Source organism: Chroicocephalus ridibundus, chromosome 1 (genome assembly GCF_963924245.1).
Source record: "Chroicocephalus ridibundus chromosome 1, bChrRid1.1, whole genome shotgun sequence".
Classification (NCBI taxonomy): Eukaryota; Metazoa; Chordata; class Aves; order Charadriiformes; family Laridae; genus Chroicocephalus; species Chroicocephalus ridibundus.
The window spans coordinates 203,209,314-203,331,209 of NC_086284.1; the positions used below are offsets into that span (position 1 = coordinate 203,209,314).

Below are 121,896 nucleotides of genomic sequence, written 5' to 3' on the forward strand. Positions count from 1 at the left end.
AGCTGCCACCACTCCATGAGCCATGCTTATTTTGGGAAGTCGTAGGGGTTAACGCACCATGAGGAACGACCTGAAGCTCCATCTGTGAGCAGCAAGATGGTTTTCTGAGGCATTGTCCCTGCCAGGTGAGCACTGTGAGCAGTGATGATGCCCCGTGTACCTCTGGAAGCTTTCCTAGAGCATGCCCACTAACCAACACCATTCACGCGTTTCCTGCAGGCATCCAAAACATAAGGTATTGCAAGAAAAACACATCTGAATACAGGAAAGCCCGGCACTAATATACTAAACCCAACCCCCAAGAGTAAAGAAAGGTAAATACTACTGTTATATACATACTCCATGAAGAAATGTCCATTTCATCATTTCCCCCCCCAACCTTTTTTGCAGAGTTTCTTTTGTTCCCAAACGCTCCGCAGACAGCACCTCTGCAGATTTATAGACTTGCATGATATTTTTAGGGATTATTTGGTTTAGAAACAGCTCATGTGAGTTTTATTCCCTGTTCTTGTTGTGTGGCTGGTTAATGTTTGGCAGTGGCTAATGACGGTCAGAGGAGGTGATTTTTCAAAACGCAAAAATAACACCGAATATAGTTATTTGATTTACAGACTTAACACTAGGAGCACTCCTTCCCAAATACTTATCTGACCTGAAAAAAATAGGGAGAGGATTTTCAGAAGTTCTTACTGACTTAGCCGTGAGAGGTTAAGACCTCACCCCTGGGCACGGAGTAGCATGGAGATGCCTGAGCAAATACTGGCTCAGGTCCCGTCCTTCCCAAACACCATTTTGCAGCAGGCAGCTACTTCTACGTTTATTCCTCTACAGACAGGTTTTGTCTGACATAGGCTTGCACCAGGAAGAAAAGTGGTTTTGTGAAGAAGAGATTGTCCGCTTTGAAGAGCTCGCTCAGCGGTTCCAAGCAGCATCCTCTCCCTTCAGTTGCGCGGGTCATCGGGTAGCAAAGATGTGACACATCAGCATGAGAAAATGGAAGCCACCAAGTAATCCAAACCAGCAGAGGCAGCAATTTAGCTCCAATTTACAAAATGGAAGATGTAAGTGGTGGAGGCAGCTTTAGTGAACTTGTGGCATGTTCATCAGGACATGGTCAGTCAGTTATTGCTAAATAATCAGGACTGAAAGTATGAGGTTATTTTTGTCAGAGGAAGAAAACTAGAACAATGCTGAAGCAGAAAAACCCAGGCAAGAGGAAAGCGAGGTAAAATTCTCAATTCAAAACTTGAGCAGTCACGGAGACAGCAAACCAGAAATTTGGTCAATTTAGGAATGAAAAAAGAGCAACTTCTCTTCGGACATAATTCAGCTTGAACTTTCAGCTAGACTGTAAAGTAAAAGTCAGCCACAAAACACCAAATGAAGTGAGGATGAAGAGAAGTTTCTGGTCTAGGCACACACGTGCCAGTAGGATTTTATCCATTTGCACGAGATGATCCAGAGATGAACTAAAGAGCAGGGGATAAAGAAAAGGGCTGCAGTAGGTCAAATGGGCCAAGTGGGTTTGGAGGAATGTTTGTATATGCATTTGAAGAAAGACAAGAAAAAAACATAAAGGAAAACAAATATAGAGAATTAGGGGAGGGTGAAGCATAAGGCAGAAGCCATAGAATAAACAAATCCAGTATTTAATAGAAAAGCATAGTGAAAAAGGAAGACTGAGGGAACTCACGCTCAACATACAACTATTTTCCATGGAAACTGGCAAAGATGGAGCTTCAGTAGAGGATGCAAAAGCAGAGATTTTGCCTAATTCACATCTGAAATAGGCCGTGAAACTCACAAGGTAGAGAGAAGAGCCAGCTATTTCAACACAGAAACAGGTATTTTACCTTCCCCTCATCTTCCCTCTCTGTCTCCCAACCAAATCCAACCTGGCCAAACACAGCAGGCAGCAGTTCAGGCTAAATATGGTACCAAAGACACGTTCACAACAACCACATCCCTGAGGCACTGCGTTAAGCCCACTCAACTCCTAGAGCATCCACAGCCCAGTGAGGACTCTTGCTGCAAGGGAGTGTTCCCTTTGCAATGCCCAGACTTCTCTAACACAGAAAAGGAACGCTGCATCTCTTTCGTACTTTTTACTCACAATGTAGGAAAAATATTTGAAGGTCCGAGGTGAGCTAATAATCTGTGGGTAAAACACTTAGCTTATCCTAAAACTGTCTAAACAGAGGAATTCAGTGAATCCAGCGATTCAATAGAGGAACTCAGATTTAAAGATTACTTAAAAGTAACAGCAAAGAACCCCATCTGCTTCTGCAAGCTGAGTGCTGTAACTGTCCTCTACCGGTAATGCAGATACTGCACAAGGCCGTGCTTTTATCTGCTCGTCCGTGTTAAGCCTGCCTGTGCTGGTGACACCCTGTGGACCACCGCCAGCACTCCTCCTCTGCCTGCACAGGCATTACAGGGACACAGACAGCAGGTAAAGGGCTCATTTCAATTCAATTCTATTATTTCCAGGGGCTGCTAAAGTGAGCTTGAGAAAGCAAGTGCCACTTTCAGGATGACCGTCCCCTCCTCCCAAGTGCCATGCCGTCTACAGCCAAAATGAGACTTCCAGGCTCCACACCCTCCTTCCACGAGGCTTCAGGCAGGTGGGGTTGGATCCAATTGCTGCATGCACTGCTGTAGAGGCAACTTATCTTGTACAGATATTTAATGAAAAATGCATTAAAGCGGTACAAGAGGGAAGTTAAGTATTGTCAGAACAAGTTAAGTATTGTCAGAACACATAACATACCAGTTTAAAAGCACCATTACATCACCAGACGCATTGTTGCCACCATGAGAAACCAAAATGAATGGAGCAGCACACATTCACGACCGGAGGATCCGTCCCAGACCGATCTATTTCAGCTGAGCAAAACATAGAAAGGAGTATTGTAGAGGCAAACAAATAGGTCTGGATTAGATGGCCAGGCAGCTCACTGCCCGTATTATGTTCCTAACCACAGACAAAGGCCCCTGTACCCAGTGACCGCCAGCACTGTGCAGCAAGCCTCCCTGGCACGGAGCATGGATAAAGAAGCCCTGCCATTTATCCCCAGCGGGGTTAGAGGTTACACAGAAACACAGCCAAAAGCTCGGCAATTAGGTACGTGTCGGCGCGACCCATGAGGTGAAGCGACCGCAGATGCTGCGGAAGAACAGCCATAGCTGGATGTGAAACGCTCCTGCTGAGCACACCTCCTACAGACCTCTGGGGTGGCAAAGGGTGTATCCTCACCTCCAGTGCCCACCTCAAGCACAGGCTGCAGCCATTTGTTTCGTGGAGGAGCTCTGGAGACAGGAGTTTGTGATCCTATGCACAGCCTCGGGTCACCCACACCCTCTGGCAGTGGCAGCATCTCAGAAATCACCAGTTGCTTTTTCATCCCTTAAATTAACCGTATGATTACAAAGTGACAGATGTACTTACAGACAAAGATCTTACCAAAAATATATATATACACTTTCCAACACAGTAACAGGATTATTTAAAATAAAAGCATGTTCCTTCAAAAGCAGTGAGAAACAAAACCCACCCGCCCTCCCCCCCAGTGATGGACTCGAGGGGGCTACGAATCTGCCAAAAAGCACCAACTCACCTCGTTTCAAGAAATCCGACATAGTTTTGAAAGATAAGTTATTAAAGTTTGTAAAAAGTGTTAGCACAAAGCATTTTTAGGTTTATTTAAATAAAAATTATAATTTATACAAGACTTTTTAAACAAACAAGATTTTCTTAAAAAATGTACAGGGCAAATCATTTCATTATTTCAATTCTTCATACAGTATAAGTCTTTTGTCAAACAAAAGTTACACTGATAATGAATTATTTACAACTTCAAAATATAGACTCAAACTTCAGACATAAAAATTTTAACATCCATTATATTTCAATGATTAGTAGAAATTAAACATCTGCCAAAATGTACAGAATTCAATAAAAACTACCAGTGTTTTTAATACAAGTTTAAGTAGCCAAAAAAAAGTACATCCTTTCATCTCTTCACGATCGGGTAAAATCTCTTTTCTCTTTGTCTGCAGGAACACGGGTAGGGATTTGCTGCTGGCGTCCTGTGTGATGTTGCTACTAATTAAGAGCTTGTTTCATTCAATCTTGCCTCACAAAAGCTACAGTGCACAGAAAGGCATGATTTCATATTTCAGCTTTTTTTTTCCTTTTGAATTTAAATGGTCACCGATAAAGAATTAAAGCAGTCAGTTTTCATCTCCCTTTTTTTTTTCCTCTTTAAAAAGGGACTCAAACTAACCAATGCACTTCTAAAGAAGTTAAATCCAATTACACGTGAATGATCCAGCAATGAACCACAGACATCAACAGAATTGCAAATATAAACAGCAAACAGACAGACAGAATGACAAGAACATCACTTTCTGCTATTAGAAAGTAGCACTTTACATTAAGTGGTACGAGCCAGCCTGTTACTGAAGTACAGCAGACTACACTGCAAAACTACGTAAGAAGATTGGAATTTAAGGTGAACTTCAGTGTAATTATACAAGTCAAGTATGTATTTACTCCCTGCCCATCGCCTCCCGCGAGGGTGCAGCAGGAGGACGAGCACAGGGTTATCTTCTAGTGTCTCCGATGTTACGTACACCACAGGAGCAGTCAATGGAGCAGGAACCTGGACAACCCAACGTAAAGTGCACTTTGCAAAATATGTACATAGATGTTTGTCAGTTATATTACAACTCTATTTAAAAAAAAAAAAAATCCAGTCTGTTTCCTATATATTAGAATGAAACAACATTGCATTGCAGTTTGCACCAGGTTTACTGCTTTAAGAATTGTTAATTTTTATGTTCGCACTCTTAAAAGTGTGGATTAATTTCAAACGTCAACACATCAGATTTTGTAAGAAGTTTCCAATTTCTTTCTCCAGAAAAAAAATTTTAAGAGCATATTGTACGCATGAGGCATTCCAGTCTGGGAAAAGGGTAATGATCTCTTTTCTCTGTCTCCAAAGGTACGGTTAATGGTCCTGGCACCGCCAGCATAGGACTTACAGCTCCTCCAGGAACCAGAAATCCAGGACAACCCTATGTGCCAGGACTAACCAGTGAAGGGTGGGAGCAGGAGGAGGTAATAAGTGCAAGTCAACTGATTTCCTACTGAAACTGCTGTCATGATCAGAGTGAAGGTATAAATTACACTTGAAAAATGATACAAAAATAAGAAAAAGAGCATGCTCTTTGTAAAAAATATAGTTTTGTGTTTCTTCAAAAAAAAGGATAACCTTAAACACACCCAAGGGATTTTGTTCTTAAGACAAAATGAATGAATCTGATTAAGATTTATATAACATTAAGCGATTTTAATGCCTATTTGTTAGCCACACTTACTATTCAAGGAAGCTTCTGGAAAGGAAAGCCAAATGATAATACACAGCAATTAAAAAAAAAAAAAAAGAGATTAATTGATTTTAAAGTAGGTTTGATGAGAAAAATTTAAGATGGAGGATTTTTACTTAAACATAAAACCTGCACGTGTAAAGTGAAGAAACTGTCAAGCCACATCCATATTAGATGGTGGTAAAATGGATTTCACACCAGCTTCACTTACGTTTTACGTTTTCAGGCCCTGAGTTACACCAACCTAAGGAGGTGTTAGAAAAGCACCCCTTTTTCAGGTCACGTAAAGACACGGTCAAGTGCTACTCTAAAGGGAGAACTCAAAAATAGCATTTTAGCCATTCTGGTGGATTCTCCCCCATTCGTGTTCACATTTCCACCCAGGGCACAGAGTTTTACCCCGGTAGCGTTTCACTTTACAACACACAACCAAGTCATAATATTCAACAGTGTTTCTTCATTTCAGGTTCATATCACGCCTCTTCACGGCCAGACTGAAATAAGGTTTGTACAGTTTGACTGCCACCTTCTTCATCACTGCTGCATTTGGTGAGAGATAGTTTTTAATTAAACTGTGCTAAGTGTTAAAGACCTTTTGGTGTTTGTCTCCCCTCTCCCTCCTTCATTTTACCCCTTTCCCTATAAAGAAAGAAAATTCTTGTTTAAAAAAGAGAAAAAATATCCATGAAATTAAGTCTCATTTTTACATAAGAATTTGCATCTCCATTGCCTTTTTTGGGGACGTTCATATAATGTCTGGAGTCATCCACACAACTCAAAAGACACAGCAAAGGAAAAGACATATTGGAAGGCTTGGCATAACTCCTACTGTGCTTTCATGAAAATGCAAATAAGATTCTAAACCTCTCAGATGGGTGCTATTATATAGAGTATAAAAGCTTTCTTATATTAAAGACAAAGGTCAATATGTGCTTTGCTGCTAAAAAGGCCTGAGAGAGTTTAGAGAAGGAGCACAGCCTTCCTGTTTTACCTGGCAGTTGGGTTCGATTGTTACTAAAATTTAATTTTGCAAGGGGAGAGACAGCAATATACCAATGCCCCTCAAATTACGCTTTGAAAAGGAACTAGTGCTTTCAGCTGCTCTCTTCTAGTGTTATTGTATTACAAGGTAACTCCAGACAAAAGCCAATTTAAAAAGAAAAGAAGAATCATGTCTCAGTTTAGTTTCATTATTCCCACCTCCCCTAAGACAAAAAGCCTGCAAGTCTTTAATGCATTAACATACAAACACTTTGTACATACAACATGTACAGTAGTTGAGCCCTTCCATGGCAAGTATCTACAGAAATACAAATATACGATGCCTAACATTTTAGGAACATTTTGGTGCCCTCTTTTATAAAAAGTATCTGCCTGCCTTCCTTCCTCTTACTTTGGTTTATCAGGAAAGGAAGATATAGTTACAAACTTTCTCTCCAATTCATTGTACAAGCAATTTAAATGTCTATGCAGGAAAAACTGAACGTAAGCAAACCGGTAAAATACCCTTCTGCAATGCAAGAATTAGCAAGAAGGAGTTATTTTAAGTGCAGTTATAAATATGGAAATACTAAGGATGATAATACTTCCTTGGTGTCGCCGTCAGTTTTAATAAAGAACCCAATTAAAAACTCTGAGCTGTAGAAAGAGACTTCAGGCTGCTGCAGTCATCATTCTTACATCTCGGGGAAAAATAACTAAGACAAAGGGACAAACATATCCCTCGTGATATCAGTAGCGTTAAAGGGATCAATCTGTTTCACTTTGTTATTTAGTTAGCTCTCCAAGTATCTTCCAAGCTTTTAATGTCAGTAAATAAACATTAAAAGTGCTTAATGTGCAAGGCTAATAGTGATGATAGCACTTTCACCGTTTTGTTTCATTTTGTTTTTTCTTTTTTTTTTTTACAAAAACCTTAAAAACAAACATGAAGGCATATATAAAATACACTTGATTTATGTAACAGATAGAATATAAACCACCAGACAAGAAAAATTATTGCAAAATAGATGAGGATGTTCATTTTTTTTCACTACCAAGTTGTAAAATAAGAAAGTTTCCTTTAGATCTTCTAAGGTAAGATACTAGCTCTCACTGCTTGATGATGCAGAGGTTATTTTCACATACTGGTTGAAAATTGTCTCAAAAGCTTCATCTCTGTGTACCATGGCACCAAACACCAGAGGCTGAATGACAGAAAAAAAAGATCACGTCAGTCTGGAAAAGAAAAATCTTCCTCTAAGTATAGTTTTGGCCAAATCAATAGGAACAGGTGATGAACTGTACTCAAAGTCCATTAACAAAGACATAAGAATCTTTTTTGCTACTAAATCCTTGGATATATGGCAGATTTTCTAAGATTTTTTCACTTCTCCATCTTCTTCTTAAAACAACTATGGCATAAAATGAGCATTAGCAGCGGAGAACACTTCAACCCTCTTTCCTCTCCATCTGCTCAGTGCATGATTGACCTCTGCCTTCACTAAAGATTTTTTGAAGTCTTTATCAGTGTCTCTGTTGCGGCTCATAGAATATTTATTTAGGTAGATGAATACTTTCAACCTTGTAATTAAGAAGTAGTTCTCAATATTACACAACAGGCAGAAAGCCTGGTACCACGGTCCTGTGACTTGGAGAAAAGTTATTTATAGGTGATTAGTTTAAAATAAGGTTCAGTCATATGTTAAGAAAAGCTTCAGTCGCCCAAAGGGTATTTGAGGCTTAGAGAAGCTTAAATCTTTAGCACCACAAGACTGAAACAAGACAACTGCATCTGAGTGTCAGGCCCTTCCATCCCAAAGCCTCCTCACCCGCAGATACTCTCAAACCACCAAGCTTTTCGTTCCAGACTGCACGGCAGAGCAGTCACCGTGCTCCTGATGAACGACGCTGGGGAACAGTCAATGGAGGATGTGAAATAATGAAGCAAATCTTTCTGAAGTGTTACAGTAAAATAGTCCAGATCCAGTGGAACAAGCTAATAGTTTAAATTAAAATTCCGAAGACAAATATACAGAACAATAGACAACTGAATTTAAAAACCAAACAAACAAAAAACCAAAAACAAAAACCAAGAACAAAACCCCACTGGCATAAGGCAAAAAAACCCCCTTTATGTTGGTGCTAGCCAGAGAAGGAAGACAAAAAGGACATAAAGTCAAGCACAGCAATACAGATACAGCCAGCTACTTACTTTTTGTGTAGATGGTGTTGATACAGCAATACCCATCCCTGATCCCGGGAGAACAGAGAGCACTTTATACTAAAAAGGAAAAACAGAGAGCAAAGATACCTTATGTCCTGAACAACTGCAAAAGGTGCTAAGAAGGTTACTCAACTCGTCACCAGTGTGTGTATCCTCCCAGTCACAACTAACAGACCTCTGTTAAAAACAAGAGGAGGACAGACGCTGTTCTTTGACCCCGGAGTCAATGGGTACAGCATCGCCCGTACAGCGAGAACCTGACCCTCCTCTTCCTCCCATGCTCCGCGGTGGCACCCAATCTGCCTGCCTGAACCGTCCCCATCCCTGAACCGAGCACACCGGTACCACCACGGCGCATGTGAGCTGGCCCAGCCACGACGGCAGGGACCATGCCTGCAGCTGGATGGTGAGGGCAGACAGTACGGCCCGGCCCCACCTGTATATACCTATGTGAGAGTGTGCCTGTGACCATCACCTACGGGTTTCCCTAGAAGTAACATTCATCCACTGTTTAAAGGAGCAGCAAGCAGACCAGAAAAAAGCTTCTTTTTCAAAATTAAATAGACAAACAGGGTATGTATAGGCTGTTTGTGTTTTTTTTTTTTTTTTTCTTTTTCTTAAGAAAGTCTGTGATGCTAAGAAGGAATATAGTTGGCTGAACTGGGGAACATCCCCAAGGGGGAAGAGACCCCAAGTCTGGCCTGTGTTTCCCACCCCCAAATAAACTCAGGCATAGTATTTTTTTATGCTTGGCTGGATGATCTCTGTCTCATCTTCAGTAAAAAAGCTACGCAGATGCCAAAGGACCTGTATGGCAGTAAAGACCTACTAAACAACGAGCCAGCATTACTTCGACTATGATGTTGAAAACCCATCAATATGAATTATGAATTCCAACGGGAATGTTCAAGTTTTGCATAAGTTGTCTGCTTTATAGACGTGATATAAATAGAAGGAACTCATTTGAAAATCTGGAGGTATTTAAGCAGCAGACATCGGGCTGAGGTGTTTCTTTGCACAGCATGATTTAGTTTGTGGCACTCCTAGACACACGGCATAGTAGAAAGCAGGGGAATCTGCATTTAAGAGTACAACAAGTTCAGAGAGAGTAACAAAAAATGACATTAAACACCACAGACAGTGGTGCAAGGCACCAATAGAGCCACTGGTGACTGCAGGCTGATAAAACTCGACCAGAGGAAGGATCACATTGTACTTGCCATGCTTCTAACCATCTACTTCTTGACTCTGTTAGTGACGGGACCCCAACTAGATGAAACTCCAGCCCGATCCAGTCTCGCTATTCCAATGATTTACCTTCCTCCACTGACAATAATCCCTCATCTCTCCGAGGCATCTACTTTTAAGATGGGGCATCTACCAATATCAACACCCAAACTGAAGTTAGTATTTACACAATTCCTGCTAACAATAAATCTTAAAGCCTACACAGCTCTAGTCAATGCAGAGGTTAAGAAACAACACTATTTTTAAAATAATTCAGGAGTGTAAGGGTTTAGTAAACTACTTTGTTTTCATAGTCATAGTGAGTTTGCTTGTGCTGAGTCCAAATGGCTAAACAAGCAGTTCTGGGAAACATACTTGATCAAAAAATTACATTTTACTTATAAAAATTATCAATGGTATGCTTTTTCAAAATAACATAAGCAGAAGAGCAAAATACGACCAGCTGAACAGAAAACCAGCTTTCTCCCCTATCTGCAGACATACCTTTTGAATATCCGTTATATCCGTTAGCTTTATAACTTTATTTCTTTTAGATGAGCCGGATTTGGAGCTTTCAAAGCATAAGTAACTGGAGACAAGGAAAGAAAATGCTCATTTTGATACAGTATTCTAAAATAAAGCTCTTAATATCCCTCCTGCCACTTACGAAGTTTAAAATCTCACAGGTTAAACTCAGCTTCAAAAAAAAGAAAGAGTCACGCAACACGCAATTCAGCTATGGCTTCTAATTTAGAGCAAACATTTGTAAACTCTAGCAACTGGCTAATGTGTCTGAAAGCCCAGAAAATACAGCACGCGGACACAGAGAAAATCCTGTATTTATATTACTGCACCGAATGGTTAAACTTGACAAGCATTTTAAAGACATGGGAAGCATGTATATCCTTAAACAGTTGAAATACCAAATCTCAAAAGGCTTATAAATCTTTTACCATCCTAAAAGAAGATTAATGGAAAACGCTGCATTAGTTTCATGTTTATTGTGATGCAGACAAAAGCTCAGATTTCTGAACGCTGGAGAGTGCTCTCCATCACTAGGTGACATTGCATACAGATGAGTTTTACTTCCATTCATTACACTCCAAAGGAATTTCAGTGCAAGACGCAAACAGCAGTGATGATAGTTATCCAGCCCTGGGAGGCTGGGGGGTAAGTAAGGATTAAAAAAAAAATGGAAATCAAGTACTAGTTTTGAAACCAAGGCTTGAATTCCTATTTTCTTTTTGTTGCGCATTGTTTCAAGGAAGATATACATTCAATTTGACTTAAAAAAAAAAAAAGAAACTAAGAATATTTGCCAAATAACCATTGATCACAACTCTCCAAACACACTTAGCTTTTAGGCTTCTTCTTTAGTATATATTTAGTGTGTTATCCACATCAAGAACTGCAGCTACTAACAACTGACTACTCTCCATTCCTACACAAGCCTTTCCAAGGCAAAATCACATTTGTTAAGCATTACCACGCCCCAGATTCAGCTCTCCCTCTCCTACAGTGCTTTCTTCAGGTTTTATAGCACCATGAAAAGGCATTTTTGTTTCAAAATATTGTTAAAGGATTACTTTTAGATTCATGGGGTTTTAATGTCTGTTGCATTTCCCTCTTAACATATGTGTAGAGTGCAATAACTCACTTTTCTGTGACATATAGAACTCCATTTCTGATGTAGTCTGTAGGCATCTTCCTATCTCTGTTAATCAAGCAACAGCGCCAGCCATTTTCACACACTGAAAAAGTCATAACAAGAAATCTTACATTAAGAAAAAGAAAGAGACAGGCATAATCCCCAACAGTTTCCTTATAAAACAGCAGAAAACACTGAAAATTAAACTTCAGCTACCTAAACCTAAAAGTGTTTAGAAAGAAAAGCCTAAATAAGGTGGTTTTAGGCATCATAACATTTGTTTTAACACTAGTTTTTAAGAAACTCAAAACAAAAACCACACACAAAATCATTCCCTTTAACTTGACTATTCCATTTGTATTACCACAAAAGGCACAGCAGGCTGTGCATTCTCTTAAAGAGCGGCAAGGATGTGGAATGAAAGACACTGTCTCCATTCATCCTAATTTAAAGCAAGCCTTTTTAATCAAATGCTTATACCTGTACATTGCACAGAAAGGGAATTCGACTTTAAACTGTTCTTGGCTTTTTAGAAAATATTCTACCAATGTAGCCTTCCTGTTGCATAATACCTGCCAAAGGACGCTCGTTTTCCGACAGGTTAAAAACTTCATGGAAATTCCCCCTCTTGGTGGTATGAAAACGACTTGTGTCTTCATCTTTGCTTATTCCAGTTGGGGTGCTTGAGCCCACGTAACTTCTGGATGCTGCTGTTTGAAGCTGCAGAAAAAGAAACACAATTCCAAAATCTGAACAGCAACATTGAAGCTGCGCTCTTAAAAATCACTTCGCTAACTATTCTTCCTAAAAAAATCTGTAATGCAACAATTTTCACTAATTACTTCAATAAAGTTAACTTAGGACTATTGCACTATACTATTGCTATAGCTCAAATCTCTAATATGCTATCTGAAGATCACCTTTCAAAGTGCTGCCCTTTGATGGACGCCCTTTGCAGGGGTGAAAGCACATGGTGCTAGATGTACCTATCCTAAAATACCATTTTTCTACAGTAAAGGGTATATCTGAGTAGACACAGCTAAGTCACTGCACACAACTCCAATTACTATACTAGTGAGACTAGTAACAGTTAGTATATTATCAATACTTGGCTTGTCTTCAAGAGACAGACCAAGCCCAAAATATTATTGCACAAGAGCAAACAAAGAAAAAGCCACACAAAACTGCATCAGCTCATTAGTAACACAGATGCTGAAATTGAAAGGAAGTTTTCCACGCTACGATCCATACCTTTTCATGCCCTGACAGCTAGCAGGAAAAGAAACAAACAACACAAATGTGACAGTGACAAAAGAAAAAAAGTGAAGTCTATTTAACAGTATAATATATAGAATAAAACATGAACTGAGTGAAGCTGCAAGATCTTGCTCACAAACCAAGAGACTACACACAATGAATGCAATTAAAAAAAGAAGAGTTATCAGTGGTTAGAGCACACCAGTTCAGTTTATTCAGGTTGCGTTAGAGCCATTGATCTTTCCTTTGCTTTGAAGTTGCACTGAATTTTGAGTGTGTTGACACGTGAAATAAAATTGGAATGGTTGTCAGCATCCTTTGGGGTGGGGGTGGATAAGATAGCATGGAGTTCTTACAACCAAAGTACTTGAGTAAAATCTACTTTTAAGCAGAGCTCCTGAACCACAGGAGACTGCCCTGGCAAAGAAGCCTTGCTTCTGGAAGGATGGTGGGCAGTTGCTTTTGGAAAGCTTGCCTGCACTTGGCTTCTTCATCTTGGTGGGGCACCACACGATTCCAAAGGCTGGCTTTTGTCATCGAAGCATAAACAGCTCCGTTCTTACACATGCAGTTAAACAATTGGCAAACTGACAACATGCAAGCTCAGGACTAAGCCCTTCTTCTGTAAAGGCCTGATGCTGTTGGAGGCCAACCGGCCTCTGCTGCGTTTTTTTTGCTTGTAAGTTGGCAGCACTCAACACTTTGCAGGATTTAGCGCTAACAAAAGCCATCCAAAGCAAATGAAAAAATGCGCACTGCGATCGCTGACTAGAAACCAGACTGACAAAACAGGCAGAGCAGAGGGTATTTACCATCCAGCTTTTAGGGTAACTGTAATACAACGATGCCTCGGGGGAAAAGAATAAAGAAAGTTGACATGGAAAGCAAATGGTTGGTGATAACTGTACTATTGCTTCAGTTACTACCCTTTTGTGGAGCCCTTAGCAATGACTGAGCCCCTGGAACCAAGAAAAATAATTGCTTCTCCAGCAATTTGTGTACAAGTAGAGATCAGATGAATTTTTTGGAAGGCTTTTTTGGACAAGTTATTTGGCTTCATATGCACATAACCAGGTGAAGCTCCATGGCGCAAAACATACAAAAGGTCAAGGCAAGAGGTCTAAAACTTTTTGGGTTGGAATGAGGATTATTCTTGCTCTCTGCTATACTGCTTCGTACCTATCCATTATATAAAGAGATTAAAAACAGGTGTTTAAACTTCAGTATACCACATGCCATACGGTGGCTGAAGATTTGAGAATGTTTGGCCCTTACTTCTAGTCCTTCCTAACACAGGCAAATGTTTCCTCTGCCCTTAAAAAAGCAGCTAATTTACCCGTAACCACCCAGGCTTGACACAACCTATGGTTGATTACTACAAAAAAGCATTGCATCCAATTCTGATAAGCCTTAAATGTAACTGGAAATGACTGGATTTGTAATGCTGGAAGAGCCCTGACTGTCTAAAAACGTCACCAACAACCTGGAGGTGGGAATACCTGGAGGTATTCCTTTTCACTTGATCTGTCACCAGCTTTTGACATACAACCTTTACCCATCTGATACTGTTGTCAGGATTGTTCTCTAAGGACACGGGGTCAGAGTGGTGGTATAGGCAATGAATATTGCATTGTGTCTAGGTTTACGGTGTCTTGTATGCTGTTTAATGATAAGAAGTCAAAGCAAAAGCACGTGTGCTGGAACTACATGTTTTTGAACTCTGCCTTTTCTATGAAAAAAATCTGAAACCTATTTGGTTTTTACATTTTTGTAGAAAAATCTACTTTTTAGACTGTGAAGCTCCCAGAAATCTCTCAAGGGGTAAGAAAGTGTGTCTGAAATTATTGAGACCAAGTTAATGTTTTCAAAGACATTTGGAAGCAGATAATGCAGCTGCACATCCTTTCCAGGCAGACAAGCCAAGCCCGTCAAGTCAGACACAGTAGAACCAAAACCCTGGTCTACTTTGTCAAAACTTAAGCCATAAAGAAAAGCCAGAAGGCATAATTAGTCTTTAAGTTTATGGATTCAAGTTCAGCAATTCAGAGCCCTTCCACCTCTAAGGCAGATTAGTGAGACCCAGCAAGAAGCTGCCGCCACCACCACAGCGTGAGAATGATAACCTGTAAACTCAAGAGGCACAGAAACTTTTAAGCCCATCTTCTGCAAGCAAGAGAAATACAGGCTACGGATGGTTCTGTCCAAGCGCTCATTCACCTCTCTCGTCCCTTAGAAAACAGGAGCAAAAGACTCACATTCAGTAAGAGATTGTATTTGTCTTCTATTTCCTTCTGAAATACTCAAATTATGCTGCAGTTATCATTTTACCACCAACTGCATCATCTCCCCCAGAACTCTGTATTTCTTCTTTTTCTTCTTTTTGACAGGTTAACAACCGAGGGTTCAAGTGTTTAACCCTCCTGCTCTCCAGTTGTGCATCCAGGCCGAATTATCGCTGTCTTGCACATTTTAGTCACGGAGTTTATGACAGTGCTCAGATACCCCACGAATGCAACTAGATATTGTGATTGGAGGCATTAAGCAAATGCTAAAATGGGATTAGACTGAATTTTTATTACTGGCATTTTTTTAACTAATCAACATTGACAAATGCAGGGATATGGAAAAGCGTGACTTGCTTTTCAGCGATCATGTCAAGCCCCAAAATAATTTGCAAAGATGCACAAAACACAACACTTACAGATTTAACTATGAGATTTTAAGAACAGAAGAATTTACTGTTGGAATACCAGCATGGTGAAAAGTCATTTATGACAACCTGCTAAAAGGTCACCTAATACAAATAACCATAAGACATAATGCCTACAACTATAAACTTATTTATTACCTCTGTTAAGGCTTATCCCCTTAGTAAGCTGCATATTATACTCACGCCTTTTTTATTTATTTTTTTTAACTAACTGTTCTTCAATCTCAACAAGCATCTGAATTTCCACTGAAAAAAAATGTCTGAGAATAGAGAAGGGGAATACAAAAAGAGTAAATTTTGACAATAAAATCACACAGAATGTATGCTACAGAAGTTGATATGAATATGGATGGTGTTATTTTTGTGTGTTTAGCTTCATATGATTTCCAGTATATGTATATATATTGATAGACACATTTTGATAATAGATTCCTTTCATATAAGAAACAGAATCCATATAAAAATTCTGTGGATCTTGAAAATAATAAAAAAATAGAACTAACATTGACTGTTAGGATTTAATTAACCTTCCCTTTAATGTGCTCTAGTCACTGGGGAAAAGGGAAAGGGAGAAAGGGATCTGATTTTCAGATGTTGAGAACAGAGGGACAAAAAGATTTATTACCCTTACCCGTCTCGACACTGTAGCATTAGACCTTTCTTTGAGCTGAGGATCTGTTGGGAGACTTGTCCAGATGATATAAGGAGTATCATACTTAGCTCTTAGTCTGGGGCATCGTTTGAAGATAAAATCAATAAGGAAAAACTTGATTCCAGCATAGAGTCCTGAAAAAAAGGTCACTTTAGTAGGCACGTTGAAGGAGCATAAAGAACATCACTGTTTTGATCATGTTTTATCAAATTCACGAATGGAACCAAATTCTATATCTTTGGTCATAGTGCTAAACCATTCTCTTGGTTTTAATATTTTAATATTCTGATTCTTCTTCCAAAGACAGGAAATTATTTTTCTTTTCGTCTCCTGCCCAGATTCCTTCCCCCCCATCCCCAGTTCTTTTAAACCACTTAGGTAGCTTCTCATTATTCAGAAGAACATTAAAATAATTCAAACATACATTCCTTATTACCAGAAGCATTCTGAAAACATGATATACTTCCAAAACAGAAAACATGCCAGAGCACTCAACTCTGCAGCGCCTTGCAAGAATTTAAATGGCAACAGAGGGCTCTCATGTACTACATTAAACTCTATCTTCCAGTAGTACAGTATGTCTTCTTATCATATCCAAGATATTTCCTTGCATTCTGCCAGATTAAAAAGGGCTTGAAATACTCTCTCAAAACTTCACTGAATGCAATTCAGATCTCTTTCTAAGAGTCAGAGTAAAAAGATAATTCCTCACGCATCTAATTCAATTGCCACATCAAGCACACCTGCATTTATGTTCAAGCTAACACAAATTGAAGTTCAGTGCCGATAAAAGTAATATTCATTTGATTGTATCATTACTTTAATAAAAAAAAAAAAAAAAAAGAGAGAATTCTTGGTTCACAGGATGTGGCTTCACATCTTAGAGAAAAGATACTGTCATCCTGTAGTGAGAAAACCCTCTTTTCCCAATTCCTAGCTGAGACTTTAAGTACCTGCAGCTTCACTCACAGTAATCTGTTCATTTTGTCCAGTCTATCCTCCAAGTTTTACAAGTCGTCCCATTAACCCTTCCATTTTTTTCCAGCCCTGTCATCTTCATGCCTGTTATGTGATCCCACATATTTAATTTGCAGGAACAGTTGAGCAAAAAAAAACCCCAAAATACAGGATTTCCCAGAAGCCTTACAGCCGACAGTCTGAAGAGCTCTGCTAATAGCTCGTCATAAACTTCCCCTCTTCAAGAAGTGAATGCATTATCCAGTCTTTTTCTATTATATTATGCATCCATTGATGTTTTTCCAAATGAACGTGACAAACAATACCCATCACAATGAAAATACTTCGAAATGCTGCATTATTTATTAATGCAGGCTTTTCTTAAACTCTAAAATTCTCCCTCTAAAGATCATGTTAAGTTTTAACACATTAAGTCTAGACTGTAACAGGTCAATTATTTATTGTGTTTACCCATTGCAAGTCCAATAATCCTGTAGGGCAAAAAGCAGGATGCGATAAAAGCTGCCCATAGAGTAATGTAGAGCTTCTGTGTTATTTCTGGCTGGACCCACATGAACAAGCTGAAAACAAAAAAAGAAACAAAATTTTATTACTAGACATTGGTCAAGTCTTGTTTTAACAGGAAAAAAAGACTCACGTCAGATAACTTACTTTTTAATTTTTTCCAGTATGTCTGCCATCTTGCCAAAAAGGTTCTGCATAAGAAGCAAGAGAATTAAAACCAAGTCCTGCACTATTTTGGTTTTTTTTTCCACATAACAGAAACCAACAGAGTTATCTTACAGAATAAGCAATTCCCAGAAGTGATTTTTTAACTAATTTTTATCCATTTATGTACTTCACAATTGAGTAAATACAGAAAAGGATAGGAATACTCTACGACTTCCATCTAATTTAACATCTTGTTCTGTAACTCATGATTGATTGTTAGAAGTGAAGCAGCTATTTGACCCCACTGTCATGAGTGGAAAGTGTTTACATCACTGCAAAAATTTTAAATTAACCTGTCAATCTAAAGTTACGAGCTTCTGTCAGTAGGCAACAAAATGGGAAGTTTCTTCACACGTTTTGAGCACTGAAATTTCAGGAAATGGTTACTGAGTTCATCAAGTGTTGGACTGTTAGCTTCTTTGGAAACACACCACTATCAGGTTTTTGTAATACAACCGTGGAGTTGCTAGATTCCACGTCATTCCAACAACTGTTGATGCAAACCGACCCCTACTCAGGACTAAGAGGGTTATTCTAAGAGCCATCTTCTCTAACCCATTCTTGCTGTCACAGCACCTGTAAATTTCACCTTCCCCATAAATTTCCAAAGGTATTCATATAAACACATGCACCACCACCACCAGCAGGAGGGAGATGAACATAGAGAAAGATTGGCAAGAAAAAGATAAGCTACTTCAGCAGCAGCACGTCATTAGACATGGCACAAGCTGCAGTTCAACGGGATGGTGGAGTCCCTCAGCTGCTGGGATAGCTCATCAAACTGATGGAGGTGGGAGAAAACCTTCCTTCACCCTCTCCCAACAACCAGTAGATTTCAGGGCTGGGGGTGGTGTTTAAAAGAGGCTATTTCAGAGATGCTGTACAAGCTGTTGAATTAACACACCTAAACAGACAGCAGCCTTCAGCTAAATCTTGAAGGAATAAGGTCTCCCACACCAGTTTTGTGACTAGCAGATTTGGTATATGGATCCACACTCCATTACATCGGCGTAAGATTCGCCACCTGATCTACATTATCAGAAGCTCATATGCATATATTAGGGGAAAAACTATCAGAAGCTGCTTCTGTTCCCCTCCAGGTCTCGCTCAGAGCCACGACCGGAGAACCTCAACCAGTTCTCTGAAGCATCGTGCCATTTCAGAAGCTCCAGGAATCTTACTGAGATCTCTACTGCTTGTAGGTATAAAGACCCCTATGCAAGAGAGGTATTGCTTGTTTGAGTGTTTGTTTTCACATGCTGCATAACAACGTTCTTTGACCACTTGGACTATGAACCTCCTTGTTTCTTAAGGAAGCAGATGGAGAGATCCGAGAGCAGCACAGTACCTGCGCCTTCTGAGCCACATCTAGAACAAGCTGAAACTTTTCAGACACGGTCAGGTCCTCTTTCGGGGGTTCCTTTGGCAAGAAAGAGACAACCCATTAATTTTCACCTCAGCTGAAACTGTTATTTTACAAAACTCCTCATGACAAGGCAACACCTCAAACTTCTTGGCAATAGACCTCTCACTTTAAACAGTCTCTAAATTTGCCAAGTTCCTCCCTTGTTTCAGATCTACTGTTCATGCTTTCATTGCTGGTTATCTTTAGTTCTCGAGGCTTTTGCCTCATGGTATATACAAACAGATTAATATGAGGCTGTGAAAGACACAGCAAGTCTTTGGAGCAGCATGGTTACAATGATTTTCGGTCTATGACCACATGCTTAAACTGACCTATTTCTGGTCTAGCACAGAAATGTCATTTTTGTTAGACGTTTTACATCTAGAACGTTTTAATTTATTTATTTAAATAGATTATTGACCTTTTAAGAGTAACAAAATTATCCTGGAAACAAGGCCTCAGTAAGTCTTAGTGAAAGGTCTGAAATTCAAAGAGCTCCATCTTACATTAATGTGTAAAATCCTTCCTGCTTAAAGCAGGGTATGCAAACATTAATTTCAAAATGTTACAAAGAAAACAGAATGCAAGGCTTCTTGAAGATCCCAGAAGATCTAATTTGTCCCAAGCTGGCATATTAACATTGATTCCAGAAATGGGATTCAAGTTTGGAACATTTTAGGGTGAAACATCCAAACCTAAGAGCGTTGTCAGTGAAGATTTCTAAATTGCAAGAGAAAGGAAAAAGTTGTAGTGTTTTTGCACTTCACTCTTCCTTCCTTTCACAAGCACCCACATGAACGCAGAGGAAGGTCTTAAAGGTGCAACTTTGAACGCAGGCATACAGGCCAGGCCGGTCAAACACCTACCACGGGTTCAGAAACTTCAGGCACAATGCTCCACTGTATTCTCCAACCCCTAGAAGTTATGGAAATAGTTAAAGAGAGCAAGTACTTCTTCTCCACCTGCCAACATGGATTATTTGTAAGAGGTTAAAGAGTAGGTTTCTGCAAGAAGTACTTATGGCTTAAAAAATAATAAAATAATACCCAAATCAACGAAGGAGCCACAACATAACAAAAGCACAAGTGGACAACCACAGACAACTTTAAAGGTATATATATTTAAGAAAAAATAAATATTAGCTAGGTAGACACTACACAATCACTGCTTGTGGGTTTTACAACATAAGTGAACTGTGTACACAGAGTAAATAATTAAGAAGATATTTTTTCCTATTTTTATTGCAAACAAAATTAGATCAACTTATTCAGGAGCCTATTTAATTCTAGCAACTTTCAGAGAATAGAGTGCCAGAGAGTAAGTACCAATGAAAAAGTCAGAAAATTATTTTAAAATATGCACATTAAGGTTCCCTCCACCATTTTAAGGGAAACCATGAGCCTAAAATAGCATTTTAAAAACATCCTCTCAGTACAGAAAACGTACATTTTAAAAAAAGTCTTAATTTTTAATAGAGACTGAAGTTACAAATGGAAGATATGTTGGATAAAGTATGCCAAGAGCTACTGAAAAAGGCAAAACTGCAATTCTAGGCCTAGGTGAAAATTCTCCCCAGGGAAAAGCAGCAGGCTTCAACATTTAAGGTGACATCCTCCAACCACTCTGAATGATGCAGGATTTTATTTTAGAATTTTAACGTGCTGAGGGATTTGTATGAGGACATGCAGCATCATTTGTGATGATCCAAGTCACAGGATACAAAGATAATTTGTTAGACTACTCAAAAATTAGAGAAATTGAGTAATAAAATTAACGATATTAGAGTTTGAATTTCACTTTGTTAGACTTAACTCACAACATTAGAAAAGGCAACAGTTTACAACTCAATGCAAGAATAATAAAACATCTTTCAAGCAAAGCGTTACAAGAGAATAATCTAGTATTTAAGTAAATACCTGGCTATGAGGTAATTTAGGGACAACCTCAAAATTGCTAAAAATAAGAACATAGGAATGGCCCAGCCATGCCATACAGCATTCATGTAAATCTGCAGATTAAGAAGAAGAAAAAAAAAAAAAGGAAAAAAAAAAAGAGAGATGTGGATTACAAACTGGGGTACAGTGAGCTGCACGAAATACCATTGCCCACTGTACTGTTGGTTCGGAATCATGCAAATCAGATCACAAAACCTAATAAATTTTAGCCACCCTGTGACTGACAACAGCACTGCATTCATTAATGTAATATTGAAACTAAGATTTAACCAAATCTCTAGATGACACTTAACTAGTTCTCAGCTGCTTGAGAGAGATTATTGAGTATTTCCAACACTGCGATTACATGAAGGGGTGGGGGAAGTAAACCCTAAGGTCTGTGAATTTGCTTTGTGACCATGATATGGTCTAACCTCACCTAAGGCAGTTGAAGCAATGGTATAGTAGAAGAGTTATAACAACTAGCCCCATACAGGGCAACAGGATAAACTCTCGCTCTATTATTTCAGGTCAATTAAACCACAAAATTTTAACCAACCTTAAAAAGATTGCAGAAAAACAGGTTTTATTTTACCTAACAAGTACAAACACAAAGTGCTTCAAAAGGTATTCTGTCCCTACCCCAGCTTCGAAAAATACAGAGACTACAGCCTCCCTGCCAAGGCTTTTTACTGATAACCCCCGAATGAAGCACTGCTCTGTCTCCAACGTCCCAGAGCGTTCTGAGCAACAGCTGAAATTCCTTCGTTCAGCTTTTATCTGAAGAATGGGTTTGTCAGGAGAGGCGAGAGAAAAATCAGTAGATTAGGAGAAGGGACAGACACAGGGCACAGGGAGGGGGAAGTCTCGCCCTCAATATTCCTTCAGCTGTGTCATGCAAAGTAGCATTAAATAAGGCTCTATAACTTACAGGGAGGGATCGTTTAACGAAAAGGTCTGTGATATTTCTACCAAACAGGTTCATTCAGCTACAACTACTGGTAATAATTTCCTTCAATATCAAAGTGTTTCACATACACTGTGACCAAAAGAATTTAGATCATTTAATTAACAATTAGAAGGAAAAAAAAACAAATCAAAACTCCACTAAATAGTTATGTGGCATGCAAACCTCCTTACATAGCTTGAATGCTTGAATTTAGCTCACAGAGCCAGTGTTTGCACATGAAATGACACCCAAGTCAAGGCATTTTGTCTCTCATCAGTAAGTATGACCCTAACGAATGGCACGGAGCACGGATGGTGAATGATAGCTTGTCAAACATAGCCCCTATCATCACTTCAGCCCTAGACAACACGAGATTTTGCAGAGGCTGAAGTAACCACGAAATTACAGGACTGGAAGGCAGGAAACAAGAATCCAGATAACAATGCCCAGATCATTCTAAATTATTTTAACAGTTACAAAACTATGCTACAATAAACCCAGAATACACAATTTAAGTAGCTTTGAAATATAACTGAAGTGACAGCTACTGGTATTTTGCGTTAAATGAAATTACAGTATTTGGTTTGACTTAAACTGCAGCATAACCCCTGCTCAGTTATGGTAGTTTCAATGAATTTCAGTTAATAGTACATTTTAAAAGTCCTTACTACTCCTGGAGGAATAGAATAACTTACAATAAAGGCAATAGCAGAAGTGTAGATAGAATACCAGTCTGATAAGGCAGAAAGATTCTTCACAAAATTAGTAACAGGTTTGGCACCTCTCTCTAAACAGAAGCAGAGAAAAACACAACCGTTAGAAATAGCTGGCAGTGGTTAAATCTCTCGTAAATGACAAACAACCAAATTAGAAAATTAATAGGAATATTCAAGACATGTAAAGATAAAAAGGCTTATCCAAATTAAGAAAAATGAAACCCATCGATGAAACTGAACAACTTGGCCTCGGCCCATTGATCCAGCCTGTCCAGGTCCCTGTGTAGAGCCTTCCAACCTTCAAGCTGACTAACACTTCCACCCAATTTGGCACTGTCTGCAAACTTACTGAGGGTGCACTCAATCCCCTCATCCAGATCATTGATGAAGATATTAAAGAGAACCAGCCCCAGTACTGAGCCCTGGAGAACACCACTTGTGACCGGCCGCCAACTGGATTGAACTCCATTCACCACCGCCTCAAAGCTTTTTTACCACTTGGGCAAACTAGCAAGGCGACACAGGAAAACAGGAGAGGGGCTGCTGCAAGACCTTTGCTTTCTCTGTTGGAACACGTGGGTTTTGCCTTCCCTGCCAAGAAGCGACACAGCTTCGGTTGTGCAGGGGGCCCCAGGAGTACCCACCCTCATTTGCGGTACAGCTCACAACGCTCAAAGGCTTTCCCCTCAAGAGAGCCTGCGACTTGCTGTCCTACTTTGTTTGGCTTGAAATTCAGCTATCCTTGATATAATCCCTGTGGCAAGTGATTAAACAACTAGGACTAGATTTCCTTGAGTATCAGCAGCACAACCAAAGCAGCGGAGGAAGTAAGTGGAAGGGCATGTTCGAGGCACTGGAGGAGGTCACGGACTCGAGCATTGCTCCACCATCCTAGACCCAACCTGCAGGGAAGGTCAACACCTGGAAACCGCTGGTGACAACAGGGGTCTTAAGAGCAACCAAGGGTCTTGAGAGCTCTGGGTGGTTGTCAGGCACAGCTGGACAACAGGGATGTAGATTTTGTGGCTCACCGAGTGGAAGTTAAGAACCACCCAAAGCCCAAGCTTGATAGCGCTTTTTTTTTTTAAAAGCTATTCTGAAGGCAATGCACATCCACCACGGAGAACAGGTCACAAGTATTCTCCCAAATGAAACTAGAATGAATAGCAATATTAGAATAAGGAGAACAAAACTGACCTTACATGGAGATTACAGACCCTTATTTCAACTTTACCTTCCCCCCCTACAATAACTTAACAATTTGGAGCATCAGCCATTTTTTTTTTTCTGGCTGCGCAGAACTTTTCGAGGGCTTAACTACTTTGTTTAATCCACCATCTTCCATCCTCCACCTTCCAAAATAATTTACCAGCTTTCCAAGAGAAAGAAACGTGAGACATACTCGGGGAACACATCATCCAACACCTCCTTCTTAGAAAGCATAAGCTAATAGACTAGCAAACAAACTACAAGCAGCTCAGGCACCGGTGTATGAACACTCTTACTTTTGCCATTGGAAAAATACCCTGTTCTCATTCGTTACATGCTTACACATTTTAATTAACATTACATTTTTAGTTCAGAGATACCCTATGTAATTCAAGATTAAAGGCAAGCTTCTACCACTGTTCCTCTAAGTTCCTTTGCACTCCAAACACTAATTCAGGATTTAAGGATCATTTCCTCTTGTGAACTGGCAGAAGTATTTCAAAACACTGCAGCAATCCTCCCAATAGGGTTACTAAGAACTATTTTTACTTCCTCAAAATAAAACACTTACTTAATCTTCTCATATTTTCAGTCAACCTGAAAAATAATGGATAAAAACAACCTGTTAAATAGGCAAGTAGTGCACAGTTGTGTACATTTGGTCCCTGAAATACTGTTTAAAGTTACAAATTAGATGTTTGTGCTTAAAGCTTCATTCTTGGCTGTTATGAACAGTTTCTAGTAACTAATACAGCCTACTTTGCATCAGACCAAAAATTGAAATGTAAAAGCTCTCCAGCCTAACTAAGACTATGGCCACAGTTTTCAAGAGGCATATGATGGAACGTGGTAAATAATATAACTCTTATTCTACCTTAGACAGCAGATAAACTTCAGATTTCATGTTTTGGCCAAAGCATTCACAAACCTTTTGAGATGGTTTTGTACTTTCCGTTTTATTACTTCTAATGCAAACACTTGCTCAAACCATGTAAAAGGTTGCTAAAAAAAAATAGAAAAGAGGGGGAAAAAAAAGCAACTTGTAAAGAAGCCAACAATTTCTCGTAGTCACGTTACATATTTACCTTCTAGCACTAAGTGGCTCTTCTGTTTCCACTGTATTCTCTTCTGGCTGAAATCTGAAGTCCTCAACATACTCCCCAAATTTGTCACAAAACCACTTCTGGAGTCTCGAACAGACTGTGTGACTACGCTTATCTATAAAAAAGAAGCACTGAGTATCAGGGTAATACTAGAAGACAACTTCATACAAAGCCTGCCCCTGTTCCCGCACGCTATGCTTCATTGGGAAGCAGATTTGTACAGCTTTCCTGTCCTTCACCAACAGTCTTCATGGTAAAACTCACTATGCAGTTTCCTTCTGTCACTGCACTAAGTCTGGTAAAATAAAAAGGTGACTCCTGCTTTGCTGTAAGTACAGCACATGGAAGTATCTTATTACCAGAAGTACAGAGATTACTTAAACATCCTAACAAACGAGAATTTTTAGCAAACACTGTAAAAACATTTTCTGGTCAAGAAGTTCCTGTAAACAAGAGTGATGTAAATCTCTGCGCTCCTATTGTGCTGAAGGGTCACTTTGAGAAAAGCAAGTGGAAAGCAAAACACTCCTGAGCAGAGAGCAGGACAATCAACTTGCAGCCATGCGAATTTGACAGGAAAGGGAGGGGGAAACTTAAGCAAGATTCTGCAGGAGGTATTTTTATTACCACTTTCCATCCATTTACCCACTGTAAAGACTGTGTGTGTGTATATACATAAAAACCACACACGTTCTTTTTTCTAAAGTCAGGCTACAGAAGTTATGCTGTATGTGCCACTTTATATATACGGAATATATAGTCGTAGCAGTGTCTGGAAAGTCTTATATGGCAAAGTGACAGAGCACTGGAACAGGCTGCCCAGGGAGGCTGTGGAGTCCCCTTCTCTGGAGACTTTCAAGACTTGCCTGGATGCAGTCCTGAGAAATGTGCTCTAGGCAATCCTGCTCTAGCAGGGGAGTTGGACTACATGATCTCTAGAGGTCCCTTCCAACTCTGATGATTCTGTGATTCTGTGAAAGTAATGGCACACTTTCTCTCCTTCAGTTTCAATGGAAAAACATAACATAAATATATGGCTATGTGGAAATAATATGAGGATAAAAGCCTTAAGGTAGCACAAGTGAGAACAAAACAATCCCCTTTTGCTCTACCTGTAACTCAGAAAATAGACAGATCGTTCTTTGGAAAAGGAGGCCAACACAGCAAGGTCACAAAGAGGACGCTGGTCACAACTATTCCAGGACCAAACTTAGTACAGAACTCCATAAAATTAAGATATGATTAAAAAGAGGCATGAAAGATTTATCATCCAACTACAACAGCTGAAATTATACTTTTAAGCATGTGTGAAAAAGCAACCAGTGCACAGAAAATAAAATCAAACTATTTATTAATGAATGAGTGATACCTAGAAAAAACAAGGAATTTAGTGGTAGTTCACAGCTGAGAGAACACTTCCACTTGAAAATAAAAAAAATATGAAGTAGCTTCACACATGCTAATACTTCAGATAGCACTGAGAAAGAAATTTTGAGTGTACAAGACAGAAAAAAATGGCAGGTTGTAGTTCACATAACAGAAAGTATTGATATTATGGAGTACAGGAGGAGCAACTTCAAACTTTATCTGCAGATTTAAAAGCCTAAGTCTCAATCAAGAGGTGTGGTGAGGAAAACTTGAGCGTACTGAAAGATTGAGAATCTGCCTGTTGCCTTAATTCTTTCAGAAATCACCATATTATTGAATTCATAACAAGCAGCAGCTTGAGCAATGTAGACGCACATGTAAGAGTCCAAAAAATGAGTAACTCTTAAGCTTATTCCTTCTCCAGAATGTCTTTTCTTTTAGAAAACAGAAGCAGTAATATGATTAATCGCATAAAAGAGCTTTTGCAGTTGAGAACAAGATAGAACAGCTTTTCTTTGTAATACACCTGTTTTCTGCTAAGTCAAGGATCAGCAAGGCATGCAAGAACGATGAAGTCAGGGAACAGCTTTCATTACATTCCTAAAAGCTTTAAAACACACAATCAATTCCTTGCTGAGGTGTGCAAATTCAGCTACAAAAAGTAAATGCAAAATCACGTATAGAGAGAGAAGCAGCAGCTGCTCAGGTGGTCTTTCAGATTCGGCTTCTTCAGAAGCCTGCTTAAGGGATCCAGCGAGTTCTTTAGCAAGGTTTGATCTTCTAAGAATCAGAAGAAAGGGGTGAAAGAAATCCGACTGAATCAAACTGCTAGTAGACATCTGACCAAGATTACCTGTTCCGTTGGCTTGCGTCTGTGGCTTTGCAGGTTGCTGAGCTGCAGGCACCTCTTCCGTCCTACAAAGAAAATGGAAACAATGGGAAATGCTACAGATGAAGAATTTTTTCCCTTTTAGGTAAAAGAAGCACTGGAACCTCCAGGGTTTCCATAGCTGAGATAATACAAGAAAACAAGGAAAAAACCCAAACTTATGCTCTTTTGCAAGATTCAGAATATTCATTGCACTTAGGATCCAGGGAAACACCATCCGCTGGAAGGAGAGGTGTGGTTTAGTCATTTCCTGTCACCAGCAGCTCAATTTCGTCTTACAACTACTAAATAATTTAGTATCAAATCTGTTGCATCACTTATGCCTTTTTGTTGTATATTCATTGCAATGCCTGCCAGGAGAACTCTTCAGAGCCCCGACTCTTCCCACAGTAATAAATGAAAAGGGATTCCACATCGCGAGTTGATAACCACGGTACTAAAACAAAACCACAGTTTAACGCGTGAACCTTGAATTCTGCCATCGCTACCGGAGCCAAACACCACTCATCTTCACAGTGAGAGGAACAGGTGTCAAGAATTACTTAAAATGTTATGTTGTGAGCTCTTGAAATGCACAGATACCAACCGATTTCAAAAGTATCTTTTTAAAAACTTGCAAAATTGAAATAACTGTCTGAAAAACTGGGACAAAAACGTTCTGAAAATACATGGCAAGTAGCAGGCATCACTGGTCTCATCTTTCAAAATGAGTCAAGAATAACATTCTTGTCCATTAAAAGCGAACAGATTTTGGAAAACACAAATGCCTTTGCCATTCTGCACATGTGCACGGTTCCAAATTACATTTGCGTTATCCACAGCCTCCAACTGCCAACCTGTCTTGAGAATGCTTCAGGCTTCAGTCCAAAAGTCTTCAGCCATCCGTGTAGATATCCTACAGAAAGATTTTTTCTAATGAAGCAGCAGCTTTGACAACAGAACACCAGACACAGCAAGCTTTGCTTGACAGGGAGTTGTACGATTGAAAAGATTACCGCTTGAAACAAAAACATGCCAGGGGTGCAATTTCATTATCACTCATTTATCAGACAATATAGGTGCTTTCAAATGTTCCCTTCATCTTTTGCTCCTCGGGAAGGGATCCAAGCGAGACACCGATCAGTAAATGCACAGCAAGAAGAGGGATCCCATTGTACTGGGCAGATTGCAGCAACATAGATGGATATAGAGTTCTCTCTCCTGCTGTTCCTCTAAGAAGTACATTAGGGAAAGATCTCAATGCACTGTCCGCGCATGGAAAAGGTCATTACTAATGTGTGCTGTCTCAACATCAGCATACATCAACGACTAGCATGGAGAAATTACAGAATTAATTACCTCCCTTCGTTCCTAAGCACTCCCCATATTTAATGAGCTTTCCACATCCTTGTTCTTTTCTAAAAGGACATTTAGAACTAATTTAATGATTTCTAAATTATAACTGGACATCTGTGTGGGAAAGCTGAATTCAATGGTTTCTGCTTTCAAAGCCATTTGTTCTCACACCTCCTCACCTCAGGACTTTTCCACATGACCTCTGCATTTGAAGCAACTCTTCTTTTCAAAAGCCACCTGAAATTACACCAGTTTATTTTTTCTAGCTAAACTTTAACTGTGGTTTCTGTGCCATCCTTCCAAAGTTTCTACACAAACCATGGGTTCCCCACCTAAATCCTCGTCTCCTTGCTCTCTCCCCTACGTCCTTTCATTTCCTCCATTTCCAGCTCCATCTCTCTAAAGACAGAGCCATTAATGTAATTAAATTTGCACAAACTATTATTCAGCAGTGTCTTGTTTTCCTCTATTGGCTCATCAGATGGTTACACCATATAGGTGGGCATTTTCATCTGCAATCTGTCACTGTTTCATTGAAGCTGAAGACACATTTAAGTAGAAAGGAGATAGTAACTCACAAGCAGGTTCACACAGGCAGGAGCCAGTTACTCAACCCGCTCCAGTTGCGCAAAGGCACTGGGAGGGTGTCACACCTGAATGGCTTCAGTGACAGAGCCAAGATGGGATCCCACCACCACCGGCACCCTTCAGGCTGGGTCTTCCTTTGACATGCTGGGATATATTTTCAGAAGTAGCACAGCGTCATTACTCCCCATGTTTCTTGGGAAAATAATCCAAAAAAATCTCATCAAGAAGCAGTTCTCGATAGCAGCCTCACGGGGCTCCATAAGGAGCACATGATGGTTTGGCTTTGGCCCTTCTTGGTGCTTTTTTATTTCCTTTTTTTTGGCAATGTCTCACTTGCCATCTGCCTGTTACTCCTTCCCTGTGAAGGGCCTGACCTTTACGAATCACCAGGTTAATGACAGCTCATTACTGCACCTGTGAATCAGGTTATAATTAGCCACTTTAGATAGATTTGGGCCAGGAAGCTCAGAATTCATTGTTTAGGCTTGCACACCCACTGGGAAGCTCAATCCCAAAACCAGGTCATGTTGAACCAGACAGCACATCGAGACCACTGACAGAGGGGAGGAATTATTTTTCCTACAGTTTGTGAACCTCTCTTCATGCCAGAGATCAGCTAAAAGGCTGGAAAACATAAATGGTCGCCGGAACAATGCAAAAGGCTCTGTTTCTGTGTTGGCTTCCTAACTGCAGCCTGTACCAAAGAAAACAAGCTGCGTGAACTCCTCTGGGACCACGCTTTCCACCGAGAAAAAAGGGTGTGATTGGTAACACCAGCAGATCCCCATCCTGCGCCTAGGTTGTGTTTGTGCAACTAGAGATTGCACCCATTTGAAAGCACAGGCTGATTAAAACAGAAAAGAAGCAACTGCAGCCAGTGGAGAAGACAAACACAAATGTGCCGAATTTAATTTTTTATTTTTTTAATATATACTGAAGTCAGGGAAGCACGACTGTTAGAGCCGTTCATGACTAGCAGACGGTCAGCATTCAAAAATGACCAGCACACACTGATGCGGCGTCCACTCGATGCTGCCCCACAGAATGGCGCCAAGGGATTATTTCTGTAGCTGCAAGTGTGACACAAAAGTTAAGGCAGCCTTGACACCAAAGGCCATTTACCTTAACTAAACATTTTGGTTTTGTGCACCTTTGGCCTTGAACATGGTTGCAAGTTGAGGCGTATGTGAATCAACAGACTCTCCCCAACAACTCTGTGAAGTCCAGACCCGCTGCACACAAATGGGTCCCGTCGCTGCTGGGATGTTCTCCGACATACTGAAAGCAGTTTTCCTGCAGGCTGGCTTGAGTACTGAGTTCACAAGCAACCCATCACTCTCTTGACAGCTGAGCTGGAAGCCAGTCAAGGCTGTTATATCTTTCTTACTGCTCAAAGCAACATAAATGTGTACACACTTCTATCACAAGCACTTTACAACCTCAGAAATACAAAAATAAGCATAAAGGAGATATTTTCACAGCCCAGTTTAAAGACTAATCATTCAATTATACATGTTTTCTTAGCCTGAGGAGCTGTGACAAAACTGAGTTAAAACACTTTCATAGGTTTTGCATCTTCTTCCCATTAAAACACACCAAACATTTCAGAAGCCTTTGTCCTCCCCACCAGATACTCCCACATTTTACCTGGCTAGTGTCCTAAACTGGTAGTTTCAGAAACAAAAGAAAAGGTTTCAGAAGAAATATCATCAACCTAAAGTTGTACAAGGTCCAAATGTTCATAGGCAGGAAAAAAAAAAAAAAAGTTTAAACTCTTGACAGGAGCTACTTTACAAAAGCAGCAGCCTGTCACCAAATCTACTAATTTAAAAATAAAGGCGGGCACCAAGTTCAGCCCACAGGGTATGTCAGCAATCCCGTATGGATGTCAGCAATCGCAGCACGACACAGCAGCCAGGTGAGAAACTTTTGACCCAGGTTCTTGCTACCTGCGTGGAGTCCCAGCCTGACGGGGATCCCTCCAGGTGGGAACGCTTCCTGCGCCCAGAGCAACCTCAAGCTGAGGCACCTTCTCAATGGACAAAGTCAGCCATAGCCAAAACATCGCTTGTCTAGAAGATGACACCATTTAACAAGAGGCCAGGAAGAGTTAACCAAGGTAAGTAGTACAGAAGGAATACTGGCTTATGCAGAAGCATCGTCTATTTTCTCCTCTTAAAAATAGCTCGCAATGATACTAATAAAAAGGTTTGCATAAGCCACAGCTTGTTGGTAGGTGTTGTTGCAAAGCTTCTTTTTTTGTTTTGGGTTAGGTTTTTTTCCCTGTGTGATGGATGTGATGGAGATAGCTCACAATTTGTAAAATAAGGCAGCAACAAGCCCACAAGTTACACCAAACAAGCATTGCTCACACAGACTATTCCGAATTATTTATGCATTGTTCCATTAGCAAAATGTCATAAGCTTCAGCTGTTGTACCAAATGCTGAGCCGTCCCAAAGTGTGTCTGTGGAAAACTTCAACTGAGGCCACTGTATTTCTGAATAGTCAGATATACAGAAAATGAACACCATGACAAATCAAACCACTAAACACCCTCTTCTTCCACTCCTCCCTCCAAACAATTCAATGAAAGAAGCCCATGGTCTTCACTGAAAAAAAAAAATTAAAAAAAATTAAAAATCTACATTGTTAGCTCATTGTTTTCTCCTTGCTGAACACTTTGCAGCATGTATTTCTATAGCTACATGTATTGATCTATTGCACAAATACTTTTGAATACTGCAACTATTAAAATAATTTCTTCCCTCTTACACCACAGCATGGTTTGTTTTTCATTAGTAGTTCACTTCTGTAAACAAAAAGAAGACTACATGCACACGTGTTTATATGCATATCTATTTAAAGACTATATGAAAAACTACCTAACTGAAAAGCCAGGCAAATTTGGTTTTGTTGACATAAGCAGAGATGACTTCCTGCAGTTACTTCGCTTAATAAAATTGAGTTTCTATGAGGCGTACATTTGACCTATTACATATTTGATTGTGCCAGCCAACACTTTGCCTGTTGTCTTAACAAAAGTATTTTAAAATGCATACAGTGAAGTGCAAGAAGATAAAAAGCAGTGTAGAAGAATTTCACACAACGGAGCACAGGTTAAGGAAAAAACATGGGCAACCTGATTTTTCTCGTTCAGGGTAGAAACTGAAAATTTTTCATAGTCTTATTTTGTTGTCATCTTACATATACCTGCCTGTCGCAAAAAGGTTGGAATATTAGCAAGACTAGTTAGAAAAAGATTTGGATAAAGGGGATAATTGGCTGAATGTAATCCCCAAGTGCAATACCCAAGCTAAAAGGGCTACCGTAATCCTTAGGATATCTAAATGGGAATACAGTGTTGAAGCAGACAGGTCATGCTACCTTAATTTAGCAACGGCACGCCTGCTAGAGATTTGCTGTTGTCCACAAACCAACAAGACACAGATGTTGACACTAATATTGATAAAGACAGACCTTCAAACTCTTTTTTTCTGTAAAACACATGTACCTCTTAAGTCACAGTGAAAACCAAGCATGAAATTTGGCAGCCCAGGTCAAGACTGCACGTGAACCAACCTTGCACGGAACCAGTGATTTTGGAAAAGCATCGGTGTGAAACATCAGCCAAAAATACCCCATGGTACTGGGTACTGAGGATAAGAGGGAAGGCCTAATTTATCATCTATATAATGCCTTGGCAAACCCACATTTTGAATACTGCACGAATTCAGCCTCTTCTCCTTAAGACATAAGAGTTAAAGAATGGCAACTGAAGTGATGAAAGGAGCACTCTTAAGGAGACACTGGAAAAGCTGGAACTCTTCACTGGAAAGGAGAAGAGTAAGAGAGGAAAGGACTGACCAAGGGTGGTAAATAAGTTGAATGCTGAATAGTTATTCACCAAATCTCACAATTCTGTAACTATGGGGCACTTCTTGAAACCACTAAGAAATCTGTTAAAAAGGAAAGAAAATAAATTTTTTTTTATTTACAGAGCCTCCATAGCTCCCAGTGGCAGATAGCATCGGCACTTTCAAGAGGGGGTTAAACAAATGCACGGATAACATGTCTGCAAACAGATACCGAAGTGAGAAGGCAGCAGTGTGCCTTCTGATACCCCTAATACAGCATTTTTGGATGCTATAGGCGTAGGAAGTAAACAGACCACATAAAGCAACCAAGCTCACACGTTTCCTATAAATAGCTCCTATTCCCATTGCTACAGAACAGCAGGAGACATGGACCGCTGGTCTGACCAGAAAGGCATTTTTATGCTCAGGATGAGTACAGAAGGAAGTGGCAGGCTGGGTAGAGTTTGTATGGCATTGGGAAACCTCATATCCAAGCAAAAAACTTTCCTTGTTTGTTCCTGCTTGTCAACTCTAAGTAACTGGCCGTGCTTATTGCACACAATTACCAACTCAGCCTGCGCTATCTATCTCTCAGTGACAGTAGTTGACGGTGAACCACAGATACTACTGTTCAGCCAAGCAATCTTAGCTACTGCTGAGGAAGATAATGCAGGCAGCTACGTATGCAAGTGGTCTAGACCAACAAGGCCATCAAGCACCTGCTATGGTCTTCAAATCTGAAGTCCACACAGCTAGGCAGACTAAGGAGAGACAACATCAAATGTGATGCTTGGCATCATCAAGGTGGGTGTCCTCAAGGCTGAAAGGACTTAGGGGTACTGGAAGGCATGTTTCCATTTGTCACGGCAGTGGTAAGGAAGGCTCAAACTCCAGTCACTCCCTCACATTTAAGGGTTGTGCTGTGGTACTGGGATGTCCTTGCTGATGCTAGAAAAGGAGTAACAAGGACTGGGCAGTCTGGACGTGACATAGGTTTTGAAGAGGCAAAGCACGTGCAATAGCATGGCAAAGGCTCTGGCATTCAGTAGCACACAGTGCACACCAATAGCTCCAAGTAGGTGAGATCCCAGAGGGAGGGCATCAGAGAAGGTGAAATGAAGAATATCCCAACTAGACAAGTGTCAGGACACCTCTGTAGCTAGGGCAGTATGTATGGCCAAGTAACTCAGGTGTACATGGGTGTACAAGATGCACTTTTATAGGAAAACACAGACAGTTTCAGTGAGCTACTAATTTATTTTAAGAGCCCCTAGGCTGGAAATGGATGCTTTCACCAGAATTCCTCAGAGACAGTCAAAGATCTCAAGTGGCTTTCAGCTTTACAGCGAAGATATTTATCTTACCTTGCTTTAGATATTTCTCTTACCTTGCTTTAAGTACTTCATTGACTTTTTGTTCTAGTTCTAATCTCCTCTGCCGTTCCTTTTCTAGCTCCTGCCTTAACGTTTCAGCATTTGTTTCTTCTCTCAGCTTCCTGAGCTCCTCCTCTGTAAATTAAGGAAGAAGAAAAAGATTTAGTTACCCTGAAGTATTTCTATAAGGAAATTAAAACCTAATTATGACAGATCAGGTGGTGGTTGTTGTTTTTTAATCTGTGCTATACCAAACATATTCACCAGAAAAAACGATTAACCAAGGGCTAGAAAGACTTAATAAAAAACACACAACTACATTATGTACAAAATGTTTAGTTAAAATTGTTAAAGCAAGGAGAAAAACAACTTCAAAGTTTTCTTTTCAAGGTGCAATGTATCAAAAATAAGGCCTTGGTACAAGCTACGTTTATCTAAATAAAATGTGACATACCCTTCATTCCCCAAAGAAAGGATCAGCAGGAAAGGCTGTCTATTGCTAAATCCAGTGGTTGTAACAAGAGAAAAAAAAAAAAAGTATGTTTTCTTCCCCCATGTCTATGAGTAGAAAAATCCCCAACACATACTCACATAAAGTCATACGATGCCGTATAACCTGTCAATGGAATCTGTCAATTTCTGGCACCTCTGCATTTTTATACAAGTCAGATGGCCCCACTATGGACCTGAATATCTCACATTTTTAAGAAGGGGTTATGAGATAAGGAACTAAGTTCAGATTTTTACCCTGTTCTGAGGTTAGAGTGTGCCCTACTAACCTCCATATAATAATTTATACATAAATATATATATATGTACATATACTTACTTATACAAACACTCTCACAACTTTTTTCACGAGAACTTAGTGTCAACTACGCATAAGGCTCTTTTTGTGTCTAACTAGCCTTGTTTTTTTGTCACTGGCAGCATCCCTGTCCATGCCCTTACTTTACTCTAGAGCTGCAATGCTCAAGCTACTATCACTGATCACTCTTCCCAGACAGGTATACAAGAGACATGACGACAAAAAGGAGATTGTGAATCTCTTTTTTTTTTTTTTCTTTTTCTTTTTTTCAACAGAAAATGACACTCTGTTTTGCTCTTTGGGTTTGTTTTTAAGCTCCACCTCAACAATAAAATACTCACTAATTCCACTATCAACACAGACACAGGGGTTCAGGCTTTATGTCATTTTACAAGATTTGTATATTATGTTATACCCTCCAGCAACCTCTTCTGTTTCTTTTTACATATTGCCTTGTAAATCTTTGATAAGCAGATAATTTTGATATCTGAGCCCCTCTGACACCAATCATTATGTGTTTTGAGAAGGTCTGAAGCCCTAGTGCAAATATTCAGAAGAGCTGATAAACTCTCCCCCTGCCCACAGGAGCCCCTTGTGCAGTATCTCCGATCATTTTATCCACTGTGCAAGTTAGGTGGTGGTAGATTAACTATATTCCTACAGCGCTAAGAGATTTAGGGCACAGAAGAGAGAGGGGAAAAAGCTACACAAATCGAGAGGACAGTACAATGTGATGGCTTCCACCATGAAGCTACAGATTGAACTCCACCAAACTGAAAGGAGTGCTGTCATCTCACCACTGATGCTTTCTCTGACCAGAGGAAGAAGAGCTGGAACACAGAAACCAAGTTATCCTCCAGCAACTAAAACTGAAATGTATTCCCAAGGGCAGGGTAGGGAATTTTCACGGTTGCAGCAGGTATTGTCTCTCCTGTAAATAAATGGAAAGATATGGACATAAGGGCATACCTATGGTGCTGTTCCTAATTATGCGTCCACAAGGAATTTTAAATCCAACAAGAAAACTATGTTTATAAGTAGCTTATCCTACTTTCATGGGCTCGCCTTGTTCCAGAACAAGAGCACGCACACAGCTGAGGGGAAACATCTGTTGCACTTCAAATGCACTGGAGCTTGAGCAATATCATGAAGATATCACAAAAAGTTCCAAAGCTTGATAGGGATGTTATCTTCTCAAGGCCATTAAAGGGAAAAAATTCTTCATTAAGTATTTTTTTTTTTTTTTTAAAGAGGAAGTGACTATGCATTGTGTATACATAAGAAAACCGCAAGCAGTGTGGTTTTCTTGAAACTTCTTCAAGTGCCCTTGAAAATCTACTCAGATCTTCCGGCTTCCTTAATCCTAGTTGTTCTGATTGCGCTACATCTTGTTCCACTAAAAACAAAACAAAACCCCCAGAAACTTGACCACTAGGAGGACAAACAGTGCCGGAGCTGCAGAATTTCTTTATGCAAAGAGGCAGAGTTAAAGGGTACACAACAAACGAGGTAGAACTCCTATAAAACATAACAAAAAATACAGCATCTCATCATTAAGGATTGTCACGGCTTCACATTTCATGGCATTTCCTAACTTTCAAGTACATGACTTTGCAATTTAAATCCACTCCACTACAACTGCTCTGGCCCCTCCAACTCTTTAAAGCAGCGTTTGTTGCTGCTTTGGCAGCACTGCAGTCTGGCATTGTAAAACCTCCGTGTTTGGTTAGTTAAATACTTTACATTTGCTAAGCAACAGAAACCACAGGGTGGGGGGGGAGGAGGGGGAAGAGAAGCGTTCTTCCTTGCCCTCTTCCCTGAAATAATCTACAGTTTGGCCAAGCTGAACTGAACTTATAAAGGACATTTTTTTCTAGCCCTGAGGGCTCCTCCTGTAGAACGAGTGAAGCTGGCTACAAAGACCAGAGGTCATGGACCCTTGAGAAGAGCCTGTAAGAACATTTCACCATGGTATCTATCTATTGAGCTTTACAGATGAGTATCCTCCTTGACGATGAGAACAGAGTGCTCCTTGGACTTCGTCTTCAGGCAGTTAAAATTCAAAGATCCTCCCCCCTCCACACACACACAAAAAGGTAAAACATAAAAGGACACACTTCGGGTCCAAGATTAATCATCTTCCATAATTTCTCTCCCAGGTACATCAATCTCAGCTCCCTATCTTCCGCTGGGCAAAAAAACTTTAAAATATTACAAGAGGCTCAGCGCACATTTTAAGTGGACATGCAGGTGATGTGAGCAGCCATAAAGGTGACTCGGTGAGAAGGGGAAAATTACTGAACAGAAGAAAACGTCTGCTGAAATGCTGACAGAGAAAATGCCTGCCAGCCTGGGAAGCAGAAGCATCCTTGCGAAGTGCAGCTGGCCTCTTAGAAGTACCCAGCTGGGTACCTAGAAACCAGAGGCATCCTGAGATACCATCGACAAGAGCAAAACCAAGGAACTGTGGCAGCAACTTATCATCTGAAAAGGTGAAAAACAGTCTGGAAAAAGGGGAAGACATCTTGAGAAAGTAAGAATTGGTACCTGCCATTGGCTGTTCTATCTGCAATAACAGGACAATGGTCTAGAAAAATAAAAATTGGCCCAAGAGAACAGAAAACATCAACATCTATTGGCCACGCAGGGTAAAAAAGAGAAGTTAATAGCATCTATTGGTTGCTGTAGTGGTGGCGTCCTACACCTCCTTATTTCTCTACAATACAAAAATGACTTAATTTTTATCCAAAATGGAGTTTCTCTGTTTGAGAGCTTCCCGTGCTGCACGTACTTTTCCTTTCCTAAATAGGTTGAACTCTCTGCACAAATTTTCTAAGTGATCTTGGATCTGGGGAGGGTTTGGCTTGTCCTCCCACTTCTGGGATGGTTGGGTCCCCCCCGGGATGATTTGGCACCTTCTGAGATCCGTCTAATAAGTTTGCTACTGGTATTACTGTGAACATACAGATATATGTGTACATAAATAATCCATCATAAGTACTTCTGCTGCTATATTATTGATATGTTTGCTTCACTAGTGATAAGTTTGTAGTAAACTGTAATAATATACATGTACTTGGTTGCTGCCATGCTACTGAATGCTGCCAATAATTTATAGCAGCTTTATATATACACATGCACATATATATTTTCATTCATATATATATTCACTTTATCACAGGTATAGTTGCTAGTGGTGATTTTTGTGGTATCTGTGGAAATCTGTAATAGAGAAATTTAGACTAAAACACCTATGTATTACAGAATCCTACCAACCCACAGTCACAATCTCTATATACCTCCAGGCTGGGTAACCCTTTAGGTCGTGACAGCACGTATGACCCTGAAAAAATGCTTCAAAATCTCTCTAACAAAGTCAACTTGTGTAAAAAAAGCAGAACAATACCTGGGTAATACTGCACTTTTAAAAATGAGAGAAAAATGTGAGGAAATGCAACAATAGTGTTTCAACTACATTAACTTTCATATTTTTGCACTGTAAACCCTAGGAGAGTTGACCCCGTAGGAAAGACCACCATCAGCAATGCATCTCACAAGTTACCAAAAAAAAATGTATCCATGTCAGGTTTTCTACAGTATTTTATCTTCTATTAGGTGTAACACAACTGTCGCACCTGCACTCTAAGGATTTGATCATTTAAATTTGAAGACTTAACAATTCAAAAAATTTAGTTGATATCACGTAATTTTTAAAAGATAAGCTACGCAGCATTTTGTTCCATCATTGTATGTCATCAGCCACCAGAGCAACTGAAAAATTTCAGTTTACTCCCCAGAATACACAAGCTTGTAAGAAATATTTTGATAAAAAGCTCTTAAATAACGAAGTATTTAGTTCAGGTGAGACTGAAGAGTATCTGAGAAGTATTTAGAAAAGAAGGATGATACATCAGGCTGGGAAGGCGTGGCAGCAGGTTGGATTTCTAATTCAATACTGCATGTGCAGTAAAGCGGATGTCTCCCTTAATACGGGGATTGGAGGTGGATTAGGGAGTCTCCTAGTAGCTATTTTACATAATAGTATCCCTTTGTAGGCCTACAGGTATGCTGCAAAATCCCCCTCTGGCACAAAGTGATAAAAAAAAAAAGAAATAAATCAAAATAGAAACAGTGGTCTGCAGTCTGTAGCTAGCTACCAAATTAGTTTAGTGTTAAATCTAAGGAGTGAGAGTTAAAAACTAGAAATGCCAAAAAGCGTACAGGCACTCAGTTATATTTACGTGGGGAAACACCAGTACTCAACAAGACAGAAATAACCCTTCTGCGTCTATGTTAACTATGGCAAATCTCCCTACAACCCTTTGAACATTACCAGAGTTCAAGTATGCTGTTTAATTGGTACCGAACGCACTAAATCCCAAGCCACACCGATGGAGCCACACAATGGGAGTTTTCTCCAGCACAGGCAGCTTCTGCCCTTGCCAGACGTCCATCTCCTACAGAAAGCTAATATTTTAACTTGGTCCCCACTAAACCAACCATACGACGTTACTAACAAGATGTTAGGAGTCTGAAAACATGCCTATTTTCATCATCATAGACATCGAAGAGCTTTTAGTCTTCATCTTAAACACCAGCAGCAAATATCAGTGCTGTGAAAGACGTGGAACGGCTCCACCACTTGTGAGAAAGCAAAAGACATACAAAGAGCATTGTCTGACCAACAAGTAGCGATGGAAGAAGGACCCACAAAAGACATCCCTAACCCGTTTTCTACCAGTTTACAGTTATTTTGTAATTCATATACTCCTCTGGAGACAAGTTCACAGTTCATAGCTATAACTGGATACAGCTTAATTGTGTACTGTTTGTTACCTGTTCTTCTTCTAACCTCTGACTTTCCTTCCCCAGGGCTTACGTCCTTTCCACCAGAACCACAGAGACCACCAAAGACTTACCACAAATCTACCCAAAAGACTTCAGATAAAACATTAGCCTTTGATCCCAGACATTGCAAGACATTCTGCTTCTTTGCATGCCAGATGCTCGGAAAAGAAAAGGGCTTCTTTAAGCCATTGGTCTAGCAGCTCCATTTCATTATCCATCCTTTCTTCTTTAAGTCACATCTTAAATTCACGTCCTCTTTCATGCTTAGACTTCTACACTTCATTCAGGAAGCACAAAGCTCACCTGTTTAGGAGGACTACTCAGCATTTTAAGAAGGAAGAACCTAAAAACCTACTGTTCCTGCTCTAGATTTTTATTTTTCTTTTCCCTTTAATTCCGAAAAGCCATGAATGAACTTGGTGAGGCATAATGATGGGTTTCAGCATCACTGATCCCTCTTTTGCCAAGTGCTTCCTCAGAATTTGTTTTGGTAACTATGTTTTTCGTGGACTCCATATTACATCATTTAGTTTTAAAAAAAGAAGTAGATTAAGGGGAGGTCCTGTTAAACTGAAGGCAGAAGCTCTCAGACTTTGTCTAGCTCGGAGGTGGTTCTTTATGACAACCGAGGCACAAAGGTGAGAATAATGTAAATTGTTTTTCTCTGTATCTTGCCATAGGTATTTTGCAAAGCAACATTGAGAAGGCTAAGCCTCATATACGAACATTTAGTAGCTACATCAAGTGAAATGAAAGAGTTACTGAGCCCAGCACCCTGTTTGGTGATGGTCAGGACAAGGAACTCTTCCACCGGCACAACAAGAGGGACTTGCAGCAGTACTCTCTGAACCACCACTGACCTGCAGCGCAGGGACTTCCTCCGCCAGGCATGCTGCACAGTGCTAAGGAGGGGAACAGCAGCCAACGTTACAGCATCACACAGAGTGCTACACAAAAACTACTCCCAATACATTGCGATTATGATTTCCTCTTTGTAAGACCACAGTTTAAGGTGCCAGTGAGTGAGAGCATTAGCTACTTAGAAGGAACAGAGCCACCTACAAGCCCTGATTCACCTCCATAACCTTCAGCAGCGACTGTCACAATGAAATTCCACACAGCAAGGGTGAACTTTTGTCATATTTTTTGGTATCATTCAACCACTTATTTATTCAGTGGTGAGTACTTCTAGATGAGCAAAGCAACCATTGTATGGAAAAAGTAATTCAAGAGTGAGCGCAAAAAAAAAAACAAACCAACCAAACCACCCCAAATCCAACACCTCATATGATCTACTGCTATCTAGGGATCAAAGCGTGTTGTCCACCCATTGAGCTACACAACTAATCCTCTATGAAGTCTCATTCCTCCTTCCACAAAAACTTACTTTCCTGTTATTCCAAAAGACTCATCCTGAGCCACTTTATCTTCAGCTAAACTGTGTAGAAGAAAATAATGCTAAAAACACATGAAGGTGTTTTTTTTTTTAACCCAACCTGTCTATGAATGGGGACAAAAAGTAAGACACCCAAATGCTAATCAGATAAGGGAAAAAACACCAAAACAAAAGAAAAAAAAAAACCCAACCAAAATGAACTCAGCAAAGAAGGAAAACTGAAGAAAGAACTATTTGGGGTTTTTTGCATTTGAGAACATGACCTTGCTTTGTCAAATTAATGGTTTTCCCTTGTGGTCAGGCCTTTTGATTGTTTGCATGAGTCTTTCATACAGAAAAAAGTGGGAAAAAAGATTTTCTAAAAGGAATATTGGTGTCATAAAAAAAAAAAAACAACAAAAAAACCCAAAAAAGCAGACAGATACATTAAAGATGAACTACATTTTTTGAGTGCATATCCTTGCCTCCCCTACCCCATTTTATACAGGGATGTTGGTAGAATGGAGAAAGAAACGGTTAAATATAAAAACCACATTTTCACTATAACCTTTCTCCAGCTTAGTCTGGTTTACCTACACACATCAAAACGAAGAAGTGACCTGTCATATTCAGAAAGTCATGCCAATTTGCCTTAAAAAAATCCTAACAGAGGTTTGGCAGTTAAACAATCCCTGTTTGGCAATTAAACAATCCCTCTTTTTACTTTGTTTCCGTCATTCTGTTGTGCCTCTGCTCTTTCAAAGGTAGAGGAGCTGCTGCTCCAGTACTTACAACAAGCACAGTTTTTGAGGACCGATTTTTGAGTCTCTTTGCATACGCCTACAGGGCAGGGAGCAGCGTGGGCTCTCTCTGCGCTGATAAGAAATAAGCCAACTCTGATCCAGAAGCAGTGGAGGGAAGGCTGAGTCTGAACCGTCATCCTCCTTCTCAGTGTCATTAATATTCCCCTGGTACTATTTTCTTCACCCCGATAGCACCATTTCATGTGAAGTGTTCTACTTCATGTGATGAGGGAGAGTGATTTCCAAAGCACATTATATTTGACAAGATCATCTTCCTCTGTGCAAGCTGGTCTAGTCTCCTCTCTCACCATTCCTGTTATGTCCCACTTCAAGTGGGCGAGGTTAGAAAGAATTAAGAGGTCATTACTATGTACAAAATAGTTATGCTAACAACCAATTAGTAACTTTACATACAGTGTTTTCAGTGGAGCTTTATTGTATTATAACACATACAGGATCATTTTCCCTTCATTACAGAAGGATTTTAAATATAAGCTTCCTGAAAATATGCAAACTATCTTAAAATTCAATAGCTGAGACAGATCCCCTTCTCAAAACATCAAGCGGGAAGTTTTCTGTTGCTAGTTACACTTTTGCCAGCTTGGAAGTCATGAAGAGTACTGCTGCTCTATGAATTTTCAGAAATTTCCGAAACTAAAAATGCCAGAAAAGTTGCAGAATCCATCTAAAATGAAGGGAAATGCTAAAATTTTGTTATTACTGCAGAAACTGTTTTCACTCCCTGGTTTTGGCAGAAGTGAAACCATCTATAAATGTTGAAATAACATCTGGCTCAGGAATAGCAGCAGGCTCTCCCAAGGCTTTTGTGTGACTAAGCCGAGCGGGGAAGGGCAGGTTCCACACAGGGCTCCCAAAATCTCCAGCCCAGTTAGACAAAAGGGACAGGCACAGCAGCGCTGACCGTGACCCTGCCTGAGCTTTCACAATGACTCTGCAGTTCATGAAGCCAAGTTGGGCAAGCAAAAAAGGGCAGAAGCAAGCGCACACCCCACCAACATAACGCGATGCGTAGGCAGCATCTGTTTGAGCTGGTGGAGGAGCTAAAACAATACATCTCTGTCAGCAGAGTGCTGCACTTTGGGTAACCAGCCCCGCAAAAAGGCGGTGTGACGACATGCTGGGTTGGGCCCTCCACCATTCTGGCATCTTCATGCCACCACCATTCACGCACTTTGGACAACGACATGCATAGATTGCACAAGCCAGATCCAGAACAAGGACCGGCCCAGGACTCTGGCCTGCTGCCATGCTGGGTTGGAGCCACATCCTTTCCCTCTCCCCTGGTCTCAGGAACTTTATGCTCTTGGAATCCAAGTTGAGAGCGAGCGTGAGCACAACCCAGCCTCCATCAGTCAGAGCAGAGTCCTCACAGATGAGAAACAGAGGTCTGAATCCTCTTTAGTCTGCACTCTGACCTCTTAAAACAGCAGGCAAGGGCTATAACCTGCTTAGAATTGCCTCTTCCAACAACGTGTCCAGGAAAATGAAGCCAGAATTTTGGAGGGTTTTTTTGTCCAGGAAGGCTAGACATGAACTCAGTACACATGGTGCATCATGTAACCATCTCTGGGTATAATGAAAACCCTTCCCACACCTCTTAAGAAACTTTCTGTTGTTTTTGAGAAGTCTCCCAGTCAGAAGTCAGACTTGGAAAAACTTAAATTTGTTAGTACAAAGCAAGCGAGAGCAGCTCTGGTGAACAAACCGCTCTGTGGCAAAGCCTGGACTCAGTCTTTTCACTGTGGCTTCTCTGGCTGCCCAAAGAAAACGTTCGGGAAGATTCCCCACCAGTCACCATACGCAAACCACAGTCCTCATTCAGAGGGACTCCACAAGTTCAAGGGATGCATGCAGGTGTCTCAGGAACACCCTGTTAGTGTCTTGGAGTCCAGGATTTTAAGCCGAAAAAAGAAGACTCCAGGGGAGGAGTAAGGGGTGAGAGAAGCCCTGGGTAAGCTCCACTGCCACAGCAGCCTCGGTGCTCACCAGCGTCAGCAGGATTTGGGATGCCATGCTGCAGCGCCAGGATCTGTTGGCCAGGGTTGACCATCTAGCAAGGAATGGCTACTATGGCCCAAAACTGGTATGTGGGGGCCTCAGATATACACAGTAGCTACTTACTCTCTTACCAGGGTCTTCGCCTGCTATGTAAAGCAATGTTTTATTCTGCTTCAAGATTTCTGAACCAAAGGTGACTACAGGCTGCCGTGTCAGTGAGAAGACAGCAAAACCAATGAATGCAGCGAATCCGTTCCTCTGCTCTTCTCCAGCTCCGCTACTGAGGGTGTTTGACCCTCACGTCAAGAGAAATTACACCCAGGGTGTTCTGACATAGCTGGTAATTGGACTCTGACTCAGCTTCATAGTCAATTTGTTACATACAATTACTATGGGTGTCTGAGGAGGTATTAGCATTTCTGTACAGAATAGGACTTTGTAGTACAGGTCTTTTGCTGGTCACAACCACCACCACACACGTCACCTCTAAGGTTTATCACTTTCTAACACCCCAGGTCTCTCTAAAGACCACATATGGTTTTCTAGAGCTCCACTTTCATGAGGTCTACGTTCTGCTAGGTCACTCTTCTTACAAAGAATCATTGGGTCATTTATACCAAAAAGTAGAAGCCAGAGAAAACAGTTAGTCACATAAAAGGTCTAAAAAGGCACATGAGAATGAAGAGAGTGGGGAAGAAGAAATTACAATGCGAAAGCAGCATAATCCCAACTTCTTTTGTAATGTTGGTATGAAAATCATAGACTGAAACCATCAGTTTCGTTAAGTCCCCAGGGACTCCTGCCACAGCCTGCAGTACAGAGTGGAATGTAAAACCCTTGTGGCAGAGGACTTTATTTCCTCCTAAAGCTTTTCATCCTCACACGGCGTTTCTTCCATTTACCAGTTTATGACTAACTCTCTTCCCTAACAGTCACCTGGCTTGTTTACTTTTAGCTGCTGCTACCACCAACTCCTCTTCCCTGAGCTGCTAAAATTAGCATTGCAAAAGGTTTGACACCCTTGAATGGGAATCAGCTAATGCTTCACAGGATGCACATGTGCTTACAAAACACCTTGTAGCACCAGCACCAGAGTGCTGATATCTGCAGAACTGCCCTCCATAAGCAGGCACAAACAGTAATGGGAAGAAAAACAGAATGTTTACCCCAACGAGATGCAAACCTAGAAAGATATTGCCTATCGTTTTGTCTTTCAAATGCAAGAGCAGCAAGCACGTTTTTATTTCTTGTTTAGATACAACTAGATTTTGAAATGGAAGCACTAAATCCACTACTAACCTCAGCATATCAACCTTGCTGCCCCAGTTCAGTCAGTAGTTACCTTCCCAACCTGAACCCTCAGCTAGCATCAGGGCAGTGTTCACGTGCGTTAAAACCAAGGTTATAGTAATACACAAAGTCCTTTAGAAATGGATGATTCTGATGGCAACAGCTCCAAGACAAAGCTTTCTCCATCCATGTGCACTCGGAGGTCCAGCAGACGAAGCTCTTTGCACTTTCCCTTCAGCAGGCGTTCAAGTCAGCAGGAACCCACCCCGACGCCGCAGTCTCACCAGACCCAACACGCATGTTTTCAGCATTCCTGTAATAAGGCTCAGAAGGAGCCATTAGATTACAGAGATTAAGACCATTCCCGCACAGACAGGAAAAGCAACTTTAGCCCTTTTGGCTGGAAGAGTCAGCTGATCCCTCCCTTGCTTAAGATGTCATTATCCAAGATCCCTTCCTCCACGTGCCTCATCCTCCTGTCACTCTGCAGCTTAAACCCCTCGCATTTCCAGTCACATTTTATTTGCATTTACAGCTATGCAACACAGCTAAGCAGTTCCTCTCCATCGTCACTTCTCCAGATGTTTAGATTATCTCTGCGCTAAGGAAGAGATTCATCTGGCATCTTAGATGAAGATATTTTCCCTTTACAGACAACTGTTTGTCTCCAGTAACTACTTGCTCCAGATTTCCTCTGCAGCTTTTAGAGGCTACAGATAGGTCTGGGATATGTTTCACTGAAAACACTGCTCAGCCAAACTGCACCTTTCATTTGTGCCTGCTAATGGCTGAATGGAGTTTCCAGAAGACAGCACTTTGCTCTTGCTTTAGCCAAGCACTCTCAACTACAAACCCACACTGACCTGTAGCTGTGTGGACTATGTGTACATTATACATAATATATAACTAGGAGGAAATTTGTCCTCCTTAAAACCTCCTGGCTAATAACACACCTATAGAAATAAGAGGTATAGAAGAGGCAAAAATAAAGTGAGGATCAGGCTGATAATGGTTAGAAATGCAACACATTAAAAAGAAAATCCATGGAACTTTAAATATTTCCCCCACATATTAACAATTGCTTTGATTTCTGCACACCTAGCTGGAGGAAATGGGAGTAGGAGGAAATGACAAACAGTTTATGTAAAAATACAATTCTAGAAAGGTGTCCTTAAGGAATGCCATTATTAAAAAAGTATGCAAATACAGCTGAGTGACTAGCCTTCTTAAAAAAAATAATCTATTGCAGCGATAGGATTAAAAAAGGAAAAATAAAAATCAGGCTTTCTTCCAAGGCAAATTAAAGTAAACAAACTGCACATTTCCAGAATGTTTGTTTGCTCACCATCAGTTCACTTTTGTGAAGAAAAAAAAAATACTGAATCGTTTCCAGTACCAAAAAAAATTAACTCAAAAAGAAGAAGGCAGAAAAGAAAAGAATACACGAACCATATGCAAAAAGTGAGGTCCTACTTCTCTCCAACCGACAAAAATTTTTTACAATGAGATTGACGAAATACTGGCACAGGTTGCCCAGAGAGGTGGCAGATGCCCCATCCCTGGAAACATTCAAGGTCAGGCTGGACGGGGCTTTGAGCAACCTGATGTAGTTGAAGATGTCCCTGCACACTGCAGGGGGGTTGGACCAGATGACCTTTAAAGGTCCCTTCCAACCCAAACTACTCTATGATACTATGTACGTCAGCCCAAAATTCTGAAGGGGGTGGGTGTGTAAGGGATGAGTGTTAATGTGTTTATTTCTCTACCAATTTATTATTCTTTCTCTTGTTTTTACACACAGAGTTGCAACCAATTTGCCAAGACAAGACTGTAATTGCAGCTAAAGCAAACCCAAGGCTTTGGTAAAGAGCTCTTGACCTAACAGTAATGGCTGGAGTCCCCTAGGACTGACCCACATCACTCAGCCGAACTACCCCATAGGCCTGAGCCTCCAACCATCTGCTCAAAGTTTACATGAAAGGGTGAGCTTCATTACCCTCTACCCTGGAGTTTGCCACAAAAGTGAACAGATTCAAAAGAAACAGATTTAGCTAAAAGTGGCAACGCGGTTGATCAAAAGGTTTTCAAACTACAGCATGAACCTGAAGAGCAAAAACGTTCACAAAAATGAGCGTCCCACATGGTTACTGTAACCACATACTAAGGACTGAAAACAGATTCACCAGCCATGGAAGCGTTTGGGAAACATACGGTGTTTTTAAAGCAAAATATATGTCCTAGTTCAAACCAGAAATCAGTTCTGGGAAGTCCTGCTGTTTCTGTTACACAACAGATTACATCAGGAAGTCACAAGTGTCCCATCTAGTTTAAAAAACAATTTGATAACAGCAGCTTAAGCAATATGTCTTTGGGGATGGAAGGAGTACATGGTAACTCTCTACTGCACAGTCAAGTAAGAATTCAAAGAAATCACTGAAACCAACAAGGCGAGTCAAACAGAGCTTTCAGTTTTTGCTTGCTATTCCAATCATGATACCTCTTCCAGATACCAGTGGAAGGTGATAGCAGATCGCTATAAACTCTTGCCCAGTCTCCTTTATCGTGCCTCCCTCTCATACACAAGGGGAAAAAAAAATAATCAAAGCAATCTTGCCAAATGATAAAAAAGTCACAGAAAATTAATTCCAAATTCTTAAGAATATGCTGAAGATAAAACACAAGTCTTGTTGTTAGATTATAATCTAGAAATTTAATAGAAACTCTAACCTTGTTATTTCTACCTCTTATGAAATATCTGACAAGCTTCAAACACATAAAAACACCCCCATACTCTGAAGTTCAAAAATAATCCATTAAAATGACCATTTTGTGAAGCACCTGAGCAAGAACTCTCATTGATTTATTACAGAGATCTCTACTTCTATCAAATGAACAGAATGCTTGTCTCCTGTTTTTTTCAGTTTTAACTATCCTGTCTTACAAGTCGGCAGTTCAGAGCTGCTGAGGTAAAAATTCCAAAAGTCTTACCAATGCCTCTAGCCATGAATGACAATGTTGTCTCATATATACATATATATACACCCACAAAACCAAACAACTAACGCTTGAAATCTACAGATACTCTTATCTTTATTTCTTATACTACTTACCAGTAATTCATATACTGTTCAGAGAGGTGTTTTAAGACCTATTACTTGTTGAAGCAGCTGCCAAGGAAATGGTCACCCCTTCAGAAATCTTTCTCCTTACAATTACTACTAGACAAAAAACACCTGTTGCAACCACATTAAGGTTAATTCTAAGATAACGTGAAGGTGTCAATACCAGGACCTCGACTAAGCAGCTTTTGTCATGTAGTGAGGTATGTTGTGAGGAATGCAATGAGGAAAAAAAATATCCAAGTGACACAGAAACCTTGGGAATGTTTTTAAGTTCCTCCTAGAGAAGTGTCAGCCCACGTGCTATCTGCACTTCAGCCCACATGCCATCAGCCCACCTCAGAATTCTGATGCCAGCTTCTGTGGTTTAGAGAGGCCTTATTTCAGCAGGCTTAAGCCATTCTTTTCCACACAGCATTAATTTTATACTTACGTAAAAAGTGTTTTTCCAGTAAGGCTATTTCCAGGTGACCTTTGATCTCATTCAGTCTGTCAGATTCCGTTCTGTTAAAATCCTGGACTCCTGAAGCCATGATGATGGTCCCTGGACCAGCCTATAAGAAAACAAGAACACACTGACAGCTCAGAGGCACATTTGGGTTTTTTTTTGTCATTTAAATACATGAACTTTCTTCTGGGCCAGTAAAGAAACAGCCACGTTTCGCTCGTGCAAGTATTGACAACTCTGTATGCCTCTTATTCAGCATTAAATTACCACAATAAGTGAATGAAAGCTAATAAAATGCATAGCATCTCCCATGTGAGTTTACAGAATGCACTTCTGCAGACCTTGGGGAGTTACAGAAAACAAAGATTTTTAATTTCCCCCCCCCCGCCCTTACCAGTTCTGCTGCGTCACCATTTAGCCTTTCTTCTGCTGATTTAAAAAGTATTTTTATATTATCCCTCTCCTCCCACTCAATGAATGGTCATTGCAACGTACTTGACATGTAAAATTGTGATGCTAACAAAAGTAATACTTTTCTAGATATTCACACAGTTTTGAAAACACATACTGTATGTTTTAATATCCATTTATTGAATGTGAAATTCTGACGGCTGCAGTCTCTCCGCAAGGAAGATCAGCGCAGGGATCCCCTGCTCCTCCAGCACAGCCCAGTTACTGCTGAAGGATGTGGTTGGTGCCCAGAGGCTCATCCTGGCAGACCAGGAGAGCGGGGAGTCAGGAGATTGTGTGTCTCCTGGAGACTCTCTCAGTTTTCTAAAACTCCTCTCACAGCAGACTGTGTTTCTGATTCACCAGCACCCCTCAAACGAAATAAGCACTAGAAATACTGCAGAATGCAAGAATTAAAGTGCAACTTGATTAGTTAAGAACAGAATTGACCGCTGCCACCTCCACAAATGGAGCACAGAAAAAGCCCATGCAGCAGAAGGCAGGTGATGCTGTCCTCCTCTCATGAGGTGGGCCCTTTCAGACAGCAAGAGAAAGGGTGGGCATCTCCCTAAGGGCATCTCCTGGGTCATGGCTGTCCAGGCACTATGTGCAGTCCCCAACAGGTGCAAAAAGTCTGCCAACGAGAATGACAGGAGCTTCCCCAACAGCTTACACTCAGCCGTGCTAGATTACAGAAGCCTACATCTAAAAAATGATCTCAAGACAAAAAGGGATTTATTTACCTAACCATTTCCCCGCCCCTTGTTTGAGCTCTGAAAACACACAAGAACTGTATTGTTTTCAAAAGTCAGCTTGCATACGTTTAACCATGACAGTTTAAATTACATACATATATAAACTCAACTGATCTACAAGAGAGTTAATTAAAAGACATTTTCTATGTTTTAGGAAAGACGTGCAGAAAGCTCACTGATGGCAAAGTACTTTCACTGTTGGGAATGACATGCACTTTTAAAATAAAACAGTGTGGAGATACCTATTAAACATCTGTTTTCTTGCTTGAGCTGAACAGATGCTGAGTTTAAGCCTCAGAATTTGTCTATACAGGCAAATTAGCGCTCTGTAGGCATTTACTGCATGGCATTTACCTGGCACCAAGTCCCCACCTGGGCTTGCTCAATTCAGCGCCAGGCAGAGATGCTATTTCCAGTCCTGAAAGCAGCACAGTTACACCCACACCACCCTCCGCCAACGCTACTGGCCCCGATGCGGAGCAGAAGCCGGCAGCTCAGCAGCAGCTTGTGCTACTTCCTACTTTGGAGCCAGGATGAACCAAAAGGCACGGCAGAGATGGACAGACCCCAGGGCAGCCCTCAGGCAGGGACCTGCACCGCAGCATCCTCCATCCTCCTCCTCATGCTCCAGATTTCCCATTCACACCTGCCTTTATCCAGGGAGGTGCAGTACAACGTGCCACTTGCAACCACTCCAAGGCACTGCTGAAGAGTAACAGACATCTGTTCTCAGATGAGCATGGGATGGCAATTAACCTCTGCGTTGATTTCTTATCTATAGAGATAACTCGTATTTATTTACGCTGGAACATTTAGTGTTATCACTTGCCAGACACTTGGGAGAGCCCCAAGGAGGAAGATGTGGCTGAAGTGGAACAGCAGGGGACCCCTACAACACACTCTACAGGCAGGCAAAAGGAAGGCATTATGAAAATACAGATTGCTGCCCAGGCGTTAAAGCATGGCTTTCTATATTGTATATCCACATCTGGTACAAAGGGAAAGTCTCTGCTCCGACCACTCAGGAGTTCATACAGAACTGTCTAAAGAAACAGTGCCACTGCTTAAAAGTAAACAAACAGATAAATAAGTAAAGTCACGTACAGGTCAAAGAGCAAGATGCTGTATTCATCAAGAATGCTCCTGGGCTCTGTGCATGGGTTTGCATCACAAGGTTTTGGTCGTGGAGGGGCTACAGGGGTGGCTTCTGTGAGAAGCTGCTAGAAGCTTCCCCCATGTCCCACACAGCCAATGCCAGTCAGTGGCAAGATGGACCTGCTGCTGGATAAGGCTGAGCCCATCAGCCAATGGTGGCAGCACCGCTGGGATAACATATTTAAGAAGGGGGGGGGGAACCTGCTGCGCAACAGCAGCCAGAAGAGAGGAGTGAGAATACATGAAAGAAACAGCCCTGCAGACACCAAGGTCAGTGGAGAAGGAGGGGGAGGAGGTGCTCCAGGCATCAGAGCAGAGATTCCCCTGCAGCCCACAGGGAAGACCATGGTGAGGCAGGCTGTCCCTCTGCAGTCCATGGAGGTCCATGGTGGAGCAGAGATCCACCTGCAGCCTGCGGAGGATCCCACACCAGAGCAGGCAGATGCCTGAAGGAGGGTGTGACCCCATAGAGAGCCCATGCTGGAGCAGGCTCCTGGCAGGACCTCTGGACTCGTGGAGAGAGGAGCCCACACTGGAGTAGGTTTGCTGTCAGGACTTGAGACCCTATGGGGGACATGCACTTGGAGCAGTCTGTTCCTGAAGGACTGCACCCCATGGAAAGGGCCCACGCTGGAGCAGTTCATAAAGAACTGCAGCCCGTGGGAAGGACCCACATTGGAGAAGTTGGTGGAGGACTGTCTGCCATGGGAGGGACCCCACACCGGAGCAGGGGAAGAGCGTGAGGAGGAAAGAGCGTCAGAGACAACATGTGATGAGCTGGCCACAAACCAAGACAGCACCTGGCTCCTGCCCAACCAGTCCCTCTCCCCAACCCCATGTACTGTGGTGGGGACAGGAACATAGAGACTGAGGTGGGGACAGGAACATAGAGAGAGGAAGGAGAGGAAGAAGAAAGGGGCTAGCAAATATCCAAGCATATTAAAGTTTTCATCCTCATTGAAGATACTCAAGATATTTCACCAAGAGATGAGCTACATTTCAGAAATCCATCTAGAAAAACAGCTCCACTTTTGCCTCTTCAGAAATGTTAAGTCATTAATTAAAGCCCAGGATACCTTGACAGTGCCTCTTAGGAAGGAGGAAAAAGCAAAAGTTACCTAGGACGAGGGAATGAGTGATATGGGCGAACAGAACTCTTTCTGAAAGTTTTCAAATGTGTGCTTCTGCTAAAGCATTGGACCCAAGAAGTCTGACATAGGTTAATGGGTTAAAAATCTGCAGGTAAACATCATTAAACTAACCCCAAAAGGTTACAATGACCTCCTAAGTAAGAGGAAAAAAAGGAAAAAACATCCACTAAGTTAAAACAATAACTATTGCTAACAATACTAGGAGCAAGATCATGCAATTATCATATAGTAAAATAGTTTAACCAGAGTAGTAAGATACAGTGATACGAGTTTGCTGCAAAACAAAGCATGCAGCTTCAAAAATTAGTGACAACATAACGTATTAATGAATGTAAGTTAGAAGCGTTCAGAAAACTGAGCATGTCCAGGACAGTGGTATGGGAGACATTTAAGCCGATGCTTGTTCCAGAAGATTTTTTTTCCCCACACACCTATACACCTCATTTTGTCAAGAGGTGTTAACGGGCTAAAAGGATAAGAAATAAGGTTTATACGTTTCCTGGAGGTCAGCTGCCTGCCTCTGGATTCAAAAAGTACCTCTGCCTGAAGTTACCATAACCGACTCAACTCATAAGTTAACAAAAAAATTATCTTGTATTAATTCCAGCGTTAACTGGGTAGTTTTTCTTTCTTCTGCTGCCTCTGCAGGCTAGTGCTGGGACTCTGGCTGGATTAACTACATTTTTAACATAACTACAGATGCCCCTTCTTGCTTCTGACTCACAGTAAAAGCCTTGAAGGCTTCCATAGATTTCTGCTTTTCCTTCAGCCTCTCCAGCTTTGACAGTATTTGACACAGGAGCCCTCTTAAAACGTTGGCAGTCACTATTACTTAGCAAAGACCGTGCAGAAGGCTTGGCGGTGCCTAGGAAGCCTGCAAAATGCCAGAGTTGAGCGTAGAAAGTCAGAGCCAGAGGGGTTAAAGGAAGATCTGTGATGACAATAGACTGCCTCTAACCCACCGTCAAGAGTTCAGAGTTGCTGCTCCAAGCCACATCCAGCTCCGGATCTGAAAAACCACAGCTACCCACAGATGTGTTTTTCAAGCCATCTGTAGTTCAGGCTTTTCATAGCAGCACCTGCCAATCTGAGAGCTCTCTGCTTCCCTCCCCAAACCCCCTTCATCCTTCGAGCCCTGGGATTCGCTTTGTGGACCGAGCACCGACACCAGCTTCACCGTACAGCCACAGAAAAGGTCTAAGTCACTTAAAAGAAAGCGTCTGCATGAATAATACTTAATCCTTAGTAGCAATTCTGGGAAGCATACCCCTGTTGGCAAGCTCCTAAAACACAGCTCTATTTTACATAAATTAAAAAAAAAAAATCTAGTGCTAGCCAGGTTTAGAGACTTCAGTATCTCAACTGTAATGTTTGCATGCTTTATACCTTCCAAGCATCATGCTTTATAGCTTCCAATCATTATAAATGAGGTGACAGATACAGAATTGTTTAAGGTTTTAATTGACATGTTTTAGGAAAAGCCAAACTGTACTGGAACAGCAATTAAATTAATGTTTTCTGTGACACAATAACTCAGATTTAATCCTAGCACGCTGGCAGGGAACTTGCATAAGTAGATTAGGCTGCTTTCAGTACACCATGCCAGGTACGAGAGCACTTCGATTTGCAATGCTCACTGCCAGGTTAGTGTAGAACCTCCATGGGTTTAAACACAAATTTGTTTTTCCCCCCTCTGCTGAAGGGGCCTCTGCACTGAGTTCATTCATGTACCTGTATGTAGTACTGAACATTTTCTCCCTTTTATAAAAATGGAACACTTGTCACATTAAGAGTACATAAATTCATGAGATGAATTAAAATGAGGCAAATCGAGCCAGAACTAGCAAATACAAGGGCAATCTATGATTTTCAGTGCACAGTCCCTATCCCTGAACTTTTGCATCTTAGCAAACCAAGGTGCTGGAACAATGTTTTAAATCCTTTTTACATGCAGAATCGTGATGTAGCAGGAAGGAACCCACGTTCCATCTACGGAATCAGAAACCACGATGACCCTGAATAAAGGGGACTTTAATTACCAAGCCAGCAACATTACCTGAATTTCCAATGTCACAACAAGACAAATGCTAATTGGGAAGTAGGAATGGACCAGGTTACCCCCTCTACCTATTTTGTGAGTGTGGTGGTTTTACGAAACAATGCAGAAATAACAGTGCTGCATACAGTGATGAATGTCCTTGCTTTAAAAAAACAAAACAAAACCAACCAAACAAAAAAACCACCAACAAAAACCAGCCAGACACTTACAGTGAAGAAGGAAGGGAGGAAGAAATCTGGGAAGCCAGTCAGGAACACAGAGATGCTTAGAAAAGAGTTAATTTGTTAGCCAACGTGGCTGTCTTGGTAATGATCTGATCACAGTGTCCAAGTACCCACAGACCTAAGGAAATACCTGCTACCCGAGATATAACTGGCAGTCAGGGCACTTAAATGAGAGCGGGAAAAGTACCCACACAAGCAAACAGCCAGCCTGTACGTTGAGAACAAACTAGTTCAAATTAAGACACCTCCTGAACAAAACATCTCAGAAACCACCGAGGACAAATTCAAAGGAAAATAACAAATCCTTCCAACCCCAGGGCTCTCCTACCAGGAGGAAGGAAGCTGTGTGCTTTACCCAAACACGAGTCAGGATTCACCGCTTGGATGTGCACAAGTCTATGGGAACGGATGGGTTACATCCAAGAGTGCTGAAAGAGTTGGCAGACGTGCTCGCCAAGCCACTTCCCATTATCTACCTGAAGTCATGGCTAACTGGGGAGGTCCCAATGGACCGGAGGATAGCAAATGTAGCACCCATCTACAAAAAAGGCAGAAAGGAGGATCCAGGAAACTATGGGCCTGTCAGTCTGACCTCGGTAGCAGGGAAGGTCATGGAGTGGATCATCTTGAGTACTATTACAACTCATATAATGGACAAGCAGGGGATGAGGCCTAGTCAGCATGGGTTTAGGAAAGGCAGGTCCTGCCTGACGAACCTGATCTCCTTCTATGACAAAATGACACGATTATTGGATGAGGGAAAGGCTGTGGACATTGTCTACCTAGACTTTAGACTTTCGAAAAGCATTTGACACTGTGCCCCACAGAATTCTCATGGAAAAACTGGCGGCTCATGGCCTGGATGAGCATATGATCTGCTGGATCAAACACTGGCTGGATGGGCGGTCCCAAAGAGTGGTGGTCAATGGAGTTAAATCCAGCTGGCGGCTGGTCACAAGTGGTGTCCCTCAGGGCTCGGCGTTGGGACTATTTCTGTTTAACATCTTTATTGATGACCTTGATAAGGACATAGAGTGTATCATCAGCAAGTTTGCAGATGACATGAAGCTAAGCAGGAGTGTTGATCTACATGAGGATAGGGAGGCTCTACAGAGAGACTTGGATAGATTGGACCGATGGGCCAATGCTAATGGAATGTGCTTCAAAAAGGCCAAGTGCCGGGTCCTGCAGTTCGGCCACAACAACCCCATGCATTGCTACAGGCTTGGGGAAGTGTGGCTGGAGAGCTGCCTGGCAGAAAAGGACCTGGGGGTTCTAATTGACAAGCGGCTGAACATGAGCCAGCAGTGTGCCTAGGTAGCCAAGAAAGCCAATGGCATCCTGGCTTGTATTAGAAATAGCGTGACCAGCAGAAGGAGGGAGGTGATTGTCCCCCTGTACTCAGCACTGGTGAGGCCACGCCTTGAGTGTTGTGTCCAGTTCTGGGCACCTCAATATGAGAGAGATATCGAGGTGCTGGAGCGAGTGCAGAGGAGGGCAACGAAGCTGGTGAAGGGCCTGGAGAATAAATCTTATGAGGAGCGATTGAAGGAGCTGGGACTGTTTAGTTTGAGGAAGAGGAGGCTGAGGGGAGACCTCATCGCTCTCTACAACTACTTGAAAGGACATTGTAGAGAGGCTGGTGCTGGTGTCTTCTCACAGGTAATTAGCAATAGAACAAGAGGGAATGGGTTCAAGCTGCAGCAGGGTAGGTTTAAGCTGGACATTAGGAAAAAATTCTTCACAGAAAGAGTGGTTAGACACTGGAATAGGCTGCCCAGGGAGGTTGTGGAATCACCATCCCTGGATGTGTTTAAGACTCGTTTAGATGTGGTGTTAAGGGATATGGTGCAGGGGAGAACTTTGTAGAGTGGAGTTGATGGTTGGACTCGATGATCCCAAGGGTCTTTTCCAACCTAAATGATTCTATGATTCTATGTTTATTATTGAACTAAACAGGTAAAGTTCACAGTTTTAAAGTTTTGAGATACAGAACAGAAGATGACCTCATCTGGCCATCCTTTCTGTCCTTCCAGAGGGTGTAAACTTTGAATGTGCTACTTCAGTAAGACACATGAAGTGTTGGGCCCAAGTCCCACCGTTGTATCTGTGGCCCAGGACTGAACATTCACATCCCTTGTTGGAGGTGTGTAACGGAGGATGCTCTTTGCAGATGGTTGGGGCTCTGCAATCACAAGCTTTTATGACAAGGCTTTTTACTCCAAAACCTCCATTTGTGGCAAGTTTTTGCATATGCTTGTCAAGTTCAGACACATACATAAAGAAGAGGCACCTAATGCACACATGTCTAAGTGCACTACGTACCCTTGAGGCACAGTACAGAAGGGCCTTTCATTCACGTGACTGTGCTGTACTGCTCTAATAGACAGAGATAATTTTTTAATGCTTCCATAATGACTAATACAGCAGACTAAAGGGGGGGGGGAAGAGAAAAAAAAAAAAGGAGAAAAGGGCAGAGACGAAGCCTTTTTCAAGGGAATGGCTGACAGAGGAGTCAGAGACATCTGTGTATTGAAGATGCAGATAAGGGGACCAGGACTCAAATTTTGCATGCCTATGCTCATTTCCAAGCCACCAATATTGCTCTTTCAAGCCCATCGGTTCTGTACTCAGATTTTAATAGAAACAGCGCAGCAACAGCAGTGGAAGCACAGTACAGCTCACACCTATCTGAAAAGACAGGAAGCCTCAGTTAATGCACAAGAGTTGCATTGACTTCTGTATGCTTTCAACAGTTCCACAAAGGTATAAAACAGGAAGAAATCAACAAGATTTGGTGTTCTCACAATGAGTGTAATAAAAGTATAATGCTCGGTTGCTTACAGAGCCTATAAAAGAAAAATAGCCTGTATAAGCAATTTAAGATTTGAGTTTTAGTTACTGAATAAAAATAATTCAGGTACAACTCAAGCATCTGATCTCAGTAACAAATGGAGACATAAGTCAGAATTCCTCTGTTCACGTGATCTCAGCCACTATTTTAATATTGACTTAAATATACAAGCATCAATTTCTTTACCCCCAGCACCTCTGCAGCACAGGGGATTATTTCTTTCTTCCTTTCATTTTATGGACGGGCAGCAGTGCTTAATGGGACAGATGCCTGTGAGGACCAGGTGTTAATCCCCCAAACTTCCCATCTGAAATTTATCCCTGACATGTGAGACCACTTTCTTCACAGAAGTTTGCTTATTTTGCTAGCATCTGTAACACAGCTGCTGCTCTTAGGCTGTTCCAGCATCACACTGGCTTTGTAACTCCCAAACATCAGGAGCAAAGCAAAACAAGTCATCTGATCTTGTTGCTGTTTCCTCCCCCTCCCCCTTCCCCTCTTCTGTTTTTAAACTATACTCAACTGTATCCCAAGACCGAGACCACGACAGGCTACTTAAGGCTGTACCACGACAGGCTTATACTTATGTGATAAGCCAACAGTGAAGTGTTTCTCTCCAAACTACCCTTCTCAGCACACAGGGCTGAACAATTTGAGAAAATGGAGACAATCACCGCAGATGTGTAGCTGTAAGGCTTTATAACTAGTCAAAACTGTAAGTTTACCTTGCTATTGCCTCAGCCGTACCATCTTGGAACTACTACCCTGCTAAGGAAATACAGAAAATAGTATCTAGGGTTTAAGACAGATCTCTCTGTAGCCTCTAGCTCTGCCATCCAGATCCTTCTGATTAGGTACGGAGGGTATTCCCTTTAAATAAATACAATGCCTTAAGTTTAATGAAAACAAGCCAGTATTTACCTAAAACAAACTCAGACAATATCACGTTGGAACAGCAGAAGCACAGATTAGTCCCAGTATACACAGTATCTACTGTCTTAAACACACGACAGATGCCTTCAATAGAACAAGAGCAAAGGAAAGGCATTTAACAGACCTTCCTTGTCTAAGGAGCTTGAGGATTTGCATACAATAGACTTTTTGTGAGAGAAAAATGCTCTGTCATTACCACTTGTTTGTTCCATGATCATAAGAAAAAAAAATCTGGCAAAAGAGCTCCACATAAGCAGGACTGGATGTGGTAACATACAAGCTCACCTTAATTCAAAAAAAACTAATAGCTACAGAACAGGATACAAGCTGTCAACCCCAAAGGAGATGCTTAAGCGTATACAGTTTGAAGTCTTTTAGTCTAGGACTTGTGGTGAGCAAGCCCTGTGCTGTGCTGCTAGAAATGAGCTTTCAGACACCAGCCTGACCAGATTTTGTGGGTAAAAAAAATGCACATTGAGTTTCCAAATAGAGTGGTAAAAATTCTGACTTCCAAGTCACATTCTAGAGAACACTTAAATGGAGAAATTATAATTTAGATTGTGGCACTCCACGCTCAAGGATCCGCAGGCATTTTTTAGCAGTTAGAACAGTATTATTTTTTCTTTTAACCAATATTTAACTTTTCCTGAAATGGTGTCTTTTAATATGGTAGCTCTGTTTGAGTGCTTCTGCTTAAAAGCACCAAAAAGTTTTAACACCTGAAGAGTCTCGCTCACCTCCTGCATAGAAGCATTACTGGATAAAACAATGCAGTGAAGAACAAGATGGTGTTTTACTCTAATGAAGTCACCAGAAGTCTTATCCCTACAGTCCTGGCTAATGACATTTGAGCAGATCTGAGCTCCTCACACTGAAAAGAAGTCATTCCTTCACATCTGTTCATTAGTAATTCAACTAAACAAATAAAAACCAGACAGCATTCAGAAGCACATCCAAGGTTAACAAACTCGTCAACCCACAACATCTAAAATCAATAGTAAGGACAGGGAACCCTAATATAAGAAATTAATTTGATCCTTCCACAAAATGGAAACCTATTACTGGAAACTTACTTCCTAGTCCACAAGTGTTCAAGCTTTAAATCCAAAATATAGGGACAAGAAATTATTAATTTCTGTTATTTTTCTGCCTGACAACTATATAACATAATCTAATGAAAAACAAATCAAGTACTTACAGGGTCTCTCAGCTCTTCATTTTCTCGAGTTGACGTTCGAGGTATTTTCACCGGGATTTCATCTCCACATTCAGTGTCTGAAGCATTTGGAGACTCTGCTAAATCAAGGAACTCATCTCTCTTGTGACCTCTGAACCTTATTTTGTCCAACTTCTTTAGCATGTTCAGCACTGCACTTTTCTGCTTTACCTTAACATGACGGTTGGAGTCTCTGCAAGAAACAAGACATCAAGAGTACTTCAGAAAGCTTGCAATAAGCCTAAATATATGCATTCTAATACATACAGCACAAAAAGGACATGGACTTGTTGGAACGGGTCCAGCAGAGGGCCACAAAGATGGTCAGAGGGCTGGAGCACCTATGCTATGAGGAAAGGCTGAGAGAGTCGGGGTTCTTCAGCCTGGAGAAGGCTCCGAGGAGACCTGATAGCGGCCTTCCAGTACCTGAAGGGGGCCTACAGGAAGGATGGGGAGGGACTCTTTATCAGGGAGTGTAGTGATAGGACATGGGGCAACAGTTTCAAACTGAAAGAGGGTAGATTTAGATTGGATATCAGGAAGAAATTCTTTACTGTGAGGGTGGTGAGACACTGGAACAGGCTGCCCAGGGAAGCTGTGGATTCCCCATCCCTGGAACTGTTCAAGGCCAGGCTGGATGGGGCTTTGAGCAACCTGGTCTAATGGGAGGTGTCCCTGCCCATGGCAGGGGGGTGGGAACTAGATGATATTTAAGGTCCCTTCCAACCCGAACCATTCTGTGATTCTGTAATACATGCACTATGTGCAGCCTAGAAGGCCAATCACATCCTGGGCTGCACCAAAAGAACCGTGGCCAGCAGATTGAGAGAGGTGATTCTCCCCTACTCTGCTCTCGTGAGACCCCACCTGGAGAACTGCGTCCAGCTCTGGAACCTTCAGCACAAGAGGGACATGGACCTGCTGGATTGGGTCCAGAGGAGGGCCACGAAGTTGATCAAAGGGCTAGAGCACCTCTCCTATGAAGACAAGCTGAGAGAGTTGGGGTTGTTCAGCCTGGAGAAGAGAAGGTTCCGGGCAGACCTTATAGCAGCCTTCCAGTACCTGAAAGGGGCCTGTAAGAAAGCTGGGGAGGGGCTGTTTGCAAGGGCATGTAGCGATAAGACAAGGGGCAATGGTTTTAAGCTAGAGCAGGGTAGGTTTAGATTAGACATTAGGAAGAAGTTCTTTACAATGAGGGTGGTGAGACACTGGAACAGGTTGCCCAGAGAGGTGGTGGAGGCCCCATCCCTGGAGACATTCAAGGCCAGGCTTGATGAGGCTCTGAGCAATCTGATCTAGTTGAAGATGTCCCTGCTTACTGCAGGGGGTTGGACTAGATGGCCTTTAAAGGTACCTTCCAACCCAACACATTCTACAATTCTATGATTCTATAATCACTAACTACTTCTAACCACCTTTCAAGGGCCCTCCTGACAATGGGGGGAAAATATGCTGCAGCTTAGCTTTTTAGCAGGCATTTTTTTCCCCACAGTGTAACAGATGCATGGTTTGGTTTTCAGTAGTTGATGATTTACCATCTTCCCACACTATTACGGCCTCTTTCTCATGGCTATTTTTAAAGCAAGTCAGAACGGGCACAAGCTAACAACCTGCACTGCAAAGAAAGATTTGCAAGTCAATTCCTAACAGGTTACTTGAAACAAAAAAAAGTTTAACTGATAAGTCCACATTTTTCAACTTGCTGATACTCCTAATCAAAGACATGAAAATCCACTAAGCTTCACAACCATCCTTTAAATTCCCAGAAAAATCAGAGCAAGAGAGTAGCGAGGCTGTCTTAGCCCTACTGCTTCGGGCTAAGAAAACAGGAAGTACTGAGGGTTTATTGAAGAAAGCCACCAGACACATCCATGCAGAACATGCCACCAAAAACTAGAGACTGTTGAAATCGACCATAAACCGCATTCAAATACACTGCCAAGATCCTTAAAATTACCACTACTGATAACCTTGTATACCCTGTGCTAGATTTCTGTTACTGCCTTTGAGACCAAAGGAGGAACACTTTATTAGTGATACTTTCACGTTTGTTTTTTTTTTTAAAACTAGCACGACCAAAACTTTACTATAAGAGAAAAAGCACAGCCAGTATTTTTGCAGAACGTGCAGGTGTCACGGTATCAGGAGGAATGAGGAATGCCCAGGACATTTCACTTCCAGAGACAGTATTTGACATGAGCTATACTTAAATTATAAATCATACTAGGAGAAGCAGTTTGCTTTTTAAAGATAATAGAAGAAAGCTTAATTAATGTATGTAAACTTATTGTAATGGTAGCTTTCCAAGACACTGCACTGTATCATTTCTGATTTAAACCAGACCTGCCGAATCTGTCCGATTCAATGCTCTACACGTATCACACTCTGTACCAAAACATCCCAAGCTCCATCTTTTAAAAAAAAAAAAAAAAAGTTAGTTCCTTGATCCTACCACTCCAGCAAGCTACTGCTCTGGCATTTTATAATAAACCAGCCACAATTTTCTCTCCTACAAACTTTGTGCGGTGCCGCAACATTCTCCAAAATGGACTTTTGCAGTGCTAACAATTTATTCTGAGGCACTTCTTCCTGTTACTATGCTTTTTTCCCCTACAGTCAACATTGTCTTCCTCTTCATTAAAAAACACGCTTAGCTTTATAGCACACCATCCCCAGCACTGGTGTGAGATGAAAAAACAAAGGCACATCTAGACATGTGTCACTTCAGGCGTATAAATAAAGAACAAGAAAGAAGAGCCTTTTGCCACTGGCGCCCACAGCCTTTGCACTTGAGGCAGTTCTCACCTCCTAACACAAACTTCTTTTCAACAGAGCTCTTTGCCTTTCCCTACGGATTCTCCGCTTATCCTAACACTTTCCCAGTGACTATTCACACCGAGTTCAAACCAGATCGTTCCCTTCAAAATCTGCTTTAGTTTGCACCTCTGTCAAGGTTTATTAGCACCCTTCACTTAAACACAGAAGTTTGAAACTAATACAAATCCTCTATAGTGCAGCTGGCAAAAAAAAACCCCACAAAACTCTTCCTTTATCAGAGATGCTTAAAGTTGCAACCCTGTGTTCAATATTTCGCTTAAAGAGAATCGCTTGTGGTAACTCACACCAAGGTTATTTTCTATGAACAGCTTTTCTTTGAAGTTCTATTACTTGTCAAAGCTAAGTTTAAAATAGAAACACTTCTTGCTCATTCATTGACTATTTGATGAAGAAACTTGTCAGCTATCACATCCAGAAATATCTCTAGGCCTACTATTAATAGCAGCTAGAGAACAAATGCCATCAGGGAAGTTTAAACCTCTGATAAGGACTGACACAGTTGTATCAGTCTCCCTCCCATCCGAAAGATCTCCATCTATGTTCAACCAGTTTTACATACCATGTAAATCAGACCTACAGCAAAGCAGTTGTAAACCGAACCCCCTTTGTTCATCATCCATACTGTCACTGCTAACGATACAGCTATATGAAGAAATAATAAGGTAGAGTGCTATCCCCTTTTCTGGTCGGCACTTATCAGCCCACACCAGTGGAGGACAAGCATGCATCCCAAGTCTTCTCCATCCCTCTTACGGAAGGAGCAGTTAACTCAAGGCTGCAGACCAGCATTGCTGTCCTGGGCAAAATCAGGAGTCCTCAGCACTCTCCTGTTAGAGCCACATTTGTCCACTGCTCCCCAAAGACCAGGGCTGGATCCGGACCTCTTTTTTATAGCCTGGCATATACCGTACTTTAATGGACAATGATCGGAGATCAGTTTTCCCCTTACAGTGGATTCACATTCACTTACCTCACCAAGAGAAGGGAGAAGCAACAAAAATATCTCAAGACAAAGCAAACTTCAACTTTACTCTTCAAGCTTTGCCTTCAGGCAACGAAGAATGAAAAACCCAGGAGGCCGGTGAGAAGGCCCAGCAGTGTAGCTGCTTGGGCTGGGACACCAGCTGGGAACACCAAGCCCTGAACTCCAGCCTCCTCCTAAGACAGTTCATGCATTTCAGCCCTAGTCGAATGATAACCTGGCCAAGAGATGCACCCATGAACACATAGATCAGTTTTACTAGTAAAAATACCATCAATCTACTCTTAAGTGTGTTACCACCTGGTCTTTTAAAAATGCAAGGCTTTCTTTAAAACACCAACAGATCACTCCGCTGAACAGAGTCAGCTTAAAAACTCTAACACAGAAACAAGCAAAAAGGTGTCATTGGTGCCAATACTTTTTATTCAGCAGGTTCACCATTAAAGAGGAAATAGTAAAGAATCGTGTTCCTAGGCATTTTTAAGTGCTCTAAGTACAAGAAGCTGTTATATAAAAATATCTTCTCAGTTATAATTTAAAAATAATAAGATCATTTTGTCTAAAAATTGGTTTTGAGTGCACCAGGCTCCCAGATTACTTACAGTTACATTAGATTAACCTTAGCAAAAACCTGAGCTTGCCAACAAGCTCCTATAGAAACTCATTATCTGGCCTCCAGCCAAATGCACAATCTAAGACAGGCTTTTTATGTCAGCAGCCTGTTCTTGCAACCAGCAACTTTTTTTTTTTTTTTAGATAAAGATCAATAAATATGGTGACATTTCAGCAGTTTCAGGTTCACTAAACAAAAAAAAAAAAAAAAAGGCTCCTTGGGAGACTTTGCATTCCAAGTGGCTCTGGTCAAATTTAGATGAGCTTGAGGAAACCTTTGTAAAACATACGACCCAAATCTTACCTTTATTGTAAAATACAGTTATTAAATATCAAAAACACTTGCTTCACCATCACTGCTACTCATCCCCTCACCCTCTCCCATCTACCCATCGACATCCTGGCCTCAGCTGGTTTGGCCTCAAGCTTCAGGCTGTTTCTAGTAACTCCCCATACCAGCGACACCAAAGCCAACAGAGACCAAAGCACACGCAGAGCTCAGAGAGTGAATGTAAACCAGCATCTCCTTCTGCTTTCAAACTAACCGCAAACAAATATTGTGAAATTATAATAAAAATACAACTATTTTAACCCCACGCCTTGTAAATGCTTTCGTACACGTGACAATAATTGTTCTCACTACCATACAACAAAAAAAGCTATAAATAAGAATTAAGACCGGTATCATGTTTGCAAATTATTAACTTGAGCAAAATAAAATCAAATCCATCCTTCCCAATCAAGTTTATTTCTCCATTCAAACACCCCACCATTAACGCAAGCAACAGGAGGTCGTTCCCACACATGATGCTGTAACAGAAAGTGCTTCAGAGCACAGCAAGGCAGACGCTGACTCTGCAAAACCGATTTAGGTCCAACTTTGTTGCACCTCAGCCAGATCTAATAATATTATGACAGAGGGCCTGCTAATATAGTAAGGATATCTTACATTAACATGCTTACAAACAAGGCTATTCAGGCACCCAGGTTTTTAAGAAGGTAGCTTTTATTTCTCTTGTTGCAGTAGCAGAGGTTAAACTAGCAAAATTATCCTGAAGTCCCAAACCATCTAGTAAAAGACTAGGCAACAGTTTATGTACACAGGGCTTGATTAGTGAAAAAGGCCTATTATTTTCCACACTTAAAAAAAATCCCCAAACTAAAATCATCTTTATAGAGTTTGGTGTCCTGGTTTGGTTTTGGTTTTTTTTGTTGTTGGTTTTTTTGTTTGGTTTGTTTTGGGGTTTTTTTGTGGGTTTGTTTTTTTTTTAATTGCCATTAATATCTAGTTGCTAAAGCAATTCATTCAAGGCTGAAGGATCCTTTTACAGAGGGACAGAGAAGAGGTAACTTTATTTGGACCTAATATGAAAACCCTCAATTAATCCCCAAATAACTATCAGACATTCAGTTGAAATGAATATATCAAGGCCCCAAACCAACATATGCGCACTTTCCAAACTTATATGAAGTAGAGAAAAATCAAGTTTGGGATGCAGAAGGGAGGAGGGAACTCGTGTAAGGGCAGCACTCAGTGCATCGCTGCTGTCTGAAATCTGCCTTAACTCCCCCCAGTCTCCTACAAGTGGTTTATAGCTTTTGGTTTTCTGTTGTTGCACCCAGTTTTTATACAAGAATATGCTGAATTGAAGTGTGTCCTGGTCGACCAGGCAGAAATTGAACAACTTCTAAAATCTTCATGTGTCCGTTGTCAGAGAAAGGACTCTGCTTCACAGCACGGCGATTCAGTTTTCCTTAGTTGTTAACAAAATGCAAACCCAACACACAAAGTCAAAGAGCATCACCCCAGCAAGTGTTCATCTGGAGCCCAGGGGGAAAAAAACAACAAAAAAAACCACTAAAACATCATGGATGAATTTCATCCCAGGTCAAAAAGGCCATACGAGACTATGACACATCAAAGTAACCTCTAAAGCGCATGTGTTCCTTTTGCTAGAAAAATGGCATTTCAGAAAGCTGAAGACAACATTGGAGCTGAAGCAAATCTAGTATACCTCGAGTTCTCATCTTTACACCCCATCTCCTTCACATTCTCCTTTCAATCTCAAAATGTCTTTCTGCAGAAGTTTGAGGTAAGAGCTCTGGTATCGAAGAAAAGCCAGGCTGCGTGTGGATGAACAAATACAGACACGGTGTCAACACCGGGACATTTCGGTCTTATCGTGCGGGAGGGACGTGGAAATTGAGGGAGTGGAAAGTATCAGGATTACGTTAGGTATTCATTACTTCTTCACTGAAATGCTCCTGCGTACTATCCTAAAGGAGTTGACAGAAGAGCAGGAACACAACAAGATACACTCAGGCCATCCGCATACCAACTGATACTGACAACAAAGCTTGGTATGGTGTTTTCTGTTTCCAACTAGAACAGGAAACCTCAGCGAGTACATCTAAGCCTGCAACAGATTCATGGTCCAGCTCTGCATACTGCTCTGTGCAAAAAGTTCCCTCTTACTACGTAATTTTCTCCCCAGTTTCTCATTTTAATGGGCAAAATCTCATCTCAAGTCACTGTCTGAACATTTTGTACTTATTAATATTTAAGAAACTAGGCAGAGAAAGATCAACTGACTGCACTTGAGAGCTCCTTGCCTGCTCAGCTTTTGTTTCCCCTGCGCACACACTTCTCCCAGTTCGCTCTCCAGAAGGCTCACATCTGCAAAGAAAACCAAACCTTACCCACAGTGTCTCTTCTTGAGCAACAAGGAGTGGTTTTGTATAGATGAAGTTGGCACTTTTCCAAAAAACCTCATGTTAAGCTCAACTCAACAAGACACTTAAGCATACAGAAGGGACACACACCTCACTCAACACAGCCCTGCCATGAACACTGTCCATGTGAGTCTCACATCACCCAGGACTACGCAATGTGTTAAGTTCTATGGATAGAACAATGTCATCATTTCCCACTGGAGACCAAGAAACAGCAATATTTCGGGCCAAACACCCAGTTCGACTGGCCAAGAGCAGCTTACACACACTCTCCAAGAGTTACGAGCATTGCACAAGTGCCCTCCATTTCCGACATCAACAACCACACCACGCAGACCTTGACCTTCAAAGCTGAGCTCTCCCCACGTTCAACCCGCCACAGGTTCATCCTGAAATTAGTCACCGCCTTCGCGTCACAGTCTGCTAAAGTCTTCCTCAAATTACGTCACCCGTGGCCCCAGGGTCATAACGCAATGTAATGCATAAACACAGCAAACTGCTTTCTGGTTTTGAGTAACACCTGCTGAAAGCTCCCAACCTCCCAACCCTTTCAGGGTCAGGGGTCCTTAAAACTCTAGGGATGGACTAGACTAGATGGGGGTAGACTTTGTTGGGTTTTTTTGCATGAGAGATGAAGTTATCAGTTAGGCTACCTATGGTGTGGAGAAATATTATACTTAGTAATTCAGGTTCATTTTTCCTTTGCGCTAAAGGGAGATGAACAAAGAAAATCCCACCAGAATGATTTCCTCTGTGTTACAGACTGCTGCCAGAAGCAACACTTGATTAACATGGGTCGGAAACTAGCAGGAAGTTGTGCTTCTGTGTTGCAGGCTTAATTAGATGCAGCTATTAATTAAGCATCAACTCTGAAACGATTTAAATTGTCCACTGACGGGGGGAAGAGGGAAGGGGAAAAAAAAGTGGAAAGCTGTGTAACATGCGCTACGGTACAACACGGGAGACAGAAGTTCAACATACCGATCCTGACTGCCGGTGGTGAGGTTGTCACAGCAACCATAATGCAGCTTCATGAATATGCATTACACTAAAATCTATTTTTTTCCCCAAGAAGAGACTAACATGTCATTCAGCTCACAACATGAAGCTGCCTGGAAGACAAATCGGGGTTGTACAATAGAAGTGACTTGTCTTCAAACCCTTCAGCTCGGCTGCTGCAGGCAGGAGGGGCTCGGGGAAGAGGGGAGATGCAGAACATGGCTGCATGGGGCTGCAGGACTCTTCTGTACCTGCCTCGGACAGAGGGTACTTCAGACATATTTGGCAGAAATTTTAAGGCAGAGGTTCTCAAAATGAGCTGCTCAGTTCCTACAAAATTCCCAACCTGTGCAAGGTCTTAATCCCTCAACCACCTGGGAACAGGCCCTTCAGCCAGCCAGAGGAGATGGCACCTCCAGCGACCCTCCACGGAAGGATGGAGAAGGGGGAGCTGCTGCTCCCACTACTGGGGACGCAGTGCCCAAGCCAGATGAAACTGGGAGGCCTTGGCTTGATCATCACTGGAAAATTGTGGGTGGAGGGGTTCACAAAAAAAGAAAAAAACAACCCAACCCCAAACCACACACGTGTGCCTACACAGGTCACACACCGGTGTGCCAAGAAAGAAACCGAGGGCAGTGACTGTGGGACTTGTACTTAATCCCCCTCTTAACATCCCACCTCCAAAAACACACCCCGTCCACAAACACGTTTACACCCTACACACCTCTGTCTCTCTTTCATCATGAAACCTAAAATTACCAAGCTGTGTTAAATTAATTCCTCTGTAAACTGGTAAACTGGAAATTTTAACTCCCAAAGCAGGAAGATAAAGCTCATTTTTTCCTCAAGACACCTGTGTAGGAAAAAAAAAAAGTTAAGCATTTCCTATGCCATCTGAAGAGCAGCACCAAAAGAAACCCTGCAGGAAGATGACTTTGCCTGCAGTGAGGAGCTCGAGCAGCATGCAGGGACTGGAGGGGCCACCAGTTCAAGCCATGGGGCAGCGAGGGGCTGCTCAGCACTGGTGTTTGACAGCTGCTCCGCCTGGCAGATATCCTGTGAAAGGGGTAGCATACTGTGATAGCAATAAAAGCCTATCTAGGTGACACCCTCCCTTCCTGGTCACCCACTGGGTCCCCTCTCGCCATCCCCACCCTCCCTGCTGCGTACCCATCCCGATCCCAGACGGGGCCTGAAGGTCAGCCAGGCCTGAAGCCCACTTGATTGCAGGCTGACACCAAAGGGAGCAACCCCGTTCATTTCTTCCCATTTCATTTATGTCACTTGACCACTCATGCAGTTTATCAGCTCGGTGCTGACACACTAATTTTTGTGTTTGTTTCCTGGCAAGGGCAGCCTGATCAGAGCAGACAGCTACTGAGCCTCACTCATGGTTGCACAAGCTATTGGAGCTGTCGTGCCTCCCGCATAGAAAATGTTTCTGGTGGCGGGCAGAGGGAGAAAGCATCCTTTTACAGCAGCCACCTGCACTTAAATCAGGTTAAATGACTGCAAAGCCTCACCCTAAAGACAGTGTTTATGAAACTGCCATGAGGCACATTTCAGAAATCAGTCGCATGCCAGAGCTTCAGTCCCTCCTCTGAGGGACGGGGGAAGAGCTTGTCACAGCTTAGCATTGACGAAAGGCTTTTTTCTGCTTCCTCACTCTGAATTTTGTTGACTAGTCAGGGGAGCTGAGGGTGAAGAGGGAAAGAACATCGACAGCTCAGCAAGAGCCTCCCGAGTCCAGACGGCTCAGGCAGCTCAGGTCTGGCTGGTCTTCAACCAAGTAAGAAACCAAGGCAGAGGGGAAGCACTGCCGTAAGCAAACACCACAACTTCTGCCTATAAAAACAAAGAGACATGGGGATGACAGGTGGGGGTGGGGGGGTAAAGGACGGGACACGACTAACACAGGGTAAAATTAGGCTATCACTGCATATATCTCCTCTCTGTTCAAATGGAAGTGTAAGAAGCCCAGCTTGACATAGCACTCAGAATAAAGTTGGACTTTTACCATCTGCTTTAAAATAAACATTTGAAGTCAAAAGTACACGTACTAGCATGGAACATCTTATTCAGACTAATAAGTGTATTATGGAAGGCGATCACTAAACTGTTTAAAAAGTGTGAGCCCTGCCAGCCCTGAAGAAGAATTTTAATTCTATCCTTTCACGTACAAAAAGCACAAGTTATTGAGACCAATGCAGTTATACCTGTTTGATGCTGACTGCATTTTTTGTAATATCAACTGCATGTTCATCATCTTCAGATGATAAATACAGATAAATCAGAGAATGGGGGTACTACTAAAAAAAAGACACTGTGGAAACAAACCCTAATCTAAGCTTAGAGAAAGACACTTTGAGAACAGCCTTCTAAGGTTTATGCAGAATGGCTTGGACCCAGCAGGTATTTCTTGAAGAGGTCTCTCAGCAGCAGGCAAGCACGTCATTTGCTCGGGATGACTGCTCACAGATCATCCAGCAATCTTCAGAAACATAATAAAGGTATAAAACATGGTCTAGTTTTGAAGAACGACTACATATTCCTTTTTTGAGAAACAAAGATTTCATCTTGCTATCCATTGAATAAAAGAGAAGTAAGAGGTACGCATTTGAAGCGGGACACAACTCACCGCTAACAACTGTAGCCTAACTAACCTCTGCTGACCTACACGCAGTGCATGGACCTCCACTGAGCACAGCAACCATGCAACCTGTCACTGAAAGAGAAGTCCTTACCAACAAACATCCACGGCTCTTAACAACAAACATCTGCACTTCACACATAGAATCATAGAATCACAGGGTTGGAAGGGACCTCTGGAGATCATCTAGTCCAACCCCCCTGCCAGAGCAGGGTCACCTAGAGCAGGTTGCACAGAAACACGTCTAGGCGGGTTTTGAATGTCTCCAGAGTTGGAGACTCCACCACCTCTCTGGGCAGCCTGTGCCAGGGCTCTGCCACCCTTGGCATAAAGAAGTTCCTCGTCATGTTTAGGTGGAACTTCCTATGTTCAAGTTTGTGCCCATTACCTCTTGTCCTCTCGCTGTGCACCACTGAAAAGAGCCTGGCCCCATCCACATGCAGCGGTGCCAACCTACCAATGCATCAGTTTCGCTTACGGCAAGGCCATATAGAAGGCCTCGTCCCTGGAAGTGTCCAAGGCCAGGCTGGATGGGGCTTTGAGCAACCTGGTCTAGTGAGAGGTGTCCCTGCCCACGGCGGGGGGGTTGGAACTAGATAATCTTTAAGGTCCCTTCCAACCTAAACCATTCCATGATTCTATAGGGAGTTACTAAAGCTATCAGGCAAAAGACCACAGACCTACAACTGCTGTGTTACACACGCAATGATAAAATGAACTCCCCTTTTTTGTTCACAAAGCAACCACACACAGGTCCACGTGCATAGTCCCCAAATTCAGCTGTCAAGGCACCTCACTGAGGGCAAGGCTAATAGCCAGAGTACAGCACAATGGTCTAGCTCAAGGGGCTTCCCTCAGTTTAGGGAGACAATTCAGCAGAAGCCAATGTTAACAGCTCTGTGAGCAAGTAAAAAAGTTTTCCAGATGCGAGTTTACAGAGGAAGATTCCCAGGATTCAGTGATTTTGTGTACAGCCCTTCATAACTTGCTTCTGCAAGCTTTAACTATTCTACTGCTGATTTGAGAATCCATTACGGCTCCAAATTTCCTATGTCGCAAAAATAAACCACATTAAAAACAAAAAAAAAACAACAGGTAAATGTTTGAGACATCCCTCATCGATTTCTGTAGTCAGCACACAGCCGATGGAAGGAACTGAGTCTTTTACCAAACATCAGCAGCTCTCCAACCACCACACAGTCATAAAAATAATTTTAATAAATGAAATTTTTTTTTAACTTTTCCCCTCATGAGTAAAGAAGCTCAACATTTCTGGTCCATGAAGAACAACTACAAAGACATAGCTAGTACATACCAAATTACAACCACCACTATAATTAAGAACCTTTAATTTCCTCCCTATATACTGGCCTTGAGCTTATAAAGAATGTCTATAATCCCCAAATCCCACACATTTCCATGTGAGAAGCAGCGCTGCTGCTTATTCTGCTCCTTCTCCCTTCCTCCCAACAAAAACCTGAAAACACTCCTGAAGTTGGTGCTATGGGCACAGAAGGTATAGGGCAGAAAAAAAAAAAAAAAAAAAGAACTATAAAATTACTATGTGGATTACGCAAGTTTGTAGTGTTGTAACTCCTCATCATGTCAGCTTCTAAATGAAGGGGCGTGGAGGATTGCGTAAAAATTTGCATGGAAAATACGTAAAAGGATACTGTGTGAAAGACTGTGATGCTGCACAACACACCAAGGAGGGATTTAGCCAAATTACACGAAGGAGTAATGGAGAAACTGCAAGTTTCATACAGTAAATCTGGCTTCAGGCATCAGCTTCATTTCTGGCACCATCTGTACTACACAGCCACTTGTAAAAGCCATGTAAACTATTCCTTGAAATTTTATCACAGAGTGAAAAACCCAAGGTCAAGCTCCCACCAGACGGACAGAAATGTGAACAGCAGCTCTGCTGGAAAGCGGCACTTTGGAAAAGAGCCTCCTCCATTCCCACCCACACAGCTCGTCAAAGGATGCGAGGGATATCTTTCTCTACATAGCAGAGTTTGGAAATAGCAGAGGAAGTTGTGTGACACAGGAAAGCACCGAACTTGTCCTCTGGGTATCGCGGACCTCTCCTCCATTTCTTCAGAGTGCTGCTCTTTACGTAAGTCCGTCTGCACTGTTGGCACACTTGCAATAAACAGGACTGAATCACAGTACCCAAAAGACAGCTTTGATTTCTGCACAGTAATTATGTGTTTAAATAATTTGGCTATTTAACTAACTTCCCTTAACCGAGTGAAATGGCAGGCTTTAGGTTGAAAGGCCCTGCTGTTCAAGGTAATCTCCCTTAGAGGAACAAACCTCTGCTCCCTCACATTTCAAACTGCATCATTTCCTCAGTTGGCAGAGTATTTGATCTTTGTCCCCACGCTTACAACAGGAATCCTGAATTAAAAAAAAAAAACCAAACAACAAATAAACAAAAAAACCAAACACCCACAACAAAATAACCCAGCCACCAAACCTAACCCCCAGGTCTAGGTTGTAAGAAGCTGGTATAGCCACACCAAGCAGCAGAGTAACCAACCCTGTGAGAAACTGGAGGGGCCATAAGGAATATAATCACCATCCTGCACATTAATTCTTCTGTTGAGTAAAGTGCCTTAAATTCTGCTATAACTTCAGACCTTTTATTTCACGTGTTGATTTTAACATGCTTTGTACAGCAAAAATACATGGAAATCTTTGCTGTTAAGCCTGATTCCCGCAAGAGGCATGCGTAGTCTGGGCATCTGCTCCATGCTCTTTCCAAATAATACTATCAACTGCTATTTAAAAAACCAATTTAGGTGATACCTCTAACTGCTCTAAGTAGAGGATCCAAGATGGAAACCAGTGCAGAAAAAGGCTGCCACACACGTTCAGCAGCTGTGACTGGTTAAATAAGCAACTGGTGGAAGAGTATAAATGTGAGGCAGAGCAGGGGTTGTCCTATCAGCCCACCAGCAGTTGCAGATGGGGGACGACAGTGTGGGCCTATGCTGGGAAGTGGAATAACCTCAGAAAGAATGGTGGAGTCAGACACTTACAGGGAAATACATGGGAGGGAAAGAACAGGAAAAATAAAAAAGGATGTTACTTCAGTTAAGTTTCCCATGCATTCTTGTGTTTTCTCCCAAGTTTTATTAGCTGGTGAAATCAGTTTCATTTTGCAAACAAAACCAAAATAACTCATCACTGCCACAAATGAGCTCCAGCCAGCAATCATAACCCACTCGTCTCCAGACAGACGCCGAGCAGCTCAGCTGCCCACCTTCATCAGCCTGGCGTGCCCGGCTGCATGCGCGATGGACTGGGGGGAAAGATGGAGATAGGCAGCTACATTCTATGAGCAATTTTGAGGCTTCCTTAAAGCATGTGTGGAATTGAAGAAAGTTAAACAAAGAATTGCATAGTTATAAGAAAACACAGAAATGATACATTACCCAAGTCTGTAAGGAAGATACAAATCCTCTTCCTAACAAGTAAACGGCCAGCCAAGGCTATTACCATAAACTAGCGCAGTTCTTACTAATTTGGCCATATTTGTAGGAAATTAACATTTTAATGGTGCTTGTTATATCCTAGTGCCTCATAACCGCAGATGGCAAAAAAAAAAAATTATACACAGGAGTTAACAACCACATTTTTGAATCTGCTTGAAACTCGAACAAGGTATCTTAGAGCAAGTTTTTAAATAAAGCTGAGCACATCAACATACCCAGCTCCCCTCCTCTACTGAGCATCACCAAAGCACAGTTATGTGCTAAGTGGCATTTCTCCCAAGAGAAGCCAGCTCCTCTCTCAAGGATTTCCACACGGTTTCCACTGTGTTTCAACACAAGATGTACCAGACACAAGGAAGAGGCAGAAAAAAAATCTCTGCAAGTTTGCGTTTTTGATCCCAAACATGGGGTAACCTATGAATCCAAATGGTGTTCATGCTTAATGGATCAGCTCTTCGGTTTATTAACCAAGCTTGTACAAGCACTCTGATCTGCCATACTTTTTGCATGCTCTATTTCAAAACAAAGTATTTTCTTATCTCAAAATGTCGTAAATAAACCACGAAGCCTGTCAGGCTGCTAAAATGATACAAACCCAATGACAGTAAATAGCAACCTGGCACATCACTGAGCCTTCAAACTTGAAATAGATTTAAATTAAGACAACGATAGCAAGATGGAGACTTTAGTAACGAAGTGAAGAAACCAAGGGAGAAGAAACAAGATTATTTCAGTCATCATCTCAATCAGACCAAGCAACTTAAAAGCCAGCTACAGGATGGCATTTATGTCTGCCTCTAAGACTGGGATGAGGGCCAGAATTACACTACTTGAGCTGACGGGTTTATTTATGCCATAATGACACTTCAGTTAGCAATGATAAAGGTCCAAAGGTCAAACAATTTTAAGAAGTGCCACATACACAGAGTATAGCTTTCTGAGCAGTTATGGTTGGGGTGGGGAAGGAAGGGGCAGGGAGCGTTACTCCTTGCACGCAACCACCTGCCCCACAAGCCACCATAAAACTACCTCAGCTCTGCCCATTTCAAAGCTTCGGAAGTTCAAAAAGGAGATTTCTGTAGAGATCCCACCTTTCTTCGTCCAGCCACTCCCAAGAAACGGTTTGTTTTTCCAAGTCAAAGCCAGAGAGAAACCAGTGGTGCCTCATGGTAAAACTGAGAGGCCGCGTCACCAGCTGAAGCCCAGAGACCACCCACAGACCTCCAAAAGACCTCCTGTAAACTCCCTGAAAAATCTGGGGGAAGGAGTAGAAACAAAGGCAGAGCGCAACACTTTTGACATTTCTGTCCGTCTCTTAACCAGGACTTCTTCCAGCTCTAACTTATCACCAATTACTTCACTCATATTCACATATTTAAATCTTGGAATTTTAAAAACTAAACTATGGATTTCACTTTACAAGAAGGATCCTAAAAATTTAATTACCAATCAGGATCCAATCCTGGTTTGGGGATATTAAGCCTTTTGTTTACACTACACAAATGTTTTAACAGATAGATCTCTCTCAGTCATGGAAACTTGGAATTCTGAGACATTTTGCACAATGACAGAGGCATGCCATCAAAGACGGCAGGACATGATTGAACTACCAGCTAGCACTAATCTCCAATTTGCTTGTATAATTGCCATTTATGTTAAAAAAATTAGAAAACCCCCAAACTCATTATTCTTGGGATTCCAAGAGGCTCCCATCCATGCCGAAACACAAACTACAGAGCATCAACTATGCTGAAGGGGGGTGGGGGGGATGGACGACAAAATCAAAAGAAAGATGACATCTTTGGATTTCGTTGTGGTAGGCATCTGAGGCCGTCATCCAGCTGCAGGACCTAGGCAGGCTGACTAAACTTGAGCAGGGACTTGGGTGTCTGTAAATGGGAGTCTGTTCTAACCAAGAGCTAAGTCATGGAAGATGAGATGACAAGAAACAGGAACAGGCTGTCTTTAGGGTGAAAAGAAAAGCTGTAAATACACAATAAAGGGGTAGTTCATATCCACCGATACTCCTGCCAAACCCTTATATTCATGGGATAGTACAAAATCTTCAGAAACTAAACAGCACTTTAACCAAGGACTGTTCTGGCTTTTCATTGCTGCACTCAGCTTTGATGCTCCGCAGCATACCAGAGGCATACAAAAGCTGTACTGCAACAAGCAGAATAAAAAACATGCCCTGCTACCACCTCTGCTTTGGAAGAGGCAGCCACAGAACCCAGAAGGCAGGAAAGCAAGTTTTTTTGAACTACAAGACTGTTTTCCAGTAAATGGAAAGGTTTCTGGGCGCCCAGGAATCACGACAAACAGTAAGATGGGAAAGCTGGGCCCAATTCGTACATAACCAGCCCCAAGACCTTTGACTAAGAGCTCACACATGTACGGAAAAAAGTCTCTGGATTCAGTATAAAAGTTAACATGACTACAGAAGAGATCAGACCTCTTCATGCTGGTGTTCCTACACAAGGATGCGTACAAGAGCACACGGGGCACGGAAGAAGCCGTCTCCTTTCAGGAATGACAGGACTACTGAACCTCACGCAATTGAATACCTTTATTTAAAGGTGTTTTCTTTAGCAGACTGGCTAACAGGCAACCTTTCCTTTCCACCTGCCAGGCAGAGCGCTTTGCTCTCCCCTGCGTCACAGCGAAAATACTCACATAACTCGTAACAACTGTATTTTGCAAAAAAACTTTAAGAGTTGAATCTACTGGTTAATCTTTATTTAAAAAGAAAAAGAAGTTATTTCAAAAGCTTACCAACTTGTAAGAAAGAAAATCTGCATGCTTGCAGCTAATCTACTTCAAGAGTTGGCGTCTGGCATTTCCTCCGCAGTTCGGAAACACCAGCGATGCATCTGTTTCCTAAACACAGTTTCTCATCTCCCATTTCAGATAACCAGCAACCTGTGGTCAGACAGTCATCTTCAAGGTCCAACCCCTTCTTAGTGTTTCCAGTAAGTATATCTGCCTTTAACTACTTTTTTTCTGACTTTTACAAGAATTAACTTCATAGCAATTAAATTGCTGAATTAAAAAAAGCTCTAGAAAACACCAGTCTATGTAACTACCAACACTAGGTTCAGCCGGAGCTTTTGAAAAGGGAGGATAAAGTAAAAAAAGCAAATCACCGCCTTTAAAGCAAACAGACACTCTGTTTTGTGTCAGTCATGTAGTGTTTCCAAAACTCATCTGACACAATTGTTCAACAGTTAAATACACACACGAAATTTTCTATGCAATGGAGCAAGGTCTGTTGTTCTTTCATATTAGCTCTCAGATATTATGAAAACTTCTAGCCAGCTAAGAAGAAAGCCACCTTCAGGGTAAAATAAACAGATGTAGTTTGCTTTGGACAATAAGGAATACAAACTGCATGGAAAGATTTTTCCATTATTTAACAAAGACAATAATTTGTCACCAACAGTAGACTAATGAGTCACAGACAAGAGCTTAATGCTTAAAGCTTATCTCTAAAGAAAAAAAATATTTACGCAATTTCAAAGTATTAGCAACAAAACAGTGAATGAGTTTTGAATAGAGCCCATAGTCTCCAAGCAGGATAGCTGTATGCATCCAAGTGAAATCCGAAGCGGAGACTGCACACAGCCAGGCTTGCATTCCACCAGGAAAACCAGACTGAAAAATGCCGGTCATTGTTTCTCATTCAAAAAGCATATGCTGTCCCTGCTCTGCTCTAGCAGAGGGCTGCCCAGGGCCAGAGAGCTTTGCCAGGCAAACTCAAACTGCTAAGCAAAGCGAGCTCCACATTCCTGCTGTAAAATATCCCAAGAAATGGTATTTGTGCCTCGCTTGTTTTCAATGTGCTGTTGTAGAGGGCTAAGTGACCCAGCATTAAGAGGAAATCGTTGTTGGCAGAGTGCTCAAACTGGGGAAAGGTTGATACTGGAAGAAACGGGAAAGAAGCAAAAGTAGCTTTAGGAAAGGTGTATTTGCTGTAAAAATGTTTCCTAATACAGTTTTCTGGGGACGTCCAAACTATCACACTTTGACTGGTTATTCCCATAACTGAAAGTAAAAACAAGAGCTCCTGAATGTGCGTACATTCATCAGTCCCACAAGCAGCTCTGCTGGGGAGGGAAGGCAAAATCCTTCCAAATAGGCCCAGACCCTTTTATAAGCATCAAAAGCTTTATATTCAGAACATTTCTCTGAAACATAACAGGGCTAGTTCCAGATAACTGGAAGACACCACATTTCTGCAGAGCTTTGCAAACTCCTGACGTTAGTTTTAATTACTGCAAGTTTCCAGGAAGCTCCCACAGCTGAAGAAAACCCTGGGAGCTCAGCACCCTGTAGCAGCTGGCAGTTCTCTTAAAGGATCAGTGTGTCCAGCCAGATACTCCATAGCTTGTTGGGAAGGACATTCCTCACTGCAGGATCCCAGGTGATCCCACAGAGCTGCTAAGACCATGCAGGTTTTACACAAAACCAAGACGCATTACATTTTCACACAAAAGGTGATCTCAGACACTCTGCAATACCTTTTGGGTTGCTTGGTAGATTAGCCTTTAAGAGGAGAGTGACGGTTTTGGATAAAAGCACTGCAGAAATGCAAAGAATTACAAAGTTAACCAAACTGGAATAATGCACACAAGTGGTTTAATGCTCTGAAAAGTCAGACAACAGAAAGAACATAGCTACACAGGCTCCACTTATTCCTACTCCTTCTGATGACATGATCCTTGCAAGCTGACGCAAGACTTAGTACTGTCTGTGGAGCTGGTTTCTGCTATTATCCGATGATCACCGTCCAAAGTCACCCTGATATTAGTCACACAAGGATGCTTTGGACCTTTTGCTACTCTCAGGTTCCACGCTTCACACCTACCTTTGCCCCATGCAAAGAGGATGGCAGCTCCTGGGAACTGAACCTCTCGGCTATGTGCAGCAAGAGGAAGAAGCCAGGATCTTCAAGAATGGTACGTGCAGGCAACTCCGTCGGCATTACTCCCTGTCTCACAAGGGAAAAGGTGAGGAAGACGGAAGATGAATAAAGCCCCGAACCCAAAAGTGAGTTCAGGTATAGGAACCCAGACTACAGATCATCTTGCAGCTTGATTTTGAACCAGGCAGCCAAAGTCATGTTCACCGAGGGCCACGTAAGCACAAGGAACATCACACCGATGGTACACTGCATTTCATCTTCAGGTGCTGAACATGCAATTTTTTTCCTGTTGCAATGTCGTACCTTGTTGCAACAGTTGTGCATCTTACAAAACGCTCAGATCCCTGTTCCCTTCACTCCCAGAATGGGGTTATGGATATTTTCCGAACAGTCTCTTTTCTACTGCTCGATCTCTAAGGATCAAATTGGGCATGCCACTCTCTCCAGCCAACACAGAAAGCATAAACTCACCCAGTTTCTGGCAGTATGTTGTCCCTGGAATGAAACCTACTACTGGTAGTGGCCCAAAAGTTACTACTGGTGGTAGTTCCACTACTACAGGAGTGTCTGGGGAAGTAGCTTGTGCCCGACACACACAACTGTACAACTCCCTAGACTCAGATCTGGAGTAAATTACAGTAAATTATAGGGTTTAGAGACCCATGTCAGTCCTAACATAACTAGGAGGGACCCGGAAGCTGTACAGCTACAGACATCAGCTGGCTCTACTGAAACCAAGATGGGAAAAAGAGATACCCTTGTCAGGCTCATAACACAGTATCATGGACTACACATGGCCTTCAAACTACGTTTTAAGAGCTCCTTCTCTAGAGGCTGCACATTTCCCCAGCCCTATGGCTGCAACACTGTAAATACTGCTGACGGTTATAAATCCACACGCCTCTCTGTAGCCCTGCTACATTTCCCCAGGAATTACAACATGCTGTTAACCTTGAAAAGTGCATCAAGTTATTTTAAAATGCAGTTACTGTGCGCACCTGGGAACGCAGAGATGAGATCCAGAGAGAGGGGAAGTAAAACACGCAAACTATTTCCTGAATGTAAAAGAAACGCGGAGTCTCAGGTAGTAACATCAGCGGTGAGAGGCTGGAGGACTTTTTTCCGAAGGTAGCTCTAGAGCTAAAACTCTTTTAAGAGGTTCTCTTCTGCATACACATTTCTCACTTGAAGAGGCCACTTTTCAAAATTTAAGCTAATGATAAACTTCAGGTTATGAAATAAACTCTATTTTGAGCTAAAGATGTTTGTGTATCCTTCACTGAAAAACCTGGTACTAATTTTCAGTCTCCAAGAATTGCTTGGTTTCCGAACCAGGGAATTTGAAGTGTTCTATATATAAGTAACCTGATACGTGAAATTAATATTGAAGGAACAAGTGGCTTTTATAACATGGTAAAAAATGCCAAGCATTAGTAATGCCAGATACTAATACAAACTGCTGACAGTCCTATCGAGAGCTCTGATAAGACAGTTTTAGCAGTTGGAAACTAATTGCACTCAGTCGCTAATTGCATACATCAGGCCAGCATGGAGTGCATGGCTTTGTTCTCTTTAATTAAGATAAGTATAGACCGCTCATGTTGTGCAGTTACTTTCAGGGGAGTACTGTGGAAATCTAAAATGCATCTATTAACCATTTTATTTGGACATAGAGAAGGCAAGCAACTGCTAACTAATTTTTCCACGTGATTTTGCCATGTTCTTTGAGAACCTTACAAAAACACCTTAACCAACCACACACACCTAGATATACAGGAGGGGACACTCAATGGTCAAGAAACAAGAGTGTCCCCTCCCACAGAGTTTCATGAGAATCCCAAGGACAAAGTGATATTTCATGCTTTATTTCCTTTTTCTTGTTCTCCTCTTTCCCTCCTGTCCATGAGCAGCATTACCGGTAGACATTACATTAGCAGTTTTAGTCTGCACCTGAAGCGTTGACCTAAAAATGAAAACCCTGTTTACAAATTCTATATTTAACTTTGACCACGGAGTTACAGATGTGGCAGAACAGGGAAGCATCCGAACTTCCCTCGGTTTAGTTTATAGGACAGATGCTCACCTTCAGGCATGTCACAAGGGAAAGGCAGTGTAATATAGAAAGTGCCCATGGCGCAGGCAGTTCAGCCCCGATGGAGTACAACGCAGCATGGGATGGCTGCTGGAGAACGAACCCAGCCCACAGCAAGGATGGTTCCTCACAAACATAAGGAAGAACTCACTCAAAACTGAAAGGAGCCGTTTCAGACAGCAGTCCATACAAACACACCCCAAGAAACACACATACCCCTGTGACTCAGCATCTAATGATGACACTTATTAGGCAAGTGTAGCCAGCAAACCTAGTCATAAATCCCTTAATCACAGGTCAAAAGAGCTGTCAAAGCCTGCATTGATGGGATCAGGAAAACGATGAAGCATTTGGGGTTTTTTTAACAAGGATCATCAGCTCCTATGGAAGAACAAAAGTACTCAGAGAAGCTGCATCAGTGACTTACAGCACCGAAGTGACCTCTCGGACCTGTCTCCTAAAAAAAACACACTCAAAATTTACTTTAGAAGTGTCTTATTTTTACAGCATACTGGGAAATGTGAGGCCACAGCTGGAGTCCTGTGTCCAGTTCTGGGCTAACCAGTACAAGAGAGACATGGACATACTGGAGAGAGTCCAACAAAGGGCCACGAAGGGACTGGAGATTCTCTGACTGAGAGCTGGGACTGTTCAGCCTGGAGAAGAGCACGCTCAGGGGCATCTTGTCAACATATATAAACACCTAAAGGGAGGATGCAAAGAGGATGGAGCCAGGCTCTTCTCAGTGGTGCCCAGTGACTGGACCAGAGCCAACAGGCACAAACGAAAACACAGGAGGTTGCCTCTGAACATCAGGAAACACTTTTTTACTGTGAGGGTAACCAAGCACTGGACCAGGTTGCCCAGAGAGATGGAGTCTCCACCCATGGAGATACTCAAGAGTCATCTGGACTTGGCCCAGGGCAACCCCCCCAAGCAAACAACTGCATCTTCAATCATTCAGGCACCTCTGAAGATCTGGTCTTGTAAATCATGGAATTAAATTTACTGTTACCCGAGTATGCACCAGGAGAAAAGATTGGGTGTTACAGAGAAGAGGGGAAAACCAGCAAGAGCGCTTCTAACCACAAATATGGTAATTTTGGTTTGCATCCGATAACCGATCTTTCAGTTTAGTCAAGGCAAGAAGATTTCCTGTGCAAAGAAACGGTACTATTAAGGTGAAAAAAAACATCCAGAACTTACTCTCTGTGAAGACTGCAGAGCCTGTTAATATTTATGAAGTCTGAAGTGGCTTCAAAGACTCCTTACTTCACTTTCTTCTGTCATAACAAAAAGCAGCACTAACTCATTAAATTTTAAAGTGAGTTCACTACAAACTATAACTGTTTTAATAAATTCTGACCTCCTAGGAAAAGACCTAACTTCTTTATTTTGCGTGTGTTTGTGTCCCCCATATCAATTACAGTGACTAGATGAAAAAAGAGAACATGCATCTGCTCAGGAACTTGAAAGATCAAAACACATAAACCTGGAAGCACCCAACATTATGACCCAAAACCTACGTTTGACGGCTGTATTTCTGTGCACAGATTATGTCATGGATTAACCTGCCACCGTGCAAGGCCAGGGCAGTGGGCAGAGAGAGAATCTCTTTTGGAAGACCCTGATTAAGCACTTAGCGTCAAAAGCTTTCCCTCTGATCAAACTCTGTGTCATAAAAATAACACATTAGAGGAAGTCTTCTCTCCTCCTAACATAGACGCTGCCATGCAGATAATATTTAGCTGAGAAAAATCTATGTAGGAAAGAAAAGGAAACAACGTTACAGGATATAAAGCTAGAAAATCATGTGCTTTATTTGGGCCGGACACAGTCAGGTTTGGACAAGAGAGCCTCCAATCTGGGATGGCAGGTTTTTCTGCACATAATACTGGAATATTTCTGGTAATAGCCAGGGCTTCGGGGACTTCAAAGTTAGAGAGTATCACTGCTAAACCTGATAAATACTGGGGGTAAGGAGAGGGAGAAAGACACCAGGACAAGCCATTGAACAGCTACATAGCTTTAACCCCAAAAATTCAGCTAGGTACATGTTGCCCTTGACTCAAGTATTCCGGAATTTATTTTCCAGACCTATAAGAAATAAAACATCAGGAAATGTGATCTATTACTGCTTAAATAAAAAGATATTCACCATAGAACTGTTACTGGGACCATACATTACACAAACACTTTGTGTAATCTTCGTATCTTTAAGAATCCCTATGGATTTGGTGGTGACTGAGTCAAAAAACAAAGCATGACCTTTCAGCAGACAAACTGATGTGAAATGGGGTCGTTATTAATCTTCCAACAGATTTGTCATCACTTTGGGGGTTAAACAGTTAATGTTCCTCCTTAGCTTTGAAATCTCTGTATGAAGGAGTGAATATTCAAGTATCAGAATGATGCTGAAGACACAACACATATATGTAGTATCACACGTACATATGACATATGTGTCCACAGACAATGTTCCACACCCCAGAAGTATACCTGACCTTTAACAGCAGCACTAATCACTTCTCAGACACTGCAGAAGTTCCCTTACCAAAATACTACACTAAAAGTTGAGAGGGCTTTTCCCCCCAGGTCTCAAACCATATTGAATCTCTTTGGCATCCAATATTGCCCCAGCCATTCACTCTCATAATGAACTTCAGTTCCTACAAGCTTTGAATATCACACACCGGGAGGAGACGGGGTGGGGCCAGGGAGCAGCCTCTGCGTTGGCTACCTGCTCTAAATCACCAGGAATTAGTTTCCAGCTGGGAACACAGCAGGGCTGCATGTCAGCCCCCTGATCTTGCCTCCTCAATCAGGATCACCCCTCTGCCAGTCTCTCTGAAACCGGGTCCCACCAAGGACAGGCTTTTCCCAGCTGCTGCCCTTAATTCCTTTCCCCCACCACCAGGCACTGACATCAGCTCACCAGGCCACAGCCACGCTGACAAGGTGGGCCAGGAGGGAGGTCAAAGGCTGGGTGATACCTTCACCCAGAGCAGAACATGCACCGTGCCAAGGAACGGCACACATACCTTCAAGCAGCAACAGCCTCCCCCACTCTGCTTGACTGTCACCCCCCTGAGCCAGGACACAATGAGGAGACCAGGTCTCACTAGTGCCACAGTTAAGATAGGAAAAAAAACTCAAACCCACCAGTCTGACACTTTAGTCCCACCTGCCACCGGCCAAAACCGTCTCCGAGACCTTACCTGCAGAGCTGGAAACACGACATGGCTCATCTTCAATTCAGTCTGGCATCTCAGCCCCAAACCACCTTTATTACGGCAGAGGGATGAGCCAAACATACTTGTGGCCACCATATGAAAAACAGTGAAACATAACTCAGGCTTTCAGGGATTTTTGCACAATTCGGTATCACGACCCCATAAATTAATTTTATATTTTATCAGTTTTACAGCTAGAAGCTTAAATGTCAGCTTCAGTAGAACACAGACCAGGACTAAAAAAAGCCCTCTCTTTTTGAATAACTAGCTAACTAGATATGACATTTGATACCTAGATATGGCATTTAAAAAAAAAAAAAAAGGTTTATGACAGCTCACATCTCTAATTCTGAGGAATTAAACTACTTATCACACGTTAAAACCTTTATTACGGCAGGATACTGTCAGATAACGCAGAGCGCAGGTACCTGGAATCCCGAGTCTATTGAATATTTCCTCTCCCACCCACATCTCAACCACCACTGGAAATGCAATACCCGAGAACCTGTCCATCATCCATTCCACGTTCACACAAGCTTCACAGTACGACATCTACTCAGCCTAAAACTCTGCAGCTGCAGTAACGAAGTGCAACGTGAAAACACGATGAGAACCTGTTATTTTCTCCTGTTTGCCCCACGTGCGTGTTTAAGCCCAGCGACAAAAGCGCGCAGGAGGCTCACGACCTACGTGCACACCTACCGGACCTTCTCTGAAGGAGTCTGAGTTGATAGCTTGGACTGTAAACCAGCCATTTACCCAGCCATCCTCTCGGTCTCCTTGAAAGCAAGCTCTCCGGCAGCATTTCTGTGCTCCTACTCCTCCAACACTCCAGTGCCCCGTCGCTCCACATCAAGATGCATCCAGACACTGCGTGCTTGGAGGGATCAGTACACCGCTGGCTACTATTTAATACGAGGATGTGGCCAGCCCCTAGTTCAACCAGGCTCAGCTAAAGCCCAAGAAGCAAAAACACAAACGACGTTACCAGGTCTTATTTCCAAATCGGATGCCACCTCGGCCGGGGGGGCTGGAGGAAGTAAGGGAGCGAACGGCTGCAGCTCCAACTGCATTCCCCTCGCCAAGGGAGATCCCTGCCAGCAGCCGTAGGAAATCCCGCCGTGATCAAAGCCAACTGCGGGGCGGCGTGAGGACGAGGAGCAGGTCGGGCAGGGAGAGCGTACCAGCAGCCACCACACGGCCCCCAAGACAACAACAACCGGGGACACCAGCTGGGACGAGCCGCCTGTGCACACGCAGAGGTGACCTTTACCAGCCTCACCGGCACACGCTGTGTTTACTACAGCCGGTGACCCCCGGCTCCGGGGCAGTGGCGGTGATGCCACCTGTCCCCCCGGCCCAGGACGGCGCGGGGGGAGCGGAGCTCCTCCGCCCCGGGGGCCGCCAGACACCCCCAGCGCCCAACGGGGACAGCCTGCCGTTTGCCGCTAACGCACGAAGAAGGCCCAGGAAGACCGAAGCACCAGCCGACCCCCCGGTGGCTCCCCGCGCAGCCCCCGCTCCGCCCCCTTCCCCCTCAGCCGGGGTTCCCGGAGGGTTCCCGGCCCGGGGGGGCCCGGCGCGGCCCGGCGGGAGGCACCGCGTCCGCGGCCCGGCCGCGGGGTGAGGGTCGCGCCTGTCCCCCAGCCCACGGGGCCAGCGGGTCACCGCCGACCCGGCCCGGGGAGGCCGGCGCGGGGCTGCGGGTGGAAAGGCTCGGATTAAAATAAATAAATAAATACATAAATTAAATAAATAAATAAATAAATTATTATTATTATTTCCCCCCGGAGGCGGCCCAGCGGTGCACTCACCCTGCTCGTAAATCGGAGCAAACTCTCATTCACGCTCCCCGCGGTGCCCAGGCCGCCGGAGCCAGGCGACGCCCCGCAGAGCCGCCGGTCGCTGGGCTGCGCCGGGCCGGGGCCGGGCGCCGCCGGGGCCGGGCGCGGCCGCTCAGCCCCGGACAAAGCGCGGCGGCCCTGCCCGCTGCGGGCGAAGGCGGCAGCAGGTGCCCGTCCGCCGCCGCCGCCGCCGCCGAGGCCGTACCGAGCACCCTGCGCAGCCGCCGCCGCCGCAGCGCCCAAGCCGCTCGCCGGGGCCGCGCTGCGCGCCCGCCCCGCCCCCGGCGGCCCCGCGGCGGGAGCCCGCAGAGGCGGGGGCGGGCGGGGCCGGCGGGGCGGCCTATGGGCGGCGCGGCCCGGCCCGCAGGAGCGCGGCGGCGGCGTAGAGGGAGGTGCCCCACCGGCCGCAGCCCGGCCCCTGCTCCGGCGGCGGAGGCGGGTCGGGCCGGCCCGGCGTCCGCAGGGCTGTGGCGTGGAGCGGCAATCGGCGGCCCTCGCCGACCCGCACCTGCCCGGCGCCGGCAGAGGAGTCCCGACGCCTAGCAGGCAAGATCCTCCATCCTGCGCTGGCCCTTGGCGGCGCTGCCCTCTGCCGCAGGCGTTGCACGGCGGAACGGCCCGCAGCGGGGACCGCGCTGCCCAAGTATGCTATTCGCTATAGAGCCGATGCCATGGCGGCGTGTGTGGGGAGCGGTAGGGCGCATGGTGGCCCGGCAGCATGAGGGCTCCGTCGCGCTCCGGGCTTGGCGAGCACCCAGCCCCGCGGGTGCTTTGCTGGGATCCCAGCGCTAACGGGGCTCCGGTGAACCGGGGGGACGAAGGCGAAGCAGGTGCCCCATCGCGGGCGAGGCGGCCGCAGGGCCGGGGGCTGCAGGCCAGGCCCGGGAGCCCGCGCTGGACCACTCTGGGCCAGTGGTGGCCATGGGCAAGGCTGGCCGTCTGCAGCCTGGCCACGCGCCCCCTGAGGAGCCCAGGCCTGCGGGGAAGGGGTCGTCCCTGTGTATAGACACCTGTGCCAACGCTATGGATGTTAGTTGCTTAGTAAGCATATAGGGCTGCACACCGTTGGTCATGCACCGTTTGTCGTGTTTTGCGCCGCTTTGTTGTTAACCCTGATCTCTTTTTTATAGCTTAAGAAATACAGGGAGTATACATGCCATAAGAAAGCCTTTTATTTCTCATTTCTTTCATGTCCTGTCTCCTGGCTCTGGCGATGCAGGGACTGCCTAACGGAGCGGCTGCAGTGCAGTGTAAGCGATATACAAAATTATACAATTTGGGGAATAGATGCGCGGACCTCGGCGCGTGCCTCTTGCGCAGCGGAGACAAGCCGTGGTCTGCTGGGTGGTGTCACCCGGAGGGGATGGCCCTGGCCCCGCTGCTCCGCTCCGTTGGCAGATTTGTCCATTTGCAGGCCGGTGGCTGATGATGGCACATTCTGCACTCGCCAGCATCCTCGTCTTTCACATCATCTCGTGCCCTTTGCATGCTGGCTTTGTGACTCTTTTTTTTTTTTTTTTTTTTTTTCCATCAAGAATTTATGAATCAAAAGATGGGGGAGTGGAGCCATGTGGAGGCTGAGTCAGATTGTGAAAAAGAAAACCCAAGCGAGAGTGTGCAATTGCATATCACATTTACAAACACGGTTTCATTCATCTCCATATGTTTCTCCTGTTACTACTAATAAAGCTCTGGTTTCTCAGACTGGTGCTACCCTGGGAACACTGTTTGATCTTCCTGGGGTTTTTACTCTATAGCCTCCATAGTATTTGTGTTATAGTGTATTATTTTCCCAATTATATTTTTATTACATTGAACACATGTTAATAACAGAAAGAATCTGATAATATGAATGTACTTCCACACCCTCCTCTTTTGTTCCTATTATTCGATGTGCAAAGAAGTGACAGCTTCTTTACCAGCAGCAATTTTTTCCCTCTATACTGGTAAGATTTCCTTATTATAAAAACAAAAAAAGCCTTTTGCCTGAGTGTGCTCCCCTGTTTGCTTCCTCTTTCTTTCTTCATCCTGCTAACAATACCCAACTCTTCCCCATAATTTTGGAGCTGCAGGAAATCTAGCTTTGTCTACTGAAATATTGCTACAGAAGCCTCCATAGGCAAAAGGAGCCAGAGAGCAAGGTCTGCTTTAGGCGTAATGGTGTCTGGGGTTTTCTTCCCTGGCAGGGAGGTATAACTGTGGAATGTACAGTAATTAATTTAATCCAACATGGGGAGAGAAGAAGGAGGAAGAAGGATTGTATTGGAAAAAATAAGGTTTTTTTTAAAGTTGCAAATGTAAGGTCTAAGTGGCAATTTCAGTGACCTTCATGATTTCTATTTTAGGCAAAAGGCAGCAACCTAGTACAAGGGTATCGTTTGTCTTCTCCTGGCCCCGTTCATTGTTCTCCTTGGGTTTAGCTTGTCCCTTCCCAGGGCTTGACTGTCCCTTGTCGGGGCAGCAGCACCTCTCACTCGTGACTCTCAGAAGTGCTGTTCTGGCAGGTGATTTTTTTTCTCCAGCTGCTTGTTTCACATCTTCTCTGTTGTGCAAGGTCTTTCGTTCTTATGACCCCCCATCTGTCTCTCCTCTGTGTCTCATTTATGCTTTAGTATTTCTGTCTTACCAAATGTTGTGCTGGTTACTTTACCTTCCCCCTTCTCTCCCCTTTTTGTCCACTCATGCCTTTTTCTCTCATTTTTGTCCCTTTTCATGTATATTCTCCTCCTTCCCTCTTGTTTGGTTTTTTTTTTCCTTGTTTTCTGTCCTGGTTTTTATACCTTGTCTTGCTCTCTCCTTTCTGACATCTCACTTCAGTCCACTACCTTGCTGTATCTTCCTCTTGAGAATTTTTTCCCCGTGCTTTTCCTTTGCTCATTGTCCTCCCCCATCCTTTCTCCTGACTTCCATTCACATACATATATGTGTATACATGTGTCTCTGCTCCACTCCAGATCTTGCATTCTCCGGCTGAAACAAAGAAATGACTCATGCTGATAGCCCGATCCTATTGCATCTCTTTCTCAGCACCTGAATTACGCCGCTCCTGCCCATCCTCAAACACACATATCGGGTAGACTGAAGAATTAATTATGTGGGAAATGTTCCTAAATTCAGAAGTGGGAAAGCAGCTCTCTAAGCTGCACTGTGAACAGAGCAGTCATTGTGCTCCCACTGACAGTACCAGAGGAGGAGTGTAAGCCCCCTGAGCCCAAGGAACTAATGGCATTTTCTTCGCGTTTCTAAATTTCTGATTCTTGGTAATGAAAAGTCTATAATTTTAGGTAAAGCGCACTACCATGTATTTGAATTATCCCTTGAATCTTGAACTGATCCAAAATAAGACCCCACAAAATGTGCTTTTTTTTTTTCCCCCAATTGTTTTGTTTTATACATTTGTTAAGCCACTTTTGTGCAGCTATTGGGAGAGAAATGCTTTTCTCCTCGTCAGAGCTAAGCTCTGCCTCTGAAAAGGGCTCTGTGTGGGGTGAAACTGGGATCTCAGCTTGTCAGCTTCCCTTTTTTTCTGAAGCCAGAGGGAGAGGAGAGAGCTGTGACTGCAGGATCATATGGATTGGGTGGGAGATGGAAGAATAGATGCCTAACCAAAAAATGCTACATTAACCTCAGGGGGTGGAGTTGTTTAATAATATTTCCCCTTGACTATTACTGACTACAAACAGCATCACTGGGGATCAAGGGCAAATGTTAGATTTTGCTATTTAAAGAAGACTCTTAGTTTAAAAAAAAAAACAACATGATTTAATAATTAAACTATTTTTTTGTCTTTCAAAAAGCATACTAATAGCTGGCTGGAATGAAAACAGCTCCATCCCACGGATTGCACCTCCGCTTTCTGGCATCTTACCTGACTCATAAAGAGACTGGGGGATTTTATATGCCACCTACATCAACTCAACATTTTCCTTTGTGGTGAGAGTTAATCACCATCCTTGTCGTATTATTTCACCGACCCTCTTGAAGATACGATCTGTCGGGGGGATTGTTTATCTTTAAACCATCCTTGAAACTTCTTGTAGAATAGGTGGCTTTTTATCCGAATTTGGGGAAAACACACAGGCGGTCCATTGCAATAAGGTCTTCTTTGTTATTTGTTAAAAACTGGCATTTACCTCAGGATCAGGGAAGAGAGAGTTTCCATTTGCAGAGGTCTCATCTGCGACATGAGATGTGCCACCTGGGGAGCTGAAACGCATCAGCTGAAGGTAGAGGACCATCACCGCGGGAGGTGTGTGCTCAGGAAGAAACCGTGGGGTTGTAGTCACGATGATCAAGGATTTAAGAGGGCAAAGTTTTGTCAGCAGAGGCAACAGAGTCCGGAAAAATGGACATGCTTTGGGGCACATAAAATCTCTCCTTATAAACTGTTTGTATAACCTTTGTGACCCTGTCTCCTGTGAGGATTGTATGTAGCAGACTGATATTTGTCAAGCAGAAAATACTACACAAAAAAAGACAGCGAAATAGGAATGAGAACAAAAGACAAAGGTGGCAATACAATAAATACAGCGTGTGCAGGAGGCGAAGGAAGAATGGGTAGGAGGAAATGAAAGTGCACCTCCAGGAAGGTTATTGGGAGTTACCCTGGAAAGTGACAGGAAGCTTTAGCAGAAAAACGTGTGACATTTTTGCAGAAGAAATTACTGAAATGAGGTACAGGGAGGGCAGGGAGGAAGGAACAGCTGAGATCACTCTCGAGCTCAGTGCTTAAAGAGAAATCTTTGTGTGAAGGAGGGCCAGGGGAAGAATTTAGTAAGAGTCTCCTCATTTCTCTGTTCCAAGGTCAGGCAGAATCAAGGAAGGGGAAGGAAAGGGGAAAACCAAAGGAACCGAAGTGAGCCGTTGACAAATGTGGATGAAGGAAGGGTAGAAAAGCTGCTGCCTTGTTGACAGAAAGGGAGAAGACCTCTTTGGGTCCTCTGTGGGACCTGGAAAATGAGTGAGTAACACATAGGGTGCTACAAGACAGGAGGCAGGGAGCATCCTATCAGGAATGATCTCTCTGACTGTACCCAGTATAAATATGTCTTATTTCCATTCTCGATGTGTATAAGCCTTAAAATGCAGTACGGATACAGCAGCTCTGCCCTGAAGATACGGATGCTGCAGCTGTCTCCTTGTCACACCTCCCTTTTTCTCCCACACCAGAATTAATCCCCATATTCTCTCTTCTCCTGCACTGTGGGTCCTCAGCCCAGCTCCGATCATCCTTCTTATCGATCGCGCCTGCCTGATAACTGGGGCACAACTCAAGATAAGGACTCGGGAATCACCCACAAAGATGTGCTTCTTGAGGCAGAGGCACTAATGAGCTCTGCGGAGGGCGAGTGCTGCCAGAGGCACCAGCGGGGAGGAGAAGAGCAAAGGGTGAGCGGTTCATCTGAGGAAGAAACAGGTTGGGGGGCCGTAGCAGTGGGGAAACTAAAGGTGTGGAAGCCTCAGGAGGAAAGTGAGCGTAGGAGGATGTAGCCACAGATGGTTAAAAATAACATTATGGTACAGATAATGTGGCACTCCACTGACATTTTAAACCTGCCGCCTTTGAAAACCCTTCTATGTTTTGAAAAGCGAGCCTTACATTTAATTCTTCTAATTGCTGCTGAGCAGCCAGGACCGCTGGCATTTTGGGGCTGTCACTTTGTCCCGCAACGCCCATTTTCTTCAATGCTGTCTAGTGATTGCAACCGAGTCTTCAGCAGAGAGCTCTTTGCACCCCTGCCTGGTGTAAATACCGATGTGTCCCTAATTATGCTTTGATTTCTCTGGAAGGGAGATGGACTTTTTTAGCTTATGTCAGTATAGTGACTAGCACACTAAGTCCGTGTGATAATGATGCTATCACAAATCAGAGCTAAACTAAAACACCGTTCACAGGCAGTTTGTGCAGTGTGGAGTTTGGGCACGGGCTAACCTGTCCTGAAATATTTTTTTCGATGTTTCTGGAGAACTGCAAGCTTTTTAACCCCATGGCTAGTCATTCAAAGTAACGTATCAGTCTTTGTACAAATACCACGTGTTGGACAGGACCAAGCGGCAGCAGACCTCCTGGAGCTTTGAACCTCCTGGCACTTGTAATGGGTGTGAGAGAAAGAAGGAAGGAACAATAAAGAAAAGCATAAAGGAAAGAGAAATGCAAAGTGAAGGACATCTGTGTTTTGATAACAATTCTTCAGTAGCACGGCAACATAAACAGAAAGGCGTTGTCTGGTTAATGTAGAGCAGTTACTTGCTATTGCCAGACCCAAATGGTAGAAATCTTAAAAAAAAAAAAAAAATCAGATTTTGTCTTGGAACTATGGAAGATATGGGTTTCTTCGTCTTTCTCCCCTCCTCTGTTGCCCTCATCCTCCCACTTCCAAGTAAGAATGTAAGTGATGTTCCTTCTTCTCATCTCCAGCAGAAATTTATCCATGAACATTTCTAAATGGTTTATTGTCAATTCTTGTGCCAGAGTTTACTTTTACCTTCAATAACTCTTGTGTCCTTAGTGCTCACCCCTCATCTGTTTCGGGAGTGTGGCCAGCTGCCCTCTTTGGTGGAGCTTTGCCGTGCTGTCCCAGCGATGCTTTTCTCCTCTCCTTCCATATAACGGGCTCTCCATTTTCCTGCTTGGTACAGAAGATGACCTCTAACACTCAGAGGACTCTCCGCCTGTGGTAATGTGATCTAGTGGCTGCAGCAGAGAAAGGTGTCAGCAGTCCTGGGTTGTATTCCCCATCCAGTTATTGGATGATGTGAGATCTGGAGAAGGCCATTTGTCTTTGTTTCCCTGCAGGCTCCAGTAATGGTCACGCATCACCATTTTACAGTAAAATTGCTATTACCATGCCCATCCATTAATTATTAATACACACATTACAATATTTTCAGTATCTTGTAGCAATGAAATGTGACTCTGTGCCACTCACTGCCCTTTAGCTTGTGGCATGGTTTGCGGATCTTTTGGATGTACCTGTGTGGTACACGCGGCTCCTGCATTTGCACTCTGCATTCCCAGGCACCCGTGTGTTGCAGCCGGGATAATGCAGCTTTCACATATTCCTGACTTCTTCATTTATTGGATGCTTTCCGCTCATTTTTTTTAGTCGTTTTCAGGACTTGCTGAAATGTGGGTAATGTAACTGGGAAATGATGATTGAAGTCAGAGACTCTCGTTTAGAAGGCGTGTCAGTCCTGATTGATTACAGCTGCACACATCATGCCCTCGCCGGGCTCTTTCTGCCCACGTAAGGGGAGGGTCGGTGGCAGTCGCTGCCCAGGTCTGTTGAGTATACGTGCGTTAGACCCATATACACGGCATGAAGGTTGTTAAAAAGTTTTGCTGGGCTTGTTTCACCCCTGTCATTGAGGACACAGTAATACGTTGTGATGCACCCATCACATCACTCTTAAAAGCCTTAATGACCTTGGTATGATCTTCAGTCTAATTTAGGAACATACTTTCCACTTCGGCATGTTTTTCTAATCATACGTATTATTCCCAGTCAACATGGTATGTCCAGAGTAAACATTTTGGAGCACAATCCCTGCTTTTGTTTTTTTTTTTTGCTATGCATATTATCTGTAGCGCTGGAAAAGGTCACAGAAACCCACTGAAGCCTGGGGGTGGAGCCTGTGGGAGGAAGAGGTGCCACACGTGTCTGTGTTGGTTCCCACCTAACTCCTGCCTGAACTCAGAAGCAGCTCTCATCTCCGGGGGCGGCTGCTTCTCCCTCTCCCACCCACTTTCCCCTCGTGGCCTGCAGGTGTTGGGCTGTAGCTTTTCATATTTTTGGCTATGGCTGAATTAGCACATTTTTAATGTATGCCTTTTTCAGCACCGATGAAAACAGTCTAGAAATTTGATTAATTCTCCATTACTCCATAAAATCCATAAAAATAGTTTGCTTAAATGGCATAGCAGTTCTTTAGGCTTATTATCATTACTAGTTTAGAGGCCGTAGTTCCATTGTAGAAGGGTTATTTAGATACAGCAGACTAAGTAAGTATATGGTCTTCTGCTTTTATGGAGAAACTGAGATGTTGAGGTCAAAGATCAAGTGATTTTCATTTTTTTTAGGCACAGAGCAATTTATTTTGAATCCATGTTTTTTATTTTCAGTACCATAGGATGTCCTGGAATAAGTAAAGCATCTTTCTGACGTGTAATGGGTCGTTAGTATTACAGCCCCCGGTCACCTATGATTTTTGTTCTCATACCCATCTTCAATTATTTGTACTTTGCAAATCACCAAGATTTGTAGAGCTTGTGATGCCGCCAACTGGCTGAGCTGCTGTGGTGCCTTGCTGCCTTCTCCCGCCCAGCACGTTTGCTCCAGGTCAGTTGGAGATCCTCCGGCTGTAAGTCGTACCATGGTCTGACCTCTCCCTGCCTCCAGAGCAACTTTGCTGAATCAGTCTAAGGACAGGAGGCAAGGCACAGGGTTGCTGCTGAGAGGTTGACCCCCAGTTGGGCCCAGCTGAGTTGAAGTGGGACATGAAGGGAGTAGAAGCCCGTTGCTCGAGGAAAGGATTCGTAGCAGAAGCAGTGAATCCCGATGACTGTGAAACTTAGAGGCGAAGCTTGTGCTGAAGTTTATGTTGTGTTAAGGTTTTGACTTTTTGGTAAAACCCCAGGAAGGGAGCGAGCCTGGTTGTGTTCCCCATTGGACTATGTTAGTACTGAGGGCTTTCCCAGGGTGGTTGGGGTAATACCGGTTTCTCTTAGCTACTGGCACTCTTTGTGGGAAAGCTGACTGGAGTGTGATTGTAGCAGATGCTGGTATGGGGTGTACTCTCTTAAACATTTAACGGGTATCGATCTACAGAAAACAACATTTCTCCTTTTTGCATTTATTAGGTCCTATTGGTCAAGCGTGTAGCTCAGAGAGATTCCAAAGCAGGTAGCTAATGAGTGCTGTTATAAAGAGCTGATAAAAGTCACGCTAAAGCTTCCTCAAGTACTCAGTTATTTATTCACAGCAAAAAAAACCCTGATAAAATGTGGAGTCTGATTTTTATAAAGTGCTGAGCCTCCTGGATTCCAGTGGAAATCAATGTCGGCTGTTGGTGCTAAGCATCTCTAAACATCATACTTGTGGTTTCAGAGCCGGATTAACACCCCACCACCATTGACTTCAGGCACTCCTTTAATCAGAGTAAGGACAGCAGTATTTAGCTTCCTGACAGTCGTCATTCTTGCAGTACTGTCCCCCTTTGTCGCCCTGCTTGGCTCATGAATAAGATATTGTTTGCTTTAAAAAATAGGTGTATATTTTCTGCAGAGAGCTCTGATTCAGGGTGCTGCTCCTTTATATATATGATGCTAACCCTGAGAAGTGCTTGCAGCTTGAGCAGAAGCTGCACAAGTTGCAATTGTCGGTGATTAAAAATGTGTTTTCTAAAATCATAAGTGGAAACGCTCGAAAAGAGAAAAGAAAATATTGCTGTAAGGAGTATCCTGTACTGAACTCCCAGAAAATGTGTTTATACAAGCAAAGCTGAGGATCGGTCAAAGAGTTAGCAAGCCAGCATATCTCAGTGCTCTCTTCTGCTCGTATTTCTTCTAAAGCTGCACTTTGAACATCACGTACCTGTGTCAGGGAGTGAGTTTGTAGCATTTCTTTATACTCTAATGAGGAGGGGGCATCTTCAATTTTAAGGTATTTTCATGGTCCGATATGCAAGCATAAATCTCTTCACTAGAAGAATTGCGTGTGTGCATCCAAGGTTGAAAGTTAGCCATTTAAATGGTAACTTTACAGGAGCAATCATATAAAATGCAGCAGAGCCCACAGGATTGGGGATGGGGCCTTGCTATTGATACTGGATTACCTGGGAGGAGACCTGGCATCCCGAAACTGATCTCTGTGCCCCTCCACCATGGGAAGGGATCAGGCATTTCAGACTAGTTTACTGTATTCTAGGAAATTCTTCTCCTTGTTACTTCAGAAGAAAGCAAATATTACCTCATCATCACATGCCAGACAACATACCAAGAGAAAAACTCTTTCCAGTCCAAAATATGACTATCAGTTTTTGCACATGAGGCAGCATCACCGATGTCTCATGGTGACTCATCACGCTCTGGTCTGCTTTGCTACCTAGGCAGAGATTGCTACCAAATAAATGTAAATATCTGCTTGTTTTCTCAGTTATTACTATTTAATGGCACCTGTTGGATGAGCAAATTCTTGTTTAACAACTTCCAGGTAGATCGCCGTACATTATAAAAGGGAAGGGATTTGCAGTTTGCAGAAATATGCTGTTCCAACGACAGTCATTTGCCGACATCTGGTAATTTGTAAACTGTATTTACCAGATCTGCTGTCTGTGCTCTTACGAGGATTTTGGAGCAGATGAAGCCAGTAGAAAGCCTTTTCCTTTCAGTGGAAAAGGTCCTTAATTTGTTGCCCTTCTTTATGTTTCAGAGAGAGTAAAACAAAAAGCAGCAGCTAATTTAACTTTACATTTCTTGATGTGTAGAATTAAAGCCAAGTTTTCTTTATTTTATATGGCAAGAGAATCTAAGGAAAGGGACAATAATTGGACAGAACTAACAGGACATTCATATTTAAGGGGCAGCAAGATCGCATCAGCTCTCATTTACTGTAGCAAGGATTAAAATAGATCATCAGAAGGTTAGCAAATAAATTTCAGAACATCAGATGTCTGAAAGATGAGAGCTTGAATTTTCCTACAAATGTTTTAATTTTTCACCAAAACAACCTAAGAACAAAGTGCCACTTGTAGAAATGTAACTTTTATGGCTGATTAGGAGATTACAGCAAGGGAGAAGCCCAGCAGCCATGGGGATTTACAGTGGATGCCGCAGAGCTCATCACAGCCAGGACACCTTTTAATAGGAAAAAGAAGGAAAAAATCCAAGTGCTGTTTCCACCCCTGCATGAGGAGAGGTCCAAAAGGCCAGCTAATAATCCACCGATGGTCAGCCATGCACACTGCTGGCTCCAATTTGGCACTGGTCCTACAGACTCAGCAGCAAAGCCAAAAATGAACAAAACTGCTGCGGGAGCTTCCCTGCCTGTCTCTCTCTCCATCAATAAATCAGGCCTAGGGAAAACAGAGGCAGCATCAGGCTTCACGTGGGATTTCTCAGCAGGGCGCCTCTCCCATCTCGGATCGGAGAGACTGTGGTGATTTGTATCTTTGAATATGTTTTCAGTTCATTTTCCTTTTAATGGTGCTGAAGAAAGGGGTGTCAACACAAAGGAAGATGTATCTGTCACTCCGCGCCGCTCTGCTTTCTAGCAGCATGCAGGCTGCTGCTTGGAGCTGGTGAGAAAAAGTGCTGTGGTTGGTTTTGTTGTTGGTTTTCTGAGGAAGGAAAAAAATGCCAGCACTAATAACTCATTGACTCTGAGCATACAAAGCTGTAAAGAAAAAAATGTGCCCAAAGATTTTCCTCAAAAACCTGAAACCTTCCAAATGTCACCGTGATGCTTCAGAGCGCCTCCTCTTGCACGGACATGCCCTGTGTCCCAGGATGGCTTGGACCTGGAGACGAGCACCATGTCCCCTCCTTAGGGGTTCCTGTGGGAGCCTCTGGCTGCAATATCTCATAGGAAGTGTCCATCAGGGGAACACAGCTCATAAAGCATGTCGTAGGCAAGAGGTACCCAGCTTCAGTCTCCAAGAGTCACGGAATGGCTGAGGCTGGAGGTGCCTCTGGAGACCATCTAGTCTAGACCATGCTCAGAGCGCGGTTGGACTTGGGTTGCTCAGAGCCACATCTGTCTGGGTTTTGAGTACCTCCAAGGGCAGAGACCTTACAGCTTCTCTGAGCAACCTGTGCCCGTGCTTGCTCACCCTCACAGTAGAAATGTCAGTCATGATGGCAACACTTCCAAACGCAAAACACAATAATTATTAACCTCTTTGGCTTTTCTCTTTAATTTTTTTTTTAAAAAGGACAAAAGAAAGAAATGCAACTGTTTTCATTTAAAAAAAAAACCACAAAAACTTTTTTTAAAAAATGTTTTCCCTCAACGAACTCTCCTCATGGACACTTTGGTAATAATCCCACTACTTTTATCTTCATACCAGAGCAACACCTGCCTGTGGACTGCATTGCACTGTTGACAGAAGGGTTTCTGATACTGTTGACCATTATTATCATTATTTATTTAGCACCTGGCAAACGCAATTGGGCCCTTTGTGCTAGGCGCTGCCCAAACAAACTGGAAGGAAGACAACCTGTTCCCAAAGAAGGTGTTATTTGCCTGTTAAACAGTAGGCTGCAAAGAAATGGGTGGAGGGAAGCAAGGACACCGAAGCTTTTGTGCTAGTCTCTGAACTTTAGCATCGTGGCTTCCCTCATCACAGCCGTACCAGGGAGAAGAGCGAGGTCCTGGCTGCGCTACCCGAGAGCATTAGTTGGTCAAATGGACGGAGATGTCCTGTAGGTGTGGCCTTTTTCTGGAGACATGTGAAATCACTCTGGTGCCTTTTGGATGCTGTATTCATTTTTTAAGAGCTGCAGTATGAGTGCACTTAACAATTAATACATATTTTAGAAGGACACACTTTTTAAAAAGCCTAAGAAATAGGCATTTACATTTTTCAGCTGCAATGTTTTTTTCAGTCAGGAAATTAGCTCAAGAGAAAAAGAAGCAAGTGCATAATTATTTCTTCTCTTGGAAAAATGCCTTTCCATTGAAAAGACATATTTTCGAGTCTGCAAACAAGAGCGGTAGGAGATTTCTCTTCCTAATGTTGCCTCCCAAGTAGAGGAAGAAAAATTGTGGTTTCACCAAAGGAAGAAAATGTGGTGGTTAAGGGGGCAGGCGTCAAGAGTAGTTTTGAAGGGTGTCCAGGACTTTAGGGGCAGTCCAGCACTTGCCTTTCCAAATGCCTCCACTTGGAAGAACTTCCCGAAAAAAATAAGAAAGGGGATGAGGTGGCAGAGTCAAGCAGTTAGTTCGGTGAAAATCATGGTTTTGGAGATTTTAAAGAAAAGGTAAGAAACTGATGTAGGAGGGCACACCTAGGTACCCTAAAAGCAAAGCATCTTTGCCCGTGGTTTTCCACCTACCTCAGCCCACTTGGCCATGAAGCTTTGCCAGGGCGTGAGTTCACCTGAAGGAGAACCAATCTCACAATGTGCCCATCTCCTTCCTCTTTCTATGAGACTGCTTCTCCTTTATCTTCAAAGAGTCAGCAAAATACATTAGTTTATGATTGCCAGGTGGTATAACCACATATATTACAACTACAGGTTTCCTGAAATAAGGAAAGGACAGTAATGCTCATAAACCAAAGCCAACTAGAAGAAAGCATCAACAGCTTTTAATGCACTTTTTTTCTTTTTCTTTTTTTTTCCTTCCTATTCTCCATACCTTGGTGTTAGGTTGCGAGTTGCTCCAGGGATTTGAGAGGGTTTTATATGTATTTACCCAGTTTTGGTGAGGGGTTGTTTTAATATTTGTGTGCATTAGTCGTGAGCAGTTTGAGGTTCTGGTGCAGCAAGGAGTCGGTGGTGTGCTTGCAGCCTCTTACACGAAGTTTTCCCGTACGCTGGCCTTTTCCACCTAGTTAGACAGTATCCCATTTTGGAATGACAAAATACTTTTTGCAAGTTGAAGCAATAGAAACTTGAACGGGTCTCTCAGACCTCACAAAGGCAAAACTCCCATTAATGGCAAGGAAGAAACTGTTTTGCTTGAGCAAAACCTCAGCACTAAGGACATTGGTGCCAACTTTTGTTTCTATCCAGGCGGGCGTTTTGGAGGGCTGTGGTGGAGACGTTGTCCCCCCGCTCCCTAGCATCCCAAGCAGTGCCAGCTTGCCCTTGCAGCCGGACGTACCCCGACTTGAAATGCTCCACGTTGCCCTTTGCCCATCACCTGCCAGACCATGCGGCTGCCAGAGCCCAGCATCGGTGCCTCGTAGGGTAAAGTACCTCACGTACTGAGGATTTACAGCCATGGAGGTTTCTCTCATGGTTTGGAAGCAGGAGCTGGTGTCCACCAAGACGTGGGCATGTAAATCCAGCCTCAGCATTGAAGATGTTTGCTCCCACAGCTGCTGTGTCTGGCTTTGATTGCAGATGTGGACAACAGTGGAGCAACGAGGCCAGAAAGGAGAGTGGCATCTCCTTCCTTCCCAAGGAGGAGAGGCAGGGCTGAGCATGCAGCCGTTGCTTTGGCACAGGCACCGTTTTTAGGTCCCTCTCTGATGCTCTGTGTGTGCAGACCATATGTTACATCCCAGCTTTCTCTCTCCTGTTTACTTCTATCCGTTTTCCCATGTGCCAGCAGCCCTGGAGCTCTTTTTTCTCTTCTAGTCTCTCTTGGCCATCACACTGTAATTCCTAGGTCATCTTCAAAGGAGGCACAGAGCAGTGAAAGCCCAAGCCCTGGGGTGATGCTGGAAGCTGATCCTCCAGCAAAGCCTGGAAAAGTCTTGCCTTTCAAGGGAGTGCTCAAAGTACCCTCTGAAACACAAAACCCTTTACCAGGTTACAACAGAGTTATTCCCACGCAGTAAAACACGTGTAAATTTGCAGTGTAGAGGAGGCACCCAGTGTTATGACCGTCTTTCTGTTACCGCACTTACGGATGACGGCAGTCAGCTGTCTATTGGATCCAAAAGTCAGAGTCTATTGGAGATTGTAATAAACATACAAAATAATTTTGACCAGTTTGATATGAAGGTGGCTTCAGTAATAACTTGCAACAGTCTCCAGCCCATTCCAGCAAGATTTAGTGTAATCTGTGCTGCAGTTAGTGTTTTCTTTGGAACAGCAATGTTCTTCTCAGAAATATGTTCTCCCCCAGCCCATATTTACTAAGTAGATGCCAAGTAGGCCTGGGTTCAGCGACGTTTACAAGGCCGGTGTTATGAGGATTTAAACAGAAAACAACACAAAAGCATACACAAACTAGAGCAGTTCTCACTGGCAGTTCAACAATGCTTCCATGGGGTCATGGGGTGTTTGTCTCAGATTCAGAGATGTTACTTGTCTGTGTCTCAGACTCTCTCAGCTTTCAGTAAAACTATACTGTAGAAGAACAAAAAAGAACTTGATTTTTTTGTTTTCTCTCCAAGCAGCTCCAAGAACGAGAGAAGGAGCTCTCAGGATGCCGGAGCCAGCAAAGTCCACCTCTGCCCCCAAAAAGGGCTCCAAGAAAGCTGTGACGAAGACCCAGAAGAAGGGTGACAAGAAGCGACACAAGAGCAGGAAAGAGAGCTACTCCATCTACGTCTACAAGGTGCTGAAGCAGGTCCACCCCGACACCGGCATCTCCTCCAAGGCCATGGGCATCATGAACTCCTTCGTCAATGACATCTTTGAGCGCATCGCTGGAGAAGCCTCCCGCCTGGCCCATTACAACAAGCGCTCCACCATCACCTCCCGGGAGATTCAGACGGCCGTGCGCCTGCTGCTCCCGGGAGAGCTGGCCAAGCACGCCGTCTCGGAGGGCACCAAGGCTGTCACCAAGTACACAAGCTCCAAGTAGCCGGACACCACCTCTCCAACGGGACCATCAAGCACCTCTGTGCAAGCACAGGTAGGCAGCCACGGTCCGGATAAACGTCACAGCTATTATCCACAGCAATTCACAGCCTTGGGATGGGCATGGGAAGCTGTCTAGTGGAAGAGGAGACAGTGATCTGGATGTCGGCTGATTTTCATAGTCTGTTTGGGACATGTGACGGGTTCTGCGGGGCTGGTGGAGGAGGCCTCTGCTTTCACATCTCATCCGAAGGACTGACCGACTGCAGTATATCCAAACTCTCCTCTGTGCTTGGCAAACATGCATGTTTAGCGCTGGCGGGGGAGACTGGCAGCTGCAACACAGAGGGGCCATCTCTGAAGTCTTCCTGTTTGGCTGCTTTCTCACAGTCGTTCGAGACGGGCACCGAGGAGTCAGCGCTGGTGTCCTCTCCCTCGTAGCCCGGATCCATCCTGGTGCACAGCAGCACAGCCCACCCCATGCCGGCAGAAGTGGCATCGACAGCTATCTGTGCTTGCCAGCCTGTTTCACAGAGCAAGCCTGGCAGGCAGGCAGATGCCCGGGCGGATACCAAGCACTGTTACTCCTCGTCTCTCCCGACGGATGAGCCATCGAGCAGGCTGAGGGTGCCGGCGCTGGAGCCGCCTGCTGCCTCCCACCTTGTGCCAAGGCAGATGGACGGACAAGGGGGGATGTTGGGAATGGGTCGCTGCCTTCCCTGGCTGCTGCTTTGCCTGCTTTAGGACTTGCTTTGATGTGCAAGACATTGCTAATTCTGCTGCTTTTCAGAGACTTTACTGCCTCGACACTGCCTGGGTGCTCCCTTCTGCCATAAACGTGGGCGAGATGGGGTGGTCCCCAAGGGGGTCCCTTCTGCGAGCGCTGGGGTGGTGCAGGACAAACAGCACAGACGTGTCGGGAGGGGACTGAGGATTTGGGAAGGCGTCTGGAGTGGGAGCAGGGGTGGTTAATGCAGTCTGGGGAGAGGCAGGCTCCCCGCAGAGATGCCTGCAGGCCCTGCCTTCCCTGCTTTATTCACCCATTAGAAAGCAAAAGCAGGAACCGGGGCCAGGTGGATATATAGGGATACTTGCCTGGATCCCAGTGATATTTTAAATATTTCTAACTACTTCAGATACTCCCCATGTCTTCTCAAAGTCCATAGTTAAGGTGAGCAATAATAAAATCCTGATAAAAGCCATAGAGATTAGTGGAGGGGCGTCTCGGTTGCAGGTTTATCTTGCACAAACTGCTGGTTAGCAGAAGAGCACGGGTAGAAGTGGTGTGAAGTTGAGGCTTCCTACTCAAAACACAAAATTAGCCAACATTTAAAAAAAAAAATCAAAATCTCGGGTAGGCAGTAGTGCTCAGATAAAAAATATTCATGTCTAAAATAACAACTGCTTTCTGCAGTTTATTCTGTCAATAAAAAGGGCAGCAAAGACACAGAATCCAGAACTAACTGCAGGTTCTCCCCAAACTCCAAGACCCCCAAACTCCAAAAGCCTCCAAGGCTTTTAATTGAAAAGTAACTTCATACCCTGAAATAGCAACCTTGCAGTACATCTCTTGCTTTCCCCTATGTTTATTTCTATCCTGTTTCTTTACGCTTTGAGAGTGATGGGGACCCTTGACAAATTTGTGTTGCTTTTGGAGCTGAAGGACTCTGCAGCTCCAGAAGATTCAGTTATTTCTTGTTTTTCTAAGTGTTGCAGTCATTTTCCAGTTGGTCTGAGGAAAGGACCGCCTAGACCTGCTCAACCAAGGGCACCTCAGAAACCCAAGAGCAGCATGGGGTCTCCTGTGGGCTCTGTGCAAGAGCGAAGGTCAAGTTGCTTACGGGCTGCTCCTGTCCTCCTGCTTTGGGTTTGAACACCCCACACCCGAAAACGGGCTTTCCTCCCATGCTTTGCTCGGTGCTAGCACACAGCCATGGTTTGTACCCTAAAGGTGGCAGGAATCCCTAGCGATATCTTTCAGAAAGAGCCAAAGCCGGCTCCCCAGGTGTCAGCACCCACAACTTGCAGCTCCCAGCAGCAGTACCTGTGCATTGGTAACCTGGACCACTTGGCCAGGACACCTGGGAGGTGATAGCTTAGCGCTTCCTTTTGTTTTCCAATCAAATACTCAAAATCAGATACCAAAGATGAGAATGTACCTGCAATGGGCCTAGAGCCACCCCTCCCACCAGAAATCAGACAGCGGATGATGCTGAAGGGGAATCATAGAATCATAGAATGTGTTGGGTTGGAAGGGACCTTTAAAGGCCATCTAGTCCAACCCCCTGCAGTAAGCAGGGACATCTTCAACTAGATCAGGTTGCTCAGAGCCTCATCAAGCCTGGCCTTGAGTGTCTCCAATATAGGGAGTGAAGGGCTGGCTGGCAGCGCTGGAGCTTTCTCCTCCTGTCCCTGTGAGCTGCAGGTCAGAATTTTTCCCCTTGGGAAGTCCTCCTGAAGGTAGGAATTCAGACGAATAAATCTGCTCCCGTCCAAGCGGTGTGTGCGAACCGGGACACACGTCTCCCAGGATTACCCAGCACAGCCTCTAAATCCTCGCTGTCTCGAGCAGAGCAGAGTCCCCCTCCAGTTTCCGCAAGCTGCAAGAACTCAGGAAAACAAAATGAGACGTTGTCCCTCCAGGGTGTCCTGGGCAGCTCGGGGAGCTGGGGACAAGGCTGGGCGCTTGGACGAGAGCCGCTGGCCCCATACACATACTCACAGAACTGGTTTCCTTTTCTTCTGCAGCTGTTGTCACTCCATTTTTGGAGGTTGTGTCAGAGAGAGGAGAAAAGGCAATTTAAGGCTATAAAAATACTTGAAGGCTTAAAGAGGATTTTTATATTGTCTAAAGCCAAGGGACTGACTGTCGTGTCCACCCATTTATGGTTTAGGCTGTCGTTTCACACGTCATTTGCTCTTCACTCTCCCTTTGTACCGTTTCTTTACTTGCCCCTGACAATGTAGAGCACGGGATTAGGAACTGATCCAGGTTAAAATGAGCCTTTTTTTTCTTTTTTTTTTTTTGTCTTTTCTTGCAAGCTTTGTTTTAACCCAGTTCTGGTGGCTGCTCTGATCTGTCACTGTCATGCAGACACTTGTGCCAGCCAAGGGAAGGGCTGATCCAGGAAAAGCAAGGCTGGCATAAACTAGGACTGCCACAGAAAGCAGTTGGGAAATTAATGGCCTTTGTGTCAAGGAAAAACAAAGAAAGGAAATCTGTGTCTCCTGCAGCGGTCTAGTTAGCAGAACAGACGTAGCTTTTCAATACGCCGCTATGGCTGGTACCCTTGCAGTGTCCCACAAGCAGTTTCTCCGACACTGGAAATCAGACACATCCCAATTCTGTAGATCTCAAGTGTCACGCAAAGGACAGGGAGGAGGTTGGGAAGGGGACTCTGCTCCCATGCAGCCCCCCGGCTGTAGGGGTTGGAGGCTCCTTGTTCAGCCGGCAAACGGCATGCGAGGCGGCCGGCCTGCCCTTCCCGCAGCTGCCTGCTGCAGGAGCACGATCACAGCAGTTTAATGGGAATATTTTGACTGTGATGAGGTTGGGCTAAGCCTTAATAGTAGAGGCGATAGAAAATGGTCTAAAAGCTTAAGCATCAGTTGTCCACTCAGTAATCTGAGGTGTGACGTATTCCACAGTTCCCTGGTAAGGGGATTTCCTGCAGAAGAGGATTTCTGCACTTCAGGATCTGTGCTTTTAAAAAATACAAATTTCCAGCTCTGGAATTGATAAAACATTTTAAAAATGAGGATAATATACCAAGCCCCACTGTCCCTACTTGATACCTACTGCAATCCCAGAGGCATCTCGGGGCCATTCCTGTGTTTTGCCAATTAAAAAATATTCAACTGCGGGTTGAAAGTTGGAAAAGGAAGCTGAAAAAGAGGAATACAGCCTTGATATTAACCTCATATTAACCCCGTGGACATCACTGCACTGAGTTATTTGTTTTCATGTACAATTTAAGAGATAAAATTAGCTGCTATTAAAATTAACTTCTGATTTTCTACCCTGCTTCCCTAGAAGGGCTTAAAGCCCATCCGCCCTTCACAGCACAGCTCAACCTACAGAAGAACCGAGTGGCCACATGCACGGAGGTCTGCTCCTGCTCGGGACAGAGAGGTCTTTAGTCAAGCACAGGGGAAACGAGTGGAAACAAATGTGGAGGACGAGCGCCTGTCCCGGGCACCGCTGCGTGTCCCTGGAAGGGATGCCTGAGCTGAAACCGCCGAGGAGCCCTGCCAGAGGAGCCGCGTGGCTGTGTGCCCTGGCGACAGGCAGCCGCGCGGAGGTAGCCCCAAGTCCTGGCCACCCCTGGAGTCAAGCTTGGCATGGCCTCTGCACAGCCCTGAGCGTTTGTCCCATCGTTGCATTTCCTGAGGGTTTACATCCAGACCAAATTGTTTACAGGGAAAGGAAGAATGTGAACTAAATCATAAAAATCACTTGCTGCCAGAATTTCGGAAGCTTCCTGGGACCAGCACCTGGGGAGCAATCTCTCGTGCTTCCTCTCCATGCATGGTATCTTGTGGGCTTACGTACACAGAGTTTTTCTGACAGTAAGTGTTACATCGAGTATGATCTATGTCATATTACAGCTGGTCTATGACCTATCTTGCTGCTGATTACCTGTTTTCGGTTAAATGTATAAATAAAATGTAAATGCCAACCTGTTGAAAGTCAGGTGAGACCCAGCTGTCAGGATGTCTTTGCTTCTGCCATACCACCAGGGCCCCCCCAAGCCCTGCATTTCTCTTTCTCCATCGTATTTCCTGCAGAGCCCGGGTGACAGCAGCCACCCTTCCAGCAGAGGTGGAGCCTGGCTGGTCCTGGCAGGGGGTCAGTCAAAAACCAGAGCCACCCCTCACTGAGGGGGTGTCATGGGCTGCCACCGTGTGTCCTCACGGGGTGTCACTCAGCCCAAACGTCGTCACAAGGTGAGCATCTGTGTGTTTTCAAGTCCTTCCAGTGACCTTGGCCCGGGCAGAGCTGAGCCTGCACCCTGTCCTTGGGGTGCTCTCTGCCTGGCACCCATCCTTTCACCCCCAAGGGACAACACTTTTGACTTGCACAGGCTGAGCGCCCTGCGATTCTGTGCTTGGAGAAGTGTTTTATACACATTCACAATTACCGTTTATCTGAATTAACAATTGCTGACACTAGAAACATCTTTTCTTGGACTGTGAGAAGATACAGGCAACAAACGTGGAACAAGACGTAGCATCTGAAAACCCCAGGAAGAAAAAGATCTTCCTTTTAAAGAATGGGTAGACATGTAGTGTCGAGGCAGACTTTACATGATTTTACGCAACCTGGATCAACCCTTTGGTGCATCCAGCCCAAAATCTTGTTTCCAGCAGTGGCCATGCGAGAACAGGCAAGGAATAGGGCAGACACACATAGTAATGTCCTCCTCCTATTCTCCCAGCTTCTAATAATTTTCAACATAGTTTATATGTGTTTAGCAGCTCTCAAGGGGTTTCTCTTCCATTAATTTGTTCTCAAACCAAACTGTAACACCTCCAACATCCATTCAAATGGATGTAAATCCACTCAAGTGAAACACTTACCTGCTGGACGTCTGCATCATAATGCACTCGCTGGAGAGGGAAATGCGTGTGCCGTCAGGGATCCTGTGGGCAACAGAAACAAGCTAAGACTTCAGATACGGCAGTAACAGAAATCAGAGACAAAAAGAGTGAGAGTCTCTAAAGACAGACTCATAAACTTCACATAACTGGGGGAAAGCAGTATTTGGAGAGAAAAAAAAACCTTATAACTAACTCATCTGAAGTATTTCTTTCCAAATAAATAGATCATGTTACTTTTAATGCTGATTTCCATTTAGATACCCCCTTGCAGAGCAGCGCCCACCATGCACTTCCATAACAGACCTGACGCCTGGCCATCGGGAAGACCCAAACCAGGTTACAAAAGGTACAGCATAACATATGGTCATGCTTCTTCAGGATGTTGGGAGAGAAGTATTTATTTTTTTTAGTTATTCAGTTATTATTTAGTTATTGACTGGTTATTCAAAGACCATTAGCTGGACTCAGGTGCCACATGGCTACGGCTGTTGGCAGAACCAGATATAAGAACTCAGGAGCATCAAAAGAAACTATGAGAGAACAAGGTTTAAAAATAAGTAAAAAGGAGCATGCAACAAGCAATGCACCCATTGAGCCCTTTGCCGATGGATGTTGGAGGTGTTACAGTTTCGTTCAAGAACAAATTAATGGAAGAGAAATCCACTGAGAGTTGCTATACACATATAAACTATGTTGAAAATTATTAGAAGCTGGGAGAATAGGAGGAGGACATTGCTATGTGTGTCTGCCCTGTTCCTACAGTCTTCCTTGCCTGTTCTCGCATGGCCACTGCTGGAAACAAGACTTTGGGTTGGATGCACCAAAGGGTTGATCCAGGTTGCATAAATTCATGTAAAGTCTGCCTCGACACTCCATGTCTGCCTATGAACTGTGGAGGGTTTCAGGCAGTTTTCTTAGGCCTCTGGCACTTAAAAGAAAGCATAAAAAAAAGCTTTTTATCTTCCTTTCCTACATGGCGCCTGCACTCGCCTTGATGTTTATGTGGATTGTGTTAGCCTGGCTTACATGAAAGACGTGAGAGATGTTTTGTTTCTAAAATAGTTAGAGTTAATAAACACAGATGGTGTGAGAAAGAGAGAGGAATGGAGCTTCTGCTTTCTCATATAAAGGAAAGCTGTTCTCAAAAACATTTCTCATTTTCTCCCTTGAAGCAGTCGATTTTTTAAAAAAATACACAATTTCCTGCCTTTTAATGTCCATAATGCTAATTCCCCCCACCCCAAAAAAAAAATCTCTTACAGAATTCATTCAGAAAAAAATTCTTACAGATTTAACTGCCTTCTAAAGACAGAAGAAGATTGTAATAGTAATAGAAATGGGAAGATTGGTAAGAATGGGGAAGGGCTGGCAGTGGCTGGGTGTGAGGCACCAGAAGGGACCAAAGGCAGGAGACTGTAAGTGACTGCTGCAAGAGTGGCAGGTGCTGATGGGACCTCAATGAGGAGCCCACCAAGATGCCAGCACACACCGCAAGCAGCTGCTAGGGACACAGTCAGGAAGCAAAGGGCAGGGAGTAAATCCTGGTAACTCCCAGGGGTGGAGCAGGATGGACAATGTGGTTGCTGCCAGCAGCTAAAGGGCTCAAAAGTGTCATGGTTTGGGCCGGACTGGCCAATGACGAGATGACAGATGCTCTCCTGCCACCTCTCACTCCGAGGAGACGAGGGAGAGAGATAAAAAGGTTTATGAGTTTAGAAGGAACATATCCAGAGCCAGCACACGGTCACCAGTCTAAGAGGAACCCAAAGTCATTGCAAAGATGGGACGCACGCATCCTGATGCCTGCATGCTGGTCAGACGGCCCGGATACACCCACCTCCTGAGTACCTGGGCATGAGAATATGAGCGTGACTGACTCAAATCAGTACTGCTTTAAAATAAATTCACCTGCCTATAAGGTGATAAAGTCACCCTCCTATAGGGACTTCATAGAATAGAATCATAGAATCATAGAATGTGTTGGGTTGGAAGGGACCTTTAAAGGTCATCTAGTCCCACCCCCTGCAGTAAGCAGGGACATCTTCAACTAGATCAGGTTGCTCAGAGCCTCATCAAGCCTGGCCTTGAATGTCTCTATTGAATGTCTCCATGACTTGCATTGAGTTGGCTACATTGTAGTTGCTCACTGATAATTCACTTACATCCAGCTTCTGTGCACCTCACCAATTTACTGCCCATCAAACCTCCTCCTGTGCAGCTGTGGGAGAGCATTCTTTATACAAATTTGCCGACACTGGAGCAAGTGCCCAGCACAACTTTTTAAATAAACCAGGAGATGCTTCTGACCTAACCTGCCCCATGGGCTTGGACATGTCCTGGTGAGTACCAGGCGGCCTCTGAACAGGAGGCCATGAGTGCTGTTGATAGAGGCACTGTCTCCTCTCTTCACCTGAGGCTGTCTGGGAAGACCAACAAAAGGAGGGAACATAAGTGCACCACATCCAATTTCTCTAAAGTGAAGGAAATGTGAGGCTCCTGTGGCCATTTACCACCTTCTCTTTGTAGGCTTTGTGTTTCTTTGGAGTGCTGCAGTACTCAAGGGTTCTCAGGAAGCCTGGTCTTGCAGGCACTGTTGGAAACAGGCTATTGAATTGCTCCATCTCAATAAAACCTGCCCTTGCGGGAAGCTTTTCTGAGCTCAGTTCAAGAAAAGTGGGAAGCCTGTGATGGCAGGGGTTGCTGGTAGATGGTTTGTTGGGATGACCGATTTTTTATCCCACAGCTACTTCCTCTTGACCTGTCATCAAGGTAATAAAAAGTTGCATCCAAGCACTGACTTCGGAGATGCAGCATCCTCCCCTCTCTTCTCACAAACTCCCTACAAGGCCACGTCCGTATGGTCACATCCGCGTGAACTCACGTTAAGCCCACAATGCTCCCACGCTGACTTGCCCTCTGGCCCAAACTGCAGCTTGAAGCGGAAAACTCGGTGGGAGAGCAATATAAGAGAACACGAATCTATTCCCCCCACCCCTTTCACAGCTGGCGTTATGGCGAGAGGACCCAGACACCTCTCACCGCAGCTGGTCTTTTGGCTAACAAAAGCTGCCTCGGTGGGGTCCACCAGCCCCCGGCCACTTAGCAGGAGAGAGCCAGAGCTCTTTTTAGCCTGGATGATTCAGCACAAAGAAGCTTTTATAGCTCAGCAGCAGGCATCTCGCGCCTCTTCTCATCACGCCTCTTCTCAAGTTTTAGATACAAGGGGACACAAGTTCTTACAAACCCCTGATTCTGTCAATTCCCCAAACATACGCCTGTAATGCCGTTTCTGGCATTTAAGTATCTTTAAATGGAAAAGATAGAGCTCTTCAGAATCACAGGACACCGCACGCACCACCTCTCTTTCAGAGCCAGCATCTTCCCTGGCATCAGCTAATCACCAATATTCTGTCACATTCTGCGTTCGTAGGGCAGGATACTGAACAACGCCCAGGAGCCGCGGCAGAAGGTTCGATGGAAGCAGCTGCGCGCCGTGGAGGATGAACAGGAGGTCCTCCGTGCCAAAGGGTATCACAGCAACCGGGAGCTCAGCCATATTTTAAAGGGATTAGAAGCGCATAGATGGCAAGAAGAATTTTAATAACAAAAGACTAAATAGATGCAATCTTGCAAGCAACCGTAGCTCTCTGCTTTATAGGAAAGTTACACTAGGTACAAAGGAACAGCAGGAAGAAGCCTGATCCCAGCCTGCCAGCTGCCGTGGGGCTTGCAGCATCCTCAGAAACAGCCCGTACCTGTCAGCCCTGGCCAGGAGCCTCCACTAGGCAGAAGCAGAACAGAAATTCGTGCCCTAAGTGCCCTATTCACATGAATGCATAGACAGTTTGGGCTGTTCAGAAAGGAATACTCAATTTTTGGAAGTTTTCCCTCTTTTTTTTTTTTTTATTTGTTTGGAATTTACAATTTGTATTACATTTTTCATGTTTTCTTCAGGGCTGTGGATAACTTTGACACCCAGGTACACACCTGCCAAAGCTTGAGCAGGCAACAGCTCTGGAAGTGACCTGCAAAAATGTGAAGTCAACCTAAATACCTGCAGTTTTCCTTCTGGGCACAAAGATGCCAAAGCATCTGTGCCTGGTACAAGGCTGAACAACTTTGTACTGATACTTAACCCTGATGTTCTTCCAGTTTCTCTCTAGCAAGCTGTCTTAGGAAAAGCAGGAGCACGGAGCCACTGCTTACTCACTTAATGTTATAGCTCAGGAAAAAAACAACTCCCTGATTGCTTTCCGCCCCCTGTTTGGATGAGTGGGAAAGGGGGCTTGGCATAAGACCTCTAGCTGTTAGGAGGAGCACAGGAATTGCCAGCCGTAGCCACCTACTTCCCAGCTCACAACCCCTAGCCCTGCAATTGCCCCGATTCCTAACCTGGGACATGCCTTCCTAACCCTCCTGGGCCACTATTCAGAAAAAATAATTCAGGGAAAATATATGAAGAAAGAAGCGTTTCTGAAGTAAAGGCTAACAGATCAGTACCCTAGAGAACTGCTTTTATCCCTTAAATTATTAATGAGAAAAGCACACGTGACTTGGAGCAGGAGTCCATTCCCCAGCAAGTGCCATCTCCTCCAGGCTCGGCATCAGGTGCACTTTCACTTTCTATTATTTTTGGACAAGGGGTCAATTTAGGAAGGGGCCAAGGGTAAGGACTCCTTGGAAATTAGGCACAACAGTGTTATTACTTAAACCTCCCACACATCTCTCCAACACAGCTAAGTGCCTGCACACGGGTGGGAATCCAACCTCCGCTTCCCATCCTAGCTTCAAAACAGAAGTCGTCTTCTTAGCTGGGTCTGAAGATCCGAGCACTAGTAGTACTGTCACCTATTGTTGTTGTTATCAACCTCCACAAAAGCTCTTTTGCCTGTCCCTGAAGGCAGTTTAACAGTGAAACCCTTCGTATTATTTCAGCACTGAAAATAGTGTCCTCTTCGTACCTTGGTTTTGCCACGTTCCTACACTTGTCAGATGAAGACCCAGAAGAGGTAGAAGCCATATCAGACAGTCTTCTCGGTCCCCTAGAGCCAGCCAGGTATGAGGTTTGACTGGGTATTATAAAAGATTTATCAGAGGACATGTGGTTGAGGTGACATCTCTGATCACTTGTGGGATTTCACAGCACAGCACGCGTCAGGTTGTGTTTCGCTGTGCAGGGCTGCTGTTCTCCTCTACTGGCATCTCCCTGGCTCTGTCACTGAGCACTCACAATCGAGATTTAAGATGTGGATGTGTATTGTCTAAACCATACCAAGTATAATATCCTGTGTGTCTTGCTAGAGGCCCAGTCGCTGTGTCAGTAAGCTCCAGTATGAGTTCCTACTTAGATTCTCAGGTTATAATTAAGTGAGATTTCACTAAGAATTCAACTTATTTTTAGCAAGGTGGAAAAAGTCCTTTTTCATCTTCTGATACTCATTTCTCTCCTTCAACTCAGCCAGGGTGCTGAGTCACACAACCTAAGATGGTAGCACCTTGTCCTTACAGAAATGGGTGTGATATCATCTGGGTTTTGAACCCTGAGCTGAAACGCAGTGCCCGTGCCATACTGAAGCGCTGAGTCACCAAGACAGGCACAGGGAGAGAGGCCTCGGGCACAGCAAGAACACTCATCTGCTACACAGTCCAAAGCCCTGACCCTGGAGGACAACACACACAGAGCTCCTTCCAGCAGCTCCTGTAGGAGCTGGCTTAAACCTGCTGCTGACAGTTGTTTTCATTCTTAGAATCATAGAATCACAGAATGGTTCGGGTTGGAAGGGACCTTAAAGATCACCTAGTTCCACCCCCCTGCCATGGGCAGGGACACCTCCCACTAGACCAGGCTGCTCAAAGCCCCATCCAGCCTGGCCTTGAACACTTCCAGGGATGGGGCATCCTCAGCTTCCCTGGGCAACCTGTTCCAGTGCCTCACCACCCTGACAGTAAAGAATTTCTTCCTGATATCCAATCTAAATCTCCCCTCTTTCAGTTTGAAACCGTTACCCCTTATCCTTAAAGATAAGCTGTGGGTATGGCAGAGCAGTGTTTGATATAAATCAGTTCGCTGAAACTCAGCCAGCTTGTGTCAGGGCTGAAACAAAACTGAAAAGAAAAAGTCACCCATCCCAATTATTTTATTTTTATTTCAGCCGTGCTAAAATAATTCAAATGAGAGCAGATCTCAACAGCAAAAAAAACCAGCTTCTGTGCCAGAGGGCCTGCTTGCAGGCACTGGGAGGGGCTGGCAGGATGGCGAGGGCACAGGGAGGAGGAGCAGCCGGGGGACCCTGCCAGGTGCCTGGTCCCCAGCTCCGCTGCCTCTTGCCAACACGTTGCAACCTGCACAGTCTCCGGCAGGTCCCAGTGCTGCCCGTGGATGAGGTACAGCCTACGTGTGCGCCGGGCTCGCGGTGAGAGGCTGTGACACCACCACCTGCAGCCGTGGCCGGAGCGGAACGAAGCTGGGAAAATTCAGCCCACAGCTCCCTGGGGACTTGGTTGACACCTAGCGCCGGTGGTCATGGAGTGACCCACGCACCCCCTTTCATCTTCTGGTTAGCAATAAAACAGGAAAATCACCCCTCCTCTCACCCTGCCTCCTGTAAGAAACGGGATAAGGAAAGCAAAGATCCCTGAAGCTTATGGAGGGCAATTAAATATTGCCACAGACTGATCAAACATTGTACTCAGCCATCCCCACTCTCCCTCCAGGGTCTCTTCTGCCTAACTGCACTGGTCAAACCCACGGTGCCAACGTGGGCGAGCTCCCGGGGGCGTACTCTGCAGCAGAATTTATATTCCATTGCACGGTGGGTGTGAGCTTCACCCAGCACCATCATTTTGAAGGCGGGAGCGCAGGTTCTCTCCTCTACTGATGTCTTGGAGATGCCCTGAGGCAGACAAATCTGTGCTCTTGCACAGAGGCAGCGGGAGGATTAGGGACAGTTATTTGAAGCCTGTGTTGCTCCTCCTGATGCTGAAGGGCTCATGCCCATGGCACCAGTGTGGTGGGGCAGAAAATGGCTCCATTTGAGTTTGGGTTCCCTGAGCTAGCAAAGCACGGTGCTTTCCTCAGGCAGAGGAGGCTGTGTTCCTTCTTCTGTCTTTAAACCCCAGAGATCTGGGTTACTTTGATTCTTCTTGCAAGTCGTATCCCATACTTGGCAACTTATATCATAAGGTATTTGCCGGAAGAGAGTCTGACATGCCACATCTCTCCCTAAAACTAACATGATCCTACTACAGCGGGAGTTTGGGGGATTAGTAGCACTTAATTACACAGTTCTTTGAGTAGCATGAATCTTCCTCATACGCAGGCTGAAAGAGTCACAAGCTAATGACAAATATTTGTTCTCTTTAATTATGTGTAGCAAGGGAGGACAGCCCAGCTCCCTCCAGCTTTCCTCCTCCATCACTCTGACAGCTTCAACACCACCTGCTCTTGGAGCAAAGCAGATGCAGAAATATCCACACTGATTTTTGGACCGAGCATCACAAGCTTGCAATGTGAGAGCGTGCACTTTATTTATAAGTACCAGTAAGGAACTTGAGCACACCTGAGACATCACTGACCTTCCTGATCATAGAATCACAGAATGATTTAGGTTGGAAAAGACCCTTAAGATCCTCGAGTCCACCCATCAACCTAACACTGCCAAGTCCACCACAAAGCCATGTCCCTCAGCACCACATCTACACATCTTTTAAATACCTCCAGGGATGGTGACTCAACCACTTCCCTGAGCAGCCTCTTCCAATGCTGGATAACCCTTTCAGTGTAGAAATTTTTCCTAATATCCAATCTAAACATCTCCTGGAGCAACTTGAGGCTGTTTCTTCTCGTCCTATGACTTGTCACTTGGCAGAAGAGACCAGTCCCCTCCTCACTGCAACCTCCTTTCAGGTAGTTGTAGAGAGCGATAAGGTCTGCCCTCAACCTCCTTTTCTCCAGGCTAAACACCCCCAGCTCCCTCAGCTGCTCCTCATAAGACTTGTTCTCCAGACCCCTCACCAGCTTCATTGCCCTTCTCTGGCCACACTCCAGTGCCTCAACGTCTTCTTGTAGTGAGGGGCCCAAAACTGGACACAGTATTTGAGGTGGGACCTCACCAGTGCTGAGTACAGGGGGACAATCACTTCCCTAGTCCTGCTGGCCACACTATTCCTGATACAGGCCAGGATGCTGTTGGCCTTCTTGGCCACCTGGGCACACTGCTGGCTTACATTCAGCCGGCTGTCAACCAACACCCCCGGGTCTTTTTCCACCAGGCAGCTCTCCAGCCACTCTTCCCCAATCCTGTAGCATTGCATGGGGTTGTTGTGACGCAAGTGCAGGACCCGGCATTTGTCCTTGTTGAACCTCATACCATTGGCCTTGGCCCATCGATCCAGCCTGTCCAGATCCCTCTGTAGAGCCTTCTGACCCTCAAGCAGACCAACACTCCTGCCCAACTTAGTGTCATCTGCAAACTTACTGAGGGTGCACTCGATCCCCTCATCCAGATCATTGATAAAGATATTAAAGAGAACTGGCCTCAGTACTGAGCCCTGGGGAACACCACTTGTGACCGGCCACCAACTGGATTGAACTCCATTCACCACAGCTCTTTGGACTCAGCCATCCAGCCAGTTTTTTACCCAGCGAAATAACCTTTCTTGCCTTCTTACCTTCACTTGCCTTTTAGAAAGTCCACGCCTAGCAAACGGTTCAGGTGAAGCAGGGAAGGAATGTGTTATTTCTCATCACCAAAGGATTTCTAGATGTTGTGGAGCTCAGAGGCATCACTACAGTTCTTCCAAAGTCAGGCAGAAAGGAAGGGAGCAGGGCTGTAGCTACTGTCAGCTGTGAAATACTCTATGAGCTGAAGGCAAAGCCATACTTGACAGCTGCAGAATAAACACCTGGTCAATCTATCTGACTCATTTGGGCATCTATGGAAAGAATTTTGATGTAGCTACGCATGAAAAAAGCTTACCAGCAGGGTCCTTCTCTTGTTCATTCCCATTAAGTAATCAGACGAAAAAAAAATTTCTGCTCTTCTTGTCTAGCTCTCACGTGATGAAAAAACAGGTTAAATGCATTACATTATTGTTGGAAACACATTGCAGTGAGGAGACTGGAAGGGCTGACCCGGCAGGCTGGTCTCACCCTGCAAGACATGGTTGGGTTTCTGGGTGATTACCAGCAAACGGAATGAAATGCAATTAAAGGCCAAGTCTTGGGGCTTCGGACTGAAGCCCCACACTGCACTGCAGAGAGGTGACGAGGCACCAGTAAGTGCCAGACCCCAGGCTTTCAGGGATCTATGGTGGCAGGAGGACAGATTGAAAAGAAACCCAGAGGCTGCTCTTCCATAGGAGTGTCGGCCTGCTGAGTGCCACCAGCGTGCTGCCGAGCCATGCATCTCCCAGCGCTGCCCACCGTGCTTGGATGGCAGAGACAGTGTCGTGCAGCCACACTGGGACCTCCCACAGCAGCATCTGACTGGTGTAGACACATCTCCATGACCCGTGTCTTACAGGGTGGGGTGTAGGTCATGGAGACCTGAGTGTCCTACAGCACGCTCCAGATGTGGGACTGGTCTCGGCATTTACACCTTCTGCTCTGTGGGGCTCAGAGATGATATTTTCAGGCAAAAGCTTGCCAACTGATATATTTTCTTTCTGGACTGATTCTGGGAAAAGGGAAGGAGTGAATCAAAGAGTGTCTAGACTTTGAATTTGGGGTTGCTGAGAGAAGTTTCCTAGCACCTATAGCCAAAATCCATCCTGATGTAGTTGGATGTCTTTTGAGTTTTTTACATGGCAAAATCAGCAAATACTTCAGGTGAGATGAAATCTTTACAATAAAATGCTGTCAGTGGGGAGAAATCCAGCATCTCCTGTACCATCAGCAGCGGGGTGAGCGGTGTCCTCCCTTCTTGAGGCCCGGTAGTGCTGCAAGGGGAGGCAGGGAAATTCTCCACCCCAGTGCCAGGGGACACTGGGAGGTGCGTACCACTGCTCCCCTTCCAGCACCCTCTGCCTAGGGCCCTTGAGACTACCCAAGGTCTTAAATTACTCATTTATAACAGAATTCCAGTCATCTGCATGCAGACATATTCATATAAAATTCGTAGTCAGTGGCATTATTTTGCACGTACCAAATTCTGCTCCTCTGATGGATTTTAGGAAACCACCAGGCATGTCACTTCACTCTTCTTCATACACTACTCCTAATCTCAAAATCCTATGACGTCTTAAAGTATCTATCAGTTTCACCAAATTGAAATATTGATGTACTTCAACTGCAACGTTAATACATTTTGAAGTCGTTTTTTGGGGGGTTGTGGTTTGGGTTTTTTGGCTGGTGAACGAGCAGTTCTGTATGCTGGCATTATGGGGGAGAGCTGAACATCTACAGCCCTGCTCCTCCAAGTCAGACATGGATTATGAGCAGCCTCGTTCAAGCTTATACACGCGTAGCCTGTGGTGTAATGGGGTCCTGATCCACATCAGGGGCTCCACTGAGCTGCTGCAATGCGAATAATAATAAGCACAGCTGATGGATAAGGTCAAGAAAATGTTTGTCTTTGAAAGATCAGGATTGATGCTGTTCCTGTACAGAGAATAAATGACACATGAAAATTTGCTCCTTGGTAGCCCAATAACTTACCTTTCTTTATGTCTCTCCTCTATACAATTAACCCCTGAAAACTCATGAAAACACCATGAATATAATATAGATACTGTTGTGTATATTTAATATTTAATACCTTTGAGTTTTGGTGCTATGGTTTGACCCTTTTTTTAAATGATTCTTTTCAGAATGCCAAATATGAAAAGACTGCGATTTAGAAAACTCTTCATGGGCAAATTAAGTTTTCCTATGAAAAACAGAAGACTCTTTCTAAAGAGCTTCACTGGATGCTCTTTGAGAGAGCTAACATTTACTCCACTGTTTTTATCATTGTCTTAAAAGGTAGAGCAACTCTACCGTGATTCATTTTTCATGCTTTGGGTAGGAAGGGATAATTGGAGTGTGCTTCATACTGATTGTCTGCAACTGCTTTCTAATTAACTAATTGACTACAGAGCTAATGAGATTCAAAATTAATTTTTATATTTGAATTTGGCCAGACCTATTTTAAGAACCATGAAGACAGACTGGCCAGAGGCTTTCATTTGATGTCAATCAGACCAGTATTTTGGAAATACTGTTATAGTATCGCCTGGGCAGCTATTTTGCAACGGCTTTTGCCTCTACCTGCTGGCTGGAAGATGAATTGCATCATTCCCGGTTTTTCTTTGTTGGGAGGCAGGCAGTCTTTTGGGATAAGAATATATATAGAAACATGAAAAACACTGTCTAGGGACTCATTTTTTTTCCCCATTCCATAGCCGGGTGAAGAAACTATTGGAAGGAATTGGTGGTACGGATATGTGAATAAATATGATATATTCATCACAGTTAGCGTCAGCAGTCATGACTCGCCTATCCGTAAGAGTTCTTTTAAGGCATCAACAAGCAAGTGTCAACAGACAAGCAAAACCCAACACATAGATAGAGTCAACTCGATTTTCAAAAGGCATTGGGTAAATCCTTCAACAACAGCTCATAAAGTAGCTGCCATGGAGTAAGAGGGAGCGTCTTCATGTGAGCAAGCGATTGGCAAAAAACAGGAATACACAAGCAATATTCCCAGGGAAGGGGAGTCCCAGCTGGAGTCCTACGCTGACATGTGCTGTGGCTGCTCTGAGCAACTGATTTCTAAAAAACCTGCAGAAGAAGGTGAATAACAGACCTTCAGGGATAACAGGTAAAATCAGTCAACCCTACGCAGCTGTCCAAAGTAATAAGGACGAAAGTTACTTCAGCAGTTGCAAAAGGGCTTCAGAATACCCAGAAACTGGACAGTAAAATAGCAGATGAAAATTTCAGATAAAAGGTAAATAAGTTTAAGTAAAACCCTTTACCAAACCCAATTCAAATTTCCAATATGCAGAGATACAACCTGAACCAGCTATTGCAAATCGAAACATGATGCGCGGTTCTGGCCCCCCATCTCAAGGCCAATATGATGGAAAAAAACAGTTACGGAAAAAAGTTACAGCCTTTAACCCTGAAAAAAAATAATTGAGGGGGGACTATGATGGCTGCCCACAAAGTCCTGAGCGGTATGAAGAAAGGGAGCAGAGGCAGTGCCCGAGGGCGTGTGAGGCCCCGAGCAGGTGGCAGATGCTACGGGGAGGGCAGGGGAGGGCTCCTCACACAACACCTGCTGAAGCTGCACAAGAGCTTGCAGGAGGATGCCAAAGTTTACGCAGCTCAGAAAGCAATCAGCCAAATTTGTGGAAGAAAAATCCATTTGGCACCATCCAAAATGAAGGCGTCATTTCTGGTCAGGAAGTCTTCGGACCACAAATTGTCGCAGTCTGAAAGCGCTTTCGGGAAGCACCAGTATCTGCTTGTCCTCTCCTTACGCTCTGCCTGCAGGACCTGTTACTGGCGACTGTCAGAGACAGGGCAACAAGCCAGGCAGCCCTTTGCTCTGCTTATTCTTGATTTTTATGTATCACTCGCAACCAGTACCTTCCACATTTGAGAGAGACCCCAAAGGCTTCTAAGTTTTTGCTGGAGCACATCTCATCTCCCACTAGATTGCATTTAAAACCTCAGCAGGAGCTGTTTATCTTCAGAGTCCATGATAGGAATGGAGAAAGATAGCCAGAAAAGCCTCAACTAAATGTGAAAGAGAGCTACAATCTTTTCCATTATTAAGTCCATACAAATCCTACACTGAGAAACTGCAACATACTCCTATAGTAAGCGTACTTAAGGAGGCTGTATAGCATGCATAGGGCACCTTAATTCTGGCATACTTTGGCTCTTGAGAGCTTGACTTTACAAAGACAGTAATGTTCATTTAATTTGGTCTCTGTGTGTCGTTTTGCCAGAATAATTACCATGAATCATTTATAAAATCAGCAACGCTTTACATTTGCACTTGTTTTGAGATGACTTTCCTTTGTCAGGCCCAGTGTGGCTCAAGCTGCCTGCTCTGTTCCGCAAGAGCAGGCAAAGCCCACGCCAGACGTGGACACTGACCCGGTGGAGGGTCCTGTCCGCCTGCATCCTTCGGGCAGACTGTGTCTCAGGGCGGCCAGTGCTCCCGCAGCGCTGAAACCCTGAACGAGGTCCATGGTGAGCACCAGCGCTCGATGGACCTGAGAGATGCTAAGCACCCACAGCCACGGCCACCCGACCTGCGGGCATGGTCCTCACTGCATGGCCAGCTTCTGACAGCACTAAGAATGAAAAGACAGGTCTGTGTGGCTTTCAGATACGCTGATGGGTGCCAGATAAATCCTTGCAATGACAGTACTTATAACAGTAATACAGTGGCAATCCCGCCCAAGCAAGGAAGCTGGGCTCAGACCTGCCAGCAGACAACCTGTCAGCTATGATTATCACATCCCGGCCTACCTCACTTAGCAAAACTGTCAGCGGATAATTCAGCAATCTAAATGAACGCGTCCTGCCGGGGAGGCCCGTGCAGCGCCGTGTGTGTTTGGCATGCCAGCTGCTTCTGACGGAGCGCTGCAGCGCTGCAGGCTCATGCCCCGAAGCAGTTCCTGTTGCCGGGATTCAGACTCCAAGGGAGAGAGAAAAGCACAGAAAAATGCTTGATTAGGTGCCACGTCTCTTGGATCACCCCACCATCACCTCTGCACATCCCCAGGAAACCTCTGTGTTGGTACCCAGGTGATGAGGAGCAGGGAGGAGGCAGACACTGGGCAGCTCTTCCGGCACTTCCAGGTTTTGCTGGCTCGGTGTCACGGGAGGACGGGCTGGCTTGACACAGGCCAAATACAGACCACTGACAATCGTCCCAGGAAGCTCGGTACCAGGTAGGGAGCCTGTCAAGCTGTGAGATGATTGGCGTTTTCTAGTTTGCAGCCACTTTCTACTGCAGCATTATATCTCAACAAGTCCTAAGAGAAACTGGTCTCAGACGGGGCCAGAAGAGAGGGAACAGTGACTGGTGATCACCCCCCATCAGTCTCCTCCTCTTCTGCACCACCTCAGTAACTCTCCTAGCTCCATTCTTCTTGCCCTGTTCTATCCTGCCCCTTGTCCACTCTTCATTGTCCTGTTTTGAATCACGGAATGGTTGGTATTGGAAGGGACCTCTGGAGATCATCTGATCCAACCCCCTGGTTGAGCAGGGCCACCTAGAGCAGGCTGCCCAGGTCCATGGCCAGGTATCTTTTCAACATCTCCACGGATGGAGACTCCACAACCGCCCTGAGCAACTCGTGACAATGCTTGGGCACCCTCACAGTGAAAAGGTGTTTCCTGAAGTTCAGAGGGAACCTCCTGTGTTTCGGTTTGTGCCTCTTGCCTCTGG

At 43.7% G+C, this 121,896-nt stretch overlaps 2 protein-coding genes across 7 annotated transcripts; one reads left to right on the forward strand and one right to left on the reverse strand.

The window, feature by feature from the left end:
- Positions 1 to 3,677: 3,677 nt before the first annotated feature.
- Positions 3,678 to 86,641, reverse strand: GRAMD4 (GRAM domain containing 4). Of its 3 annotated transcripts, XM_063323384.1 has the most exons (21): positions 86,395 to 86,641; positions 59,994 to 60,204; positions 49,200 to 49,320; positions 34,519 to 34,639; positions 27,317 to 27,378; positions 25,078 to 25,210; positions 24,564 to 24,589; positions 22,763 to 22,854; positions 21,101 to 21,192; positions 20,051 to 20,099; positions 19,128 to 19,199; positions 17,720 to 17,763; positions 17,519 to 17,628; positions 16,070 to 16,224; positions 13,541 to 13,576; positions 12,723 to 12,740; positions 12,044 to 12,191; positions 11,481 to 11,574; positions 10,328 to 10,412; positions 8,585 to 8,653; positions 3,678 to 7,577 (listed from the first exon to the last, which is right to left on the reverse strand). In XM_063323384.1, the coding sequence occupies exons 1-21, from the start codon at positions 86,421 to 86,423 to the stop codon at positions 7,476 to 7,478; spliced, it is 1,869 nt and encodes a 622-aa protein (XP_063179454.1). In that variant the 5' UTR covers positions 86,424 to 86,641; the 3' UTR covers positions 3,678 to 7,475. The 3 variants fall into 3 exon arrangements, with proteins under 3 accessions (XP_063179454.1, XP_063179455.1, XP_063179456.1); XM_063323385.1 differs by lacking the exon at positions 12,723 to 12,740; XM_063323386.1 differs by lacking the exons at positions 12,723 to 12,740; positions 13,541 to 13,576 and having other exon boundaries at positions 86,395 to 86,639.
- Positions 86,642 to 86,759: 118 nt separating this feature from the next.
- LOC134510283 (histone H2B 5-like) lies at positions 86,760 to 106,602 on the forward strand. 4 transcript variants are annotated; one of them, XM_063323390.1, is made up of 3 exons: positions 86,760 to 87,067; positions 87,644 to 87,674; positions 101,497 to 106,602. In XM_063323390.1, exon 3 carries the CDS (start codon positions 101,526 to 101,528, stop codon positions 101,904 to 101,906), a length of 381 nt encoding a protein of 126 aa, XP_063179460.1. In that variant the 5' UTR covers positions 86,760 to 87,067; positions 87,644 to 87,674; positions 101,497 to 101,525; the 3' UTR covers positions 101,907 to 106,602. The 4 variants fall into 4 exon arrangements, with proteins under 4 accessions (XP_063179460.1, XP_063179457.1, XP_063179458.1 ...); XM_063323387.1 differs by lacking the exon at positions 87,644 to 87,674 and having other exon boundaries at positions 86,954 to 87,067; XM_063323388.1 differs by lacking the exon at positions 87,644 to 87,674 and having other exon boundaries at positions 86,956 to 87,067; positions 101,494 to 106,602.
- Positions 106,603 to 121,896: the final 15,294 nt, after the last annotated feature.

Coding starts and splice junctions, on each gene's coding strand:
- GRAMD4 (XM_063323384.1), bottom strand. CDS start 86,423: ATGAGAGTTTGCTCCGATTTACGAGCAGG. Junction 25,211..27,316: donor GACGCAAGCCAACGGAACAG/GTAATCTTGGTC, acceptor TCTTTTTTATAG/ATAAGCGTAGTCACACAGTC. Junction 20,100..21,100: donor CTAAATTACCTCATAGCCAG/GTATTTACTTAA, acceptor CATAACTTCTAG/GGGTTGGAGAATACAGTGGA.
- LOC134510283 (XM_063323390.1), top strand. CDS start 101,526: ATGCCGGAGCCAGCAAAGTCCACCTCTGCCCCCAAAAAGGGCTCCAAG.